At 33.1% G+C, this 116,867-nt stretch overlaps 3 protein-coding genes, 2 long non-coding RNA genes and 1 other non-coding gene across 6 annotated transcripts; 5 read left to right on the top strand and 1 right to left on the bottom strand.

Annotated features, from left to right (window-relative positions):
- Positions 1-21,890: 21,890 nt before the first annotated feature.
- Positions 21,891-21,963, bottom strand: TRNAG-UCC (transfer RNA glycine (anticodon UCC)). Its single transcript has one exon. It is a non-coding gene; the product is annotated as a tRNA-Gly (tRNA).
- A 14,233-nt stretch (positions 21,964-36,196) lies between these two features.
- LOC148281843 (uncharacterized) lies at positions 36,197-52,369 on the top strand. Its single transcript, XR_015822250.1, has 3 exons — positions 36,197-36,319; positions 38,574-38,678; positions 52,118-52,369. It is a non-coding gene; the product is annotated as an uncharacterized LOC148281843 (long non-coding RNA).
- Positions 41,458-46,363, top strand: LOC148281844 (uncharacterized). Its single transcript, XR_015822251.1, has 2 exons — positions 41,458-43,066; positions 45,777-46,363. It is a non-coding gene; the product is annotated as an uncharacterized LOC148281844 (long non-coding RNA).
- Positions 52,370-57,405: 5,036 nt separating the features above from the next.
- Positions 57,406-69,567, top strand: LOC148281845 (uncharacterized). The gene is made up of 4 exons (XM_088226040.1): positions 57,406-57,447; positions 61,775-61,984; positions 63,109-63,252; positions 67,926-69,567. The coding sequence occupies exons 1-3, from the start codon at positions 57,406-57,408 to the stop codon at positions 63,193-63,195; spliced, it is 339 nt and encodes a 112-aa protein (XP_088082166.1). The 3' UTR covers positions 63,196-63,252; positions 67,926-69,567.
- Positions 69,568-78,763: 9,196 nt separating this feature from the next.
- LOC148281846 (uncharacterized) lies at positions 78,764-83,780 on the top strand. The gene is made up of 3 exons (XM_088226048.1): positions 78,764-78,953; positions 81,562-81,780; positions 83,327-83,780. The coding sequence occupies exons 1-3, from the start codon at positions 78,906-78,908 to the stop codon at positions 83,633-83,635; spliced, it is 576 nt and encodes a 191-aa protein (XP_088082174.1). The 5' UTR covers positions 78,764-78,905; the 3' UTR covers positions 83,636-83,780.
- A 9,106-nt stretch (positions 83,781-92,886) lies between these two features.
- LOC148281847 (uncharacterized) lies at positions 92,887-101,151 on the top strand. Its single transcript, XM_088225985.1, has 3 exons — positions 92,887-92,985; positions 99,190-99,414; positions 100,567-101,151. The coding sequence occupies exons 1-3, from the start codon at positions 92,941-92,943 to the stop codon at positions 100,873-100,875; spliced, it is 579 nt and encodes a 192-aa protein (XP_088082111.1). The 5' UTR covers positions 92,887-92,940; the 3' UTR covers positions 100,876-101,151.
- Positions 101,152-116,867: the final 15,716 nt, after the last annotated feature.

Here is a 116,867-nt window from a genome sequence, read left to right on the forward strand (position 1 = left end):
CAATGTTTTAAAAAGCCTCGAGTCTCCTTTGCAAAAGACCCATGAAGAGTCTCCTAGATATCAGGATCGTGCTTCTTTTGGCGCGTACGATAAATGTCAATTTGACAACACCCCTGATAAAATCCCTCCGGAAATGTACAAGGTAGATTTACAGGCCTTGACTGCAGCTGACGCTCATTACGATAAACTACCAACTCAAGAAAATGTTAAAGAAGCTCACACAGGTAAAGGTAACGAAGATTACGGAGAAGATAATTCTAATGTAAACGATATCTTCGAAATCAACGATGACGAAAAAACGGTAACTGAAGATGTAGTACCGTCCGTGTATGATAAACCCGACTCAGAAAGTGATTGGCAGATTGGTTTTAGAAACTCGAAAGGAGAATGTATAGCCAGAAATACAAACGACACGTCATTAAATGGTGTACTCTGTACCAAAAAAACAAATAAAAACAGTGTTTACGAAAAATATACTGCCAAGGAACTGGCAGATTTGACTGAAATTGTCAAGAAACTCAAATTGATCGGTTTGAACTTTTTGGACATGGGGCATTTGATCCTTAACAACGAAAATAAATGTGCGATCTTACCTAAAGGAAACAAAGACAAAGGCGGTAATAAAAAAAATATCTACCCTCCACATTCTAAAATAGGAAGGAGGTAATTCGATCGACTCTACTTGTTGAATAATATTTATGAATCAAACGTTATTTACATAGAATTATAATATACCAGAGGTGCGTAAAATCTAATTTGCATACATCGCACTGTGTCCAAAAATTGCCAAATGCTTTCCCCAAATGTTCCCACCTGCGCGCGTGCGTTAGGTGGCCGCGTAATATTGCCAAACCGTGAACAATATATTATCATATGTTAAATATAAGATAATTTTGTGTTATGTAATGTTGTGTTTTACCACAAAAAAATATTTAACTGACTGGACTATAAAAAAAATCAGGTACTCTTATTAGGCACACGTAAATGAATAATTAAATAATAATTTAGCAATTAAGTTAAATGAATACAGTTTAATATTACACCAAGGCTTAGTAATAGAAAGCCTGGTAAAAAATTGACTACCCTGGCAATACTAAGAAAATTTCCGCCTTGTTTTATTTAGCAATCTGACAGACGGTAAAATAATTTAATTCTTAAATTTTATTTGTGAATTCGATACTTAGATACGAAATAGAAAATTAGGAACAGAACCAAAATAGCGGAAATCATTGATCGCGTGGCGAGGCTGAAGTGGCAAAGGGCAGGACATGTTGTGAGACAAGACCCCACAAGATGGACCCCTAAATTTTTAAGATTGAGACCTTGAGAGAGTAAGAGAGGCGTCGGAAGACCTAAAAAAAGATGGTCCGACGACATAGCCGCTGTGAGGGGTAAAAATTGGCAGCAAGCCGATACCGACCGATAGAAGTAAAAGGATATGAAAGAGGCCTATATCCAGCAGTGGAAGACAGAAGGCTGACGAAGAAGAAGAAGAAGAACTATGAAATGTGATCTCACCCACAGCAGTGTTTTGACACTTAAAAACGACACAATACGGCGTAATTGAATTTAAATCAGCAGTTGCGTACTAAACGACGCGCGATGTCTACAGAGTAACTAATTTTATTTTATATTATTATATTTATTATATATACGGCCTAAGGTTACAACGGTTACATAAAGAAATACACACACAAGTATCTGAACAAAAATAACATATAACTATGAAGCAAAGACAAACAAGGGTAATACAATAATGGTATACAATATATTCTTAAAAACAAAAGACATAAGACTTTGAGCTACACCATGACAATCCAACTTCATCCCATATTGTTTTAGTTGCGAAGAGATCTACGAAAAGCCTGAAGATCTATCCTAAAGAATTACAAGTCGTCTGATGAATTGACTAATCTTCACATTCTGGACATTGGGGCATAAAAACAAAAGTTGCTCTTAAAAGATTTGATAAATAGCAGATTTTGACTTCTGGTGACACGGTTGGGAACATGAAAAGAAATTGATTGCAACAGAGATGGGACATCACTTATAGCATTAAGTATTTTTAAAATGCCATCTCAGTTCTACGTCTCTCCAATGAAGACAGATTAAGAGATTGCTCTATTTCAAAATAGGAATAATGTCCGAAACAATAATGTCCAAAACGTAAAACTACTCATTCATGCGTAGTTTTTTCAGCTTCTTGGTGTACCAATGTACATACACACTGTTAAAGAGTGGACGAGGTGTAAAGATAACATCGTTCTGGGAGGAGGAAACTTAAAAGTGGACTGTATTCTGAAAGGAAGGTTGCGCAGGTCCACTAACCTGCTGATGATGAGGCTTGACGTCTGCTGGAACCCTGGTGAAGCTGGCGGTCGTGAGACGCTGGCATAGCTTGTATGGAGCTGGCGGTCTCAATAGACGTAGGCACAGAATACTAAAATAGATTCGTGCTAAAAATTGAACACGTAGAATTATTGTTACACGGAGTGCGCTAGGAAATGGGAAGGACGGGTGGGTAGATATATATTTTGTTGAGAGTTGGTCTAAACACACACTTTACAATATTATGTTATTCAAATAAATAAATAAATATTGTAATGTAATTATTTTCATTCCATTATATACTAAGATACTTCAAGCTGCAGTAAAATGCAATTTTATTTTATTAACATAAACAGCAAATCTGCCTTTTACAAACATTTATAATGCTACATATTTGGCTTAAATAAAAAAAAAATTAAAACGTAAATTTCCTTATACCCAAGATTTGTTTTTTTTTTAAATTAACCTAAAAATCGTACAGCATATTCAGTAGAAAGTTTAAATAATAAAACATTCTACAGTAATACAACAAGAAAATCATAAGTACTGTTTCATACAGCTGGGAAAAGTGAACAAAAAACTGTGAATATTATGAAATGCATGAATAAATAAATATAATTACCATTCACCATCTTTGAAAAAGTTCAAAGGGTTTGTTCTATAGGAACAATACCCTACACTAAATATATCAGATACGTGGGAATAACTATTGCCGAGTTCATGAAGTCTATTTAATACTGCATTACAAGTATACACTGTCCGTGAATTGTTGCTACAAAACGGTGGCACCTGTCTAGTCATTCTTCCAGGCACCCTGAAGTTGATGAGAGATAACAGTTCAGGGCAATCCCATATTGAATTTACAATTTTGAATAAATTTAAAAGGTCTATAATTTTTCTTCTATCGTTAAGTTTTAACAAATTTAATGTTTTTAGTAAAAAATCGTAATTTAAAAATTCATGACTGATTCTAAGTTTAAAATTTATATACAGTAAGAATTTTTTTTGAACTCTTTCAATATAATTTTGGTGACAGTTGTAGTAAAGAGTCCATATTGTAGAGTTATACTCTAACTGGCTTCTCACTAATGAAGTATACGTCAACTTCAAAGCGCCTATGTTTTCGAATTTCTTAGTCACATGTAACATGAAGCCTAACTTTTTTAGAGATTTACTAGTAATATTATTTATGTGCCTAATAAAGGATAATTTTTGATCAACCCAGGTCGCGCACCTCAGAAATTGAGCCTAATTGCAAATTACCCTTTTTTTTTGTAACTTTAACGGTGTTTTATATTTTAATAAAAACAAACTTCTTTGAACGACGTCACTAGTTCTTCCACATCAACCAATGATAGTGTGTTGTGATGGATTTACGGTTTACGGAAGCCACTCCCCAATCAGCGGAACTCATCAAAGAGAACTTGTGACGTGAAAACGATTTTTTTTTAAATTTTGCTTAGTTAAAACTATTAACAAATAATTTATTTTTTTTAAACACTGAACTTATTGGGTACCTATTTAAAAATATAACCGTCCACCGAAATTGGAATCGCTTTGAGGGCAATATGTGATTTGCTCAAGAGAGGGAAAGATAGGTATAAATATTTATTGTTTTGTTCGTAAAATTGTTTCAGCAAAGTTCAGTGGTTTTTTAATAGGATATGGGGGAAAAATTAAAAAAAATTTTTTTTTTTGTATCTTATTGTCAGAAAATGGTGAAAAAAAATTGCACCTAATGGTGTATATGGCACTGCATTGGTACACTAATCGCAGCGTATCTTGATTTTTTTTTGTTACATGAGGGTAAGATGATCAGTCTTACGCTTCAGGTACAGGAACTATAAAATATTCTGGTGTGAAAACACCTTTTTAAAATAAATATTTCATATTAACCATGGCGGGAAAACAACCCAAGACCTCTCGCATGGCAGGCAAACGCGCTGATCATTACACCACGCGGCCGACAAATCGGTAACTATGGAGTTTGAATAAAAAAACGAAAAAAATATATGTTATTACATTTTAATAGGTACAAATGAATTTAATCAATCCATCCTAATTTTACCGTGTCGTTCAGGGTAAGATGATATTTATTTATTTATTTATTTTAAAGAAACAAACAGTCGACAATGAAATAATAACATTTTTTTAAAATACAGTTTAAAGACAGACCAGCAAAGTTTCTAAATAAAAATCATACATATTATTCAATTGTGTTACAACAAAAGGATGTGTTTATGTGTATTTGTAAGTGTAGATGTGTGTTTAAGTGTATTAGTGTGGGAGTAAGTGTTCAGGAGGGTGCATCATTAAATAGTAAGTGGGATCGTATCGCAGCCAGAAATAATAAGTCTTAATTTATTTTTTAATAAATTAAGGGGTATCTAAAATATATCAATAGATGGAAAAAAAACATTACAGTTAGAGCAAGGACGATAGAGGAAAGAGTGTTACGCATAGTTAGTGCTACAGACTGGCAGATGGAATAAATACTTATTTCTTGTCACGCGAAAGGGGACTTTAAAATTAATTTTGGAGAGTAGGTTAAAAGAGTCTACTGTATTATTTAATAATTTTTGTTAATAGCATAATTCAGATATGATATGTGTAAATATGGCTATTCTCTATCAGATATCACGTGGCTGGTTTGTTTATTTGGAAATTCTTGTAAGAATGAACAGACTTGAGTGTAAATCAAAATAAAGAAAACGATATTACAATATTATAATTTTAATAAAACAAATTACCAATGTGTTTTACATTGTATTGAAAATTATACATGTCTATATGCACTCATACGTTAACATGCACACCTTAAAATCTTATACATGCATAAACATTTTACTAATCTTCCTTTAAGGAATCATGTAATAGGCTTTATTATATTAGTATAAAATTTAATAGTAAACGTATGTATCTCGAAAGATGTTTAATTACTTATTTATATTTTTAAAATGCACGAAAAAAATCAGTCCCAAAAAGCCATTCTTGCTGTGTGGGATTCTGCCATCTAAGCCCAATGGGCAGGAAGATGGAAAGGAAGAGAAAGGGGCAGAGGAATTAGCGGAGATCCAGGCGTCAGGGGAGAGAGCGCTGCATCCCTTGCTACTGCAGCTCTCGAAGCGGCGGCTGCAGCTTCAGAACGTTGCACTGCAGACAATTTAGCTGATTCAGCGTCTGAAAAAAGAAACTAAATTAGGTACAATGCCCACAATGTTTTGGGCATGTCTAAACGCTTATAGACAAAGTTTCACACCCGGTAAAGGTACAACTGGCTAAACTCATGGCCTGCGACAGATACTTGAAAAGTTTCAGGAAAACAACATACCACCTGTTTGTTGACTTAAAGGCAGTTTGCGATAGTGTAAACAGAATTGAGCTCTATAAAGCAATGTCTGAGTTGAACATCCTAAATAAGCTGATCAGACTTGTAAGAACAACAATGAACCCGACTATATCTAAAGTAAGGATAGATGAAGATTTCTCAAAACCTTTCCAGACGTATAATGGCCCACGACAGGGGGATGCGCTAGCATGTTTCCTATTCTATTGAACATTTAGCCTTAGAAAAGTTGATCAGGGACTCTAAAATAGAAATCAGGGGCAATATCTTCTTCGTTATTTACATCATCGGAAGATCTCTTCAAGTCCCGCTAAGCGTTCATAGGGCTTGAACTTAGTGCGAAGAAAATGGGACTTATCATGAGGACATAACTTAATTGATGATTTCCTCTCAAAACCTCGGCACAATCCCCCACACCTTCACAGCGGGAAACTACAAATTTGAGGTGATCAAGTCATTTACATACCTAGGTTCCACAGTCACCAGTAACAACAGTGCTCAGGAAGAAATCGGGAGGAGAATAATGGCTGCCAACCATTGCTACAACGTGCTTTAAAATGAGGGAACCATTACAGCTTTCGAAAGAATCCTCGGAGTTATCTATGGCCCTGTCGCTACAATAGAGAGCCATACGATATGTACCGAGCGCCCAATGTAATTGTCTCCATCAAGGGGGGACGTTTGAGGCGGGTTGGCCATTTAATTAGAATGCACGACGAAAACCCCATAAAACGCCTAACTCTCTCTGTGCCACAAGGACAACGAAGACCAGGAAGGCCCAAAATGCGATAGATGGACTGCATCAGCGCAGATATGACAATGTTGGAAGTAAGGAACTGAAGAGCAAGGGCAGCAGACCGGCATGAGAGGAGAAGACTCCTGGATTTAGCCAAGGCCCACCCAGGGCTGTCGAGCTTAGGATGATGAATGGTAAATGTTACACTGTGTGTAAAGTGGCCACTTAAACCAGGCAATTATATGACATAAGTCCTTTAAATGCTTAGAAATTAATTAACCCTTCTTTAAAATTATTTCTCACTCTGTTGCGACAAATTAAGATCTAAATACTATACTATACCAATCATCCACTGACATTGACAAATAAACACTTGACATATTAAAACAGACACGTCGATCAAAATAGTTCATTTTTATAAAAATATTATTTGCGTACATTCTTAAGAAACTTTGCCGTATAATTTAATGCTCTAATTTTCTCCGCACCTAAAAAACATTTTTTGCATCCAATTTCTCGTAGGGCTGAAATTCTTCGTTCTGGGATCTGATTATAATGAAAAGTTTACATTTATCTTAAATTTTATCTACAAAGTAAAATTAAGTTTTCTGTATGAAAAGCAGAATATGCATACAATTAATTTTTTTAAACATGTTCAATTATAGGATACCGACGAAGATACTTTTACCTTTTCCTTACTTTCCTAAAACATCCGAGGGTTACGGTGCTGTGTAGTCACTTACACATGCAAAAAATGAGAGATTTTGAAACGTAAAAGTGGAATATTCATCGGCAATTAAAAGTAATGATATTTTTGATCTAATTGCTAAAAACATGAATAAATTAACTCATGCTTTCAGTGCGCGCAAAAAAACCGCTCTTAACGAAAGTCGGGAAGCTACTAACGAAGCTAACGGACGTCCGGGAGAAGTACAAGAAACTTTGCTGTTCGCGCATGTGACGCATAAAAATTGTTTCTCTCGCTCCCAAATGTACCCGTAGTATCGAGAGTGAGACGTAAAAAGTGTGCGAGATAATTATATATTAGGATTGCTCTTTTACTACGAACACAACAGGGTAAACTTTCTATTGTATCGGTGATATCTCCGATTTTTGATAAAACGCTTTTTATGTTCCCAATAAGCATTAATTATTTAATAAAAAAAACATTTTCACCCATACGTAAATGTATAAAGCTAGGGTTTCCTAGGACAGCGGTGCCCGTATATTAACGGCCGTAGTGAACGGTGATGCGGTAGACAGCCGTCGTAGTGGTGACTAGAGAGTGTTTTTATTTTTTAACGGTGTTATCAACATCGTTTTCCTAGGAAACCATTCTCTAGTCACCGTTACGACGGCTGTCCACCTCATCACCGTTCACTACGGCCGTTAAAATACGGGCGCCGCTGTCCTAGGAAACCCTAGCTTAAGGAAGGAATACCAAAAATCTCAACCCATAATTCATTATAATTATGGAGATATTAAAGTTATTAGATGCAATGCGATGTCAAAAGTGATGGTATTTGAAAGGGATAGTGAGGTTACTGACTGCATAATAAATGTAAACAACAAATGTCTCGAGCAAGTAGAAGAATTTGTGTATCTGGGAAGCATGTTTTCAAGAGATGCAAGAGTAGAAAAATATGTTGAAAGAAGAGTGAATGCGGACAACAAAATGAACGGAGCATTAAGCAAAGTAATTTCTAATAAAAATATGTCAATCGAAGCTAAACTGGCAGTGCACAACGGAGTTTTAGTCCCAACACTTATGTATGGAAGTGAAACATGGAACTGGCAGAGGAAGGGTGAAAGCCGAGTGAACGCGGTTGAAATGCGATCTCTGAGACGAATGTGTGGGAAATCAATGTATGACAGGGTTACGAATGATGAAATCAGGCGAGAGTGTAAATCTGAGACAAGTATAATTGATAAGATTAAGAAAGGGTCTCTGATATAGTTTGGTCACGTAGGACGAATTGACGACGAGAGAATGGTAAAACAAGTATATATGGCAAAAATTAACGGCAACGTTAGACGAAGACCACCAAGGAAGACGTGGCATGATCAGATAAACCAAAATCTTAAGTCTGGTCATGTCAAAAGCAGACAGAACCGAAGGGCATTTATGACAAGATGTATGAATGTGGAAGAGGCTAGAGGATTGTATACCAGGATAGACGTGTGTTGCGGTCTATTCTCTCTGCCTTCGGCGTGATGGTAGTAGTAGTAGATGCAATGTGTACCAGCTACACATCACCGGGAAGGGAGAGTTAAATGTTCATGCAAATATACTCATTTTCGTACACAAATATCTGGTTTTTCTTCATAGACAGTTGAAGATAACTCTGTTAACCTTCCCTTATAATCGGGGTTCTGAAGATGTCAGGATTAGCGTGTAAGTGGAGTTATGGACAAATGAACGCTGTTTTTCCGCTAACCTGCCCTCTGGATGTGCGCTGCGGCGTGCTGCGCGGCCGCCCGCAGCGCGGCGGACGCGGCCTGCTCGCGGCCGGCCGCCTCGCGCTGCGCGGCCGCCACGCGCGCGCCGGCGGCGGCGGCGTTCTCCTGCGCGTGCAGAGCCTCTCCGGCGGCCGCGCGGGCCTCGGACCGCAGCCTGAACGTGGCCTCTTCGCTAGAAGGAAAGAGGGTGATTCGAAAAATAAGTTTACAACAAAAATAACAATTAACAATTTACAACAGAGACGGAGAACATTCTAGAGAAGGAATAAGGAAGTCCAGACAATAATAGGGCTTATGATAGTAGCATACTTTCACCATATTTAGAGAAGTCGAGGTTAAACAGGTAGTCGACCTGTTTAATGTTTTTTTGCTGGACCCTTTCTAGTCTATTAATACTAAAATTATAACAATATTCTGAGTTTGTCCAAATTTTTGTAGACAAGGACTGGATTCATCTCCCTGGGGAGCTGTTTATATGAACATATTACAACAGAGACGAAGAACATTTAAGAGAAGGTAATATGGAAGTCTAGGCATATACAGGGCTTATGACCTGTCAATGGCTAGTTTAAGTGGCCACTTTACACCTGTAGATGCATAGACTTCTATATTATCTTCTCTTAAATGTTGTTCATCTCTGTTGTAATATGAAAACTAACATTATAGTAAGGTAACCAAATAGGAGTACAGTATTCTAGCTGGGGACGAACCAATGTTTTATAAAGATTTTTTTTGTCTCTACATGCTTATGGTTTCGATACCCGCATAATTAGTCCGACCATTTTGTATGTTTTTTTCAGAACTGATTCAATATGAATATTGAACATTAGTTTCGTATCAATAATAAAACCTAAGTCGCGAATTTGACTATCTATTATAGAGATAGAAGTGTCATTGAAAGTGTGAGGAAAGCTGGTCGTCGTTTGTTTGCTGGAAATACAAAATGAGTGACATTTACTTATATTTTACTCCAGTAAATTTAGCTTACAATACTGAAAAAGTCTGTCGAAATCTTCTTGCATTTTTGCAGTCAGTATGAGATTCAATGCAGGCGTAAATTTTCATGTCATCAGCAAAGGAGACGAATTTACAACATTCAAAACATTTGTTTATGTCATAAGTATATGCATTAAAGAGTAATGGGCCCAGGTGAGAACCCTGTGGTACACCAAAACGAATATAGTGTGATTTATAGCCTTCAATAGTTACACTTTGCAACATTTTGTCTAGGTATGATGTAAACCATCTAAGCAAATCCCCGTGGATCCCAGGTACTGTAATTTATTAATTGAAATTTGAAGATTCACCCTGTCAAATGCTTTGGAATAGTCAGTGTATATGACATCTGTTTTATATGTTTTATATGACGATGTTTTATATGACTGATGTATATGACGCATGTTTTACATTACAAAATCTGTGAAAATTGTAAGATTTGATAAAACTGACCGTTGTTTTAGGAAACCGTGTTGTTGATTTGGGAAATGTTTCAAAATCGGGGGATATATTATTTTTTCAAACAGTTTTTTAAATACCAACAGAATTGAGATTGGGCGATAGTTTTTGGCTAAACTTTTTGCTTCCGACTTGTGTATTGGAATGATAAGTATTTTAAAAAGTTGAAAAGTAAAGTCAGCAGAGTCACGATAGATTGCGCACAGCGTTCAACGAAGAATAATTGAATGTAGTTATGCAGAAAGCAGCCAGCCATAGAAAAGTGAAACTGAGATAATAGCACATTGTGTGAAATGAGTGAATAAACAAATCTACACAACAATTGGAATGTTTTAAACTTCAACAAATGACAAACAATGAATATATTAGTTTTTTTATATATTACAAACAAGAATCTAATTATACGTTCGACCCGTTTTAATAATTTTTAAAATTCGTTAAGATTTTTCTAGTGATGTGGGTGTTTTCTGCAAATAAAGAAATGCCGTTTTTGTGATGGACACCATTTTCAAAGGGTGATTAAAACGATTGTTTGTATGAAAGCGGTCTTGCTGTTTTTAGCAGGACATAGAATAGACCTTACTGAACCCGAAACATCAATATCTCATTTTTTTAAATTGTGGACCGGCTGCTTTCTGCATAACTACGTTCAATTTATTTTGATGTTTTCTCAAATAATAAAATTAAATCGGTTCAGTTTTGGGGTGAGGAAAACGGAACAACAAATTATTTTAGTTATGACTATAACTGACACGCAGTCGTCTTTCTCGCACTGTATCGGGGAGGCATTTGCGAGAGATTAACAGAAAAAAAATGTTCAAATACCTAGTCATCAAAATTGTCTCGCTTCGCCTATCCTCTTAAACCAGCCAGCGACAGGTAATACTTACCTTGTCTTGGATGTTGATATTTACTCCCTAGAGGGTGTTATTCTTGTTATTAATAATGATACACTAGCAGCCATTAGGCTGATGCGTGTATAACAAGTGTACATGGTTGTTAAACATTAAACATTGATGTGTGCATCTAGTTAACATTCACTGAACTAGCACCAATTACTTTTTCGGGAAGGCTTTTCCATTTCTCCACTACTCGGTTTGTGAGGAAGTTCTTCCTGGGGTTGGATGAGATGGAGGCAGTGTTGAGTTTGACCTATGAGATAGCGGTTTTCATTCATAGAGAACATTGATTTCAACTTGGGTACATTATATCACTCAGTTAAGATTTTGAACGTTTCAATCGAGTCACCATGCTGCCTCCGCTCTTCCAGTAAACTTAACCAAGCTCCTTTAAGCGGTCCTCGTAAGATTTATTTCTTAGAGAAACTACCATTTTAGTTGCTCATCTCTGGACATTCTCTAACAGGTCTATATCTTTTTTTTAAATAGGGACTCCAGATTTGGTAGGCATACTCCAGGATTAGACGAACATATGGTTTATAATTTTTGAGGAACAAATCCGCCCCTATCTTCTCAAACTTGGACAAGATTGCCGATATTCGCAATATCTTACTTGCTCTTGATGGCCAGGGCGGCGGCGCTCTCCTTCGCCGCGGCGACCTTCTGCTGCTGGTGCGCCGCCCTCCGCGCGGCCTCCGCCTCCAGCTGCGCGCGGCGCACGCCCTCGGCGGCGGCGTGCGCGGCCGCCACGGCGGCGCCGGCGTCCGGGCGCGCCCACGGCGCCCAGGGGGCCGGGAGGGACCAGCCGGAGGAAGGCGCCCAGCCGGACCCCCACGACTCTGAAAATATAAACATTTGTACTGAGTAATTGGTAAACCTTGAAACTGTGTGTTACCGACTGGGTGTTTATTTTTCCTCAGGTTGGCACTTAATACAAAGGCTGATCAAAAAATACCATGATTAATTTTACTATGAACAAATTAATAAGCATAGAATTAAGAATAGCCCAGTAGGAGAAAATGTAATTATTTTTCCATCTGTCAGATTGTCAAAAAAAAACAAAATGGACATTTTGTTAGTGTTACCAGAGTAGTAATTTTTTTACGCTACTTTTACACTTGTTAACCAATTTGATTATTTTACAAGAACATTGCTACAGTTTCAGAAAAGAACTCTTCCCGTGAACGGGTGATATACTTTTATACGTCAGCTTCTTGGCGTTAGTATCAGCGCGTCTGCCTACCGCGCAAGAGCTCTCGAGTTCGATTCCCGACATGGTTGACATGAAATATTTATTTAAAACGGTGTTTTCACACTAGAATATTTCATAGTCCCTGGACTGATACCTTAAGCGTAAAACTTCCGATCTGAAAACCGATTGATAAATCACAACTTGTTCAGACTTGGCACTGACTATCTCAACGAATCAGGCTATGGGACTCACTACGTCCAACAGATGTGACATATTTTGACAGCAAATTGAATAACATATTTGGTTGAAGGATAATTGAAATACAAACATACTTGGATAAATATAAAAAACGACACTACGTAAAAGGGCCATCCAGTTATATGCATATACTTAAATGTTACGCTACAAAGCGACAGTTTGAACAATATAAAAAATAAAATAATTAGCAATTAATTCAATATTCTTGAAAAATTAAAAGTAATACCCACAAAACAGGAAGATAGTTGGAAGGCAAAATAAAAAAAGTGACAAGGATTGATAGAGGGTGAAAGTAGAAGTGTTGAATTGCATTTACCCGGAAGAGATGAAGATATTAGAGGCTGACTCCACCCAGTGGTATCTGCGAAGAGAGACCTCTTCTGCACATTGTTTCCTGACGATGCACAAGAGACTCCCGCAACCAGCAAAACACAGAAATACACCTGGTAAAGAAAAAAATCAAAATCAATTCTTACGACTCTTGGAAATTAAGCAAATATCGTCTGATTATCTGTATCCATTAGCTCAATCACAAATAGCTATCGACGTTCTAATAAACGACGTGATAACAATTTCTCACCATGGTTGTTTATCGTATTCGCGATCACAATACAACATCCGTGAACACCTTATATTAAATGTCAAAATATAAGTTTCGCGACACATAATCCTGCTGCGCAATCACATATTTGAATTTCACCGGTGTAAATATGGAAAAGTTTTCCAAAACTGTTATTTTTATTTATTTATTTATAGGCAAGCCAAATGTCAAAAAAAGCATTCGCCATACTAAATGTAATTTAATTTTCTCTAGTTTGTATTAATAAATAAATCTTATTATTTCACAAATGCAATATATTGTATTATTTTTAAAAGTAAACGCTGATTTTTCGCCAATGAACTGTATTTATTTACAAAGAAAACAAAAAACAAATAACTATTGAGGTGTTTAAAAACATCTTGAGCATTTGAGCGATCTCAATGAACAATAATGAACATGCTTAAGTTATCGCAGTCATAAATCAACGCGTGTGTAATCTCTAAGTCAACGCTCGTGTCGGTTTGTTTTTTATTTTCCTCGTAAATAAATGCATTTCATTGGCGAAAAATTGGCGTTTACTATTAAAAATAATACAATATATTGCAATTGGAAAATAGTAAGGAGTATCTAATACAAAAAAGTGAAAATTAAATTACAATTACTATGGCGACTGCTTTTCTTGACATTTGGCTTGCCGACCGCCTGCTAAATGCAATGAACAGCATGATAAATAATAAACAAATTAATTAAAATAGCAATTTTAAAATATTTTCCATATTTACACCGGTGAAATTCAAATATGTGATTGCGCAGCAGGATTATACGTCGCAAAACGTAAATATTTTTACATTTAACATTAGGTGTTCACGGATGTTCCATTGTGAGCGCGAAAACGATAAACAATCATAGTGAATAATTGTTATCACGCCGCTTATTAAGACGTCGATAGTTATTAGTGATTGAGCTACTGGAGTGCCAATACAGTTCCCTATGCACCACTAGGTGTGGATAATGAAATTATGTTATCAGATATGGGGATTTTACATGACATTCTTAATGGACGTCTTGATGGTCCTGTTCTGGTTTCTGAGTTGGCCCCCTTTTCCATGTACCTACAGTTCGCACCAACTATGCACAGAACTCTCCTCTGATTCGCTTGACGCGTAATTATAATTTATTTTTAATAACATAGACATATTAATTGCAGTAAACTCACTTTTAAAACCAAAATTAAAAAACTATTATTTGAAAAAAATTATGTTTCTTTATAAAAAAAAATTATATTTTTACATTATAAATTTAATTTGTTTATATTCACTCATATCAAACACACACTTACCCTGTCCCTAAACCTACCCTCACACCCATATACAATCACACACATATTCACATACCTACCAAAACCACACTCCACTTTTTTACACACGCATCCTCACACAAAAAAAAACTCGCACACATGCACTTCTATGAATTATATCTAACTGGATTTTTATAATTGTATTTATGTGGAAAACTGATTTGGCTTTATTTTATGTTTTTTTTATAATGTTGTATATATTTTTTTGTATTGCTTTAAATTAAAAGTTAAATTAAATAATGATAATGACAGATACTTACACTTCTGTACGCCATTTCTTGACTGATGATTTGAAGACACAGGAGAAAGGTTCTTCTTCAGACAGTGAGAGACTGATGCTGGCTCTGAGATTCAAGAGACCTTATATACTAAAAGAAAAGACGCTTAATCCTTAAAACTTTGATCTTAGAAAGGAACTGATATCCGCAATAGTAAAAGGTTCTAATTTAACCCCTTCTAGAACTATCTATGTTATTTTTGAATGGAATGAAATAGATATATTTAATACAACACTTTTGTATTTTAAAAAGCAGCGTATCAATTTATTATCTCCGAATTTAAATTCTTAAATAATACTGTGTTGTTTTATATTGTATACCTTTTGTTAACTTATATCTGTATTCTTAATTATTATTTTTCTACATTCTTCTAATTTTAATATTCTTTTAATATAACCGATAGGAAAAAATGAACTTCTGTTCTCTCTACTGGAATATATGTATGCATGTACTATATGTAATATTAGTTTTATATATTTTTATTTTCTTTTTCTTATTACTTCATTTTCAATTTTTGCTACTTTTGTATAAAATGTGTCTGTTCTTAATATATAAATATATGTAAAACACGTAAAAGCCTACAAGGCGTTTAAATAAATAAATAAAATAAAAATATTTTTAAAAAATCATTTTTTCTCTGGTGGATGACCCATATGGGATAGTATAATTTATACACCATTTTTGAAAAAATCACCTTAAGGGCGCTGTACAGTAAATAAATATCCCAGCGCGTCTTGCAGCTACAGAGCGCATGGACGGTTGGGATTCTAGTTCCTCGTCTTCAATTATTATATATAACAATTATGATATATAGGAGCTAGATTACAGCACGTCTTGCAGGTACAGAGCGCATGGACAGTAAGAAATCTAGCCTCTTTACATTTTTTTATTTAATTTTATTTTATAATGAAGTTTAGAGTTTAAGTGATATTTTGAAGATCGAAATAAAAAACAAATTTACAAAAATTTAAGTTGGATAGACGGCGCATAGACGGTTGGAATTCTTGGCCCCATTTAGTAAATTTAGATATTTGATAGTTGATAATATTTACCTATTGAAGTTTTCAAATATGTATTCTGAATTTCTCCATCGCCCACAGAATTTCGTCAAAGCCATGGACAATACTCCTGGTTTTATGTACCTCAAACAGAAGTTTCCTCAAATAAGTGATGCAAAAATGAAAGAGGGAGTATTATTTGTGGGTCCACAAAACACGATCGCTAATGCATGATGAAAAATGTTTGAAGAACTAATTAATCCAATGGAGAATGCTCCTTGGCAAGCATTCAAACAAGTCAGAATGTTTGAATATCGACCAGTTAACACTTTGAGCACCGGCCGAATACACATAGAATTTACCCTGTGCCCGGCCCATTTTTGTGAAATTTCATTCTTTGTTAAGGGTTTCTTAAAAGTGTCATTATTATGAAAATACTAAGTTAAATCAATTGTAACTTCTTAGACTTATTTGAAATAATTAAATAAGTAATTTTTATTTAATGGTTTTGCCAACATTGGCCTTTATGGAGAGCCATATTGCGCATTGCAATGTTCGCACATATACAGGGGCTCACTCCTTTTTTTGTGCTTTGTATCCCGGAGCCGTGTAAACGCGTGATTATAAAAACCACGCGTTGTTTACCAGTCCCGTATTTTCACGTGGTTTACCAGCAGCGAAAAAATACTAATAATAGTCACTAGATGTCGAAAAAATGCACTTTTTTAGACAGCTGGTAAACCACGTGAAAACACGGGACCGGGACACAACGCATGGTTATATAATCACGTGTTTACACGGCTCCGGGATACAAGTGTTAAGAATATAGACAGAATTAAAATGTTTGAACAACAAATGGCCATATCTTGGAAACCTCGTGTGATGGGTAAAACTTTATATTATATTTAAATTAAGGACAAAAAACACTATCAAAATTGCATTTTTTGCGATTGAAAATTGGAAATTGGCGGAGAAATTTAATGAATAGGTATTTGAACCAAGTTTTGTTGTCACTCTCTCGCTTCCTGATATTGTGCAAAAAATACTGCACGTCAGACTGATAATGCCTGACTAATCTACGAAATCGAGGTTTCGTTGGCCCGTTTGCCGCACCACAAAACTGAACCGTTTTTGTTTTTTTTTTATTTTAGAAAGAGTATCAGGGTAAAATTTTCTGTGTCTAAGCCTTTTCTTTTTTAAAAATTTGTTTATTATATTATTTGGTATACCGTACGTTAGAAGACGGCAGATAAAACTTAGCACTTTAATGGGGTTTGTTATGGTCCTAGCTTACATAGGAAACAATTGATGAAAAATCAAAACGATAGAGACAAGCCAACGGTAAATATCCATAGAGAGTAAAAAATCATTTCTCTAGTACCATAGTCCAGGGAGAAAATACGCGATTACTAGTGAGTAACGGGGGTTATTAAGAACAACGACCAATCAACTATAACGTTGTTATTAAATCACTTCACTAGTACCCAAAATCCAGGGAAAAAACACGACAATACGTTTGTATGAAGAAAGGTTTGACCGCGATTCCTCTAAATACTTAAATATTTTTTTTAATTTATAGTATAACAATCTTTAAAATGATTTCTATTATCATACAAGACTAGCACAATGTGAAGGCTTGTCAGTATCGAGGTTTTTAAACAAGTATGGCCAAAGAACACTTCATTATCCAATTCCTAAAATTCTCAACAAGATTCCTAATCAGATCTTAAAAGAAAACGTAGACAAAACATTTAAGAAAAAAATAACTCAATGGCTTATAAGTAACAAAGCTTTATATGAATTATTATTTTATTTATATATACGCCCTGTGGGCATTTTTACGGACATATTTATACATAGAAATTTTTTATAAGGGAAAGTAGAAAGACACAATGGTATATAGTAGACGTGGTGGGAGTGGAAGCGGGAGAGAGGTGTTTTAATTGAATTTGATTCAGTGATCGTATGAAAGAAGACAACTTGTAATCAAAGAAATCGAGACTGGTATGTTTGTTGGCAGACCTAAGAATTCTGGGCATAGGCATAGAAAACCACAGTTAGTTCTATGGTTATCAGTATGAAAGAGTAAGTTTTGTCTGAGGCTTCTAGTTGAAATATTTAATTTTATTGAGCTCAGTAGTTCAGGCGCATCAAAGAGTGAGTTGAGAATTTTAAATAGGACTAGACGGTCGGATTTATTTCGCCGGTCTTGAAGAAAAGATATATTTAAGCTAGTTTCTAACTCATTATACATATATTGGTCTCTGGATAAGCTCAACCTCCAGCCTATTTTTAAAAAAAAACAATGTTGAACTGATTCAATATTTTTGATGTGAACATTTATGATTAACATAGTCTAATATATATTTACAACACAATATTTACATCTATACTTATTCTAACATTATTTATCATTATTATACACTTAATATCCTAATTTATAATATTCACTGTTTCATATGTACATTTTCATTAATTATATTCACTATTTACACTATATATTACCTAATATTTTTCACATATATACTTTTTATATTTAATTTTAAATATATTTAATTTTTTATGCTTTCTGGCATTTCCTCAAATAATTGTATTCCCTTGTACATGCGGCAGTTCTGGGACATTGCTCTTAATTTCTTTTCCAGTCTTATATTTTTAGATCCTCTTGTTGCATAGTTATGAAAGAACTCATTATTTTTTATGGAGACCAGATAACAAAGGAATACTCTAGGTGTGGGCGAACTAGGGAACATAAAAGAGCTTTAAGGGTATTGATATTTTTGAAGTCAGTTGTACTTCTGTTAATAAATCCAAGGAGTTTTAAGGATATATTAATAAATTTTTCATTTTATGTTAACACTATTAAATAATAAAATTTTTGTAGGTGTATTTTGTGTGAAAAATACCTATGCTTATCCTTTATGTCTTGATAATGTTTATATTACTTTTTCGATCGATATAATTTCTCCTTTTTTCTTTGTAAAGGAATAAAAAAAAAACATGCCAACAAGCCGGTTTCGCGGTTAAGTGGGTTTCATTATTTTTTATTTTCTGTTCATGTATGTATATTTTTAAATTTTAAAAAATATATATTTTGAGTATTATTCAATTAAAATCTATAACCTACTTCCACTATCTATTAAAACAATTAGTAACGAGAAAATGTTTAAAAGGGCTATAAAAAAATGAATAGTGGAGCTCGGTAGAAGTAAAATGGATTGTCTCATTCGCCCATACCAATATTGAATCAACTGCTCCACAAGTGTATAGCTTATGTTAGGTTTTTGTTATTTTCACTGTGTGTTTTATTTTTTATTTTTATTTTTATTTTCTTTTATTCAGGAAACATACAGTACAGTTACAAAGTTTAATATTTTACACAATTGGACTTAATTCTAATGGACCAGTGAAGTTTCCATATTAAAAAGCAATTAAATCTAATGTTAATTATGAAAGTATAAAAAAGAGAAGGAAAAAGAAAACATAAATGAAAGTTGTTTAAAAATTTAAATTTAAATGAAAAAAAAATATTTTTTAAGGTTTGTAGTTTGTAGTGAGTATTTACAAATGGAAATAATATTAAAAATGAAGAAAACTTGTAAGAGTAATTAAGAATTAAGAATGGAAATAAAGAATGAAAAACATACTCAGATGTAAAAATAAAATAAAATAGTAATAACATTTTTTTTTAAAAAAGGAAAAACATAAACACGTATTTATTTTAAGGGATTCAAAGAAACGATGAGAAGAATCTTTAAGTGAAATATAAGACAGTAAATTTAAATTTAGGTCAATTTAAAAAACATCTTCAAAATTAATGACACATTATAGTAAGAGCAGCAATATATTGATTTTATTAACATATATAATATAAGTAATTAAAAGTAGTTTAAAAGTATAACAAGTATAAAAACATGCCAATGGCAGCAGAGAAAAAAGAAAAAATAAAGAAGGAATAACAAGTATGGCAAGTATGGCAAGTAAGCAAGTTTTGTAATATAAGTAATATAGATGTACATTCGAGTGGGCTGATGATGTATGAAGTTTTTTTTTTTTTAATATCAAAGTGAAAGGGGTCTAAAAAGTTGTCTTTTGGATCGCATTGAACGTAAAAATTATTAAAAAAAATATTCCATACTGCTTTTGGCCCTCAACAGAAGTTTGAAGTTTATAACTGTCTGAACATGTTTTAATTATCTATATTGAAAAAATATTTTTTTGTACGTAAAGATATAACTTAATGACATTACAAATTCGAACACGTTTTAAAACTACCGAAATGCAAAAAAATTACACTCCGCGGAACTGATTCCGTTGAGCGCCTGACTAAAATTGACGAAAACAATGGCACATTAAAACAATGCTACCCATTTATTACAAAACAAAGTGCAACTCACGCCCTAGGATGCTTATATAATAGGATTTAATGCAGATTATACAATTTAATTAGACTGATTTTCTTAATTAAATATGAAATGACTGCCGGTTTAGGGCAAAAAATTGACTTTTTCGAAAACTTAAATCAAATATTTTTTAATATATTTTTTGCATCCCGAGTAATCAAAAAGGCAACTTTTTAGACCCCTTTCATTTTAAAATTCGGAAAAAAAAATCTCAGCCCACCCTAATGTACATAAATACCTTGTTTTTAAAACTGTCTAAATATCTGTTATTATCTTCGTTTTTTAAAGTTAGTCTTCTTTGTTTATTCTCAAATGTAATTTTAAAAAGTATATTGTTAAGTGTCCTCGGCACGGGAAACCCCAGTGAGGTCACATTATTTTTATTATTAATTATAGTTTGTAAGCAAAAAATATGAATAAATAAATAAATAAACTTTTAAAAAAATCTTTTGCGTTGTAAAGGGTTTACTCAATAGTTGTAGGTTTATACAGGTTATTTCTGATATAACTTAAAATAGAGTTCTTGAAGAGGTAAAAAGATACACCTTTCGATCGAAGTATGAAATTACTGGCGTAATGCACTTTTGTTTGATTGGTGTAATTATGAAATTGGTCTTATATCGGGATTACGTGTTTTTAGATGTTATGTCTTTTAAGAAATGTTTAAGCTTTCTATGCTATGTTATTTATTGCCTTTCCCTTTGATAAGTTACGTTACCTTATGTAATAAAAAAAAATATTTTGACTTTAAAAGTAATTTATTTTATTTTATTAGGTAATTCAGATACAATTTTTTTTTTTGGCAATTAATTATGAAGGATATTTTCTGCCATTCACGTATTTTAAAGTATTTTTTATAAAATAATTAATGCTTATTGGAAACAGAAAAAAAGCATTTTACTAAAATCGGAGACAAATCACCAATACAATCGAAAGTTCATCAATGTGTCGCATGTTGCGGAGTACGTAGTAAAAGATTAATCCTAATATTCACTCTCGATAATGCAGGTGTATTCGGGAGCGAGAGAGACAATTTCGCGCGTCACACGCAAAACAACAAAGTTTCTAGTACTTCTCCCGGACTCCGGTTGGTAGCTTTCCGACTTTCGTTAGGGACGGTCCTTTCGCCCACGCTGCGGGCATGAGATAATGGTTTTTTCATGTTTTTAGTGATTTTATCCAAAATATTAGCATTTTTGACTTCAACTATTAACAATTGGCTGTGAATATTACATTTTTCCGATTTAAAATCACTCATTTTTTGCAAGTGTAATGACTACACAGCACTGTGACGCGCTGATGTTTTTGGGACAGTAAGGGAAAGGATAAAAGTACGAAATAAAAAAAATTCTTAGAAGATTCGCTGGATGGCCCTGAAAAACTGTGTAAATGCAAATCTTTGCAAACCTCTTAAAATATTTTCTCTTAAATCATTATTGTATTTATTTCGTTGGATAACTCATCATTATCATTCCCATTCCGCACCTAATGGTGCATAGGGCACTGCATTCGTACACCAATCGTGGCGCATCTTGATTTTTTTGTAACATGAAGGTAAGATGACCAGTCTTACTCTTCAGGTCCAATTGCTATGAAATATTCTAGGGTAAAAACACGTTTTAAAGTAAAAGTTTCATGTTAACCATATCGGGAATCGAACCCGAGACCTCTTGCTTGGAAGGCAAACGCGATGACCACTACACCACGAGGCCGACAGTTGGACAGTTAATATGATAATAAACACATATTATTTCAACAATATTTTGAGTTTGTCCAAATTTTTGTAGACAAGGACTGGATTCAACTCCCTGGGGAGCTGTTTACATTAACATATTACAACAGAGGTGGAGAACATTCGAGATAAGGTAATATAGAAGTCTAGGCATCTACAGGGCTTATGACCTGTCAATGGCTTGTTTAAGTGGCCACTTTACACACTGTGTAACATTCACCATTCTGCCCATATTTGAACATCTATATTCCTTCAATTCTTTCATCTGTTGATGTTTGTGAAGTTAAAGAGCTGAAACCTTTATTTATGCGGGTGAGATTTATCTAATTGAATTATTTCACCTACATACTAGGCAACGCCTTAAAATTATATTTTTTTCAATTCCTAAACTTCTTCATGGACCAGGTGGATTTATCAACAATAAGGTCACAAGCCCTGTAGATGCCTAGACTTCTATATTACCTTCTCTTAAATATTATACTATTATTTTGTTGATTTTAATGATAACACTATTTTGTATATTTGATTATGTGTGATTCTTAATTTGTATAATTTATTTTTTTTAAATTATTTCTGAATATCTTTTTTGCATTGTATTCTTTGGAATTTGATTATTTATTACATTTACCTTTTTTTTCTAGATTGTGATTCTATGTCATAATTTGATCTAATTAATTTGACTATGTATTTTTATTGTTATTTATTGTGGCTTGACACGGACATAGCCTAAAAAGCCTTAATAAGTTCATAAATATTTAATTTTGTAATTTTGAATGAATAAATAAATAAATAAATGTTGTTCATCTCCGTTGTAATATGTTAACATATTATATCAGTAAGATATATTATATCCTTCGAACCATGCTACAAAAAAATATTTAGACGCACTGAAAATATTGTCAAGTATGTCGTATGTACGCCAACAATGGCATAACAATCAAATCAAATTTAATCCGTTCCATATCGTATTATATTGTATTAGCATATTTGTATCCGCTTCACGTACTGTGTTTTAATTGTATTACTATGTGCTAAATACATTTGATAGTAAAAGTAATATGATCATGGATAATTCTAGAATTGCTAATGGCGTACGTATGAATCAATGGATGTTCGATTTTAATGAGCAAATCGCGGTCTGATTTTTCTTTGTACAAATACTTGCATTTACGTGTACTCTCCGATTTTACTGTTCTTTTACTGTATTTTCCTTCCAAACAAACAAACATCACGCCGTTTCCCCGTAAGGGCAGGCAGAGAGGATAGAACGCCACAACACTCTATCTTTGCATACAGATCTCGCTTCCTCTACATTCGTACATCTAGAAATTTAAATTTGGAGATTGCCAACTTTGCAATGCTCCAGTAGAGGTTGCATTGTTTGCAAAAAACCCAATAATTTGAAAGTCAGATTCTTACAAATAAAGTTGTATTTTGAACTGACAACAACAACAACAACAAACCATCAAGCTGTTTCCCCGTAAGGGCAGGCAGAGAGGATAGAACGCCACAACACTCTATATTTGCATACAGATCTCGCTTCCTCTACATTCATACATCTTCTCATGCGCGCGCGCCGATTATTCCGACTTTCGACACGTCCATCTTTAAGTATTTGTTGGATTTGGTCATGCCACGTCTTTCTCGGTCTTCCTCTATTTCTGCATCCATCAACATTCGCATTGTAAATATTCTTAGCCGTTCTCTCGCTGTCCATTCGTTCTACATGTCCAAACCAGCGCAGAGCTCCTTTCTTGATTTTGTCGATAATGCTTGTCTCAGCCTTGCATAATGTACGGATCTCAACATTTGTGCATCTATCGTACATAGTTTTATCACACATTCGCCTGAGAGATCGCATTTCGACAGCATTCAGCCTACTTTCATCCCTGTTTTTCCAAGTCCATACTTCGCTCCCATACATCAGGGACGGGACCAGGACTCCTTTCCTTCCCTTTTACTCATTTACCCATTTTACTGTACTTTTCCCACTTAGCCTTTTTTTGCTGAATTTTACCATTTTGCTGCCCTTTTAGGTACTGTATTTTCTTATTTTACTTCCCTTTTACTGTATTTTCCTCAGATTAATAATGCGCCAAGCTATAGAGGAGCCCAAACATAGTAAGATCATTTTTTTATTTTTTTATTTTTTTATTTTATTTTTTTTATTTTATTAGGTAATTTAACAAAGATACATACTAGAAAACATACAATTTAAAAGCATTCGTCGAAATAATTTAAAATGCATATATATCTTCAATTATAGAACTACACAAAATAGATTTATACGTTAAGTTGTAATACATATTTTTTAATATTTTTGTTTATACAGGATACAATGTAATAAAAAATAAGTTGTACGTGTGTACTTATTGAATAAGATTTATTCCTAAGAGATTATTCGCAAAAGCTGAGAGAGTATCATGAAAAATGTCAATTTTATTGTTTCGGCAGTATATATTATAATCCCGACACATGCGGGCCATAGGTGTGTGGTATGTAGCATTATTTGAAAACAAAGGCAGTTTAAATATTTCCCGATGTCTGACTATATGACTATTGGGTATTAAGTACGAAACAATGGGTCGTACTCAGGTCTAGAATTGCTAAATGGATATTAATTTGCATTGAAAATATTTTTAAATATATATCTGTGTATTTATTTTTGCAGGGTTGTTACAATTAATTTTTCTATAATTCGCCTATATTTATTTTATAAAACAGAAAATACATGTGTGTGTTTTTTTATTTTTTTATTTATTCACAGTATACTTATGTTAAATTTATTGAGACATAAATCCCGACTCCATGGAACCAAATTCCTGTGTTGAGTTTGTTTGCTTGTCCGTCACATCTTCAAAACGGCGAATCGTAGCGGCCTGAAATTCGGACACGTCATTTTAGATGCGATTTCAAGGTTAACATTGTTATTTTCGAGTAAAATTTAATCGACCTCTACTCGATAAAGACTCAAACTTTATATGGATGCCTAGAACATACTGCCCGTAATCAACTGTCATTATCAACAGTAAACACACTTTAATTCACAAATTTATGCCCCAAATTGAGAAAAAATAGTATCTGAAGTAAATACGTTGATATAAGGAAAGTTTTTAAGCAACTAAATGCCAAAAATCAATGTAAATCAAAGGAAAATATTCGAAATCAATTACCTGTGAAAACTGACTCCCTTAGCACATTGTACCGCTGCAATCAAACATACCGCAATTCACCATAGTTGATTTTTATTAATTATAATGTAAATATCCAAGTTATTTACAAACAAAGCCAAGCACAGCGACAAAAGCATCCGATCGAACCGTTATGTTTATGTTGTCAAACAAAACAAAATTGCCACCAATTGGTTGCTAACCAACAAACCAACATCGCTTGCGTTCGATGAAACATAGTGATAGGGCTTTTTTATAGGTTCACGCACTATTACTCTGAGGTATTTTCTCATTCTACTGCCATTTTACTGCATTTTTTCATTGCCCTTTTACGATATTTTCTTGTTTTTCTTAATTTTTACGTATTTTCACACTATACTTCCATTTTAATTACCTATCTCATTTTACTCCAAACACAAAAAAACAACATCCTTCCATTTTTTCGTACATGCATCTCGTCGAATCCAACCCTGGTAGGTCGATGAAAAAAGTGTTTATGCTTCTTTCTTTTTTTTACAGATTCGATTGAAAATTTTTGTATCTACGAACACGCGCAGTGCAAAGATCTACATTTCGCTGAAAACCGCACATAAATCGGTTGAGCCATTCAGGAAGAGTTCAGTGGCATCACACGAACAGAATATTTAAATGTAAAGATAGTAAGAGAATGAACACTAATAAACAAAACGATTAAAAAAATAGTAACTTAAACTTACAAACTTTAACCATTTTACAAACTCTTTATTCATGTCCCTTAAGATATCCGTGCATTTTTGAATACTTAAAATAGTTTTCAAATTAAAATAGAATACATACATTTAACTGTACGTATGAACCTATGTAAAATGTATAAAATGGTCTCATTTCCGGCCGGATATTCGCAATAAATGATACTTTATTATAACACTATGTATCTAATTAGGAAGAATACAAAAAATGTAATCATAACTGCGAATATCAAAATTAACTGACCGTATCAAAATAACATACGTTGTTTTTCTAAAAACCTTGAATTTGCTTTTTTTGTAAATTTTGCAAAGCAAGTGGATTTTATTGTTATTTTGTTCTATTATTTTTATTTATTTATTTAACTTTTTGTACATAATGTTATTTGTACATTGGCGGGCTTATTGCCAAATGGCAATTTCTTCCAACCAACCAATAAAATAAAAGTTTTATTTTTATAATTCAAGTTACAGAACATATTCAGTAGAAAAAAAAAGATTAAACAGTTAAAAATATATAAAAATAGAAATAAACGTATTTGTTTATAAATTACCTTAAATCAAAACCATTACTCAATTGGAAAAGGGAAAAAAGAGGAAAGAGGAAAAGGGAAAGGAGGAGAGATTAAGGAAGAGAAAGGAGATGTTTCTTCAGACGTGATTTAATCCGTTAATTTATCCGTGTCGTGTTAAAGAATAACGTTCTTTGTGTGGAATAGAACCGGAATAATTATGGACTTGTGTTTTCGACTCGATGGCTACATCATCGTCATCACCTATCAGCACCTAATGGAGTATAGGGCACTGCATTGAAACACCTAGTGCGGCGTATCTCGATCGTTTTGTTGCATGAAGGTAAGGTTATGAAAATCACAAAACAAACCGACACAGAAAATTTTATTTATTTATTTATTTTATTATTTATTTTATTAGGTAAACAAACAGTATGTACACAAAACATGCCACGTCTTTCTCGGTCTTCCTCTATTTCTGCATCCATCAACATTCGCATTGTAAATATTTTTAGCTGTTCTTTCGCTGTCCATTCGCTCTACATGTACAAACCAACGTGGAGCTCCTTTCTTAATTTTGTCGACAGTGCTTATCTCAGCCTTACATAATGTACGGATCTGATCATTTGTGCATCCATCGTACATAGTTTTACCACACATTCTCCTTAGAAATTGCATTTCGACAGAATTCAGCCTACTTTCATCCCTGTTTTTACAAGTGTATATTTCGCTCCCATACATCAGGGTCGGGATCAGGACTCCATTGTAAACTGCTAATTTTGCCTCTTGCGACAAAAAAATATTTGCCAAGGTGCATCGTTACCTCTGTTCTCGGCACTTACCCTCCTTTCAATATCTTTCTCAGTCATTCCATTCCTAGTAAACAAACTTTTCAGATACAAAAATTCCTCAACTTTTTTTATTATAATTTTTTTTTTAAGCCAATCAACAGACTAATGAAAGCCCTAACAGATTGGCATTAATGAGTATTTATTATAAAGTGATATTTAATCTAAACCATTTTTAATTTACGATGGTATAATTATGGCATAATCCAGGCGGACATGGCAAGTGTGTCATCGCGAATCAGGTGTGACAACACCGCTTGCTTCTTGAATGCTTGCTTTTGCTGTAGGAACACATCGACAGTACCGTTTAATGAGATTTCGTTCACTGTTTTTAGGATTCTTGGCAGAGGGGAAAAGAATCCGATAGTAGTTTTATAATTTCCCACAGCAAATACAGAATTGGTAGGCAAGTTACGGCGAGGTACATTACGGTTTATCTGAGCAAGGATATCATGGGCATTTATACCGTCAGATATCAATTTGTGCAAGAATATAAAACTAGCCAAAATCCTTCTGAATTCTAAACTAAAGATATAAAAGTACACCTGACGATCATAATAGTTGATTATTAAAGTATTTGATCCGATTCTAAAAATTTCCTTTTTTTTATTTACGTTGCACCGATTCAATCCGCGTTACATAAATATTCTTTATTTTATTTTTATTATGTAATTCAACAAAGATACATACATTTTATTTGAAAACAAAAATGACATTGAAACGACTAAAACCATCAACAATGACGTGTTAGTTGATTAGAATGGACAAACAAAAACTTCTCAACACTAAATGCCAAGAAATGCAATATAATACATTTCGAAACACAAAAGAAGAACCATAACATGAACATAAAAATAAACAACGAAACTCTTAAAGAACTAGAACATGTGACTTACCTAGGACTCACAATGGACAGACAATTAAAATGGACAAAACACATAGATGGACTTACTAAAGTAATGGCATCACTACCTTTTCTACAAAATTAAAGATTTTATACCAAGAAAGGAAAAAATTATGATGTACGAAGCCTATGTCAAAAGTAAATTGAGTTACATGATCGCCTTCTGGGGAACTGGTAACAAGACATACATAACAAGAATACAAAGACAACAAAATAAAAATTTTAAACTAACATACAACCTACCCTACCTGACCTCTACGACTGAACTGTACAAAAAAACAACCCAGTTTGACATAAACTACTTGACTAAAATTGAGACCTTAAAAATTGTGCACAAATAACACTGGGAAACATACAAGACGACGACATAATATTAGTCAAAAATGCTGACATACACAAATATAACACCAGACAACAACAACACTATCATATTGAAAAAGCAAAGACAAACACAGGACAGTCAAAAATACTACATAATGGACTTAAACACTACAACGACCTACCTTACTACTTGAAAACTTTTATTGGAGACAAATTTAAAATCAATCTGAAAAAGCACACGATGACTGAACTAACTAGACTAGACGAGACATAAAATGACTAGACAATATTAAATTTCTAATGTAACCCTAACGGGTTTTTTAAAATTGTAAATAAATAAAATTAAAAAAACATACAATTTGAAAGCATTGGTCGATATAATTTAACATGCATATATATCTTCAATTATAGAATTACACAAACTAGATTCATATAGTTGTAATACATATTTTTTCATATTTTTTTTATACAGGATACAATGCAATAAAAAATAAGTTGTATGTGTGAACTCATTGAATAAGATCTATTCCTAAGAGATTATTCGCAAAAGCTGAGAGAGTATCATGAAAAATGTCAATTTTATTGTTTCGGCAATATATATTATATTCCCGACACATGCGGGCCATAGGTGTGTGGTATGTAGCATTATTTGAAAACAAAGGCAGTTTAAATATTTCCCGATGTCTGAGTGTTCTCAATCCTGCATTTATTTGTATTTTATTTAGAAGGTTAGTATCTACTTTGTAGTTTAATATTTTATTCAGTAATTTTATATCGAAAACAACAATTATAATTAAGAGACCATTTTATAGAATTTAATTCAACTTATTTTAGTATAACCCCATTCACAGTGGTGTTATATTTAGCCATACTTTTATTTCAGTTTTAAATGATTTATTTAATTCGTTTATGTACATTAAAAAAATATATTCAAGGCATACTCGTTCATAACACGAAAAACCCAAGTAACACCCAGTGATCATTTTTTAAATTTATTTTTTTATAAAAGAAATATTTGCGTTCTTATGATTTACCCAAATATTTAATTTTGAGGGCCATTTTCAACGAGTTGTAAATAACTCACTATTAGAAAATGGAATCAAGCTGGGATAGAGTGGGATTCGAACCACAGACCTTTGGTCCGTGAGTCCGAGACACTAGCCACAGGACCACAACCCGATTAATCATAGTAAAAGGAAGCTATCTTCTCTGAGCTTTCTTTCAGTAACCCGAAAGATGTTGTATCCGAAGAGATACGGTTGAGTAAAGACATATATCTTCCTACTGGCATTACCATTGGCAGGCTGGTTCTGCAAGCAGGAAGATAAAGCAGCTTAAGCTGCCTATGTTTAAGGTAGTCATTAGAGCATGGGCCTTACTTATAAATCGGGTATAAAAATAAGCTTGAGAATAGTGGCCCTCGCACCTCGCATAAAGTTAAACTGGTTTTAAATCTGGGATAGCGACCATAGAAACTTATACCTGCACATTATGTGGTATAACGCTAAAAAGTCATATTTTTCGGTAATCAAAATGGATAGTTTATCAGTGTTTTTTTCAATTTTAAACAATTTTGAAGTCCTGCGACCTTCTCAATGAGAAAGTGATTTTTAATTATTTGTTTAAATAATATCTGAAATGTTATATGTTTGTATGTGTTTACTTAATTGTGATAAAAAAGAAACACGAATAAACTATAAAATTCGTTTTTAACTTTTCCTCTTCTTATTAATTTTTATTTCTTTTTCTAACGGTTTTCTCCATGTTTGTTTTCGATTACGCTGACAGTAGTCTCGATTTGACTTTGACGTTTGTTTGTGTTATTATAAAAGTTACTGCGCACGCGCACATATCAGTGTTGACTGTTTAAAAAAATGAAGCATTAAATGACCTGTGATTTTTTTTTTTTTTTTTTTATACGCCTCCACTCGACCTGTGAATTGTTATTCTATAGTAGGGCCAATTTAATAGGTCACATTTGACACTTCATAAAAATTCAACAACATAACCTTGTAAAATATTATTTATTTTTTCGAATTTAGAACTGCACAATTGCTTAACTTTTTTCAATTACGATTACATATTTATATTATTATTATTATATTATATGTAATAATGACAAAAGAAGGTAATTTTACGATTTACTTTCACTAATAAACCATTCTAAACATAATAAACTTTTTCTGTTTATTGTGTATGCAGATAATTGGTAGAATTCCATATTTAATCTGGTTATTTTTTTAAATTAATTTAGAATTCCATATTTGTTTGGTAAATTATAGATAATATTTAAAAAAAGAAAATACATACAAATAACTTAAAATCAATTTACCCCAAAGATTTAAATAACTTAGACAAGAAATATAGCTGCATAGAGTATCTTGGAAATATTTCAGAAAAAATCGGAAAAATCTTCAGAAACAATAATATTAACGTTGCCTATAAAACAAATAATAACATAGGGAAAAAATTGTAAAGAGAATATAAATATTCTGGATAAATGTGGCATTTACAAATTAACATGTGAGGAATGCGCTGCCATTTATATTGGTCAATCAGGCAGATCTTTTAATATTAGATTCAAAGAACATAAAAGTGCATTCATTAAACAAAAACCTGAAAAATCCCAATTTGTAAGAACAGCTAGAAATAATAAAAAATGACAATAACCCCGCTAATATACTTATAAATGAACAGTTAAACCTAGTAAATTCACCTTTACTTAATATTTTCAAAAATAAAAACTAAATTATTTATAATTATAATCTTGTAATTGTAAATTTGTTATTCCATATTATGTACGAGTATAATTTTTTTTTTTGTTTTTTTATTTTACTATATACCTACTAAATATATAAAAACTTGTAATGTTCCCAATAAATTAAATTAAAATAAAAAAATATTATAAAATCTTAATGTATTTTACCTTAGTTGACATTAAACATGAATGAAACCTGTGTAAAACACCAATGTAGAATTTCAACAATAATTTTCAAGATAAACCTGTATAAATGAAATCAATATTTTTATAATTATTACATTAATTTTAAAGTCATACCCTTACAAATGTTTCTAAATAATGGAAGGTTTTTACCCAATATAACCAAAATATTCCTCTAATATACTCAGTATACCCTAATTGTATTTTAATTACTCTACTTATTTTGGCTTGTATAGAAATCCACAAACATAAAATAGCAATTATTTTTAGTATATAAGGAAACTTTGTAAATATTTAAGTTAGTTTGTTTGAAAATGTCCTAACAAGACGAAACGCGTCACAATATACCCTTTGTATATTTTATAAAAAATAAAGTAGAATTACAATCCAATAAACTTGTTTTATTTTGGATACATTACCAAATTAAACTTTTTCTGTTCTAAACGTCGTTACAATGTTGCACCAGTGAACCCTTTTTCTTTTTAAACACTAGGGATGTTACCCAGAAAAATCGAATGTTGATAATTTTGTTAAATTATGTACTTATCTTATCTTGTTCCTTTAATTTACGATAGAAAATAATAATGGGACAGGGATTCGACTTATGATTTTTAAAATAAAATTACAGTACATATAAGTACTTTTTCATAGTAACTGAATTCAATTCACATATATTATGTTTGATGTCCGAATCGATTCATTCACTTTAATCGATGTTTTTAAGCAGGTCACCTCACTGTGAAGCTAAAATCGACAAATGTCAAATGTGACCTATTAAATTGGCCCTACTATAGTTAATAAATATTTTTAAAAGTAACCTTTTTTTATATCGGTTATAGATAGTTAAACCGGGTATAATTATTTCTTAATATAAACCTGATATAAGGAAATCTAACAAGTAAGGCCCAAAGAAAAGTACTCTCCATTACACCTGAGTTGACGTAATACCACGGATCAATTAGAAAAAATATGATGCATTTTTCTTTTTCTCAAAATTACTGTAGCCAAGCATTCCCAGTATGAAGTCAAACGGGTACAACCATGGATAGCATCCGCACTTCCTTGAGTAAAGATACCTCAGAAATTTTTTCCGAACCATCTCCAGTAGGTCAATCACAAATAACTATCGATGTGCTTAAAAACATGCTAAGCATTTGAGTGATCACAATGAACTGAACATGCTTAAGTTATCGCAGTCATAAGTCGACGCGTGTGTAATCTCTAAGTCAACGCTCGTGTTGGTTTGTTTTTTGTTTTTCTCGTATATAAAAACAGTACACTGGCGAAAAATAAAAAAATAATACAATATATTGCATTTGCAAAATAGTAGGGAGTATCCAATACAAAAAAGTGAAAATTAAATTACAATTGAACGTAGTTATGCAGAAAGCAGCCAGTCCACAATTTTGAAAAAATGAGATTTTGGTGTTATCGGCTGCAGTAAGGTCTATTTTATGTTTTGTTAACAACTGGCAGGTCGCTTTCGTACAAAAAACTGTTTTAATCACCTTTTGAAAATAGTGTCGATCACAAAAGCGGCATTTCTCAATTTGCAGAAAACACCCACAGCACTAGAATAATCTAACGGTATTTTAAAAATCATAGAAACTGATCAAATTCGTAATTAAATTCTTGTTTGTAACATTAAAAAACGAATGTATTCATTGTTCATCATTTGTCAAAATTCAAAAAACATTCAAACTGTTGTGTAGATTCGATTTTTCACCCTTTTCACAAAAGTGCTATTATCTCAGTTTTACTTTTCTATAGCTGGCGCTTTCTGTATAACTACGTTTTTAGTATGGCGACTGCTTTTTTTGATATTTGGCTTGCCAACCGTCGGAGAAATCCAATAAATAGCGTGATAAATAATAAATAAATAAAAATAGCAGTTTTGGAATATTTTCCATATTTACACCGGTGAAATTCAAATATGTGATTGCGCAGCAGGATTATACGTCGCGAAACGTAAATATTTTGACATTTAATATTAGGTGTTCACGGATGTTCCATCGCGAATACGATAAACAACTATGGTGAGAAATTGTTATCACGTCGCTTATTAGCACGTCGATTGTTATTTGTGATTGGGCTACAGGATAACATAGTACTTCAACTCATCTGTCACGTCCAGCTCCGGGACAAAATGCCGAGCCGGGACAATCCCGGTCAAACCGGGACGTATGGATGCCTACTCATAGTATATATTTACGAAGCATTGAACGCTTTTTATAGCCTATAAAATAGCGTGAAATTGCAATTGAAATTCAATTAAAAATGGTTTACTATCAAAACTTGTTTGGAAAACAATTTGTTATTTGTTCATAAAATCCGAACTAAGATTAGTTTTTAAACGCACTTTTTTTTCATACAAACGTAGTTTTGTATTTTCTCATTGGATTATGGCACAAGACTCATCATTTTTTCACACACAATAGATATTTACCATTGTCTTTATTGTTTTCTTTTTTTGATAAATGTTTTTTTATGGGAGCTAGGACGAAAAATAATTTTGAAAAATCAAAAATTACCGACACACAATATTTCATTCTGATTCTCTTGTGGGGTTTATAGTCCATTGATTGAAAAAAAATCACAAGAAATAATAGTGCAACGACCGATAAAGCAAGTCAGCGTTATCTATTGAATCCAATACAACATATTATGCAACTCTAACAGTATTGCACATAAAAACGAGAGCGTTGTCCTGCAGCATATTTACATTGTCCCTACCATGAAGAAATGAACAACAAAGGAATGTGGTCTATAAAGAGACCAATTCAGTCAGTCGCCATCACATCGCCGTAACATTCACGCGACATTATTTAATTCATTATTTATATGACATGCAAAAAATATTTATTCAAACCACTATAAAGGGTTCATTCTAGCAAGTGTTTGTTTAATCTGCAGCGCCCTCCAATTTTTATCACTTAACTTATTAATGTTTAATCCTTTTCAGACATTGAAGTTGACAGTCATTAGCCTCACTGAGATGGGACAATAAAAACCACAATACTAATAATACATATAACCATTATTTTAACTCATTAAAATATAATTATATCGACTCATTAGTTACCTCGAAACACATTGATAAAAGTTCCTTCACTCAAAAATAACTCAATTGAAAATACTATTATTTAATTTAGATTTCTATCCTTACTGTTTTAAATAAATACGCTGAATTTTATGATTAAGTCACCAGTCTCGAAGAAGCGAAAAAACGATGCGGTTTTTTTTTCAAATTTGTGGATTAAAGTAAGTATTAGATTTCAAAAAAGCTTTTGATACGGTACACATTGAGACCATGATAAAAAATTAAATGATACAGGAGTAAAATCTCAAGAATGCAAACTATTAAAATCATACTTAACAAATCGGAAGCAGTATACCTTTGCAAATGAAAAAAAAGCAAAATACAAACAGTAAATTTTGGAGTCCCACAAGGATCTATTTTGGGTCCATAAAAATATAATTTATATATTAATGACTTATCACTGTATAATTTTAAAGAGAAAATTATTACGTATGCCGACGACATTGGACTATTCTATAAAAATCAAACAGACGTATTAACAAACAATGACATAAACGAAGAGTTTACTATGTTGACTAAATGGACAAACACAAACTTACTTACACTTAATGAAAAAAATGCAATATTATCCATTTTGAATCTAGAAAAAAATGTCACAAAGTAGATGCTTACATAAATAATGAACGACTAACTGAAATTGAACATGTTAAATACTTAGGACTAACAATATACAGACAATTGACATGGACAATTCATATCAACAATTTAATTAGCAAAGTGGCGACTTTATCGAGTCTTTTTTTTTTAAATCAAAAACTTTGTTCCAATAAAGGATAAAATAATAATGTATGAAGCCTATGTAAAAACTAAAATATGTTATACGCAACTACTATGGGAATAGGAAATCAAAATGACATAAACAGACTAAAAAGACAACCAAATAAAATATTTAAGTTAGTATATGACCTTCCCTATCTAACAGCAACTAAAGAACTTTTTGAACAAACTAAAAAATTAAATGTAACGGAACTCTTTAAACTAGAATCCTTAAAATTTATTCATAAATTAGCCACTGATGTAATTGTGGACGAAGAATTAAAACTTGAAAATACTGTAGTAAACATGAACACAATACGAGAATATCAGAAAATTATCATATGCAATCTTTTAAAACGAGAAAAGGACAATCAAGACTAATAAACCATGGACTGAAATTACACAATAAACTACCAGACAACACTAAACAAAAGACTCAGACAACCTTTACAAAAGATGTAAAAAATAAATTATTTTTTTTAGAAAAAGAAATATTTGCGTTCTTATGATTTACCCAAATATTTAATTTTGAGGGCCATTTTCAACGAGTTGTAAATAACTCACTATTAGAAAATGGAATCAAGTTGGGGTAGGGTGGGATTCGAACCACGGACCTTTGGTCTGGGACCACAACCCGACATTATTATTAACAGTAGAATGTGAATTTTAAAAGTGAAAATATTTTGTTAAATGTATGTAACCCGTTAGGGTTTATCAATGAAATTTAAATAAAAAAAATAAAAAAATAATATTTTAAAAAATTACTCGTCTTTTGTTACTATAATAAATTACAATGAACTTCCATTGAGAATTTTCTCTTACAAACTTGAATGTTTTAAATAGATATTTTAAAAAATAAAATAAAAATAAATACTGAAGCCGCACCAGTGTGTATGAGTCATATTAAATTCAGTACATAATATTGTTACCATTTTACTCGACGCCATTTGTTAACAGTTCTCCGTCGTGTCGAGTCGTCAGTAATAAATAACAAATTGCATAAAGATGGCGTCCCACAAATTCGTTTTCTTGTTCCTGACGCTGTTTTTGGCGGTACAGGTGAGTTATTTCCTTAATTTAATGGGAAACTTGGAAACTGCAGGTAGAGTTATAGGAAATATCAATAATTATTGATTTGCAGAAAGCATCCGGCCGTAGAAATGTAAAATGAGATAATAGCTATTATTTGAAAAAAGTGAAATTTCAAATCCAGACAACAGTTGGAATGTTTTTTTACGTTGACAAATGATAATGCATATATATGTTATTGTTTTAATTATAAAATAATAATTAAATGTATTTGATTACTTTCAATGATTTTTAAAGTCAAGTGAAACTCTGATGTACATATGTTGTGTCATTATGAATTGAACATATTATTTTATATTTATATAAAGGTACTTAATTGTGAAGAATCTCTTAGTTCACTTGTTATTATAACTTAAAAAATAATTCAAATAATGTTTGATTATGTCCAAATGCTTGCAGACTGGCTGGATTTCCTCCCTAGGAAGTTCATATTTAAATTTATTTCAACAGAGAGGGAAAACATTTTTGATAGGGGAATATGGAAGTCTAGGCATTTACAGGGCTTATGACCTGTCATTGGCTGGTTTAAGTGGCCACTTTACACACTGTGTAACATTCACCATTCTGCCCATGTTTGAACATCCACATTTCCTCAACTCTTCCATCTGTTGACTTTTGTGGGGGCATTCAAATCCCCCCTTCGGTCCGGCTAGCTTTACCAATTGGTGAATTCTTGGCTTCACAGTAGACGGTGCACAGCGGAAATGATTTTCAACAGAAAGTAAATTTATTTATTCATTTTTTCCATTTTAAACTATAGTAATAATAAAAATAATGTGACCTCACTGGGGTAACCCGTGCCAAGGACACTTAACAATATACTTTTTTTTTAATATTTTTACATTTGAGAATAAACAAAGAAGACTTAATAAACAGAGATAATAAACAAAATATTGAGACAGTTTTAAACTCTACGTATTTATGTTTATAATTAATTTATGTACATTGATATTATTCATATTACAAAACGCACAATGAAAGAACAAAAACATAACATAAGCTATACACTTTGTCTTGTTTTCATTTTCAACCGAGTTGAAAATCCACGTTCACAAATGGTCAGTCGAGAACGACAAAAGGACACGCAGAGGTTCTTTGCCGACAATAGGATAAATGGCATATTTTTTTAATTTGCCGTTTATTTTTGGAGCCGACTCGCCACCGTGTGGGTCACTCTACGCCCCCCGAGTGGGGCGCTAAAAAATGCAGATATTTAGAATTATGTTTTACCACCAATATAACATAATGGCCAAAATTAATAGATGGACTATTTCACTTTTAAAACCTTACGATCTCTAAACAAAACATTACGTCATAGAATTAAGAATAGTCCAGAAACCGCATACGAGCATCATACAGAAGGTGACTAAACTACTAATAAATGAATAGTTTTACGTTTTGACCCATTAGTTTTTTTGTGGACGTCGCTCAGTACGCAATTCCTGATTTGAATTCAACTATGCCGTGTTGTGTCCTTTTAAAGTGTAGAAATACTGCTAGGATCTTAAAGAAACAGGATGGGATCACATTTCAGTATAATTAGCAAATTAAAGTGTCAGTAGCAAATATATTACTAAAAAATGTAATTATTCTTCCGTCTGTCAGATTGTTCAAAAAATCAAAATGGACATTTCATAAGTGTTGCCAGGGTAGTAAATTTATTTACCCTACTTTACTCATCTAATGAGAGAACTAATGAAAATTGGACCTCGGATTAATCAACTCTGTGGTGGATATTTGACCGACATTATCTTTAAAACATCAAATACTATTTAACATGACATAAAAATATCCGTTTTATGTCCAATAAAATTTGTTTTATATTTTGAGTTCAAAGTGCATTCATTCAATTACTCAATTATTAAATAACCCTTTACTTATCTACTCTGTTGTGTCAATCAATATTTCCGCGTTCACAATAAAATTTTAGAGAAATTAACAAATTGCTTTTTTTTTTACCTCAAATTTGTGTTATGATTATATTTTTCCCATCGTGCAACATTACGCGGCGACTTCGTGAATGCGCCCGACGAAAGTGGGGCATAGTGGGGGGATTTTTGGACAGTCCTTTGTATTCAAATATGACTCTACGCTCCTTCTGGACTATTCCTAATTCTATGTATTACCCTTTGGACAGTATTTTTGAACACAAAAAAATAAGGTTTATCTACCATGAAAAATATTTAAGGTCAATTTTTTCAATTTTCTTTTTTTTTCTTTTTAGTATTCAGCTGCGTCGCCAAGGGAACGCCGAGATGCCCCAGCACCTACAGAAGAAAAGCCAGATACTCTGAGCACCATTCAAAACTTTTTGAAAGAAAATATTCAGGTAAGCACTCATTTGAGGTCACAAGACGCAAAAATAGTGATGCATAATTCATAATTCAGTGCGTAGCATTCTTCTGGAGAGTGATGCGGTGATGTGGGGGCTGAATAACCCACTTACTCTTAATGGTTGAGAGAACACTGAAGAAATTTCTTCGTTAGCTTTACATGAGAGAGTTTGGATACTACCCATTGCAATACCCAGCATTGTTTCCTTTTAGGTGTGCTCGGTATCACAAGTTTGCGGGCCAGAAGTAGTATTATCACGCTTCTGACCGGGTTAATTTACAATACTAACATTTTTGAGCGTATTAAATTATATGCATCGAGCAACTATTTAAGAGCTAGGCAACACCGACCATTTGTTTTTCCTTAATTTAGGACAAATTTACCTTTGATGATGCCTGTGGGGAGGATAATTGGTCTGTTGAACAGCCTACCAAGAGAGGTGGATCTTTTCCATGCTGAGATTACCAGTTTTAGACTCTTTCTCTCTAACTATGTGTCATAATGCGTATTAGTGACTTATTTGCTTTGTTAACTATTGTTTTTATGGACCTTATAATTACTATTGAACTTTTAAAAAAAAAAAAATGTAATTATTTAATTGTATAATTGATGTACATTGTAATTGGCAGTAGTGCTGCATTGTACATTTAACTACTACTACTATCACGCAATTTCCCCGCAGGGGTAGACAGAGAGAATAGACAGCCACACACGTCTATCCTGGCATACATTCTTAGCTTCTTTCCCATTCATACATGTTGTCATACATGCCCTTCGGTTCTGTCTGCTTTTGACATGATCAGACTTAAGATTTTGGTTTATCTGATCATGCTACGTCTTCTTAGGTCGTCCTCGTCTCACGTTACCGTTCATTTTCGCCGTGTATACTTGTTTTACAATTTTTTCGTAGTCCATTCGTTCTACGTGACCAAACCATCTCAGAGACCCTTTCTTAACCTTATCAATCACACTTGATTCAGATTTACACTCTCGCCTGATTTCATCATTCGCAACCTTGTCATACATTGATTTGCTTTCATCCTTCCTCTGCCAGTTCCATGTTTCACGTGCATACATAAGTGTTGGGACTGAAACTCCGTTGTGCACTGCCAGTTTAGCTTCGATTGACATATTTTATTAGCAATTACTGTGCTTAGTGTGCCGTTAATTTTATTGTCCGCGTTCACTCTTCTGTCAACATCTTTTTTAAACATTCAACTTACCTAATCTGTGAGTGGTGTATCAAAGTTAGTGCTCCAAATATAAAATGTATAAAATGTTCTTTGTTTATTAGGATTAAGGATAAGTTATTTGTAAATACACAATAGTGTAGATTTATAGATAACTTTAGATGAGGTATACCTATGTATTTGTGTTAATTTTTAAACAGTTTTACACTAGTATGTAATTGATCGGGTTGTGGTCCTGTGGCTAGTGTCTCGGACTCACGGGCCAAAGGTCTGTGGTTCGAATCCCACTCTACCCCAACTTGATTCCCACTTTCTAATAATGAGTTATTTAAAACTCGTTGAAAATGGCCCTCAAAATGAAATATTTGGGTAAATCATAAGAACGCAAATATTTCTTTTATAAAAAAAAATTAAATTATTTGAAAAACTGAACAAGTAAGTCATTAAACATAGTAATTGTTACATCACTTACGATACTATTTTTAGTTCTTTTTTTAATTTATTTTAAGAATTAGATAACATACATAATTGTATTTTTGTTCCCGCAAAGCCGAAGCTTGTCTGCTCTTTCTTCTTTTCTTCCAATATAATATTAAAATATAAATAGTAACGCGTGTGATGCTAGGTTATTTATAAGCTCTGAAGATGACGTAGCATCCTGGAAACCAGTCCATGTATGACTAAAAATAGAAGTAATTTAAACTAAAATTGTCAATAAATATAAACAAATAAATTTAGTGGTTAAATATTATTCATGTATTCCCTCGATTGAACGTGAGCAGAAGGTGTCGAGAATGCGCACTTTCGTCTACTTGACATTCCATTTTTCAGGCTTGTAATCAAATATAATAATACACGTAACGTAAAAGCAAGTAAACATCTTGTAGAGTAGAAAATTTTCTTTCAAATAACGACATTTTCCATTTTGTTTTACTTTGGGTGCTCATTTTAAAATTTGGAAAAAACAGACAACTTATGTTAACACCCAAGAGATCGCGATAATAATTTGTTTAAATCATTTGACGTCATCAGCGAATGTAAAATTTAGACATTACTAAAGCTTTCAATAAGAAAAATAAAAAGAAAATGAAAAAAGTACTGGACCAAGATGACATCCCTGAGGTAGTCCATTAGTGGTGCTAAATTTGGGATGAAGATATTCAAATTTTAACAAGTAGTTTTCTGTCGGTCAAGTAGCTAATAAAGGGGCGTAATAAAATACCAGCCAAGGACAGGTCGTAAGCCCTGTAAATGCTTAGACTTCCATATCCCTTATCAAATATTTTTTCTTTCTCTGAAGCGATAAATTTCAATTATATTTAACTTGGAATAATCAAGAGCTTCGATTTGGTTTTACGATTTTTATGTAGGTTATCTTGAGTTCAAAATGTATTTTCATGTGCACACCAGATATTTCTTTACCGCTCGTTCATGACCCAATAAAATCTTCAAATATTGCTGAATTAAACATTGTTTAGATATTTATTTTATTATTTTGTTTCCTATTGGTATTTATACATTGGCATTGTAAAAAAGAGGTCGCGGACATCATAAACTCAATGTACAAAACAAATTTATCTGTGCTCAGGCGGGTTCAATACAGTGTTGTGTGTAAATACTATGAAAGCATCCACCCCTTTCCCGAAACTGTTCATAAAGACTTGAGTCTTTCTTCAGTTTCGCATATCAATATCAATTTAATTTTTTTTTAAATTAAGCGAAAATTTAATATTTCTTTACCATCAAACCGCGAAAATAACAAAACAAATAAACTTTAAAAACTTTCATTGTACCCCTCACTGCAGTATTGTCAGTTTGTGATCAATCAAATACACATGGTCAGCACAATCACCTTTTTATAATTCCCAGTATTACAGTGGAGGAATACAGTGTTAGTTGCAAATTGAGACCGCGGCCGCACGCTCCAGATCCCGCATCGGAAAAGAAGAAGAACGTAGTAATACAAACAAATCAATCAGACGACACGAAACCCAGATACATATAGGAAACATTAGAATAATTTGCCCTATACAACATGCACTCAATCAACAGAAGAAAAACAATACGTATCTATAACAAATCACAGCGGAACATCAAATTATCAAGACGCTACCGGCAAAATCCTAACACAGATCCTAACATGATCCCTATCGAACTCAGGCGAAGTGTGTAAATAGAACCAAATTCCCGAACAAGTGCATTCGACTAAACAGCTGCAAGAAATTGCGTGGATATACGTCCGCCTTATAGTGTAGTGGTTGGCGCATCCGCATAACACGCTTAAAATTCCGGGTTTGATTCCCGAGATGGTCGACCTGAAACATTTGTTTTTAAAAGTAGTTTTACTGAATTATTCCCCCGTTGTGCCAAAAACACGCTTGCACAACTCACAACCAACGCTCTCTAGAAAACCTGCGCCCATGGGCAATTATCGTGGATTTTTTTATTAGCCAATAAATTGATCTAAAAATCACAAGCCGATCGGCACTATTTATATCAAAATCTGTTAAGAAATAAGGGAAATATAAAGGATTAAATTCTAGTAATTTGAATTGTGCCAAAAACAAACAATTCGTGACGTCATCAAGTATGACGTCTTTGGATGTTTTGTGACGTCATTGGATTTTTTTTCATCAATGTCTAAGGATTTTATAAAGTATTGTAGATAGCTTCCTTTTTCTATGTGTCGTTTGTTTACATTTACGGCGTCCTGTCACTTATTAAACGCTATGAGTTGTGATTGATAGTTTTCATGATTTAGGAGAGGTTAAAAACCATAAAATAATAAAAGAAATTCGAGATGTAAGATGTAATCCGTTTTCACCTTCATCTGTCAGTGCCTAGAACTGGAGTGTAAGGGAGGGGGGGGGCTTAAGATAATAAGCATAGACAACTCTCCTTATCTGTAGCCTGTGGCATTACCAACATTAAAATGAATGCTTTACTAGTGAACTTCTGTGACAAAATTTGTTACCAACTTACGAAACGATCGTTTTCGAAAGATCTTATTTTCCAAACGAAAAAAACGAATGAAAATATTCATTATAAGGGCTTATATAAACACAACGAGAATCTTTAAAAAATCTTTTATTTGTAGAGTAGGCTAAATCCGATATTCCTCCTATTGGTTAGTAAAGGCAACCTTTAATGACGTAAACCACCGCTTAATGGCGATCGCTAGAGACGGCGCACAGTGTTTTGACCCATACAAGCTACAAGATAAAAAGTCACTTTTGAATTCTTAAACGATGACGTCATGGGGGCATTACCAGATAGTTAGTGTAACGATTGTAAGCCTAATTGGGGTGATTAATGCTTAAGGTGATTCATACCAGAATATCAAAGTCGGATAATTGGTTTTTGAAAGCCTAATTACATTTATTTGCATTTTGGCGTCCGACGTATAAAGGTTGTTTATCAAGTTTAAAGTTTTTTATTTCGATTAAAAAAAAAATGGAAACTATTTTGGAAGGTATGTTGTATAGTTTTTTTTCTAATATTTTAATGTATTTCATTTAGGTATTTAAAAAAACAATAATTTAACTTATGTATTTTTCAGTAGTTAAAAAAATATCAATTTCTAACTTCTCGAGAATTTATCTCGGAGAGTATATCAAAGTAGCAAAATATTATTTTTATTTTTCAATAGACCAATTTATTGTTAATTCATTACAGTTTCGATATTTTACCGCACGAAGTTGCATCTATCTTATTTTGTTATTTTACAGGTACCAGATACGAGATTTCCAGGCAAGAATTGTACGTGATGTGGAAGAGTTTGACGAAGAAAGAAAGGCTTCAAGGAGTGTTAAATAATATTGTTAGTAAATTTGAAGTCGTTAAACTTGGTGCAAGTGGTGAAAAACTGTTAAAAAATCAAATTAAGCTTATTTGTTTAAATATAAGCAGAAAATGGACCGAATCTGGCTGTAAACTAGATAGATTTGTTAAAAAAAAAATTGAGTGGCTCGACGGTAGTGAAAATATTTTGATATGTGAAAACTTTCGACAAAGTCCTTCAGTAGACATGAATGAACCATCTACGTCTACTGGAAGGCCCGCAAAGGATGTTGGGGCATGCAGTGATCAGTGCAAAAGGACAAAAGTGCGTGATTTAGTGAGTATGAAGACATCTGAAGAACTTTCGTTTGCCACGCAGGTATCTATTCGAGCATCAGGAAAACGCACAGTTGCCGATCTCCTAAAGAAAATTTTGAAAGCTACTCCCAATGAAGTAGCAAAAATACGTAGGGAACGTCAACAAGTAAACAAACAGCGGGCATTGACAATTGAGGAAGCGCTAAGTTTATACGTTGACTGTAAATTATCTTCGTATTCCTACAAAGTTATGCGTAAAAATGCCATAAAAACCGGCCACAACATATATCCGGCATTTTATAATTTAAGAAAAGCTAAAGAAGCATGTTGCCTGAGCGAGGCATTTTTCAAAATAACGGAAACTTGTGCAGAAATCCAGCTACAAGCGATTTTAAATCATACGGTGGAACGATTGCTAAATGTAGAATCAGAAGTCTTAAAAGAAAGAGTTCCTTCAGGTTCTGTACTGACTCTTATATGCAAGTGGGGTGGAAATGGAAGCCCGGGACATAGTAATTATAAACAGAAATTTCACACAGAGCATGCAATAGATGAATTTTTATTTATTATGTCATTCGTTCCAATACAACTAAGGCTTAATGATGACCCTAATATAGTAATTTGGCAAAATTTAAGCCCTTCCTCAACCTCTTATTGTCGTCCTATTAAATTTATTTTCGCCAAAGAAACTGATATTCTTACTAAATCTGAAATCGAAAAACTTCAAGATGCAATTGAAAAACTTGAAAATTTTAATGTTAATATTTGAGGTGTAGTATTGTCCATAAAATTGAAAATGCTTTTAACAATGGTGGATGGTAAAATTTGCAACGTTTTGGCTGGAAATAAGTCAACCATGTCCTGTTATATTTGTAGCGCCAAACCTGAACAAAATGAACTCTATTAGTATTAATAGAGTTTTTCGACAAGAATTTTATTCTTTTGGCTTATCTACATTACATGCTATTTTTATATTTCTCAAAATACGTCTATTTGAAAATCACTTATAACAAATGTTTTATTTAAAAACCTTTAAGTTTTATCACCATCATACCATATCCGCTCCCTATGTGGAGCATATGGATTCCATAATCTGCTTCCGGCCAAGCGATCGACCTCCCGTACATCCTCCCAAGTTAAGTCCACGTACCGCAACTCTGACGCAAACTGCCCACAAATTGTCAACAGTGGACGACCAGGACGCCAAGAACCTGATGCCTTGTAACATAGGCAAGCATGGTTAAGGCTTTCGGAAGGCATACGTAGTACATGGCCTTGCCAGCCAAAACGCCTTGGATGACAGTAGATACCAAGGGTTGCTGTGTCCGTTGCCTCACTTCTGTGTTCCTTACAATGTCAAACTTTTAAGTTTATTTAAACCCTTTCAGTTGTCATGTTTAACATAATAAAATCAGCTGTAAAATGGTTATTCTGACAAAACAAGTGAAGGCAGATTAGTTCTCTTGGGTGAAATCTTTATTTTATGCCTAAGTATCTAATATAATTTTCAATGATTTATTTTATAGGTTGACCGATTTATCAGTCAATAGAATTAAAGTAATAATTTCAATTATTTATGATCCTTAAATACATTATTGGATGCAGATATCAATTTCCAGAAAATTTATTTCGTTTATGAAATAACAAAATGTGACATATTTTTTATAAAACGAATTATTATTAAGTATTTAATTAAAAAAAACCTCTTTTTAGGATTAAATGAATCGCATGCGTGAGTTAAAAGTACATTCAGAATTTTTAGTTTCTAGCTTGTATGAAACGAAACACTGTGCGGCGCGGCACAGCGCTTACCGTCAACGTTCGGTCGTTATATTCCTTTTCAATAGGTTTAAATAATTTAGCCCCAAAAAACTTAACCTATGAATTAAAGATGAGCAAATTAAACAAACAGCAAATGTAAAGTACTAAGGTAAGGTTTGGATGTGGATGACAAATGAGTGTGAACAAAACAGCAGTTATAAAAAAACTAAGTCCAATTATTGGAATAATGAGAAGAACAGAAGTCTTTAATAAAAGTACAAAATTAATGACTTACAATGCTTTCATACTTCCACACTTTGTATATGGATTAATAATATGGTCGCAATTTAGTAAACAAATGCAAGAATCAATACAAAGAACAATGAATTTAAAGCAACATTTAATTTTAATAAATATACTAGAATCACAGATTTATATAGAATAACAAAAATTCTCAATTTACATTCATTAATTTACACAGAAAAGGTAAAGATGATGTTTAAGATCAAAAAGAATAAAATAAAGAGAATATTAAATTTAAGTTTAACACAATATACATAAAATAAATACAAGATAGTCAAATAATTTAACTTCCGGACGGAATTTAACCCAAGACTAACAAAAAAAGAAACAGTTTTGTGTATACAGCAATAAATTTCTAAAATTCACTTTCTAATGATCTAAAAAATACACAAAACAAATACGTTCTTAAAAAACACCTAAATAAAACAGTTCTTACAGCCCGTGTGACGTGATGTGATGTTATTTTATTGACTTTTTATTAAAAAAATTGTGTCATTATATATTATATCCCCTCGTACCAGCACTTTTGCTGATTGGGAATATTTCGTACAAATAAAATATGTAATATGTAAAGTTGAAAACGATTTATTTTGTCATAAGTAAATAAATCGAAATCTAGAACTTAAATGTATCATTGAAAGTTCATTAGCATTTAGCGTGATGTGTTGAATTATAACAATTTCGTGATAAGAGATGTCCCTTGTCACAATAATAATAACACTTATTTTGATTGATTATTTATTTACTATTGTTATTGTATGATTGGAAATTTCATGAGCGCATTCATTTACTTATCTACTCTAAAACTGTCCTTCCCTCCAAGCAAAGATTATTTTTATTTATTCATTTAGTTACTGTTTACATTATGTGCGTATTCAATTCAATTCGATTCAATTCATTTATTTAAAAATAACATATACGTTACAAACTAAATTTCAAGACGTACATATTATACTTTTTTTTTATTATTTATTTTTTTTGCTACGTTTTTTTTACTACATTTTTACTATGTTTTTACTACATTTTTACTATGTTTTTACTACAATTTTACTATGTTTTTATTACATTTTACTATGTTTTTACTACATTTTTTACCATGTTTTTATTCCATTTTTTACTTTGTTTTTCACTTTGTCCTGTATCTTTATAACTGTTTCTATAAATTGATTATTGTTTTTTATATTTTTTGACTGTTTTAGAACGGGGTAAATAACCCTAGTTAGACAGTCAAAGCAACTTTACATAAATTATAATTTTGTGTATGTAATATAATGATATAAAATAAATAAATAAATATATAGAAAAAAATAGATAAAAGAGACTCTTGTCAAAGCAGTAGGAGAATACTGCTCCGGAAAACCGCTTCGGATACATGTAATAGATCAACATCAAGATCCATGTTGTTCAGCATAGCGGTAGCTTTTTCAACGGCAGGGTGCTCCTGTATATCGGAATATAAAACAATCTTGAAAAACCGCCCTTGAACCTGTAGCAATTGCACAAAAAGCTTTAATCCAAGTATTTTTTTAAAAAAACATTTCGTTATCCAAGTGACTTGCTCTTCAAAGAATTCAGAGTACTGAATATTATTCAACAGTATATATTGGAACGGTAGTGGTTACACACATAATTGAGACATTTACCCAATCGTCAACCACAACTATAATACAAGATACTCTAATAGGGATCTGATACTAGGGGAAGGGGTCAACACTGTTCTGGTATCGAGACAACACTATTACGTAGGCAAAAAGGTCCATAACCTTTTGCCAGAATCGTGGAAAGTCGGGAGTGTTGTCAAGTTGCGGAAGGTGTTCACCTCGCTCTTTCATGACATTGGTCGTAGGGAGTCAGAAAAGTTGATGCATGCCACGGATTGGAGATTCTTAATGGATGTCGAAAACAAAATATAAAAATAAGGAATAATTCCAAAAAATATATTTATAGATGGCAACCATGAAGTTTCGCATAAATAAATTGTCTATGTTTTTATGAATGTATGTATGTGTATGCGCATGGGTGTATGTATGTGTGTGTGTATGTATGTGTATATATATGTGAATGTGTGTATGTATATGTATCAAAATGTGTACACGAATAAGTTTGTATTTTATTTGTCTGTGCTCTCTATTAATTTGTTAACTATTATTATATATAAGAATGTAATTGCCTAGCTTGGAACGGGGTATGTACCCTTGTTAGCTGGGCAAAGTGAACGTAAAATTGTATTTTGATAAAAGGTGTAAATAAATAAAAATGTAGGTTGACGCTGTCTTAGGTATTTACCAGGAACATACAAACCAATGCTCATCACAATCTCAGGAGTATCGACCATACCGCGCAACAATGGATAAAAATGTGTAGTCAAATACACATTCCTTCTAGTCTCTAAACTGTTGTAGCCAAGCATACCCTGGAGAAACTCGGTCGGGTAGAGCCGAGGATAATACCCGTAATCTCTCATGTAGAGATATCTCAGAAACTTCTTTTGGATGTTCTCTATCATAGGAGAGTACTTCAGTTCATGTGGCTTATTCTGTGTCCGATCGGATAGAAAATACAGGTCTGTGTGTGAAATAGATAGAGCCAGAACCCTAGATAATTTTTTTTGACCCGATGACTACTCTCATGGCCAGTATTAGTAATAGGAAGCTAATCAATATCAGGTCAATACCCTAAATTTTATCTACAAAGTAAAATTAAGTTTTTTAGTTTGAAAAATAGAATATGTGTACAATGAATTTTTCTAAACATGTTCAATTACAGATTACCGACGAAGATACTCAAATTTTCGAACGTAAATATCGATTTTTCTTTAGAACGTCTTGAAATGTGCCGATGAAGAAGCTCTGGTAAAAATCCTGAAAAGAGAACTTTACTTGGAAAGTCTTCTTCGTAGTGTATAGGTTAACGTGTTCGCCTGGCATTCTTGAGGTCCTGGGTTTGATTGCTCAAAGGGTGGAAACCTAAAACTGGTTATAAATAAGATTTTTTTTTGTTTTGTACACCATTTTGTGAAAAGGGCCTGAATTGTATTGTTTTAGTATTTGTTTCAACAATATAGTGTAAAGTTTCCGCCAACCAAGTTTTGTAAAATTTCCATTAAAAATAAACGTAAAAAGTAAAAATAAACGAATAATTAGTTTCGTATTTTCGTTTAGATTAACCTTAAGGTCGTAAAAATGGTCTTAATGAAATTTTCTTATTTTGTGGCACGTGTTCGTACTTTTTGACGTTGAATAATCAGTGTGGCCATTATACGAAGCAAAGAAAATAAAATCTTCAAATTAATCACTCTTTAGGGGGTAGATAAAATCCAGAATACCACCCCAATAGCTCACTCACAAATAACTATCGACGTACTTAAAAACATGCCAAAAATTTGAGAAATCACAATGAACATGCTTAAGTTATCGCAGTCATAAGTAACGCTCGTGTCAATTTGTTTTTTGTTTTCCTCGTAAAAAAATACAGTTCACTGGCGAAAAATCAGCGTTTACTATAAAAAATATTACAATATATTGCATTTGCAAAATAGTAAGTAGTATCTAATACAAAAAAGTTAAAATTAAATTAAAATTATGGCGACTGCTTTTCTTGACATTTGGCTTGCCAACCGCCGGCTAAATGCAATGAATAGCGTGATAAATAATAAAGAAATAAATAAAAATAGCAGTTTTGAAATATTTTCCATATTTACACCGGTGAAATTCAAATATGTGATTACGCAGCAGGATTATACGTCGCGAAACGTAAATATTTCGACATTTAATATTAGATGTTCACGGATGTTCCATTGTGATCGCGAATACAATTAACAACCATGGTGAGAAATTATTATCACGTCGACAGTTATTTGTGATTGAGCTACTGGATTGCAAAATACCCGGATCGCTATCATGAAATCAAACCTCTAAATAAGAACCTCGTTGCAAGCAAATAACTTTTCAGGACACGTTTAGACACGTGTTCACGGACGTTGTATTGTGATCGCGAATACGATACACAACCATGGTGAGGAATTGTTGTCACGTCGCTTATTAGCACGTCGATAGTTATTTGTGATTGAGCTACAGGTATTTGAAACTATCGACCCTTTATCGAACAAAAACAACGAGAACTCATTTATCTTCTTCATCTTTGGTAAATATATATTGAAAATGTTATAAGAAAATGTTATAAGAAAATAAAAAATATGGCTGACAGTGAAACGGTTAATTCGAAAGCAAACATTTGCGAGTATGTTCCTTCGCGTGGTAATACAAACCAATTTAAAATGCGTATAATATTTACTAAGACAACAAACCACTTTAAATATGGTATTTAATATTATGATACTGACTTTTTAATAATATAAGGAACGCAAGTAAAAATTGCATTGTAATGTATAACGATAAATATGCAGTTTCATTGCAATTTTTCCTTTATTCAAAAGAGACGTAATCGTATGTCAGTGTCAGTCAAACATGACACGAAGTATGTGGATTGCTGTGTACAAGTACTGTACGCGTTCGTAAAGACATTTACGATGCAAAATGATATAACATGTATAATCGAGGTCTCAAGTTCAAGACGTTGTCATAGTACGCAGAATAAGTAATTATGCAAACGTCATTTTAACATATTACAACAGAGATGAATAACATTTTAAATAAGGTAATATAGAAGTCTAGGCATCAACATCTATATAACCTTCTTTAAAATTTCCTTCATATCTGTTGTAATATGTCAATATTAATAGCTCCCCAGGGAGTTGAATCCAGTCCTTGTCTACAAAAAATTGGACAAACTCAACATATTGTTGATAAATCCACCGAGACCTCTATTATACATGTTATATCATTTTGTAACCTAGCTAGGTTATTAAATTATTAAATAAACTAAAGATAATAACTCTTTTTTTTATGATATATTTGGTAGCCTTTTAATAATAAGGAATATTTGAATGTTTTTCTTGTGTTTTTTGTTTCTAAAAAATAAAAAAGTACCTTCTAATCTTTTACAGAATATTTTATTTTCTCTTTTTTATGTATATTGTAAAAAAAACAAAAAAAATAAAAGAATAAATAATTTTTAAAAATCATAAAAATATAAGTAAAAAGTCACTCAGATACCAAAATAATATTAAAATCCCTAAATTCCACACAAGTCAAGATCAGAATAGCTTCGTCTTCAAAGGTGTCAAAAATTACAATAATCTCCCACATGAACTAAAAACTATTAAAACTAATTTATCTCTAAAAAATTCAAAGTAAATCAAAAGAAGTTTTTTGAACAAGAGTAAAAACTGCATTAAATTTTAATAAGCATGAATGTATTATTATTTTCTGTTTTTCTTTTTATCTTATGTTTTTTTTTTCTCACGTACTCGTTATATTCAAAATTATATTTTATTTATTTTTGTACATAATGTTATTTGTACATTAATGGGCTAATTGCCAAATGGCAATTTCTTCCAACCAACCTATAACATAAAAGTTTTATTTTTATAATTCAAGTTACAGAACATATTCAATAGAAAAAAAAGATGAAAAAGCTAATGCTATATAAAAATATAAATAAACGTATTTGTTTATAAATGACCTTAGATCAAAACTATTACTCAATGGGAAAAGGGAAAAAAGAGGAAAAAGGAAAGGAGGAGAGATTAAAGAAGAGAAAGGAGATGTTTCTTCAGACGTGATTTAAACAGAGATAATGTAGTAACCTCTTTGATGGTGGGTGGAAGATAATTCCACAGTCGAGCCGCATGAACACTATATGAGTTAGATAAAAAAGAGGAATTGTAAATATATAAACTCTAATAAATAAATAACTACATATAACAGTGTAAGTCAAGCCAAGCACAAGAGTTAGTCTCTTTTATTAGAGAGTTACAGCTATAACATTTACTAGATGTATAAAAGTAGATTTGGATAGAATAAATAAAAAAACATGTACCATTTATGAAATTTATTATAAAAAACAAATGGGAAAAATGCGGTACATAAAAAAAAGTTATTTCATTTTAATATATTGAGTTTTATGATTAGTTGTTACTATACTGCTAACATTTCTGTTTCTAAAATTTTTTTTTTTTCAGTTCGACAAAGTTATCGACAACCTGAAGGAGTTTGGAGAAAAGGTGCAGTCTGGTACCAAAGATTTCGCCCAGCAGGTTCAAGAAAAGGCTCAACAGATTTTTAGTCCGGCCTCTTCAGATGCCAAACCAACCGCCTGAAAATATATGCATTAATAGATTATGACTTTTAGCTTATAATTACAAAATTTCTCTATATATAAGTGTATTACGATAGTTTATGTTATTTCAATAAATAAACTTTATTTTATTTTACTTTATGTTTGTTTAATTTCAACTGTATTTCGTCGTTGTGCCGGTAATATATATATATATACTAGCGGACCCGTCAGACGCTGTCCTGCCCGAACGTTGGCTTGCCTGCTATTAGCTTGGAAATTTCATTGATAAATAGGTACCATTGGTTGAATTCCAAAACATAAAATAATCATTTTTTCAAAAACGGCATTCTTTTTTCAAACGTCAAACTCCGGTCTTCTCACCAACAGAGGGGTGTACTTATGTAGGAATACGATTTTTAATAATGTGTTGAATTTAATATTGTTTTTGTGTTACCAAAAATCCAGTAAAAAGAAATAAATGGGTAGAAATTATACGGAATTTAAGGAAAGAATCTGATTGAGATCCACAAAAAACCAATGCTGTTTGTAAAAACTCAAAAACAAACTATTTTCATACACTAAAAAACAACATCTTTTCATTTTTTTTGTAAATGTATTCTCCTCGAATGCTACCCTGGTAGATCGATGAATAAAATATTTATGCTCCTTACTTCTTTTTTACAATTTTACATATTAGATTGAAGATTTTAATATCTCTACGAACACGCACAGCGCAAAGATCTATATTTCTCTGAAAACCGCACGTAAATCGGTTAAGCCGTTTAGGGGGAGTTCAGTGACATCACACGTACAGAGGAATTATATATATAAAGATTTTAAAAATATTTTTAATTTTTCCATAATATATAAATATTACACAATTTTGTTTTAAAAAAAATTCTTTAAAATACGGGGGTTCGAACTGTCAGTAGGGTCGCAGTGAGTCACATCTTGCCGGATTTTGTGTTACATGAAGGTAAGATGAACAGTCTTCCGCTTCAGATACCAGTCTAAGGACTATGAAATATTTTTGTGTGAAAATACCCTTGTAAATAAATATTTCAAATCAACCATGTCGGGAATCAAACCCGAGGCCTCTTGCATGGGAGGCAAACGCGCTGACCATGACACCACGAGGCCGACATATAACTATCGCATCGTTATATTATTGGTTGATTTCGGTGAACGGTCACTAGTGACGTCATTCAATTTAGTTCGTTTAAATGAAAATAATTTCTTTCATACATTTTCAAGAAATTTACAATTTATTGCTCTAATTTTTACTTGTAAATTTTTTTTTTTTTTTTTTTGCCGTTTTCTGACATTTTACGGTAAAATAGATCGGTTGATTCGATGTTTGAATTCGATTATTTGCATGTTTCGAATGCTTGTATTTCGATTATTCCCATCATTAAAAATTACGTATTTTTCCTTTTTGTAGCAAAAAAATCAATCGTCAAAAGGTGCATTGTTTTATTAAACTGCGTAACAAGTTTTACGATGTTACTTAATAGATATTGCTAGCGCAACGACGATTTTGGGTATGTCCAAACGTTTGTAGTCAAGTAATGGATTTCAACATTATTTTTGGTACGTGTACTTTGTACACACACAAATCTGGATTTTCTCCCAAGGGGGAGTAGGTATATATTTTTTATTTATATCCCTACAGAGATGAGGTAGATTTTTTTCAAATTCAGGATTATGGATATTCGAGCGTTTACAGGGCTTATGACCTGTCATTGGCTGGGTTAAGTGGCCACTTTAAGTAGGTACTACAACATTCCCCATTCCGCTTATTAGCGAATATCCACACAGGTAACATTTTTGATTTTTGTATATATGTTACCGAATCGAGAAACCATCCACAAGCGAGTTGGAGCGCTATCTATGTATTGATATTGCTCGAATATCCACAATCCTGAATTTGAAAAAATTCTACCTCATCTCTGTAGGGATATAAATAAAAAATAATGGATTTCACCCCCTATATAGTCACTTAGATTTGACAACATGCGTGTATGTGTGAATATTTATATATTTTATTTTATTTTTACATTCTTTTCTTCTTTTTTGGGCTATAACTGTTTTTCTATTTCTTCAATATTATTTTTATTTATTCGAAAAACAAATTTGCCGCAACAAATCGGTTTCTTAGGACAGGCATTTGCCCATATAGGAACCGATTCCAACATTAGGCATACTAATATTTCTGGCTTGCCGACCCTTCATATACTGAGCCTACTCCTAGTACAAGCAGAATTTGCTAAAGTGTTTTTTGTGCAATTTTTGTAACAATTTATGTATAAACGAATAAATAAATAAAATATGTACTGTATTTTTCGGACCATGAGACGCATTTTTTTACTCTTAATATTCATCCAAAAATGGGGGTGCGTCTTATGGTCAGATGCGTCTTACCATCCGCAAAATACGGTAGACGGAGGCGTCTCCTAATATGCATTTATTTAACACTTTATATACATATACATACAAGGGCGGGCTAATTGCCTTCAGCCAATCCTTCCTACCTACCCAAACCGTTCAGTTTGAGAAAATTATAAAGTACATGGACATTTTCTCGGTAATTCGGCATAGAATCTTATAATTTTGTACAAAAATTTAAAACAACGATTAACTAAAAAAAATACACTTTACTATGAAGAGAGGAGAAGAGAGGTGATAGGAAGGAAATAAGTAGTAAGGAACAACTCTAACATAAAGAGAGTGACACTTCAATCTTCATTAAAATGTAAATAAAGAAGGGGCGTCTCTAATATTAGTGGGTCGATTATTCCACAATCCAGCAGCTACTACTGTGAAAGAGGAGGCATGAAAATTAGAGCGGTAAAGGGGCATTATTTATTTATTTATATATACGCCCAGTGGGCATTTTTAAGGACATATTTGTACGTATAAAAATATTGTAAAGGAAGTAGGAAGACACAATGGTAGACTCGGTGGGAGTGGAAGCGGGAGAGAGGTGTTTATAATTGAATTTGATTCAGTGGTCGTACAAAAGAAGACAACTTGTTATCAAAGTAATCAAGACTGGTATGTCTGTTGGCAGACCTAAGAGTTCTGGCCATAGGGGAATGAAAACCATCGTTAGTTCTATGGTTATCGGTATGAAAGAGTAAATAGTATGTTGATAAAAGGGTTCTCTCTTTCCTATAGCGAAGATATAGGCCATGTTGTAATAGAGGCTGGAAGAGCTCTCTCAGATAAACAGGCAAAGTGGGATTATTCAAAATATTGTGAAAAAATGATAGAATGAAACCTAAATAATAGCGTAATTGAAATCCGTCTTTAAATCTTGCAAAAACAGATCTGAATAAGGATCTTCAGCCACACGGATTTTTTTTTTCTCGAGACTAGGTGCTCTGTGCTGTAATTCACCACTGTAATTGGGCCTCGTGTCCTGTTGTGGTGCAAAAAAAAAAGCCTTCGACACGAGTTTTCAAAATCACACTAAAAACGGCAATAAAAAACGGCAGAATTAAATTTAATTAAAAAATTTATTACTTCAAAAAAATGTAAAGTATAAGCGAAACCGATAGGAAGACCTCTCGGTCATATAAAGATATTATTACCTTCGGTTTTTAAAAATGGTTTTTGAGTATGTGAAGGGATTGCTTTTACGTGGCATCATAAGAAGAATAAAAATATATGTGCTTACTGTTTAATGTATGTAAAGTTATTTCTTAATAATGATGATCAATGAGCATGTCTGATTTTGATACTACGCGTCTTTGCGATTAATTGTCTCTATCACGTGATCATCAGATGGCAATGTCAATGATTGCAATCAGCAAATTGACCGGAGTCGACTCTCCAGAGAAACAATAATACATTCCCAATAATCATCAACTTTTACACACTTGTCAAATGTAATCATTGTTTATAAGCCAGGCGTGTATTTGGAATTACATTTTATTAAAATGATTAAGAGGCCTGAAGATCAATGGAGTTGTTATCAACAATATCAGGTACGCGGATACCATTACCTATCTTCAGGAGATGTTAAATAGTGTGGATGCATTTGGCGAACAACTGGGTTAACGATCAATGTTGGTAAAACAAAATGGATAACACTTTGGTTACTCCGCATTTTCTCTCAAATCAAAGGGTAGTGACAGCTTACCCACCACATACCGCACACCGCATTTGAGGACATAAGTCTCCTTGGCGGTGCCCACATACACGGAAAATTTGCTCGCTGTCAAACGAGAAAAGCTGCCCGAAGGAGCTCTCTGAAATCTGGTAGCCTTAGCATCTTTGTGCTGAAAGAAAGTAATCCAGAAGTACATAATATGTACTTCATTGGATTGAGAAGAGAGGGAAGTGAATTCTTCACTGACTGGGATTAAATTGATTGGACATGATCAATTCGCCGAAATGATTACAAAACTTTTTAAAAGCCTTGAAATTCTTTTTAGAAGCCACCAGATCTGTATATCCGACAGGACCTATAACAGGGCCACGGATAGTAGCGAGAAGATCCATTCGGTAATCATAGAGAAGGGAAAAGGGACAAGACCACAGGATGTGTTCAGAAGATTGGTTAGGATATCCGCAGCAGCACGAAGGGGAGTCAACAATATTAAAAGCAAATAATTTTTGATTAAATTTACCATGACCTGATAAAAACTGCGTAGTCCAGTGATCAGGGATAACCCAAGAAGATTCTAAGCGCTGACGGATTGAAGGAAAAAAAAGAAAGGTAACCCTCCCTGAAGAGGAAGATTCCCATCGCGATTGGCAAGCATTAAGAAGAGCATTTAAAGTCATTTTTCTAATATTTGATTGAGACATTCGTTCAGTTGGGAGTAGACGGATGCCACCAATAACAGAGGGACGCCTTCTTTTTAGGTGGAAATTTGCAGATCGTCGCTGAACCTCCAGATCTAAAGGAAACAAGCCCGTTAGAACCGGGAGTGCATCCGTTGAGCATGTCCTATATGCTCTAGAAAGAGCCAGAAGAGGTTGCCTTTGTCCGCTTAAAATAATTCGCCTGAAATATTGCAACTCACATCAGTGTGCCCAACAGCCTGCTGCATAGCATACGATACCTAGGAAAACGGATTTATAATAGACCGTTGAAGTTTCAAAAGACAATCCCCAGCTGGCTCTGGCCAAGCGTGCAACTTTGTGGAAAGCCATCTTTCCCAAATTTACGGCTTTCCTAGCATGGGAAGTGTAAGACAAATTTCTTTCAAGGATTACACCAAGGTTTGAAACCGAATTTGAGGCTCGAATAGAAGTGCCCATAAATTTGATTGAAAGGGTAGTGACACTAAAAGGGTGGACAAGTTTAAGTACCTCGGCAGCATTCAAACAGAGACTCTCGACCCAGATATAGAAATTACATGCAGAATTGAGCCAGCAAGAGCTGCTTTTAACAAATTGAAATTCCTTTTCTGCAATGACAATCTAAACTTGAATATAAAACAAAGATTGGTGAAGTGTTTTGTGTGGTCTATACTGTTGTATGGCTGAGACTTGGACTCTGAAGGTGAACACTATGAACATGCTGGAGGCTTTTAAGATGTGGTTGCATAGCAGAATGCTTAAGATATACTGGATACACCTGATAACGAACTCAGAAGTCTTAAGTCGAGCCAGAACGAACAAAGAACTCTTAACCACCATAAAAGTTCGTAAAATATCGTATTTGGGGCATATGATGCATGGAAAAAAGTACCACTTGCTTTATTTAATTTTGAAGGGCAAGATTGAGGTTCAACGACGAGTTTGAAGAAGACAGAACGGCTGCGTAATATACGAGATTAGACTGGCTTCAGGACTGTGGAGCAGATTTTTCGGACAGCACAGGACAGAGAGACTTTTACCAAAGTGATTACCAACGTTGAGGAGACCTGACAGGGCGCTAAGAGAAGAAGAAGAAAATGATTTTGATAAAAATATCAATAAAATTTCTCGAAGAGGAAATGCTGTCTAACTTTTCTTCATACAAGGAGAGCGGTGATATTTTTTACACAATTTAGATATTTACCTAATTTTTTGCAACAGAGAGGAAAAAATACATTTTTGAGATGGGAATATGGAAGTCTAGGCATTTACAGGGCTTATGACATGCCATTGGCTGGTTAAAGTGGCCACTTTACACACTGGGTGAATGCACCATTCTGCCTATGTTAAAACATCAACATTTCCCCAAGTCTTCCATCTGTTGACTTTTGAGAAGTAAAAGAGAGATGTATCAACAATGTTTTGAGGATGTCCAAATGTTTGCAGACTGGCTGGATTTCATTAAATCGTGGTATAATTTTTTTATTTTTATTTTCAGGCTTCGCCAAGTAGGTTAATTGGTTCTGCCGGATGAATCTCACCCACGTGATAAAGGTTTCAGCTCTTTTACTCCACAAAAGTAAACAAATGGAAGGTTGAGGAAATGTGGATGTTCAAACATAAACTGAATGGTAAAAATTACACAGTGTGGCCACTTAAACCAGCTTATAACAGGTCGCAAGCCCTGTAAATGCCTAGACTCCCATTCCCTTTTCAAAAATGTATACACTCTCTGTTGCAACAAATTTAAATATGAACAACTCCCTAGGGAGAAAATCCAGCCAGTCGGCAAGCATTTGGACATACTCAAAACATTGTAGAAAAACTATGTTCATAATCTACCTCTGTATGTTCTACTGACTCATATCATGTCATATGCCATATGATCGAATCCAACCCATGAATGACGTCGAAAATTAAGTCCGAGTTTCTTACTTTAAAAAAATTAAAATAGTTCTCTTAAATAGGCTTGTCATCTTTTAAATAGGCTTCTGTGATAAAAAGTGGCTACTTCAAAGCTATTATAAACTGTAATTAATCCCAAATTTAGCAAATAACGATCGCTTAGATTGATTTTTAAATGTCTTTTGACAATTACTAAGAGGGTATGGTCAACTTTCGACTGTCTTTATCTACCGAGGTATTACAAAGCCAGCTCTTTTGTCGTCTCGATACGTACACTCAGGAAGATAGAAAAACAGATGAAAAAAAAATGTATGGTAATCTAGCCACATTATCTCTGCATCTAGGCGTTCGTTTTCAAAACTAACAGTTTTGTCGGAATTTAATTCGACTTCAAAATTTATTTATTTCTCTCTCATATTTTAAATAGGTTTTTAAGGGAAAATCTGGCCGCCACAGAACGATTTAAAAAAATAATAAATTATAATTAGAACAAAAACTGCTGGGTGGAATATTTTTTTGTCACTTTTAACGAGTAGATTTGTGTACCGTGAGGTGTTAGACCCGTTGTTACAAACCGATGTATCTACCTCAAAACTTGGATGGTGGGGGGGTTGGTAGTGTATCTTCGTAATCGCTCGGAGAATTTATCTTCAACTATACCGTCATGGTGAAGGTATGACGTCATCAAATTCTCATTGTAATCGCAGCCCTGGTCCAAGAAGAAGTAAGATTTTCGAATTATTAAATAATGAAAAAACTGTTTTTTGGTTTATCATATTGGTTTTGAATACACCCCTGTATTGGAAAATGAAATGTTCAATATCAGTCGGACAGTTGACTCCGATGACAGTAGTAGCTAACATTGACAGCTACTTGGGTCAAATGTCAAATGTTTTCCTGTCACCGACATTTGGTTCTTTATTTGAATATGAGCGTAAACATTGGTGGCCTGTTTTCGTACACTCAGCCAAATGGAAAGATTAAACCGATTATAATAATGACTAGTTGCTTAAATGAGTACCTAATTTATTATATTTATACTCTAAATTTGATTGAGTGCGTCTGTCCCTTATACTCGGGCACATGAATTTGAGATTTATTATCGTAGTATCAAAACTAAATCAGGGTCATTGTCGTCTGTTAAAATTGTATGTGACAATAGTATTTTTAAAACAACTCACTCTTTTCTTTTTAATTGTATTAGCTTACTTACCAATATATTTTCGTAGATATTAATATTCATGTATTTTTTTTTTGTGGGTTTTGTAGCATTATTTTGAGAGTTGTAATATGTATATTTGTTTGAATAAATAAATAAAATAAAATACAATTATATGTGACGATTGAAAATATTTTTCAATTTTTATATTTCTCAACAATGTTTTGAGTTGGTCCAATTTTTTGTAAAGAAGTACTGGATTCAACCAGCCTATGACAGGTCATAAGCCCTGTTGATGCCTAGACTTCTATATTTCCTTCTTTATAATGTTCTGCATCTCTGTTTTAAAATATTAATTTTATATTTCTTCAGTTTCTTTTGTGCCTTTTTAATACTTTTGACCTGTCAAATACAAATTTGGGCGAATGGCTGGTAATTTAACTGCGTAGATTTCCATATTTCCTTCTCTAAAATTTTCTCCATCTCTGGTGTAATATTTTAAGTTCTTATTCTTATTCTTCGCGGGGGGGTCAGTGCTATGCAAGCTCCAAACGTCACTACGTCCTGTGAAGATCTGTTGTGACGGGCCCCCTTGAATAGTTCTCGCCCTTTAAGCCCAGGTCTATAAAGAGCCTGGCCACTGTGCGGAAGGCGAGAGTTTTCATTTTGCTAAATCTCCCCCTCCAAGCCCAAATCCGTAAAGTATCGGGCTATTAGTTAGGGGGTGAGCTCTTTAACATCCTCAGGTTTTATTAGTGGTCTCCCGAGGATGAGACTCCTTTTATGATGTAAAGCATCACATTCACATAGTAAATGTATAAGTGTTTCCTCACTAGAGGAGTGTTCGGCATTTTCTTCCCTACTTTGGTTTATTTTACCAATTGCCTGCACTATATTGACCATGTGCGATACTACCTCTCGTGTGAGTTCTTTATTACCTATCACCGATGGGATGTTGCGTAGATCCTCACCCAGGCTTCTGCATCGTGCCTCCAGCTGTCGCCTTTGAAAGCTGAAAAGGGGGCAATGCATCAACAGGTAAAGGATCTTGAGGAGTTTCATCGTCGCATGGGCAGCTGTCTATCTCGGAGAACTTGAAGCGATACAGGTAGCTCATGAACCCACCATGACCCGTAAGTATCGGGGTAAGCTCGTAGCCAGCATTCTGCATTCTCCTGAAATCATAGGCATGGAAAATGGTAGGGAAAAACATTTTAGTAATACTTCCGGCAGTCTCACTCAAATAACGATCGTTCTAGAGTTGAAGGGTCCTGCTTCTTATTTTCCTTTTGGCAAAACTGAGCGGGAAATCGGTGAAATCGGGGGCTGTCTTTTTGACCGTAGGCTCCCGAGCCTTTTCGTCAGCCTTTTCATTGCCAAGGATTCCGCAGTGTCCCCGTATCCAGCCAATGTACACGTCCTGATGTCTGCATCGTAGCTTCTGGATACCTGTTCTGATGTCCATTACTGTTCTGACGTACATCATGGTGTATACAACAGAGGCGAGGATAGATAGAGAGAAAATAAAAAATAAGAAAAACCAAGTAGAAAAACTAAATAGTGAAACCAAATAACTGCTCAGAACGTCAGAGATTAACGTCATTTATTTCCGTTTGCATCCTGTCGCTTTCTCTTCTCGTTTTAACGGTCGCTCGATGAGGTCAGCAGCGATAACTTCTCTAGCACGGACCAGTAGCCAATGGGCCTCCAGTAGACCACCAGTACCAGCGCGCTGTGCACGCAACTCCGCCCCCCCCCCCCCTCCGCCGTCCCTCCTCGCGCACGCACCACTACGGAGAAAGGGACCCACCACCACCACACGCGCGCAGAACTATGGCGAGGCTTGCCGACATTGCCGTGTTCGCGCTACTGACCGTGCTGGTCATACTTCAGGTAAGAAAAACATACTGTATACTAGTACAGCGGCATTAAATAAATTACACTAGGCTTAAGAAAGAGACTGCCGATCTAATCGGCTAACTTCGGCTTTGTAAAGCGGCGTATTTGTCATTCACCCATGTTACGGATACCGGACTCGTGCGACAGAGACGACGCTCTACAAAATCAGCAGTCTCTTTCTTAAGCCCGATGTACATTATTAACTGGCGCGTATTTATTTAAAGATAGTGTTTTCTCACCAGAATATTTCATAGTACATGGACTGGTACCTGATACAGACTGATCATCTTACGTTCATGTAACAAATAAAGCGGCGGTATTTGTCATTCACACCATGTTACGGATACCGGACTCGTGCGACAGAGACGACGCTCTACAAAATCAAACAGCTGCGATGGTATACTAATGCAGTGCCCTATGCATCATTATGTGCTGAAAGGGATTGAAGACTGTATCCCACAAAATAACAGTTGTTCCAAATGTTCAATTGATGGTCATTTGATTTCGGTCAGTGCGTTTGCCTACCATGCACGAGGTCTCGGGTTCGATTCCCAGCATGGTTGAAATTTTTTATTTTTTTAGAAACAGAACCGCATTGGTAGATGCGTTCGCCACAGACAAAATTACAAAGATTGGTTGCTATATTCTCTCCATCGGATACGCACAAGGGTATAATGACGATTTCAGAATTCAAGTCATATTACACACGTCCCTGTATACGTCCTGACTATCCAGATAAGTTGGTCGGAAAAACTGCATTTTTTTTAATTTTTAAAGTATAATACAAACATGGTTGTCTTCCACATTCAACATTTCTGGCGAAATTTGTTGATTCTGTTAGTAAGCATTATTGCACAGATTTTCGACGCAGATTAGATATTTTTAATTATTTCTTTTCTACTTGGTAATACAAGTCTACAAAAAAAAATTTTGCTCATCTAACTTAACAGACTACACAAAATTATGTCACATGATCCTTAGTTAACCAAAACTCTCTAAATATGAAATAGATGACTATACAAGATTGATCTTTAAACTTGACTCTGACTCAATGAATTAGAATCAATTGCCAAACTATATATAACGCAATCAACATTTATATTACTGTAAATTTTCAGTCCTCTTCTGGGTTTCCAGTGAATGAACCGGCCAAAATGACAAGACGCCCAAAAGCGAATTTGCCAAGGAAGCTGCAGATGCATTAGATTCTACTCTGCTCTTTTGAAGAATGGATTGAGAGTTTTATCCGTGATAGCACAAAGGTAAATAAAAATATATGCGCAAATAAATTGACGTATGAAAAAATACTTGAATAGCTGATAATATTATATGATCTGACAATCTAATATATAGCTAGTGTGGGGCTTTATCTCTTGTTGATTAATCAAAACAGTTGTAAGAGAAGAAGGTATCTATGTAAACCTGGAGTTATTTAGTTAAAAGCATATCGCTCTCCCATGGACACAATGCACTTAGAAAACAATCTGGCGTGCCAACGCTATTTATTCCTCTAAAGTGTCTTATTTTCTAACCTTTTTTTATTGAACCAACATAACATTACAAAATTCTACAACATATTTAAGGCTTTGAATTAGGGCATCGTATCAGGCCAGGAACCCTTGGCCAATGGCTCGATATGAAGGCATTATACTCTTCAACGGCAAGAGTATTTGTCTCTAAAACATGGTTTTCAAGTGATCATGTTCAGCTGCTCGACTGCTATTTCAATCGGCATGAGAGAGGTTGGTTTTATTTCATTTATTTATTTCATTTATTAGTTTATACATACAATGGCACAAAAAACACTCTGGCAAATTCTGCTTGTACTAGGAGTAGGCTCAGTATATGAAGGGTCGGCAAGCCAGAAATAGTAATACGCCTAATGTTGCAATCGGTTCCTATATGGGCAAATGCCCGTTCTAAGAAACCGATTTGTTGGGGCAAATATGGTTTTCGAATATGTTTCCTATAAATAAAAACAATATTGAAGAAATAAAAAAAAAACAGTTATAGCCCAAAAAGAAGAAAAGAAAAAAATTACAGTTTACATTAAATGTAAAAATACAATTAAATATATAAATATAAAGCATACATACTTCATACATAGATATACACATACATATATATATATACACACATATACATACATATCAGTGGCGAGCCGTGATTTATTTTATAGGTAATCTATTAAAAATGTTCATTAATTTGTACTACATATAAGTACTTACATAACATGTAAGTAATGTAATTATAAATGACTATTTTTTTGTAATTCTGTGAAAATCAACTCAAACAACAATTATTATTAACCACGCGATAAACGTAGCTTTATTCTACACTATTTTAATACAATACTTGCACAAAAGTTTATTAACAAATACCACAATGACATTCCGCAGATATTTCCATTATGATCTGTCATTGACAGTACTGTCAAGACTTGAGCACTGGCCGATTTCTTTTAAAATGAATAATACCTAAAACGGCCACTGCGAACGCCACCTGTCCTATGTGATACATAATATGTCAACGGTATCCCATCAAAGAAAAATAGTCCTTCGGAAATAATGATCGAAATACTAGTTTCCAAATAGAGAATCTTCTAAAAATATTTGTAATCGCAAGTTTGTTTTAGTACGAAAAAAGCCGACTTGGGTTAAAGACGAAAAATACAGTGTACTTTTTTGTATGGAAGAATAAGCTTAGGTAATCGGCTAGTTTCATCGTTCAGTAAGAATAGGCTGGGCGCGCTTCATAGATATTTTTTTGTAGAAAGATATAAACGGTGATTTATAATAAATTACAATTACTTGTTTTCCCTCATAAACATGGTTGCTATAAATTATTATTATTAAAAGTCAATTATAATGGTAAGCTGTGCATAATCGCTTACTTTGACGATTCGCCCCTGATACATATGCATATACACACATTCATACACAATATATATGCACATGCGAAAATACAATAAATTTATATATGATTCAATGGGATAGCATAATATTTAGATCACTATCTTCAATAAATTCTCCGATTCCTTACTTCCAATGTCTGTCAACCAAATTTTTAAATTTGGTTCTACCAGGAACATGAAAATTGATACTTTCCAAGCAACCGAGTTCTCGATATAACCTCTTACCAGCCTGAAAAAATAAATTCGGATGAACCCATCTCTTCTAAGTTGGAAACTGTTGGTCCCCCCAAGAGGAATACAGAGGGATAATCCACCGATAACTATAATACTCACTTATGTAGGGATACCTCAGATCATTATTTTGAACCCTCTCCAACCTGAGGGAATATCTCGTCATGATTTTCAATGTTGACTCCATATCGCCGAAGCAACCCTGCTTCGAACCAACAAGTTGTACAGGATTCTGATTGCACTAGAATTCTCAAAAACCCCAAAACTCAACATCTTCAGTGCAAGGTGTTTTCTCGATATGTGCATGTCTTTATCATTGCTGAGCGTCAAAACCTTATATGATGTCAGGCACTCGGTGTATGATACTCGTACTGTTATAACCCGTGGCATATTACCAATACTCATAAATTTGATTTTTATATGTTTGTAGTTAAGCGTCTTCCTTCTAATAATTAAAATTAGAGCCAATTTTATATTTAATCGATAGCTTTATCCTGTTGAATTTCTGAATAAATGGCGTAATTTTTTAATTATTTTATCCTGTTGACGCATTGAAAATTGGAAGGTAAATTAATAAGATACTTGTGGGCTTTGAACCCTACAAAAAAGGATTGCACATCTTAGCTTGGGTCATTATTATTCGACAGTTATTCGAATACATAAATATTGACGGAAGGTTCCGGGTTCGATTCCCGGTGAGAATACAAAAATTAAATGTGATTTTTCTCAAGCCTGGGTGTTCTGTGATGTAATTCACCACTGTAATTGGGCCTCCTGGCCTGTTGTGGTGCAAAAATAAAAAATGAAAAAAAAATGAAAATGAACGGAGCACTAAGCACAGTAATTTCTAATAAAAATATGTCAATCGAAGCTAAACTGGCAGTGCACAACGGAGTTTTAGTCCTAACACTTATGTATGGAAGTGAAACATGGAACTGGCAGAGGAAGAATGAAAGCCGAGTGAACGCGGTTGTTTTGAATTGAATTTTCGTCTATATACAATTAAAATTTTAATTTATTATAATAGAAGAAAAAAAAAAGTTTTTATAATTAATTTATAAAATATATAAATTTTAATTTTATTATAATAAATTAAAATTTTAATTTATTATAGACATTTAATTTAATCATCATTTATATAAAATTAAAATTTTAATATATTATAAACATCTAATCTAATTTTCGTCTATATACAATTAAAATTTTAATTTATTATAATAAAAGAAAAAAAAATAAGTTTTTATAATTAATTTATAAAATATAAAATTTTTAATTTTATTATAATATATTAAAATTTTAATTTATTATAGACATTTACAGGCGAACTCTTAGACGAATGTGTGGGAAATCAATGTATTACAGGGTTACGAATGATGAAATCAGGCGAGAGTGTAAATCTGAGTCAAGTACAATTGATAAGATTAAGAAAGGGTCTCTGAGATGGTTTGGTCACGTGGAACGAATGGACGACGAAAGAATGGTAAAACAAGTATATATAGCAAAAATGAACGGTAACGTGAGACGAGGACGACCAAATGTGGCATGATCAGATAAACCAAAATCTTAAGTCTGATCATGTCAAAAGCAGACAGAACCAAAGGGCATGTATGACAAGATGTATGAATGTGGAAGAAGCTAGGAATATACGCCAGAATAGACGTGTGTGGCGGTCCATTCTCTTGGCCTATCCCTACGGGGAAATGGCGTGATGGTAGTAGTAGAACTTATCATTAATTCAATTGAGATTATCTTCTAAAAGGGCGATTTTTTGAAAAATAAATAATTATGATTATACTGTTTTGACCATTTTGATAGAAATACCGTGTCCCTTTACATACAAAAGTACTAGGTACAAAGGATAAGTTTGATTTTTTCCAAATTTAAAAAAACACCTAAAGCGGTAAAGGCTCTACGTCATTCGAAAGAAAATTTTCTGCTCTATAAGAAATTGTGTTTGCTTTTACGATACATATTTTATTTTATTTGATGACAAGCCGTGGAATGTGGAATGTCAAGTACACGAAAGTCAGCATTTTCGATTTCTGTTCGCGTTTAATCGAGGGAATAAAGCTGCCTGCTGATATTTGCACGGTGGTGAAGATGCTAGAATTTTTGAGTGATTTTTTGTAATTTGAAATTTGTAATTTTTACATTAAATTATGATGTATTTTATCATCATACTTTATGGATCTGGGATTTAAGGGGGAAATTTAGCCAAATGAGAACTCTCGCCTTCCACACAGTAGCCAGGCTCTTTATAGACCTGGGCTTGGAAAACGAGAACTATTCACAGGGACCCGTCACAATAGATCTTCACAGGTCGCAATGACGTCAGGAACTTGAATAGCACTGACCCCCACCTCTAAGATCAAGAATTAGAATCATCAGCACTGTGAATTTTTAATGTTTTGTGTTTCTGAAATGACTCGGAGTGTGACGTCTCAGATTCTCTTCGGCTTCTTTTCGGTCAGTTCTGCCGTTTGGTGCCGTTGACGTACCGTAAACTGGAAATCTTTCTCAACTTTCTTATCATTGGTTGATTCATATGAACTAGTAGCGTCGTTCAAAGTAGTTCGTTTTTATTGAACTACATTTTTTTTATACATTTTCAAAAAACTTTGCAATACAATTTAATGCTCTAATTTTTACCGCGTTTAAGAAAACAGTTTTTTATATCCAATTTCCCGTAGGGCTGAATTTCCTCATTGAATCCAAGTATTTGTGTCCTTTGTAAATACATTTTTTTTTTTTGTCATCAAATAAGCTAAACAAAATCCAATTTATTTCCAGCTATCCAACATGTTCTCCAACCTGACGGATAACATCATCAAGCTGGCTCCCGAAGGAGAAATCAGCCATTCTGATGACTCCCAGATCAGATTACACAACTTGGCTGCACAAACCAACAGGACTTTTTCTGGAAGACTCTTTAAAATGGACGACTGATGTATTAAGACGATTCTAGTTTTTACTAAAAGTAAACGACCAAAAAAAATAGAGAAACAACGAAAAGCTACCATTAAGCTTCTTCAAAATGTCGGCAGTTATCTGACCCACCACGGCCAATGATTTTCTTATTTATGTTCAAAGATTTAACTTTATGATTAAAAATTTTAACAAATGTTAAAACCATCTTAAGACCTTTAAGATGTTAGAGGTCTTAGGGTGGTTAGACGTAGGCTAGACGCCTTAACCACTAAACTACGGCGTACTTATCTCCGGTGGATTCCGATTTTCAGAATTTTTACCTGAGAGTAGCTATCGAGTCGCAAACAATCGCCCAAGGCATTGATCAATATATATTATATTAGACGCAGCACTAAGCACCCGTCTTGTGTTCCATTCAACCTAAGCTCCGGAACCTAATTTGAAGGTAGTTATCGTAAAACAATAAAAAGGTGTGGCATGCAGCTTTCAATTCTCTGTAAACTACGCATTTTACAGAACAAAATTTGAAACTATCGTTCTACGAAGTATCATCTCTATTTAATTATACCTCAGTAGGTTTTGTTCTATTTAACACTCCAAACTTCTCTTATTCTTGTATAAATATATAATATTGTATCCTTTAAATGTCTGAATTTTAGGCTCAATACTGCCATTTTTCTACAAGGTGAAGAAAACTCATTGCTTATAATACATTTCTAAATCAGAATATTCCAAAAACATTTTTTCCCTGATTTTTGTGTAAAAAACATCCATGTTAATTAAAAATATCAAAACGGTTTTGTTAAAAAAATTATCATGGAAATTTTTATTGAGTTCAAAATTTCATTACAAAAGCTTATCCATTTTATCAGTTAGTTCACTTCACGAGCTATAGGCTCAAATATTCATCTAAAAGGTAATTTAACTTAGTAAGCTTTCATCTGGACCGACACCTGAAGAGTTAGACAAATCACCTCACCTTCGTGTAACAAATGATTAAGGTACGCTGCATCCTCAGAGTAATAATTCGCTAGAGAAGCCCTTTAGCTCAATTGCATAGAACAAAAGTGTACTAAATTTTTGTTTTGGTTTTCAGTTTAACAACAAACGTGTAACGGGCGGTTTCGGTTTGCGCTTTTAATTCTCAATCTGAGTATCTATGGCCTGTTGTATCGCTGTAAACTGAAACTAACTTCGTGATTGATAATCATAAAATGGTTTTTGGCCGTATGGGCGACTCGATTGCCAGTGGCACATTAATACTCTAAGGTTGCATCAGAGGGGTGATGATGATAAATCCATAGCAGCCTAACACACTAATGACAAAAAATTCCCACTGCACTTTTACTTGCAGGTAACAAAAAAGGTACAGGTTTTGAATTTGTAAAATAGTTATATTTGTGTTATTACGTGTTTTTATATTTCATTCATATGATTAGTATTATTACTACGTGTAAATTAAAGAATAGTTTCGAAGTGAAATAAAAAATGTGATTATTTTGTACTTTTATTTATTTTTTATAAGGCAAAATCAAAATAAACAACTAGCCAGCCGCAGATCAATCACAAATAACTATCGACGTGCTTAAAAACATGCTAAGCATTTGAGCGACCACAAAGAACAATGCTTAAGTTATCGCGATCATGAGTCAACGCGTGTGTAATCTCTAAGTCAACGCTCGTGTCGGTTTGTTTTGTCGGTTAGCATCTAGCCGTAAAATGTTACCAATGTAAAAAATGAATTGAGTTATAATATTTTTTCCGTCTGTTTTACTATCTTCCGAAGTGTACGAATCGAGACGTTAAATGAGTCGGCTTTGTAGTCGCTCGGTAGATAAATACAGACGATCGTTAAGCATGTCGTCTTAGTAAAGGTTAAAAGTATTTTAAAAATCTTGTTCAAGCAAGCTTTTTTTGCTTGAATTGGGATTTATCGGATTTTATAATCGCTTTGAAGTGGGCACTTTCTATCACAGAAGCCTATTTAAAATATAAATGAGAACTATTTTTAATATTTATGACGTAAAGAACGCGGACTAATTGTTTGCGGTCATTCATTGGCTTGTTTTGATCATATGATGTCGATATAATAAGTAGGTAGAACATATCGAGGTGAGATACAGATAGTACAGAAGTTAAGTATACCGTCTCGATATATACACATGAAGATAGCGTTCATAATCGAGGCACAGGAACTCAATCACAAATAACTATCGTCGTGCTTAAAAACATGCTAAACATTTTAACGGTGTTCATTAACATGCTTAAGTTACCGTAGTCAAGTCAACGCGAGTGTAATCTCTAAGTCAACACTCGCTGTCGGTTTGTTTTTTTGTTTTTCGTAAATAAATACAGTTCATTGGCGAAAAATGGGCGTTTACTATAAAAAAAATACAATATATTGCATTTGCAAAAAAGTAAGGAGTATTTGATGTTTGATCAGATTCTGCTTTATAAAATTGTCAATAATAAATTCGATTCCCCGTTCGACTCATTAATCTACTCGCTTACCGTGTCCCCTCCAGCCCAACTAGACTCTGATATTTTCTATATTCGTAAATTTAAAACTAATCACCGGAAACATTCTACAATCCCTCGTATATGTGAAACATTTAACAAACAATTTAATAGTCTTGATATATTTAACACTCCATACAATATGTACAGAAGAGAATTAATAGGCTTGATTCATGCTCTTCATTCATAATTCGTTTAATCATTAAATCAAATGCAATTTTCCACTCTCACTTTCCTTCAATCATCCTTTACCACTCCTTATCAATTTCCTTCTTTTCCTTTCCACTATCTCCTTGTTTTGTCCATATTTATCTTATTTTAATATATAGTATATTTATTATTTATATAGTTTAAACTTCAAGCCGTCGTCGCTTTATTACAGTATTATTTAGTGAATACATATAATTGGATGGCAGGCCCTACTATGTATACATTTTATATATATATATATATTTTTAAAAAATATTTATTTAACCTGTACATCTGTTTGTATTCGAAATAAATAAAATAAAATAAAATAATACAAAAAAGTTAAATTTACATTACGATTACTATGGCGACTGCTTTTCTTGACACTTGGCTTGCCAACCGCTGGCTTAATGCAATGAATAGCATGATAAATAGTAAATAAATAAATAAAAGTAGCCGTTTTTTAGTATTTTCCATATTTACACCGGTTAAATTTAATTATGTGATTGTGCAGCAGGATTATACGTCGTAAAACGTAAATATTATATATTACATTTAATATTAGGTGTTCACGGATGTTGCATTGTGATCGCGAATGCGATAAACTACCATAGTGAAAAATTGTTATCACGTCGCTTTATTAGCACGTCGATAATTATTTGTGATTGAGCCTCTGGAATCTAATTAAAGACCTTGTTTTGAAAACATTAGATGTCCAAAATTTTCTCAAATGATTTTATTGGACAATGTTTTGAGTATGTTCAAATGCTTACAGACTGGCTGGATTTCCTCCCTAGGGAGTTTTTTATATCTAAATTTATATTAAGTTGATGACTAAATTTCACCCCCTAGGGAGTCATTCGGAGTTGCAAATTACAACAGGGGTGGACAACAACACAAAACCAACTGATCCAAAAAGTTTAAAAATTGGAAAATAGTTTTCAGGCGTTGCCTAGTATGTGAAATAATTCAGTCAGATGAATCTCTTCACAACAATAAAGGTTTCAGCTCTTTAACTTCACAAAAATCAACAAATGGAAGAATTGAAGATATATCAATGTTCAAACATAGGCAAAATGGTGAATGTTACACAGTGTGTAAAGTGGCCATTTAAACCAGCCAATGACAGGTCATAAGCCCTGTAAATGCCTAGACTTCCATATTCCCTTATTTAAGGTATTCTCCATCCCTGTTGTAATTTGTTAATCTGAATGAAATTCGTTTTTCATTCACAGTCCGCCTTTTCGTTACAATAGTAAACGCCGATTTTTCGCCAATTAACTGTATTTATTTACAAGGAAAAAAAAACAATCCGATTCGAGCGTTGACGTAGAGATTACACACGCGTTGACTCGACTGCGATAACTTAAGCATGTTCATTGTGATCGCTCAAATGCTTTGCATGTTTTTGAGCACGTCAATAGTTATTTGTGATTGAGCCACAGGCCTTTTAAATATTAGCAGGTAAAAATAATTCAGACAGGTAAAGCCTACTCTTTGTAAATACTAAAGCTTTTATGAATGCAATGCGGGGTTACAAAGGACGCCAGGTGCACTATGCACTTCAAGATAGTGTAGACTCGTCTGAAAGGTATTTCTTTTCATTTATAAAGACGCTTTTACAGAATCTTATCTATTATGGTTGTACTTTATGTCAGTCAGCTGTTAAAGGTATATTTTTTACAATGTTTACGTTTTTTGTAAACCATTTCTACTCGCAGAAATTACAAGGTTCTAACAACATTTTACAATTCATGGTAAGTCAAAATTAAGAATGCCGTGCTGGGTTGGTTTCGACATGCAGAGCAAATGGACAGCACAAAAACCGAAAAAAATGTGACACGAGTGTTGAGAAGGATCGAAAAAGACATGGCATGACAAAATCCAACAAATGCTTGAAGATGGACTAATTTTTTTTTTTTTAATAATAAGAGCTGAAACCTTTATTTATGCGGGTGAGATTCACTAACTCCACAAACATCAACAGATGAAATAATTTAAGGAATATGGATGTTCAAATATGGGCAGAATGGTGAATGTTACACAGTATGTAAAGGGGGCACTTAAACCAGCCAATGACCGGTCATAAGCCCTGTAGATGCCAGACTTCTGTATTTCCTTCTCTTAAATGTTATTCATCTTTGTTGTAATATGTTAATATTAACCGCTTCCCAGGGAGTTGGATTCAGTCCTTGTCTACAAAAATTTGGACACACTTAAAATATTGTTTAGCAATAAAGAGTTTTTATAGTGTGGACCTTTGTAAAATCGAAGGATATTCTGTTAATGAAGCCAAGTAATTCCAGTTATTTATCAGTTATTTATTAAAGATTTTGACGTATTTGAAATACACATAAGACGTCTCGGGCTCGATTCCCGGCATGGTTGACATAAAACATATATTTAAAAATGTGTTTCTACACTAAAATATTTCATAGTCCCTGGACTGGCTCCTGGAGCATAAGACTGATCATCTTACCTTCAAGCAACAAAAATCATCAAGATAAGCTGCGAACGGTGTACCAACGCACTGTCCTATGCACCATTCGGAGCGGAAAGGGGAATGATGATGGTGATTTCAAAACTTTAATTTTCTCTGGTATGTTGGACTTAGCTCATTTTGATTTTGTATAAGTCAATAACAAAAATACATTCTCTCACGTACTGGGATTTTTCTACCTGCATCTCTTCTATTCTAAGCACCTGCAAAATTGTTTTAAAACATTATGGGATCCATTGAATCCATTTTTCCATTCCAAGGTTTTTGAAAATTCACAGAATTTTTTGTATGCGAATAATTATGTTTCTACAGCAAGGATAAGGAAGGATTCAAAAGGTAAGCATTCCATATAATAAAATAAATAAAACAACTTTGTTTTTAACCACTAAATTTTATTTTTCACCGACCGGTTTCAAAGCAAACAAGCTTCTTTGCTTCTTTGTAGAAATGCCAGAAAGCATAAAAAATGAAATTAATGTAAATATATTTAAAATTAAATGTAAAAAGTATATATGTGTAAAATATTAGGTAGTAAATAGTGTAAATAGTGAATATAATTAATGAAAATGTACATATGAAACAGTTAATATTATAAATTAGGATACTAAGTGTATAATCGTGATAAATAATGTTAGAATAAGTATAGATGTAAATATTGTGTTGTAAATATATATTAGACTATGTACATAGAACTAAATAAATAAATAATAATAAAAAAAATAAAAAAAGGTTTACGTAACTAAAACAAAGAAGCTTGTTTGCTTTGAAACCGTTCGGTGAAAAATAAAAATTAGTGGTTAAAAACAAAGTTGTTTTATTTAATTTATTATAATGAATAGCCACAGAGTTAGTGCTTCAAATATAAACATTATAGGTAAGCATTCCATTCATTAATTTATTAATTTCTAAAGGTTTATTATTGTTTTGTTTTTTTTTTAAACCAACACAGTCATAGTTTTAAACAATACTTACAGAATAACAACAGATAACGAGACCAATAGCAGGTTTCATATGGGAACTAAAATATAAAAAAACAAAACAAAACGTACAGTTCGCTAGGAGTGAAAGGAAGTGGGACGGGAAAATAGGGAAGGAAGAAGAAATAGTAAGTAAATGTATAAAAATGGAAAAAGAAATGAAAATTAATATAAATGTTTACATAAAACATACATACATACATATACATACACACACACATCCATATATATATTTTATTTCTTTTTTCTCTGCTGCCATTGGCATTTTTTATACTTTTAAACTACTTTTAATTACTTATATTACAAATGTTAATAAAATCAATATATTGCTGCTCTTACTATAATGTGTCATTAATTTTGAAGATGTTTTTTAAATTGACCTAAATTTATTGTCTTATATTTCACTTAAAGATTCTTCTCATCGTTTCTTTGAATCCCTTAAAATAAATATGTGTTTATGTTTTTCCTTTTTTAAAAAAAAAATATTACTATTTTATTTTATTTTTACATCTGAGCATGTTTTTCATTCTTAATTTTTAATTACTCTTACAAATTTTCTTCATTTTTAATATTATTTCCATTTGTAAATACTCACTACAAACTACAAACCTTAAAATATCTTTTTTTCACTTAAATTTTAATTTTTCAACAACTTTCATTTGTGTTTTCTTTTTCTTTCTCTTTTTTATACTTTCATAATTAACCTTATATATAATTGCTTTTTAATATGGAAACTTCACTGGTCCATTAGAATTAAGTCTAATTGTGTAAAATATTAAACTTTGTAACTGTACTGTATGTTTCCTGAATAAAAGAAAATAAAAAATAAAAAATATATATACACCAGGGGTGAATCGTGTACAGAAACGATTATGCACAGCTTACCATTAAATTTGTCTATACATAATAATGTTTTACGGTTACTTAATTTACAGAAAAACAAACAAATAATTATCTTACATGAATGATATTTTTATGGCTTACCTATAAATAAAATCACCGTTCGCCACTGATATAAACACATGAACATAAATATTACAAAATACATACACATACACATACGCACAAACACACATGAACATATCTGTACCTTAAAGCTGAAAGGCTGGAAGTCACATTTTGCAAAATTAAGTTATGAATGTTATTTTGATCATTAAGATTCTATTAATGCTAAAAACATTGGAGTCCTCCGGTATACCACCACTGAAATGGCTTGTTCTAAAACACCAGTACTACTGTAGGCCAGTAAATAATACTCTGCTGGTAAGCAGTGGATACCGAATCAATTCCACAATTTTTCTAACAATCTACCTCTGACGCAGCGAGCGTCATAATTAACTAAACTTAACCATTATGTCATGTCTTTTGCCGTTTATTTTATTATTTTACTTTGCTTTTTTTACTTAATGTTTACTTTCAATTACTGTTTTATTGCTATTAACTCTTAAAAGACTGTGGTAAATAATCCCTTTACGCGCGGTGATGTAACATCGTGTTACCACTAGTAAAAGACGGAATATTCTGAAGTTCAAATATTGAAAAAAAAAAGAAATTTCTGTTAAACAATTCTTTATCCGTAATATATGCAAATAAATGTATAATTTAGCCCTGTAATAGCAACATAAATTAAAAATCACAAATACGCCGCTCTTGTACGCGCGTGTCCCTAATTACTTTCATCAACCGACTGAATACGTTTTAGACAACACCCGCCGCAGAACAGCGTCTTTATCTTCCTTGTTATCACTTCTATCTTCGTTCTCTCTCTTGTATAAGGTATCTGTATAGATGTGTTGCTGAATTAGCGGACATTCTTTCTTCGCGTAGCAAGGATAAATATTTTTTGTATTAACATTTAGCATAGTTAAACAAATTTTACTTTCCAAATCGGGTGTGAAAATGTCCATTTGAAGATTACAAAAAATACAAATTCATAATTTTTAAAAATAAGAGAGATATATCAAGTCGTGTGTCCTATGTCGACTAGAATGACATCACAGCCACACAAGAGTTAATATCATGTCATTGAATTTATATTTACCTGTTATTTTCATAAATAATTAATGGCGCGTAATTTGATGTTGTGGTTTATTGAAAAAAATAGGGAAATATAAAAATAGCGATGAAAGTAGGCTGAATGCTGTCGAAATGCGATCTCTTAAGAGAATGTGTGGTAAAAGTATGTACGATAGATGCATAAATGATGAGATCCGTTCATTATGATGAGCATTATCGACAAAATCAAGAAAAGAGCTCTGCGCTGGTTTGGGCGTGCAGAGCGAATGGACAGCGGAACGGCTAAAAATATTTACAATGCTAATGTTGATGGATGCAGAAATAGAGGAAGACCGAGATAGTCATGACGTGACTAAATCCAACAAATACTTGAAGATGGACATCTTAAAAAAAAGAAGTTGTATGAATATAGAGGATACGTGATCTGTATGCAAAGATAGAGCGATGTGGCGTTCTATCCTCTCTACCTATTCTTACGGGGAAACTGTGTGATGGTTTGTTTGTATAATTGAATCAAGAAATATCAGTAGAAAAACTTTATCTACTACCAATAATTATTATTGTTAATGTCTCTGTGGTATATGATTTCAAAGCACCTATTGATTTAATTATTTTTTCATAAAAAAAAAATCATTTCCAATTGTTAATGGCGTATTTTCATAAATTCAAGTATGTTTCAAATAGTCGCTTTATGAAGTTTTTTCGAGGAAGCCGCAACAGGGATTGTCAACTCGGAGATTTATTATTAACTATTGTGTGGCTGTGATGTCACACTAGTCGACATAGGACACAAGACTTGGTATATCTCTCTTATTTTTTTAAATTATGAACTCGTATTTTTTTTAATCTTCAAATGGACATTTTCACACCCGATTTAGAGAGTAAAATTTGTATAACTATGCTTAATGTTAATACAAAAAATATTTATCCTTGCTACGCGAAGAATAAATGTCCGCTAATTCAGCGACACGTCTATACAGATACCTTATACAAGAGAGAGCATGAAGTCGTAACAAGGAAGAAAGAGACGCTGTTGGCTGAATATGATATAATGATACTGATGCTAATGGATGATACTGAAGCTATGTCATATCAGTGCGTAGATATGTGTACCGTGACGCACGCTTCCCCTTGATGTACCTTTCTAAAACTTGAAGGCGTAGGGTCGGTAGTGTATCTTCGTAATCGCTAAAGAGAATTTATCTTCAACTATACCGTCAAAGTGAAGTTATGACGTTTTTATCTGCTCATGATAATCGAGGCCCTGGTGTAATAATTCATCTGGACATGAAATGGCAGTACCGTATTAAAATAATTATGTAATACAAATAATACTGTAATACTTACATTTCACCAAAACGCTGAGATGGTAATAAATAAGATTGCAAAAAAAATATCAATTTTGGGAAGGATCAGAAGATTTATTGATAAGGACTCTTGCAAAACTATTTACAAAGCAATTATTGAACCACACGTTAACTACTGTAGTGGCATTTTATTTTTACCAAACAAAGAAAACATAGATAAACTAACTGTATTACAAAATAAAGCCTTTAGAATCATTTTGAAAAAAAACAGATACACGAGGGTAAAGTCGATGGTAAATGAAATGAAATTATTAACATATAAACAAAGAATATTTTACAATACAATGATATTTGTTCATAAAATTATAAACTCTAATAAAAAAACAGAATTTTGGAAAAAAATTGATCGGAACCAGCATGAACACGATCACAATACTAGAGAAAAGAACAAAATTAGACTTCCATTTAGGAAAAAGGCAAAGTCACAAAATTCAATTTTATTTAAAGCAATTAAAAAGTATTACGAAATGGAAAAAAAATATTTATGAAGAAAAAAACATATCAAAATTTAAAATAATGGTCAAGACATATGTGATAAATAATTTATAAACTAAATATATTTGCAATGTTATTATTAGAACACACATAACAATATGTTTGATATGTGTGCCCTACTTTAAGATTTAAATAAATAAATAAGAAAATTCGTATGTGCATTTTTAAGACTAAAAAATATTTTAAGTAAAGACAATCCAAAATAAATTGTTATATCCTACTGTTCACTCCTTACTCCAGTATGGGATAATTGGTAGTGGAGGAGCGTGCAATATCATAATGAGCTCCTTAAAAGTAGTACAAAAAACAAATTGTATGAAAATCAATGTACCAAAGTTTGGTCAAAATTTTCAGGGGTGTGATCTGCCGTTCAAAAAATAATTATAGTTTGGTTACATAAAACTTGTAAGTATATTTTTGAATGGAAATACCTTAACAAAATATTGTTTTTTTTTAACGCGCGATTACTTTTTTTTTTTTGATTGCGCGATTGTGGAAAAACCAGCGTTTTAAAATGGCTAAATCTTATTTTTTATCAGACTAAAGCCAACAGTTTTTTTTAGTACAATGTAAAATAGTACCCTGAGTTTAACACCTATGAACGCGTATGTATTTGTTGAGTTTACGGTTGAACAGGTCAGAACAAATATAAACGATTACAATGGAATGAAGCTATATAAAGCTGAACACCTTTTCGTGACACCCAGTGGTTGGAATACCTCGTTCCAGGTAGACCCGTAAGGAAGTTCAAGATAATTGTTACCTTCAGTCACGTCACAAAATGTCCACTAAACTGCGCATCTTCGTCGTGACACTATGCATTTTGCAGGTATGTTGACCTATAATTAATCCAATGACGCATAATTAAAAAGACACGTTACAAACGCGTAAAAAATGGCACTTCAGCTCGTGGGTAGTTGTTTTTCTTGAATCTCTTTCTCACATAACTTATCTTTATATATATAATTCTTCTGTACGTGTGATGTCACTGAACTTCTACTAAACGGCTTGACTGATTCATGTGCGGTTTTCAGCGAAATGTAGATCTTTGCGCTGCGCGTGTTCGTAGATATTAAAATTTTCAATCAAATATCATAAATCTTATTTTCATCGACCTATCAGGGTTACATTCGACGAGAATGCATTTACAAAAAAATGGAAGGATGTTGTTTTTTTTGTGTTTAAAAAGTTTGTTGTTGAATGTTTACAAACAATAATAGCTTTTTATGGATCCCAATCAGATTCTTGCCTTACATTCCTTATAATTTCTTCCCATTCATTAATTTTTACTGGATTTTTGGTAATACTAAAATAATATTAACTGACATTCAATACATTTTTGAAAATCGCATTCATGTGTAAAGTGCACCCCTGTTGGTGAGAAGAGTCGAGTTTGACATTGGTAAAAATAATTCTATATTTGAAAATTAATTATTTTTTGTTTTGGAATTCAACCATAAACAAATACTCGTACCTAGGTACCTACCTACTTATCAATGAAAAGTCTTTTTCCAAGCTAATAGCAGGCAAGCCAAAGTTCGGGCAGGACAACATCTGTCAGGTCCACTAGTATACTTATTTATATTTCTTCTTAATAATTTTATAAATTTCAATGTAAAATTCAGCTCTTTATGTAAAAGTCGGTCTGGTGTAGTGGTCAGCCCGTTTGTCTACCGTGCAAGACGTCTCGGGTTCGATTCCCGACATGGTTGACATGAAATATTTATTTAAAAGGGTATTTGTACAGTAGTAAAATGTTTTATCTGCAAATCGACGCCGTGGAGAACCTCTTTCTTTTTGATAATTCCTATAAGATAAGACGTTAAAAATAAGCATATTTGACTGATTTATAAAGCGCCACTTTTTGTGAGAAATCACCTCGAGGGCGCTTTACAATTGTATACGTAAACTTACATTCTGAGCTAACAACTGAGGATACCCTCAGTTGTTAGCTAAACGGTTAGATAAACGAAAAAAGCTAGATTTCTGTTGAGATTTGAACTGACTGGGTCTGTCGATGATTTGCGTGTGTGAAGGCAATTGGTTCCAGTAGCTATATCGCAAATAACTATCGACATGCTAATAAGCAACGTGATAACAATATCTCACCATGGTTGTTTATCGTATTCGCGATCAATTGTGATCATGCATTGCATTGGCAACATCCGTGAACACCTAATATCAAATGTCAAAATATTTACGTTTCGCGACGGATAATCCTGCTGCGCAATCACATATTTGAAAATCACCGGTGTAAATATGGAAAATATTCAAAAACTGCTATTTTCATTTACTTATTTATTATTTATCGCGCTATTTATTGCATTTAGCCGGCGGTAATTTCAATTTCACTTTTTGGTATTAGATACTCCTTACTATTTTGCAAATGCAATATATTGTTTTATTTTTAATAGTGAACGTCAATTTTTCGCCAGTGAACTGTATTTATTTACGAGGAAAACAAAATCAAACCGACACGAGTGATGACTTAGAGATTACACACGCGTTGACTTATGACCGCAGTGGCGTGTACATTGTGATCGCTCAAATGTTTGTAATTTAATTTTTAGGTTTTTAAGTATTGTTTATTTTGGCATCAACTAATTTTCTAAGTTTGCTTTCAATACCCTCATATATTATCAGTCTCTTTTGTATCGGTGTCCAATTGAGTTTATCTCACATTTTAAAAATTTATTTATCTTCCTTTCTTAACCACCATTATCATGACTATTTTAAATTTCTTGAATTAATCGTATAAATAACAATTTTTGATTTATTCTATTTTGCTAGGTTCTCTTAAGAATAAAATTAGCCCAACGAGAATTCATTTTGTGTAAAGGTTCTCTGTGTCCGGGCGAATTAAGAATACTGCTGTTTGTAAAAAAATTAGACCAGAATCCTAGACGAGCGTTTTCGACCAGTAATCAAGTTGAGATAAGTCCACGTCGTAGTGTAGTGGTTGACGTGTTCGCCTACCATGTTTGAGGTCCTAGGTTCGATTCCCATTAGGGTTTAACAGTAATACCATTAGTTGGCCTTCATTTTAAATTATTTTAAAAAGGAATTCAATATTTATTTTTTTACTTTTTTTATTTTATTTTTTATAAAGTTTTTTTGGTAAATTATGATAATTTAACAAATAAAACGAACCATTTTTAGATATTCGTCGATACATTTCCACATGCATAGTAATATCTTCAATTACATAATCGATAAAATTACATTTAATATATGTATATAATATCAACTAAGTTAAAAATATAAAAACAACATTTTGAGTTTGTCCAAATTTTTTGAGACAAATACTGGATTTTAGAGTCACAGTTTAACCAGCCAATGACAGGTCATAAGCCCTGTAAATGCCCAGACTTCTGTATTTCTATTTTTCAATGTTCTCCACTGTTGTAATATGTTAATCTTAAAAATATATGTCTTAGGTCTGTCTGGCAGCCAACGTCCCTAAGAATCCTCCTCCAATACCCAGCATCCTTGAAGATCTCTCCAAGCAGACGTCGGAGCTCCTGAACGGCCTCGGATCACAGGTCAGCCAAGTTCTGCAGGCCAAGGATGCTACCCAGCTCCAAGCCATATTCTTCAACAACACCCAGCAGTTTGCTGCGAGGGTGTCTGACATCACCAAGAACCTCCAAGAAAGGGTAAGGAAAGAATTTAAAAAAACATTACTCCTTTTCCCCGTAGGAGTAGACTGTGAAGTTTTGACGCCACACCGCTATGACTTTGCATACAGATTTCGCCTATTATTCTGACTTTAGACGTGTGCGTCTTCAAGCGTTTGTTGAATTTGGTCATGTCATTGGTATATTTTCAAATTTCTCATTTTACCAGTGCCGCGATTATGAACTTCATTTGTACTTATCGAGACGGTTCACTTAACTTCTGTACTATCTTTGTATAATCTACCTTGGTATAATCTACCGACTTGTCATCTAGACGTCATATGATCGCATCCAACCAATAACAACCTTACTTCATTAAAATTTTTAATTGTTCTTATTTATATTTTAAATAGGCTTCTGGGATAAAAAGCACTCATTAAAAGTGATTATAAACTCCAATAAATCATAATTCAAGCAAAAATGCGAACATGATTTTTATACGACTTTTGACAATTACCAAGACGGTATGCTCAACGATCTTCTGTATTTATTTACCAAGCGATTACAAAGCCGGGTCCTTTGACTTCTCGATACGTACACTCAGAAAGATAGTAAAACTGATGGAAAAAATATAATAACTAATTATTTTTTGTAGTGGCAACATTTTATGTCTAGATGCTCTAATATGATAATAGCGCAGAATCTAGCCACATCAACTGTGCATCTAGGAGTTCGTTTTCAAAACTGACACTATCAGAATTCAATTCGACTTAAAAATTTACTTATGTCTCTCTTATATTTTTTATAGGCTTTTAAGAAAAAATGTGCCAACCTCAGAACGATCAAAAATAAATCGTATTTAAATAAAAAATTGCTCGGTGGAATAATTCATAATGCGTAGATATGCGTATCGGGGGGTACTAGACCCGTCGCGTCGGCACAAACCGCTGTACTTACATCAAAACTTGAAGGTGGGGTTCGGTAGTGTATCTTCGTAATCGCAAGGCCGGGCCACACGAAATGCAAAAACAAAATGTAATGATTTCTTCCAATGCACGGCGTTTACTATCTTGTCTTGGCTAAAACGGAGTTCAGACTTGTCAACCTCACGGCTGTTGGTGTTGCTCGCCACAATATCAACAATCAGGACTGGATTCCACCCCCTAGGGAGCTCTTAAAATAAACATATTACAACAGAGATGAAGAACATTTTAGAGAAGGGAATATAGAAGTATAGAAGCAATGTCTACAAAAAAATTGGCAAACTCAACACATTTTCTATGAATCTACCTGATCCAAGAAGTTTAAAAATTGAAAAATATTTTCAGGCGTTGCCTTGTATCAATAAAGGTTTCAGCTCTTTAACTTTACAAACATCAACAGATGGAAGAAAAGAAGGAATACAGATGTTCAAATCTTGAATCTAGGCAGAATGATGAATGTTACAAATGTAAAGTGTAACCCCTTGTAGATGCCTAGACTTCTATATTCCTTTCTTTAAAATGGTTTTTATCTCTGTTGTAATATGTTAACATTAAATATATATATTTGTAAACGTTAATTTGAATAACTCTTCTATTTCCAGATTCAGTCTTCCAACAGCGAGGTCTTCAAAGTCTACAGCCAGGTTTTGGACAACCTCAACAAGACGGTCCTCAATCTGCAGAACCAGAACCCCGAGGTAACAGCCAAGGTGAAACAGGTAGAAGAAAACCTTCAATCGAGTCTCAAAACAGTCATGGGAGAGGCTGACAAAGTCACCAAGACGGTCTCCGAGAGCACGAAAGGGATCCAGGAAGATATTGCCAAGCTGGTTAAACAGGCCTATGAAAATGTACTCCAAACAGCGCAGACTCTTCAAAAACAGCTGCACGAAGCTGCTAATAAGCCGTAAACATACCGTGTCCATGACCAGTCCAATTGGAGACGTATTTTAGATAAACATATAATTATTAGGTTAATTTTCTAACAAGGATGCATATAATTCTTGGTGATAAATAATGTGTGTGTTTTGAAAAATTAAATTCTTTTTTCAGATACTCAGTTTTTCTCATTTACTTATTTATTGTATGTTCGGCTCAAGACAATTACAACGGTTAAAATGGCTCAAAATTAGACAGCGGAGAGACTATTACTCCTTCTCACTTCTCTTCAATGTACTTCATAGTCCTAACGCTCTTATATACCTGCGTGAAAAATTTCAACGCTTATCAGTTCATGGTTTACCTCTTCGTTCTAATTCTCAAGGCGCTCTCTTAATACCCATACACAATTCCTCTTTCTTCTCTAACTCATATAGTGTCCATGCGGCTCGACTGTGGAATCATCCCCACCCACCATCAAAGATGTTACTACATTATCTCTGTTTAAATCACGTCTGAAGAAACATCTCCTTTCTCTTCCTTAATCTCTCCTCCTTTCCTTTTTCCTCTTCTTTCTTTCCCATTGAGTAATAGTTTCAATTTAAGGTAATTTATAAAAACAAATACGTTTATTTCGATTTTTATATATCATTAGCTTTTTAATGTTTTTTTTTATTAAATATGTTCTGTGACTTGAATAATAAAAAAAATAAAAAAATATTCTATTGGTTAGTTGGAAGAAATTGTCATTTGGAGATAAGCCCGCCAATGTACAAATAAAATTATGTACAAAAAGTTTAAAAAAATAATTTAAAAATGAAGAATCATATGTACAAAACAAAAATAACATTAAATTATGTAGCGAAGACAAACAAGGTGAAATAATTCATTTAGATGAATCTCACCCACATAAATAAAGGTTTCAGCTCTTTGACTTCACAAATATCAACAGAAACAATTAAGGAATATAGATGTTTAATTATGGGCAGAATGGTAAATGTTACACAGTGGGTAAAGTGGCCACTTAAACAAGCCAATGACAGGTCATAAGCCATGTAGATGCCTACACTTCTATACTATCGTACCAAAGTGTTCTTCATCTCTGTTGTAATATGTCAATACTAACAGCTTCCCAAGGAGTTCTACTCCTTGTCCTTGTCTACAAAAATTTGGACTTTTTTGGCAAATGTTTGTACACGAATGACTGGATTTCACCCCCTAGGGCCTAGGGAATCATGAAGATTATCAAATTACAACAGAGATGGAGAACATTTTAGAATAGGGAATATGGAATTCTAGGCATTTACAGGGCTTATGACCCGTCGTTGGCTGGTTTAAGTGGCCACTTTACACACTGTGTTACATTCACCATTTTGTCTATGTTTGAAAATCCATATTTTCCACGTTTGCAGGCGCTGCCTAGTATGTGAAATACTTCGATCAAATGTATCTCTTTACAACAATAAAGGTTTCAACTCTTTATCATCATCATCGTCGTTCCCTTTCCGCACCTAATGGTGAATAGGGCACTGCGTTGGCACACCAATCGCAGCGTATCTTGATCATTTTTGTTTCATGAAGGTAAGATGATCAGTCTTACGCTTCAGGTACCGGTCCAGGGACTATGAAATATTGTAGTGTTAAAACACCCGCTTAAATAAATATTTCATGTCAACCATGTCGGGAATCGAACCCGAGACCTCGTGCAAGGTAGGCTAACGCGCTGACCATTGCTCCACGAGGCCGACAGACAACTCTTTTACTTCTCTAAAATCAACAGATGGTTTTTTGTTATTTTTAATTAAATACAACAACAAACCATCGCGCCGTTTCCCTGTTAGGGTAAGCAGAGAGGATAGAACGCCACATCACTCTATCTTTGCATACAGATCTCGTTTCCTTTACATTCATACATCTCAAGCATGCGCGCTGATTATTTCGACTTTTGACATGTCTTCAAGTATTTGTTGGATTTGGTCATGCCATGTCTTTCTCGGTCTTCCTCTATTTCATCAACATTCGCATTTTAAATATCCTTAGCCGTTCTTTCGCTGTCCATTCGCTCTACGTGTCCAAGCCAGCGCAGAGTTCCTTACTTGATTTTGTCGATAATACATAGCCTTACATAATGTACAAATCTCAACATCTGTACCTCTATCGTACATAGTTTCACCACACATTCGCCTGAGAGATCGCGCTTCGACAGCATTCAGTCTACTTTCATCCTCGTTTTTTCAAGTCCATACTTCGCTCCCATACATCAGGGTCGGGTCCAGAACTTATTGGATTATATTGTTATATTTATTTATATATATCAGATATTTGTCCAAATGAAATGAAGACCTTGACAAAAAAACAACAAATGTCCAAAATGTTATCAAACTGTTTTATTGTCCAATACCTACTAAATCACTAGATAAAAATATGGTGTTTGTGGAAAAAAAAACAGTATTTTTCTTTCTAACTGTCATTTTTAGTGTGCAGTTTGAAAGTGAACGTTCAATTTAAGGCTATTTTGTACTAAATTGTTATATTTAAAATTGATGTTTTGCGTGCGCAAGTATCTCAAAAACCTAAAAAGTGGGTTGTTAATGAGTGTAAAAAAGAAAAAAATAAGATTCGCAATGTAAAAGGATTTACTCATGGCATATTAGTCAAGCCAGAATCATCGGATTTTTATAATATGAAAGATTCCTTGAAACAATTCTTTAAGCCTTCGTTTGGAAAAAAACTTTGAGTTAAGAAAAATCAGAAAATGCAAAATAGACAAAGACAGAGTGGGCGAAGTTCTTGCCAAGCAAAACTTTATGGGTCAATGGATCTCATTTTTAGTCCGAAAAAAATATCCCCGACAAATCACACTAAAGCCAGCGCACACTATAAAAACATTTCCTTTCCGCACCTAATGGTGCATAGGGCACTGCATTGGTACACCAATCGCAGTGCATCTTGATAATTTTTTTATTACATGAAGGTAAGATGATCAGTCTGACGCTTCAGGTACCAGTCCAAGGACGATGAAATACTCTGATGGGAAAACACCCTTTCAAATAAATATTTTATATCAACCATGTCGGAAATCGAACCAAAGACCTCTCGCATGGTGGGCAAACGTGCTGGCCACTACACCACGAGGTACCTATAAAAGCCGCCAAAAAAACGATTTGATAAAATTGACTAAATATTTACAAAATCCTGAAAATAAAATATTAGTTTTTAAATCTTTCGTTACGTCATTTTTCTCTTTTCCTTTTTTAATAATTTTGTTCTTTTAATAAATTTTCATTGTCCATGTAATACAAATCAATGTTTAATTCCTCCTCAATACATATTACAAGTAAAATCTAAATGCTTGATTAGATAAATTAAGCATTTTCCTCATTTTTAAACAAGATGAGTACATTTTTTATCCACCAATTTGGTGAAAAACAACATATGTGCCTAATTTTTGGAAAAACAACAAATGACACACTATTATTTTCTTATGTATTTTAAATTTGAAAAGAGATATTGACAAAAATGATACGTTTTTTATGTTTTCATTGTATTGCCTAAATTTGACAATATCAACAGCAAAGAAAATCATGTGTCATTAGAAATTGAGAAGTTTTATTGCTCTCCTGTAAAATTTAATTTAAGTGATATTTGTTGTTTTTACGCCAAGGTCTTCATAATTTGAACACCTAGTCTTAACTTAAAAACAATATACATACAAAAATAATTTCAAATACAAAACATTGTTATAAAATCCAGACGCTTTCCGTTGACTTCGATCCACCTCTATATGGATGTTAGTTTTTAACAAAAATCATCGCCAACCCTCGAAACGATGCAATAGACCCAGCACCCCTAATCTATTGGCAACTCATTAAACAACTTAAGTTCATTATGATACAGATTGTTGTTAGTTTTATATTGTAAAAGACACTGTAGTCCTTAAAATATAGCTTGATTAGAATGACAGCTGTTAATCTAATTTCATTAGTGATGGATATTACTGATCACTAATCAAATCGATTTTATCAGTTATTTCATGCAATCATAAAACTCTGTTTCCGAAAATTGATATAAAAAACGCAAAACCAAACCTATTATAGTGTGTTTAACAAAATTGTTCACCAAAAAATGAGACATTTATACTTTTTTCATGAACAACATCAAACGAATAATTTTTTTATTCGATCAATTTACATTGATCAATTTATCCCACCTCTAACGTTTTTGCAAAATGGTGTAACCTTGTAAGAACGTCGTTAATAATTTGTTTTTTTTTAGTTTTTTTTTAGTTTTAAAGCTGATTTTATATATTAATGTTGATTTATGTTTCAAGCATTGTAATAAAAAAATTAATTAACACGCCAGATACAAATGATTTTTCGTGTGTCTATATAAATAACTCCTTTGACGTTACTACTAAGTTATGTCGTCACTTTTTTCTGACAAATGTCATTATGATCATTTTACATTTTAAGGACGATAGTGCTGTATAATAAATAAACGAAGTAAAAATAATAAATTAAATAATATAATAATATATTTTTAACAGATTATTTTGAAGCCAATTATTATTTTGTGACACTGGAACATATTATTAAAACGTTCAGTATTGATATGAAAGAAAAAAAAATATTATAAGTATTATATTATACACACATGTTTTTGTATTTGTGACTGATTGTGGTCGTATCGAGGACTCTCAAACTGTTATTTTTATCTGCACTAAGAAATTCCCTTCGGGCCCAAGTTAATCGGCCCCGCGGGCCTCAGCTAACGACCTAAACAAAATTCACCTCTTTGAGATATTTGCTTCTTTGTAAATTTTGTAGCTGTTTTGAATTTGTCCAAATTGGGTTTCACCCTCTAGGAATTTATTGAGAGCTTGCCGCCGCGTACCGCACACTGCATCAGAGTACATAAGTCTCCTTGGCAACACGCGAAAAAATGCCTTCTTGAAGAACGACAAAAGCTGCCCGAAGGAGCTTTCTGTATTCTAGTAGCCTTAGTGCCATCTCTGTGCTGTGAAAAAACGTAACCCAGAAGAGCGTTATATGCACTTTATTGGATTGTGGAAAATAGGAAAGTTAATTCTTCAATGACTGGGATAAAATTAATTGACATGATCAATTTATATTGATAATTGACATGATCAGGAGTTTATATATTAACAGGAGTTTATTGAATTGTATATTTTTAAATATACATAAAACAGAAATATAAATATGTAATATTGACATGGATATTCATATGTGTGTATATATAAGTTCATATGTATGTATGTGTATGTGTATATATGTGTATATATGTATGCATGGATATGTATAAGTGCATGTACAGGTATCTATTTACAGGGTGTTCATTAAACCCTGTCACATCCGAAACCACTATGATCAGTATGACGGCCTCCTATTGGCGGCCTCCGTGGTGTAGTGGTCAAGACGCTTGACTCATGCACGGAAGGTTCCGGGTTCGATTCCCGGTGAGAACACGGAAAATAAAAATGTGATTTTTCTCAAGCCTGGGTGTTCTGTGATGTAATTCACCACTGTAATTGGGCCTCCTGGCCTGTTGTGGTGCTAAAATAAATAAATAAATAAATAAATGAGCAAGAAGGCATATTGGCACGTTAAAATATTTTTTTAGAACAAATAAAATTTTAAAAAATAAAATATTTAAAAAAAGCAAATTGCTGCTTACTTCTCCCCTGCAGAAGTAAGCAACCATTTGTTATTATAAATATTTTATTTTTAAAAGTTTTCTTTGTTCTAAATATATTTTTAAATATGCTAATGTCTTCGTATCAATGATCAATGTGGTTTTGGATGTGACAGAGTTATAAGAACACCCTGTATAGATATAGATATAGATATAGATATAGATATAGATATAGATATAGATATAGATATAGATATAGATATAGATATAGATATAGATATAGATATAGATATAGATATAGATATAGATATAGATATAGATATAGATATAGATATAGATATAGATATAGATATAGATATAGATATAGATATAGATATAGATATAGATATAGATATAGATATAGATATAGATATAGATATAGATATAGATATAGATATAGATATAGATATAGATATAGATATAGATATAGATATAGATATAGATATAGATATAGATATAGATATAGATATAGATATAGATATAGATATAGATATAGATATAGATATAGATATAGATATAGATATAGATATAGATATAGATATAGATGGATATGAAAATGGAAATAGATATAGATTTGTAAAGAAATAATGTTTTTAATAAAATGCTTTATCTTATAATTGCGATATCATTTACTTATTTTTTGCTTTTTTTTACATTTTTCTAAATATTATTTGAAAACATAAATTATATGTACTTTTTTTTTCGTTTCTTATATTTAAGTTAGTAGTAATTATTATTATACAACTATGTAGTGTTATCATATGTTTTCATGTAAAGGATCTTTACCGATAAGCCATTTTAATTGGCCCCGTTCGATAACATAGAGAGGCGGAAAACGACAAGACCACACGATGTTTTAGAAGATTGATTAGAATTTCCGCCGCAACACGAAGGGGAATCAACAATATCAGAAATAATTTTTTTTTTACCATGACCTGATAATAACCTCGTGGCCCAGTAATCAGGGATATTCCAAAAAGATTTTAAACGCTCGCGCTGGCGGGTTGAAGGGAAAAAAAGAATGGCAACCGAAGGGGAAGATTCACATTAAGAAGAGCATGTAAAGACCTTTTTTTTTAAATTCGAATGAGACATTCCTTGAATTAAGAGTCATTTGGACGTCACCAATAACAGAGAATCGCTTTATTTTTATGTTGAAATTCGCGGATCGTCGCTGGACCTCCAGATCCAAAGGAGACATGCCCGTTGGAACCCGGAGTACTTCAGTCAAACATGTCCCATATCTATTAAGTAAAAGTAACATATGACAACAGTGATGGAAAATATTATGACTGGGTTATAAACCCTATAAATGCCTAGACTTCCATATTGCCTTTTTCTTAAATATTCTCCATCTTTTTTAATGTGCTAATCTTAATAACTACGGGTGATTAAACAGACATTTGTATTTTGTATGCTGATGATCCCGTGCTTCTTGCTAACAACAAAGGGGAACTGCAATAATTCTTGGTAACTTAAGTCCACGATGTATTTATTTATTTTAAAGAAACAAACAGTCGACAATGATATAATAACATTAAAAAAAATACAGTTTATAGACAGACCAGCGAAGTTTCTAAATAAAAATTATACATATTATTAAATTGTGTTACAACAAAAGGGTGTGTTTATGTGTATTTGTATGAGAGTAAGTGTAAATGTGTATTTATTTGTATTTGTGTGGGAGTAAGTGTTCAGATGAGTGTAAGTGCGAGCATCATTAAATAGTAAGTGGGATCGTATCGCAGCCAGCAATAATGTAAAGGGGCATGTAAAATATATCAATAGATGAAAAAAAGCATTATAGTTAGAGCAAGAACGATAGAGAAAAGAGTGTTGTGCAAAGTTAGTGCTACAGACTGGCAGATGGAATTAATACTTATTTCTTGTCGCGCGAAAGGGGACATTAAGATTAATTTTGGAGAGTAGGTTAAAAGAGTCTACTTTATTATTTAATAATTTATGTAAATAGCATAACTCAATTTTCAAGGGTAAAAAATCCATTTTGTTTGGCAGATTGGCTGTAAATACAAAGCGTTTTATTGTTTTTATAATCTAGATATTTCAAAAATTTTCGTTGAACATTTTCAATCCTTTCTTTGTTTGTTATATATTGTGGGCTCCACACGACGGATGCAAACTCCAAATTACTGCGTACAAAAGTGTTGCATATAGTTTTTAATGTATTTGGTTTTTTAAAAGGTTTGGAAATTCTTGAAATGAAGCCCAGGATTTGGTAAGCTTTTTCAACAATAGAATTTATGTGAGACCAAAACAGCAATATATAATATAAAATAATTCCTTTGTATGCGAAGGAATCGATTTGCTGATGAATGTCGATAAATCGAATGTGATGGTTTTTGGAAGAAATGAAAGTATGACTAAATGTGAAATCACAGCGAATGGGGTTATACTAAAACAGGTAGAAGAGTTTGTGTATCTGGGAAGGATGTTTACTAGGGACGGAATGACTGAGAAAGATATTGAAAGGAGGGCGAGTGCCGGGAACGGAGTGAGCGGTGCAATTAGCAGTTCACAATGGAGTCCTGGTTCCGACCCTGATGTATGGGAACAAAGTATGGGCTAGGAAAAACAGGAATGAAAGTTGGCTAAATGCTGTCGAAAGGCAAATGTGTGGTAAAACTATGTACGATAGATGCACAAATGTTGAGATCCGTACATTATGCAGGCGGAGGTAAGCATTATCGATCTTTAGGTGTTTGAACATAGTTTTTCTGTCACTCACTCGCAGATGCCTCCCCGATACTGTGCAAAAAGACAATTGCACGACGGCGTCAGACTTATTATGCCTAACCAAAGTCCACAAAATCGTGGTCTCGTATTCCCGATTTCCGCACCCCAAAACTGACCCGATTTTTAGTATGAGAATGAAACTGTTTGTGGCTGTATTTTTTGCGTTTTCCAAAAATATTTATCATATTAGTTTTTCGCACGTCGGAGGACGACAGATTTCTTGGCACTTTCAAGGGTTTTTCGGTGGTCTTAGCTCCGTGAAAATCAATTTATCAAAAAATAAAAAATGTAAAAACACGCCAATATTAAATATCTATAGTGTGTAAAAAAATCACTGCTGTAATGCTATAATCCAAGGAGAAATTACGTAAATACGTTTTTATAAAAAAAGTGTGACGGCGTTTTCTCTTTAAAAAATGAGCCATTTAAATCTGCAAATAATTCATCTTTATCATATTGTCTGCTACGTGGCGTAATGGTCAGCGCGTTTGCCTACCATGCAAGAGGTCTCGGGTTTGATTCCCGACATGGTTGACATGAAATATTTATTTCATAGTCATTGGGACAGACACCTGAAACGTGAGAGCTTAACCTTGGCTCCAACTGAAGACAATTTATAATTTTAAAAACACGGGAATACGCCAATGATGAATATCTACAGAGTGTAAGAAAATCACTACTCTAGTCCGGGAAGAAAATACTGGAATATATTTGTATGAAGAAAAATCGGAAATTAGAACAAATATATATTTGACTTATTTAACTGCAGTTGGATGTTCCCTGGACGGGTAATTATGAGATTACTGTTATATAAGCGAGTCCGCTCGCCCGGATCATCAGTAGCGTGTTCTGTTTCGTCCAAGTAACATCTCCATTTCTTCATTATTCCAAGATGGCTAAGTTCCTCTTCCTGTTTTTCACACTGTGCGTTCTCCAGGTAAAACTCGATAACATTTTTACTTTAACATTTTGAGCACCGGCGAATACACATAAAGTTTACCCTGTGCCCGGCCCATTTTTGTGAAATTTCATGCTTTGTGAAGGGTTTCTTAAAGGTGTCACAATTATGAAAATACTGGGTTAAATCAATTCAAACTTCTCATATTTATTTGAAACAATTTAATAAGTCATTTTTGTATTATAGTTTTACCAACAGCCTTTATGGAAAGCCACATTTACTTATTTATTTATTTAATAACGGACATTGTCCATGTATACAATTTATAGGGTTTAAATATTACAATAAAAGAATAGTTTAAAACATAAAAAAAAGAAAAGAAGCATTGACAAACATAAGGGACATCAAGACAAAATTTGGACTATTTATTTAGAGCTCGTTTAAATCGTTGTAAACTTAAACCAAAAAAGTCCAGATCTTGTCTTGAGTTAACAATACGACAAAGGCGGGTCATTGGAGAATTTAGGCTATAGTTTGTACTATGCTGATCCATGTTCATCAACATGTTGGCGGCTTCCGTGATGTAGTGGTCAAGACGCTTGACTCACGCACGGAAGGTTCCGGGTTCGATTCCCGGTGAGAACACAAAAATCAAAAATGTGATTTTTCTCAAGCCTGGTTGTTTTGTAATGTAATTCACCACTGTAATTGGGCCTCCTGGCCTGTTGTGGTGCAAAAAAAAAAAAAAAAAAACAGTACTTCATTGTTTCTCAATCTACGAGTCGGAATATTGAATTTTACTTGTCCCAGTAATGATGGAACATCGATTATACCATTTAGTATGCCGAACATATATATGGAGTCAATATTAGTTCTACGTTTTTGTAAAATAAAAATATTTAACATTGACTCTATTTCAGCATAAGAATAATTACCTCTCTCTAGTCCAAGCATCCACGCTATTTTTCGAAGCAAGCGATGTTGGACTGATTCAGTGTGATTTATGCTATTGACATTGCAATGTTTGCACATATACAGCGTCTCACTCCTTTTTTTGTGCATTGTATCCCGGAGCCGTGTAAATACGTGTTTATATAGCCACGCGTTGTGTCCCTGGCCCATGTTTTCACGTATTGTTATGGTAGGATCATTTATATAGCGCCATTTTTGTGAAAATCACCTCGAGGTAGTTAATCAACAGCGAAAAAGTACTAATAAAAGTCACTAAATGTCAATAAATTGCACTTTTTTTGACAGCTGGTAAACCACGTGAAAATACGGGACCGGGACACAACGCGTGGTTATATAATCACGTGTTAACACGGCTCCGGGATACAAAGTATTTTAATATAAGAATCGATTTATTGTTATTCATCAATTCAGCCAATCAATTTTGGAGTACGGTATAATCGGTTGGGGTGGTGCGAGTGACACAGTTTTAAATAGTGTATTTGTTGCACAAAAATCCATAATTGAAATAATACTCAGAGTCCCGATACAGACATCTACTGAATAAATATTCCATAAATCACAACTTATGACACCAAAACAATTATACGCTAAAACAATACTCACTTACAGATTCAAAAACTACTCTTACTCAAATGAAAGACATAACCCCCACAATACATCACATACAAATAAAATAATCACTAGATCCTTAACGCATAGACAACTTAAACAAATACCACTTTCGGACAAAGGGATTTTGAGTATTATTCAATTAAAATCTATAACCTACTTTCACTATCTATTAAAGCAATTAGTAATGATAAAACGTTTGAAAAGGCTATAAAAAAATGGATAGTGGAGCTAGGTAGAAGTAAAATGGATTGTCTTATTCGCCCATACCAATACTGAATCAACTGCTCCACAACTGTATAGCTTATGTTAGGTTTTTGTTGTTTTTATTGTGTGTTTTGTAATATAAATAATATAGATGTACATAAATACCTTGTTTTTAAAACTGTCTGAATATTTGTTAATTATGTTTGTTTTTTAAGTTAGTCTTCTTTGTTTATTCTCAAATGTAATTTCAAAAAACAAAATTGTTTAGTGTCCTCGGCACGGGAAACCCCAGTGAGGTCACATTATTTTTATTATTAATTATAGTTTGGAAGCGAAAAATATGAATAAATAAATAAATAAAAAAAAATAAAAAAATATTTTTAAACAGAGCAATCCCTTCATTGAAGAAACGAGGGTATATGAAGCAAACTTAGAAAAATCGATGCCAAATAAAAACCTACTTACCTAAATAATAGCGTAATTCTAAATTGACTCTAAATCTTGCAAAAACAGATCTCAATTATACTACTTGACACAGCAGACTTAGCATTCTCCATTGAGTTGGTGAAGCATAATTACAAATCTCACAATTATTTTTTCAATGTTTTTAGCAAATATCTCAGTAACTTCTTCAATGGAGATTTCTAAGTTTTCTTCATACCCTCAAACGTAGAACTGAGATGCACTTTTAACGCATTTTCAAAATACTTAATGCTAAAAGTGATGTCCCATCTCTGTTGCAATCAATTTCTTTTCATGTTCCCGACCGTGTCACCAGAAGTCAAAATCAGCTATTTATCAAATCTTCTAAGATTTGCAGCAAATAGTCTCTAGAATGTATGATGTATGACTGGAGAGCGAATTGGCGATGAACGAAAGTAAGTCAAAAGTGATGGTATTTGAAAGGGATAGTGAGGTTACTGACTGCATAATAAATGTAAACAACGAATGTCTCGAGAAAGTAGAAGAATTTGTGTATCTGGGAAGCATGTTTTCAAGAGATGGAAGAGTAGAAAAAGATGTTGAAAGAAGAGTGAATGCGGGCAACAAAATGAACGAAGCACTAAGCACAGTAATTTCTAATAAAAATATGTCAATCGAAGCTAAACTGGCAGTACACAACGGAGTTTTAGTCCCGACACTTATGTATCGAAGTGAAACATGGAACTTGCAGAGGAAGGATGAAATCCGAGTGAACGCGGTAGAAATGCGATCTCTTAGACGAATGTGTGGGAAATCAATGTATGGCAGGGTTACGAATGATGAAATCAGGCGAGAGTGTAAATCTGAGTCAAGTATAATTGATAAGATTAAGAAAGGGTGTAGTCACGTAGAACAAATGGACGACGAAAGAATGGTAAATCAAGTATTTATGGCGAAAATGAACGGCAACGTGATACGACGACGACTAAGGAAGACGAGGCATGATCAGATAAACCAAAATCTTAAGTCTGGTCATGTCAAAAGCAGACAGAACCGAAGGGCATGTATGACAAGATTTATGAATGTGGAAGAAGCTATGAATGTATGCCAGGATAGACGTGTGTGGCGGTCTATTCTCTCTGCCTACCCCTATGGGGAAATGGCGTGATGGTAGTAGTAGTAGTAGTGGTAGTGGTAGTTCTAAGAGCAACTTTTTTTTTATGCCCCAATTATTATTATTCGTCCAGGAATATTGAAATATTGCAGTGTAGAACCAGCTTCAAAACCAATATTTCACGTCCACCCAGGAATCGAATCCTGGACCTCAAGAACGAACGAATGGTGGGCGAACGCGCCAACCACTACACAAAGAATTGGAATTATTTATTCTCGATTTTCGTATTCAGAATTTTAGCCTGAGAATAGCCATCGTGTCAAAAACGCTCGTCAAGAGTTCCGGTTGTTTTAACACTCGAAACTGTAGTCTTTATTCGCCCGGACACCGAATAATAATCTCAGATAAAAATCCTGAAAGAATGAAAGAGCAATGTTTGAGTATGTCCAAATGCTTGCAGACTGCCTGGATTTCCTCCCTAGGGAGTCGTTCATGTTTAAATTTATTTCAACAGAGAGGGAAAACATTTTTGAGAAGGGAATATGGAAGTCTAGGGATTTACAGACCACTTAAACCAGACAATGAAAGGTCATAAACCCTGTAAATGCCTAAACTTCCATATTCCCTTCTCAAAAATGTTTTCCCTCTTTGTTGAAATAAATTTAAAGAATGAAAGAGCGTTAATAATCAGCCTTTGGTGTTTGGCGGTTCGCATACCACGCTTGCGGTCCCGGGTTCAATTTCTCAAAAAGTTGACGTTGAATATTTGTATAAGGTGATTTTGAGCTGGCCACAATTTAAGGCTGTTATAAATTCATGTTTGTCAGAACCCCAATGTCTCTGGGTAAGGAACGGAACAAATATTTTGTGCTGTCCTTTCCGTCAATGGAAAGTAGTTATAAAACTAACTGGCCCAAGAAGAAGTTTAAAAATTTGAAAATTAGATTGATTAATTAATTAAACATAAGCAAAATGGTCAAAAGTGTGTAAAGTAGCCATTTAAGCCAATGACAGGTCATATACCCTGTAAATGCCTAGACTTCCATATTCCCTTCTTTAGAATGTTATCCATCCCTGTTGTAATTTGTTAATCTTAATGACTCCCTAGGAGGTGAAATCCACCCTTATTTTGTTTATTTTTATTTATTTACAATTTTAAAAAACCCGTTAGGGTTACATTAGAAATTTAATATTGTCTAGTCATTTTATGTCTCGTCTAGTCTAGTTAGTTCAGTCATCATGTGCTTTTTCAGATTGATTTTAAATTTGTCTCCAGTAAAAGTTTTCAAGTAGTAAGGTAGGTCGTTGTAGTGTTTAAGTCCATTATGTAGTATTTTTGACTGTCCTGTGTTTGTCTTTGCTTTTTCAATATGATAGTGTTGTTGTTGTCTGGTGTTATATTTGTGTATGTCAGCATTTTTGACTAATATTATGTCGTCGTCTTGTATGTTTCCCAGTGTTATTTTGTGCACAATTTTTAAGTTCTCAATTTTAGTTTATGTCAAACTGGTGTTTAATTAATTATTTTTTGTTTATTTTACAATATACAAAAGAGGTAAAACAGAGTATTAAAAAAATAAAGGATAATTACATAGCAATGTAATGCATATTAACAGTAAAAATAGTAAATAAAAAAATCCCACAAAGGCGTGGCCTGTTCGTGGGTATACAAGAAAATGTTTATGAATTTTTTGCTCCCATAATAAATAGACAGATTTAACATTTTTAGGTTATATAAGAAAAAGAAAATATTATGTAAGAGATTAGAAGGTACTTTTTTATTTTACAGTAATTAAAAAAGGAAATAAAAAATACAAATTAAACACAAAAATATTACTTATTATTAAAGGGGAATAATACATCATAGAAAAAAAGAGTTAATTTTTGTTTACAAACATTCGGACAAATTAAAAAAATGTAAAATAAAATTAACGTTAAACAATAAAATTTTAAGAGTGTAAATAGTAATATTTTTTTAAAATGACATACAGAATATATAATAATATATTTTATCCACATATATAAACAAGTGTGAAAGGGTTAATGAACTATACACCCGAGGTAACTTGTTAATTGGATTGACATTAATAACCTTATTGAAAAATGTAATAACTGTTGCTTACGTAATAACCTCATTACCTACCAACAACCCTTTGCTTCCTGGCGGTACAAATTTGTCCAGGGGTGGTTTCCTGAATCTTCTCTACCCCCTAGAGAGTGATTAATTTGGGGATATTTATTTTTAGTGCGACTAATTATTTTTGCTTTATATATGGCCACACTGATGAAAACGTGAAATCAGACATGATTATTTTCATTTATTTAGAACATCATTGCCACCTTAACCTAGCCGGACAGAAGGGGGATTCGAATCCCCCATAGACCAATTTGGTCAATTTCACTTTATGTACATAAGCATTCGGCAAACTAACAAAAATGAGTAAAATATGTAAACGCGAAAACATGAATAATTTATTGCGCGGTCATAAACACTTCCAACGTTTTATTCTCCTGACGCCATATACAAGTAGGCGCTGGGGTCGTTTGGTCCCCCTGTTCGGATCGTGTGTATTGCCCAAAACACTGAATTAGGTTGAATTGACCAAACCGTATTAGTTTTTTTTTTCCGTTTTTGAAGCAGTTTTATACACCATTTGACATTTTATCATCAGTGTGGCCATTATATGAAGCGAAGTGTCGTCACATTAAAAAAAAATTAAAAAATCTAATTAATCACTCTCTAGGGGGTAGAGAAGATTTAGAATACCTCCACAGGGGTGGTTTTCTAAATCTGGAGAGTGGTTGTTAATTTGGGTACTTTTATTTTTCGCATTAAGCATTTAAAATTTGATTATTCACTCTTTTCACAAAAGTTTCTCTTTTCTATTGTCCGTTTTTGACCGATTTACCATTTCCAGGTCTCCCTCTCCGCCAGGGTAGCCAGGGATGCCCCGGCAGAAACCAGCTCCAGTGTTCTGGACGACCTCTCCAAGCAGGCTTCCGATTGGCTGCAGACCCTGGGAAACCAGTGGACGGAGACAGTGGAGGCCAAGGACCTCACGGAGGTGCAGGCCATCGTGAAGAAGAATACAGATAGCCTCACCACGCAGCTTACCGACCTCGTCACTGGCCTCAACTCCAAGGTACAGTCCATTCAAATATTTAATAAACCTCAGTATGCCTGCTGACAAATGAAAGTTTTATGTTTGCTTGGTTCACCGATAGGCACTTCCATATTGACAAAGAGTTATTTTGAAGGTTTACACTCAAACGAACTGTACGCAATGATTATAAAAAACCTGAAAATGTATGCTTACCCTTATCCCCACCTGATGGTGTCCTACATGGTGCATAAAACACGAAACGCAGCGTATCTTGATCTTCTATCTTCTCTTCCATCTCTCCCATCCCCTCTTATATCTCCTATCTATCTCTTTTTTCATCTCCTCTCCTACTTTCATTTATATATCCTTAAGTATATCCACTTTTATCTCTGTTATCTCCTTTTATATATCATCATCTATCTCCTCTTGCACATTCTCTCCTGCTTTCTCTTATATCTCCTCTCGTATCTCCTTTTCCATATTTCCTATCTTCTCTTATATCTCCTTATATATCTCCTCTTTTATTTCCTCTCCTACTTCCATTTATATCCTTACGTATCTCCACTTCCATTTCCCCTATTTCCTCTTTCATATCCTCTTCTGCCTTTTATTATATCTCCTTCCGTATCTCCCCTTCAATCTCTCCTATCTCTTTTAATATTTCCTCATCTATCTCCTATTTCATCTCCTCTTCTATCATTTCCCTGTAAATCTCCTCTCCATATTCCTTCAGCTATATCTTTAGCGGCCTCTGCGGTGAAATGGCTTTACAAAAAGTCATTTAACTTACACACATAAGGTTCCGGGTGGATTCTTGGTTTCCATCTAAAAAAAAAGTGATTTGTCTTAAGCTTGGGTGTTTTGTATTGTAATTTACCATTGTTATTGGGCCTCAAATACAAATATGTGTTATTTTGCATTGGACATATTTAGTATACAAAATATTTTGTTAGCAATAATTGACTGAGGATATTTACAATCATTGTTTAAACAACATGCATTGTACTCCCAATAATTACTAACATCTCGTTATGGCACAATAATATAAACATGCAACATCAGCCAAAGAAAGAATAGTCAAGTTAAGTTATGACAAACATTCAAATACAGATATTTATCAAAAATGTCATCAATCATTATATCTTTTCGTTTTTTTCTAGTTTTTAAAATTGCAAAAAATTATCTTTTCAGATAAGCGAGGCTTCGAGCGACCAGTCCACCGTCCTCGGCCAGGTGGTTTCCAAGCTGAACCAGACCATCGCCGACCTCCAGAAGGCCAACCCCGAGACTGCCGACCTCGCCAAGAAGACCAACGAGAACTTCCAAAAGAGTCTCGAAACCGTCGCTGCGGAGTTCGACAAGGTGAAGAAGACCTTCGGGGAGAATACCAAGGGGATCCAGGGAGACTTGGAGAAACTCACCAAGCAGGCTTACGACGGGATCGTCAAGTCGGCACAAACTGTCCAACAGCAGATCAAAGCAGCTTCAGACAAGCAGTAAAGAAGAAACTTCGTCGGAACGCTGAAGAGATTCGACTATATTTAAAGCTTAGATACCAAACATATAAGACTAAATAATCGTATACAAAAGCTATAAACAACGTAACATTTATGGTAAAAACACAGGAATATATTCTGCATCATTTCTAAATTTGCGAAAACTGTTACTGGCATTATAACCAGAGTTTCAACATGTTTTAAAGTTTGATATCCGGGATTATATTAAGTATTACTTCGTACCAAAAAAAAAGGTTTGGTCAATAAAACTGTCCACTAAGTTTTGTGATTATTTTAAGGTATCCTTTCCCAAAATCCTTTCGTCTTTTCAAACGGCACGAACTTACTTATTACATTCTTGACCCAAAAGGGTAGGCTCATAAAATATACAGATCATAAAAGAAAAATACACATAAAGATAAAGCCCTGTAGTCCTTAAATAAAGCTTGATTAGAATGACAGTTGTCAGCAAAAGTGACGACATAACTTCGTAGTTACGTCTAAGGAGTGATTTATATTGATACACGAAAAATTATTCGTATCTGGCGTATTAATTTATTTTTTCAATACAATGCTTGACATTTAAATTAACATATTTATGTCAACATATTTATGTAAATCAACAAGTTATAATCAACATATCTATTTAGATAAAATCAGCATTAAAATAAATAAAAAAAACTAAAATAAACCTAATTATTAACGACGTTCTTACAAGGTTACATCATTTTGCAAAAACGTTAGAGATGGGTCAAATAAAAAAATAATTCATTTGATGTTGTTCATGAAAAAATTATAAATATCTTATTTTTTTGTGAATAATTGTATTAAACACTCTATAATAGGCTTGTTTTTGCCATTGATTTGGTGTTTATTTTGTAGAACTCCATATTTAAACTTATAATATTAGCAATCAAACACTGATTTGAGTCTACTGAACACTTTATTTTATTTTTACAAATATACATTTATAAAAAAAAAAATTCGCGACAATTTTTTCGCCTTGTTAGGGCATTGGACATTTGTTTGAAAATGCCCTAACAAGGCGAAATACACGAAAGAGACTCATGTCAAAGTAGTAGGAGAATCCTGCTCCGGAAAACCCCTTCGGATACATGGAACAGATCAATATCCAGAGCGATGTTGTTCAGCATAGCGGTAGCCCTTCCGACAGGCATAACCATAGGCGGGTTGGTCCTGAATATCGGAATATGAAACAATCTATGCTGACGCTGTCTTGGGTAATAATCAGAAACATACAAACTAATGCTCATCATAATCTCAGAATTATCGATCATACCGCGCAACAATCGATAAAAATGTGTTGTCAAATACACATTCCTTCTAGTTTCCAAACTGTTGTAGCCAAGCATACCCTGGAGAAACTCGGTCGGGTAAAGCCAAGGATAACCCTTAAATAACTCCTGAGACGTTACTACAAAGATATGTCGTCACTTTTTCTGACAAATGTCATTCTAATCAAGCTATCTTTTAAGGACTATAGTTCATCTATGTCTTTACTTATGACCACTAAATACTATCTTAGATATTTTACTCTAAAGGGCACGTTTATGTATTAATGTCAATGTTAATGTTGTTACGCCTAAGAAAACATTTTTCCAGTTATTTCCAATATTCCGTAGCACTGAACTTCTTCATTGTCCATACAAACAATGGATGTAGGTTGTACACTTTAATTAGGAAGTTGACTTGATCGCAAGTTGTATTCATTTTTAATTGTTTTTGGAACAGAAGCTCAATCACAATTAACTATATACGTGCTTAAAAACATGCCAAGCATTTGAGCGATCACAATGAACAATAATGAACACATGCTTAAGTTATCCCAGTCATGAGTCAACGCGTGTGTAATCTCTAAGTCAACGCTCGTGTCGGTTTGTTTTTTGTTTCCCTTGTAAATAAATACAGTTCGCTGGCAAAAAATCGGCGTTTACTATAAAAAATAATACAACATGTTGCATTTGCAAAATAAAAGGAGTATCTAATACAAAAAAGTAAAAATAAAATTGCAATTACTATGGCGACTGCTTTTCTTGACATTTAGCTTGCCAACCGCCGGCTAAATGCAATAAATAGCATGATAAATCAACAATATTTTGAGTTTGTCCAAATTTTTGTAGACAAGGACTGGATTCAACTCCCTGGGGAGCTGTTTATATTAACATATTACAACAGAGATTAAGAACATATAAGAGAAGGTAATATAGATGTCTAGTCTTATGACCTGTCCATGGCTAGTTTTTTTTTTTGAAAAAAAAAATATTTGCGTTCTTATGATTTACCAAAATATTTCATTTTGAGGGCCATTTTCAACGAGTTGTAAATAACTCACTATTAGAAAATGGAATCAAGTTGGGGTAGAGTGGGATTCGAACCACTGACCTTTGGTCCGTGAGTCCGAGACATTAGCCACAGGACCACAACCCGATCAAAAGTTTAAGTGGCTACTTTACACACTGTGTAACATTCACCATTCTGCCAATATTTGAACATCTATATTTCTTCATTTTTTTCATCTGTTGATGTTTGTGAAGTTAAAGAGCCAAAACCTTTATTTATACGGGTGAGATTCATCTAATTGAATTATTTCACCTACATACTAGGCAACGCATGAAAATGTTATTTTTTCAATTTCTATACTTTTTCATGGACCAGGTGGATTTATCAACAATATTTTGAGTTTGTCCAAATTTTTGTAGACAAGGACTGGATTCAACTTCCTGGGGAGCTGTTAATATTAACATATTACAACAGAGATGAAGAACATTTAAGAAAAATTAGGTTTTTTAGGCGTTGCCTCTTGTATGTAGGTGAAATAATTCAATTAGATGAATCTCACCCGCATAAATAAAGGTTTCAGCTCCTTAACATCACAAATATCAACAGATAAGAAAATTGAGGAAATAAAGATGTTCAATTATGGGCAGAATGGTGAAAGTGGCCACTTAAACCAGCCTTTGACAAGTCATAAGCCCTGTAGATGCCTAGACTTCTATAGTACCTTCTTCTGAATGTTCTTCATCTCTGTTGTCATATTTTAGTTTATTTTATTTTATTTTTTGCACCACAACAGGCCAGGAGGCCCAATTACAGTGGTGAATTACATCACAGAACACCCAGGCTTGAGAAAAATCACATTTTACCTTCCGTGCGTGAGTCAAGCGTCTTGACCACTACACCACGGAGGCCGCCGATTATTAATTATCATGCTTATATGTTAATATAAGCATGATAAATAATAAATAAATAATACAAAAAGCAGTTTTGGAATATTTTCCATATTTACACCGATGAAATTCAAATATGTGATTGCGCAGCAGGATTATACGTCGCGGAACGTAAATATTTTGACATTTAATATTAGGTGTTTACGGGTGTTCCATTGTGATCGCGAATACAATAAACAACCATGGTGAGAAATTGTTATCACGTCGGTTATTAGCACGTCGATAGTTATTTGTGATTGAGCTACAGGTGTTTATTCCGCAGCCTGTCTATTCCACGCATTGGGGTCGTGGGTCGTGGTGCGCACGTGCAAAGAGGGCCAGTCTTGACGAATTCCGTATTGGTTTATCATGACAAGCAAGAAAATATACCAGGTCCGCAATTACAAACGCTATATTTATCGATACCTTACCTTCCTCGGTATGGTGAATTCCGATCTACTGACATGTCAATACATGTTTTCAGAATATCATCTCACGTATGCCGTGTCACATGATCGAATTCAACCAATAGGTAGTTCGGAAACTTTACCCCGCTTTTAATGTGTAATGAAAATTAAAGTTTTTCTCTTTCGTATTTTAAATATGCTTCTGTGATAAAATCAGTCACGATTTAAAATTAAAATAAATCTCAATTAAAGTCATTGTGTGATCCGTGATCAGTGTAAAGCTGAGACATGCATTATCGACAGAATCAAGAAAGGGGTGCTGCGTTGGTCTGGACATGTAGAGCGAATGAGCAGCGAAAGAACGGCCAAAAGAATCTACGATGCGAATGTTGATGGATGCAGAAAACGAGGAAGACCGAGAAAGACGTGGCACAATCAAGCCCACAAATACTCGAAGATTAAAATTGGTGATGGACATGTGCGGTGTCACCCCAGATCAGTTTGGTTCTACTTGTTGACCAGAGAGAAAAAAAAATAGACATGGACATTTTAAGGGTAGGAATAATCAGCGTGCGTGCATGAGAAGATGTATGAATGTAGAGGAAGCGAGGTCTGTATGCAAAGGCAGATTGATATGGCGTTCTATTCTCTCTGCCTACCCCTACGGAGAAACGGCGTGATGGTTTGATTGTTTTTAAAAATGATTTTTAAATGATATTTGATAGTTCCTGAGGCGGTAAGTTTATTTTTTCTCTGTCTGTATCTACCGAGGAAATGCAAAGCCGAGTTTACCGCCTTCTTTTAGGAAGATGGAAAAAATGTGGAAAAAAATATTTTTATTTTTTATAATGTCAATATTTTTACCAAATCTCAAAGGTCGCGTGATCTCACGCATGCGTTCTAATTACCCCTAAATAGTGGATATTGCATGCCGAGGGGCACTTGAGGCCTCGGTACATACCGATGTACCTACCGTGAACGTGAAGATGAAGGGTCGGTAGTGTATCTTCGCGATCGCTTGGAAGAATTTATCTTTAACGATACCGCCATGAAGGGGGTGTGATGTCCTTAACTTCTGACTGTAATCGTGGCCCGAATATTTCAGAGAAACCATAATCATTTATTGATCCTAACAAATACTAAAAAAAACAATAATTATTGTTTTTTTTATAAACACTGTTTATAATTTATGTATTTAGGTGAAGGTAATCTTAATTAAGTAGGTTAGCTTTATAATTAATCGAGTCTTATTTATAATTTAAAGTCACATAGGTTAAATTATCATTATTTTATTTAGAAATTGAATCATATTTAATATCAGCGATTATAAAGTGATTTTGTTGGTAAATAATTTACTGGCAAAAATTGTTTTCTATCATCATCATCATTCCCTTTCCGCACCTGATGGTGCATAGGGCACTGCATTGGTACACCAATCACAGTGTATCTTGATCATTTTTGTAACATGACGGTAAGATGATCAGTCTCTCGCTTCAGATACCAGGCCATGAACTATGAAATATGCTAGTGTAAAAACACATTTTTTTAATTAATAATTCATGTTAACCATGTCGGGAATCGAACCCGAGACCTCCTGTATGGTTGGCACGCGCGCTGATCACTACAACACGAAGCTGAAATTTTCTATCAGTCAACTTTACGGACCATTTTTTATTCATTTTTTGTGAAGATGCAATTAAGGATTCCAGTCTCGACACAAATTTGAGTGTCGAGATTAAGGCGAAGCTCGGAGAACAAGTCTCGAAATTTAGAGACTTTTCAAGACAAGACTTTGAGGCTATTTGATACCAAGGGTATATTTTTATTTTTATTTATTAAGAAAAAACAACAGTTGTTATATAAGAATACAAAATATAAAAAATAATACATACGTCAAGTTAAAGTTTTTCACAAATATAATTAGAGAACATGTTACACAGTAAAGAGAAAAATAATATATTATACGAGTATAAGACATGAGAAAAAAAAGCTCGTAAGGAGGTTAAGGGATGAGGAAATAGAGTGGAGGAGTAGAGGAGAGGGATTTTTATAATATTTTTTTATTTTGATTTAATAGCATAATTATACATTTTTACAATTTAAAAAAATTTCACTTGTTATATTTTTACTAAAACTAAAATCCCACCAAGCCACTTTTTGTAGCTTGTTGGTGAAGATTATATTTATACTGACTTAATAATATTATTTACATTTATAAAAACAATGAATAACATATTTTAACATTTCTGGTTTCTGAGTTGGCCCTTAACGTACCTGGCTACCGCACCCGTCACACGAATCTATCTCTTTTCCATGTACCGACAGTACGCACCAACTATGCACAGAACTCTCCCCTGATTCGCTTGACGCGTAATTATAATTTATTTTTCAATAACATAGACATATTTAATTGCAGTAAATTCACTTTTAAAACCAAAATTAAAAAACTATTATTTGAAAAAATTTATGTTTCGTTATAAAAAATATATATATATATATTTACATTATAATTTTAAATGGTTTCTATTCACTCATATCAAATACACACTTACCCTGTCCTTAAACCTACCCTCACACCCATATACAATCACACACATATTCACATACTTACCAAAACCACACTCCACTTTTTTACACACGCATCCTCACACACAAAAAAAAAACTCGCACACATGCACTTCTATAAATTATATTTAACTGAACTGGATTTTTATAATTGTGTTTATGTGGAAAACTGATTCGGCTTTATTTTATATTTTTTTTTATGATGTTGTGTATATTTTTTTGTATTGCTGTTGTTTTTCTTAATAAACAAAATAAAAATAAAAATAAAAATAAAATAAAAAAATAAAATAAAATAAAAACTAAAAAATTAACAGCCGAAAAGATCAGAATAAACATGTTTATACAAATAATAATATATAAATTTATTTTTTAAATACAAGAAAATAAATGAAAAAATAAAATATTTACACCTAAGCTACTATTCATATATAAACTCTCGATCGAGTAGCCACTCTCTTATTTTGCTCTTGTTATAATGTGAGTTAAATTTAAGTTCTTTTATTAATAAATTAAAAATTCTAGGTACTAAATATTTGAGAGTTCTATTTCCATATTTATTACATACTTTTGGTACTACCAAGCCATCATTAGACGTGAAGCATGTTTGAGAGGAAACTTGAATGTATTACTATGAAATTGTTCCAAAATGATGCAAAGCCACAGTAGTCCTCGAACAGGCAGAGTTTTGATTGCTTTGTACAGGAGATCATTATTACTTCTTTGTTCGTAAATCTCTGCAGGTACAATTCGCTTAACTATAGAATACTGTAGACCCTGGATCATTTTAATATTAGTTTTAATATTTTAATATAGTTGACCAATTCAAAATTTTTGATATTATAATAAAATAAATATAATAAAAGGAACATAAATTTATTACACACTGACAAATGTTTCATTTTACAGTGTTTCAAAAAGTTTTTTTTTGAAGTCACAAAATTTTGTATTAAAAATATCCAAATGGGGACAAAGTAAATTAAATTTGGAGCAGCTACGATAAATAAACGAGTTTTGAACATTTTTTTTTTTAAGTTTTGAAAAAATTGCACTGGGAAATATACAAGATGGTGACAACATAAAACAAAAATGCTGACAAACACAAATATAATATCAGACAACACTACCACATTAACCAAGCAAAGGCAAACCTGGGACAGTCAAAAATACTATAAAATGGACTTAAACACTACAATGACTTATTTCTTAAATTACACTGGAGCAAAAAAAGACAAGAACTTATAATATTTCTTTAATAACCCCAACAGATTTTTCAAAATATATATTTTTTTTAAAAAAGACACTCGACTCAATCAAATATTTCATGTAGTATAATAATAAATGATTTTTTTTAAATCACGAAGGTTCCAAGTTCGATTTTAAGTTTGATTTTTCTCAAGCCTGGGTGCTCTGTTTTGTAATTAACTACTGTAAATCCTGGTCTGTGTGGTGAAAAAAAACTAATAAACTAAACCCTTTCCAAAAAAAAATTTTTTGTATCTTTGTCGGCCTCGTGGTGTACTGGTCAGCGCGTTAGCCTACCATGCAAGAGGTCTCGGGTTCGATTCCCGGCATGGTTGAAATGAAATATTTATTTAAAAGGGTGTTTTTACACTAGAATATTTCATAGTCAAAATAATCACAAGTAACAAAATCAATCGAGATATGCTGCTATTGGTGTACCAATCCAGTGCCCTATGCACCATTAGGTGCGGAAAGGGAATGATGATGATTTCTTTATCATTTTATTAAACATTTTAATAGCGTTACTTTTTTTTTAATTTACACTCGACAGTTTTTTCTCCTTGATTTAAGGTATAAATTTAAAGGTTGTTTGACATTTTGATAAAGATTTTTGGCGAATAAATAATGGTAATTATAATGCACTAAAATTTCACATAAAATAATACGGGTTTAACTATTTTAAAACCAAAAAATCAGCATGTGGAATTCAAACGAAAGCAGAACGGTGAATGTTACACGGGATATGACCACTTAAATCAGCCAATGATAGGTCAAAAGCTCTGTAAATGCTTATATTTACACACCCTTCAAACTTATTGCTGCTAGACTAGACATTAAATAAAAAAGCGTAAAGATTGAGTAATAAATACTTGAGTATTTGTGAATAAAAAAAATATATTTTACTGGTTTGATCTCTGTTATTTTTTATTTGAAAGCCACTCAAATTTCGCATGTTAAATAACACAGTCAGTTACATAACACAAAATCATTTGGACTTTAGAATGAGGTCGAAATCGGCAAAATTTGATAACGAATTCAAGATATTAATTCATAAATATTTGCAAATTAATGGTACTATAATTATTTTATCAACATATTACAACAGAGATGGGAGAACGTTTTTAAGGAGAAAATATGGAAATCCAGGCATTTATTTAAGCTTATGTCCTGTCATAGGCTGGTTTAAATGGCCACAATGTAACATTCATCATTTCGCTCCTATTCGAATTTTCAGGTTTAACCTAATGTCCCCCGAAGACACAGCTTCGTTTGTTATTTAAGCATCACAAAAGTACTCACGGCTCTAACTTAGCACATGTTACTATTCAACAATCAAACGACCCACATGACCCCAATAATACACCAGCGGCGAACGGTGAATTTGTCTAGAGGTAAGCAACTAAAAATATTCATAAATTTGTAAATGCATAGTACATTATGTATGGGAAATATATAAATGAGAGTTCAATGGTTTTTTAAAAATAATTTGTTTAATTTTTGTGTATCAACAATCTTTTGAGTTTGTCCAAATTTTTGTAGACAAGGACTGGATTCAACTCCCTGAGGAGCTGTTTATATTAATATTTTACAACAGAGATGAAGAACATTTAATACCTGGTCCATGAAGAAGTATAGAAATTGAAAAAATAATATTTTCAGGCGTTGCCTGGTATGTAGGTGAAATAATTCAATTAGACGAATCTCACCCGCATAAATAAAGGTTTCAGCTCTTTTACTTCACAAACATCAACAGATGAAAGAATGGAAGGAATATAGATGTTCAAATATAGGCAGAATGGTGAATGTTACACAGTGTGTAAAGTGGCCACTTAAACCAGCCATTGACAGGTCATAAGCCCTGTAGATGCCTAGACTTCTATATTACCTTCTCTTAATGTACCAGCGGCGAGCCGTGATTTGTTGTATGGGTAATCTACTAAAAATATTTATTAATCTGTACCTGCATGTAAATACATAATATAAAAGTAATATAATTAGAAATGACTATTTTTTCTGTGGTTCTGTGAAAATCAACTCAAAAAACAATTATTATTAACCACGCGAAATCCGTAGGTTTATTATGCACTATTTTAATACAACACTTGTACAAAAGTTTATTAACAAATACCACAATTAATTATAGAAATAAAAAACGAGTCACTCGTAGTTAATGTCGAGAATTAATTACAATGAACTTCCATCAAGAATTTTCACTTACAAACTTAATGACACTCAGCAGATATTTCCATTGTGATTTAATTGTCAATACTGAGCACTGGCCGATTCCTTTTAAAATGAATAATGCCAAAAACGGCCACTGCGAATGCCACATGTCCTATGTGATACATAATATGTCAACGGTATCCGATCAAAGAAAAATAGTCCTTCGGAAGTAATGTTCGAAATACTAGTTTCCAAATAGAGAATCTTGAAATAATATTTGTAATCTGCAAGCTTGTTTTAGTACTAAAAAGGCTAACTTGGGTTCAAGGTGTAAATTATAATGCACTTTTTTGTATGGAGGAATAGGATGAGGTAATCGGCTAGTTTCATCGTTCACTGAGAACGGACTGGACGCTGGGCGCACTTCATAGATTTTTGTACTTCTACTACTACCATCGCGCCATTTTCCCGTAGGGGTAGGCAGAGAGAATGAACCACCACACACGTCTATCCTGGCATAAATTTCTAGCTTCTTCCATATTCATACATCTTGTCACACATGCCCTTCGGTTTTGTCTGCTTTTAATATGACCAGACTTAAGATTTTGATTTATTTGATCATGCCACGTCTTTCTTGGTCGTCCTCGTCTCACGTTACCGTTCATTTTCGCTATATATACTTGTTTTATTATTCTTTCGTCGTCGATTTGTTCTGCGTGACCAAACCCTTTCTTAATTTTATAATCGGTGGTGGTGACAATTATTAAATAACAATTATTTTATTTATTTTCCCATAAACATGGTTACTATAAAACATTATTAACAAAAGTCGAGTATAATGGTAAGCTGTGCATAATCGCTTATTTTGACAATTCGCCCCTGGTGTGTACTTAAATCTATCAATAACAAAGCATTGCCGGGTTTTGCTCGTATTGTATATAATGCAAAAATGAATAAATAAATACAAATGCATTCACATAACATGTGTCTTGAAATCTCAGAGGAAAAAAAATACGCCTGTAATATTATTTCATTTTGCTTAGGCGTAACTATACAACCATATAATTAAAAATAGTCCAGAAGGAGCGTAGAATCATATTTGAATACATCGGACTGTGTCCAAAAAATCCCCCACTTAGACACACTTTCGCCGCGCGCATACTTGAAGTCACCGAGTAATATTGCCAGATCGCGAAGAATATAACCATAACACAAATGTATGGTAAAAAAAACCATTTGTTAATTTTTCTAAAATTTTATTGTGAACTCGGAAACATTGATTGACACAACATAGTAGATAAGGAAAGGGTCATTTAATAAGAATAATTGAATTAATGAACTTTGAACTTAAAATATAAAACAAATTTTATTTTACATAAAACGGATATTTTTATATCATGTTAAATAATATTTTATGTTTTAAAGATAATTACGGCATTGTTTGATCCGAGGTTCAATTTTCATTATTTATTATATGAGCAAAGTAGGGTAAAAAAATTTACTACTCTGGCAACACTAACGAAATTTCCATTTTGTTTCTTCGACAATCTGACAGATGGAAAAATAATTCAATTTTTAAGTAATGCATTTGTGACAAACACATTCATTTGATAATTACACATGAAATGTGATTGCATCCTGTTTCTTTAAGATCCTAGCAGTATTTCTACACTTTAAAAGGACACAACACGACATGGTTAAATTCGAATGTTGCGTACTGAGCGACGTAAGAAACTAATGGGTCAAAACGTAAACCTACTCATTTATGAGTAGTTGAATCGCCTTCTGTTTGATGTGCGTATGCGGTTTCTAGATTATTCTTAATTCTATGTATACACCAGATTTGTAAGTAAGGCCCATTATTAATTAAACCGTGATATTCACAATTTACTATGTCGTTGTCACTAAAAGTTTAATTGGTGAACAATTGTTGAATTTAAATGCATAATTGTTATTCGTCTTTATTCGTATCAATGCGTTTTCGTAAATTACATTTGCATTTATATATTTTATAAAGAAAGCTAAGTTCAAAAGGTCTGTCAGATTCTGAACACTTTTCCTCTTACATGAATAATTATTCCACTATCAATATGACCTTTGAACTAATTCTCTAAAAGCATTCCACTCGATGTATACCGTATCAAGTCTCATATTTAACAATAATCATTTCTTGGTAAAAATTGATAATAACGCTTGCGACTTCGCAAAATACGTAATATTTATGTAATTACGAATATTTGGATCAGGGTTATTATTAGCAATGTAAATGTGTGTGCTTTGGTCAAAATATTATATAAGTAACTTGCGGACCCGACAGACGTTGACCTGCCCAAACTTTGGCTTGCTTGCTATTTATTACGTTAGAAAAAGACTTTTCATTGATAAGTAGGTACCTAGGTACTTTTTTTGTGATTAAATTCCAAAATAACATGTAAACAAAGAATATTTTACAATACAACGATATTTGTTCATAAAATTATAAACTCTAATAAAAAAACAGAATTTTGGAAAAAAAATGATCGGAACCAGCATGAACACAATCACAATACTAGAGAAAAGAACAAAATTAGACTTCCATTTAGGAAAAAGGCAAAGTCACAAAATTAAATTTTATTTAAAGCAATTAAAAAGTATTACGAAATGGAAAATAATATTTATGAAGAAAAAAATTTAAAATAATGGTCAAGACATATGTGATAAACAATTTATAAATTAAATATATTTGCAATGTTATTATTAGAACACACATAACAATATGTATGATATGTGTGCCCTATTTTAAGATTTAAATTTTTTTTTAAATGAATTTAAGTAGGTACTTGTTTATGGTTGAATTCCAAAACATAAAATGAATATTTTTTCAAATATGGCATTCTTTTTGCAAACGTCCAACTCCGGTCGTCTCACCATGTTGGAATACGATTTTTAAGAATTTATTGAATTTAATATTATTCTAGTTTTACCAAAAATCCAGTCAAAATTAATAAATGGGTAGAAATTACAAGAAATTTAAGGAAAAAATCTGATTGAGATCCACGAAAAACAAATGCTGTTTGTAAACATTTAAAAACATTTTTTTTATACACAAAAAAACAACATCATTCCATTTTTTTGTAAATGCATTCTCCTCGAATGCAACACTGGCATATCGATGAATAAATCATTTATGCTTCTTACTTCTTTTTTTACATATTGGATTGAAGATTTTAATATTTACGAACACGCACAGCGCAAAGATCTATATTTCCCTGAAAACCGCACTTAAATCGGTTTAGCCGTTAAGGAGTTCGGTGACATCACACGTACAGAGGAATTACAAATATAATGATACCATCAAATTGGGTTGTGGTTCCGTGGCTAGTATTGCAAACTCACCGATCAGAGGCCCGAATTCGCACCCCGATCTACCACAACTGGATTCACATTTTCTAATTAATTTATTACTAGCGGACCCGACAGATGTTGTCCTGCCCGAACGTTGGCTTGCCTGCTATAACCTGGTTGAACAAACGTTTTTTCGCTAATAAGGACACACGTTATTTATTTTTGACTTGTTTAAACTATTTACATATTCGTAATAAGGGTCAGTTTTTCGTTTTATCTCCTCATGTGATAGGCTATGAGTTTTCGTTGTGCTCAAATCAAAATTATGCAAAAATTACTGCTCAAGTGCGATAATACAGGAAGAAAATACGCGAGTACGTATTTATGAAGAAAATTCAGAGCGCCATTTACACTGAGCCCTCTAAAATTATGAGACTCAACTCATGCCCAACGTGAATTTAGTCGTTCTTTAATCGCCAGCCGTGTTTTGACGTGAGCTTGACATTGCAAAACTGTTCGGATAAAATAAAAAACCTTTCCTTTGATAAGTGTGTACCTAGGTACTTGTTAATGATTTAATTATAAAACTAAAAATCAAATATTGAATTTAAGTACTTATTTATGGTTGAATTTACTAATCTACACATTCTGGACATCGGGGCATAAAAATAAAGAGTTTCTCTTAGAAGATTTTTTGATAAATAGCAGGTTTTAACTTCTGGTGAGACGATCGCAATAGAGATGGGACATCACATTTTTTGAGCATCTTATCCTTGAATCCTAAATTATTTTGACAATTCGTTTTTCTGAAATCAATATATATTTCCTCACTCTTAACAACTATAAAGGAAATGCTTAAACCTTATTGCAAATGATAATTATAATTTAATCTAACTGAACCTATTCAAAAAGATTTTACATACTTTCATATTATATTTATTTTCTCTTGTTTGAAAGAAAAAAAGGAGAGAACGATGATCTGGGGATACTCCGTGTGGATCCGCTAGCGAAAATATTTTTTAAGTGTACACTATATTTTACATCTTTAACCCAAGTCAGCTTTTTTAGTACTAAAACAAGCTTGCATGTTACAAATATTATTTTAAGATTCCCTCTTTGGAAACTAGTATTTCGAACATTATTTTCGAAGGACTAATTTTCTTTATAGGATACCATTGAATTAGTATGTATCGCATAGGACATGTGGCGTTCGCAGTGGTCGTTTTTGGCATTATTAATTTTAAAAGGAATCGGCCAGTGCTCAGTATTGACAATTAAATCATAATGGAAATATCTGCTGAATGTCATTGTGGTATTTGTCAATAAACTTTTGTACAAATGTTGTATTAAAAATAATGTAGAATAAAGCTGCGGATATCGCGTGGTTAATATTAATTGTTGTTTGAGTTGATTTTCATAGAACCACAGAAAAAATAGTGATTTATAATTATATTACTTATATATTATTATGTACTTATATATATGTACATATTAATGAACATTTTTGTAGATTACCTATAAAATAAATCACCGCTCGCCACTGATATAGCAGTGGCGAATGGTGATTTTATTTTCAGGTAAGTTATAAAAAATATCATATATTTGTACCTACATAGGAGGTACATAATATAATGGAAGTAGTATATACTATAAATTGATATTTTTCTGTGGTTCTGTGCGATACAACAACTCTCATCCATGAAATCAAGTCAAACGATGTTACTTCGTGATATATTATATTATATAGATATGTTATCCATTACTTTAATATATAATTCGTTAAAAAATAAATAAAAAATACCACTATGAATTCAGTCGATATTAGGTATTCAATTGAAATGTCAACGGACCGAATTGTTCTAGTAATTAATAGTGCTAAAAACGGCCGCGTGGAGCGCTATATGTCTTGCAATATGACGCATGAAAGTAATTATGGTCTTTTGTCAAAAGTACCATCTCAAAGAAAAATAGTCCTTAAGAAACAATGCTTGAAATACTGTTTTCCAAATCAAGTATCTTCAAATAATTCGTGTAATCTGCAAGTTTAATCTAGGAGAAAAAACCCGCACTGGGGTTAATACATTTAAAATATAGTATACTTATTTGTATGAAAAAATAAGCTGGAATAATCTGCTAGTTTCTTGACTTGAGAAGCGATTATGCGCAGCTTACCATTATATTTGACTAACTATAATAATGTTTTATTGTAACTTTATTTACAGAAAAACAAATAAATAATTACCATTTATTTTAAATCATTTCCACCGTTTGTATTTTTATCCTAATATAAATACAAATTTTAATAAAGCGCGCCCAGCGCCTGAGGTGAGCTAAGAAACTAGCCGATTATTCCAGCTCATTTTTTCACACAAATAAGTATACTATATTTTTAACGTCTTAACCCCAGTGCGGGTTTTTTCTTCTAGATTAAACTTGCAGATTACACAAATTATTTGAAGATTCTTGATTTGGAAAACAGTATTTCGAACATTATTACTCAAGGGCTATTTTTCTTTGAGATGGTACTTTTGACATAAGACCATAATTACTTTCATGCGTCACATTGCAGGACATATAGCGCTCCACGCGGCCGTTTTTAGCACTATTAATTACTAGAACAATTCGGCCAATTGAAATTTCAATTGAATACCTAATATCGACTGAATTCACAGTGGTATTTTTTATTTATTTTTTAATGCATTATGTATTAAAGTAATGGATAATGTATCTATATAATATAATATATCACGAAGTTACATCGTTTGAGTTGATTTCACAGATGAGAGTTGTCGTATCACACAGAACCAGAGAAAAATATCAATTTATAGTATATATTACTTACATTATATTATGTACCTCTTATGTAGGTACAAATATATGTTTTTTTTTGGTAGCTTACCTATAAATAAAATCACCATTCGCCACTGCCCGCTACGTCTGAAGAATGACGAAAGATAAAGAATTTACTTATTTTTTTTTTTTTTTTTTTTACATTTTTTTTTGCACCACAACAGGCCAGGAGGCCTAATTACAGTGGTGAATTACATCACAGAGCACCCAGGCTTGAG

The sequence above is a fragment of the Micrasema longulum genome, unplaced genomic scaffold (genome assembly GCF_059751315.1).
Source record: "Micrasema longulum isolate JH-2025_06_02 unplaced genomic scaffold, ASM5975131v1 h1tg000403l, whole genome shotgun sequence".
Lineage (NCBI taxonomy): Eukaryota > Metazoa > Arthropoda > Insecta > Trichoptera > Brachycentridae > Micrasema > Micrasema longulum.

Excerpts from the sequence above, each read along its gene's own strand:
- LOC148281845 (XM_088226040.1), top strand. The coding sequence starts at position 57,406 with ATGGGAAGTGTAAGACAAATTTCTTTCAAGGATTACACCAAG. Across the intron at positions 57,448-61,774 it reads CTTTCAAGGATTACACCAAG|CACGGACCAGTAGCCAATGG; the intron begins GTTTGAAACCGA and ends TAACTTCTCTAG. Across the intron at positions 61,985-63,108 it reads CCGTGCTGGTCATACTTCAG|TCCTCTTCTGGGTTTCCAGT; the intron begins GTAAGAAAAACA and ends GTAAATTTTCAG.
- LOC148281846 (XM_088226048.1), top strand. The coding sequence starts at position 78,906 with ATGTCCACTAAACTGCGCATCTTCGTCGTGACACTATGCATTTTGCAG. Across the intron at positions 78,954-81,561 it reads TGACACTATGCATTTTGCAG|GTCTGTCTGGCAGCCAACGT; the intron begins GTATGTTGACCT and ends TATATGTCTTAG. Across the intron at positions 81,781-83,326 it reads CCAAGAACCTCCAAGAAAGG|ATTCAGTCTTCCAACAGCGA; the intron begins GTAAGGAAAGAA and ends TTCTATTTCCAG.
- LOC148281847 (XM_088225985.1), top strand. The coding sequence starts at position 92,941 with ATGGCTAAGTTCCTCTTCCTGTTTTTCACACTGTGCGTTCTCCAG. Across the intron at positions 92,986-99,189 it reads TCACACTGTGCGTTCTCCAG|GTCTCCCTCTCCGCCAGGGT; the intron begins GTAAAACTCGAT and ends TACCATTTCCAG. Across the intron at positions 99,415-100,566 it reads TCACTGGCCTCAACTCCAAG|ATAAGCGAGGCTTCGAGCGA; the intron begins GTACAGTCCATT and ends TTATCTTTTCAG.